Source organism: Armigeres subalbatus, chromosome 1, assembly GCF_024139115.2.
Source record: "Armigeres subalbatus isolate Guangzhou_Male chromosome 1, GZ_Asu_2, whole genome shotgun sequence".
Lineage (NCBI taxonomy): Eukaryota > Metazoa > Arthropoda > Insecta > Diptera > Culicidae > Armigeres > Armigeres subalbatus.
In genome coordinates, this window is record NC_085139.1 from 174,126,179 (window position 1) to 174,270,357 (window position 144,179).

The 144,179-nt window shown below is 39.2% G+C and overlaps 3 protein-coding genes and 1 long non-coding RNA gene across 11 annotated transcripts in view; all 4 read right to left on the bottom strand.

Moving 5' to 3' along the window:
• Positions 1–132, bottom strand: part of LOC134206761 (uncharacterized) — a 26,969-nt gene extending 26,837 nt beyond the window's left edge. Inside the window, exon 1 of the mRNA XM_062682488.1 lies at positions 1–132. This exon is cut by the window's left edge and continues 24 nt beyond it. Within this exon, the coding sequence (XP_062538472.1) occupies positions 1–132 (132 nt within the window).
• Positions 133–19,673: 19,541 nt separating this feature from the next.
• LOC134208541 (uncharacterized) lies at positions 19,674–64,099 on the bottom strand. 6 transcript variants are annotated; one of them, XM_062684404.1, is made up of 5 exons: positions 63,937–64,099; positions 21,432–21,707; positions 21,107–21,365; positions 20,807–20,977; positions 19,674–20,686 (listed from the first exon to the last, which is right to left on the bottom strand). In XM_062684404.1, the coding sequence occupies exons 1-5, from the start codon at positions 63,946–63,948 to the stop codon at positions 19,866–19,868; spliced, it is 1,539 nt and encodes a 512-aa protein (XP_062540388.1). In that variant the 5' UTR covers positions 63,949–64,099; the 3' UTR covers positions 19,674–19,865. The 6 variants fall into 6 exon arrangements, with proteins under 6 accessions (XP_062540388.1, XP_062540387.1, XP_062540386.1 ...); XM_062684403.1 differs by having other exon boundaries at positions 19,674–20,977; XM_062684402.1 differs by having other exon boundaries at positions 20,807–21,365.
• Positions 64,100–101,732: 37,633 nt separating this feature from the next.
• Positions 101,733–144,179, bottom strand: part of LOC134208630 (G-box-binding factor) — a 62,490-nt gene continuing 20,043 nt past the window's right edge. For 2 of the 3 annotated variants that reach the window (XM_062684408.1, XM_062684414.1), the window contains exons 2-7: positions 115,300–115,458; positions 114,686–115,218; positions 114,200–114,609; positions 113,814–114,124; positions 113,634–113,753; positions 101,733–102,321 (exon numbers count right to left, since the gene is read on the bottom strand). In XM_062684408.1, coding sequence (XP_062540392.1) covers positions 113,748–113,753; positions 113,814–114,124; positions 114,200–114,609; positions 114,686–115,218; positions 115,300–115,458 — 1,419 coding nt within the window. In that variant the 3' untranslated portion in view covers positions 101,733–102,321; positions 113,634–113,747. Of the gene's footprint in view, positions 102,322–113,629; positions 113,754–113,813; positions 114,125–114,199; positions 114,610–114,685; positions 115,219–115,299; positions 115,459–144,179 lie in introns of all 3 variants that reach the window. The other variant, XM_062684409.1, reaches the window with a different exon arrangement.
• On the bottom strand, positions 136,194–137,098 carry LOC134208608 (uncharacterized). Its single transcript, XR_009978682.1, has 3 exons — positions 136,804–137,098; positions 136,671–136,743; positions 136,194–136,605 (listed from the first exon to the last, which is right to left on the bottom strand). It is a non-coding gene; the product is annotated as an uncharacterized LOC134208608 (long non-coding RNA).

The following is a 144,179-nucleotide window of genomic DNA, read 5'->3' on the forward strand; positions in this document are numbered from 1 at the left end:
CGCTCCATGGATTGACTCCCATAGATTGTTGATGTTGTCGCTAACGTTGATTGCACTTATCTGTTTGTCAAGCGTCTGGCTGTACTCAGCTGATACTCCTTTCGCCGACAATCGCTGGATGTTGTAACGCATCGTTAGCTGTAATCTTTCGTTCGATACAGTTGACAACCGTGATCGAATTTCACTGATAACGAGGTAGTGATCAGAGTCAAATGTTCGGACCTATGAATGACCGCACATCGATAACATACGAGAAATGGCGCCCATTCACCAGAAAACATGGTCTATCTGGGCCCTGTAGCATAATCAGACTAATAATATTAGCTACAAGTTACAAGTTACAGCTTAGCTTAGCTTTGACTGACTACACATATCTATGGTTGCTACTCCGTGATTGACCAGAATCAGTGAAATTGCACAAAGAATCAACTGAATGATTGACTGGGATTGTTCAAGCATTCTCAGTGTGCAGAGTTTCAGTGACTCTAAAATTCAAATGATCAATAACAGCGCCAGCCACGTCCTTACAGTCATTTAGGAAAAAGGAAGGAACATTAGTAGGTGATTTTGCTATTGGAAGACTGTGTTTACATCTGCGTCTCCACAAAAGCCACAGGAAGGATTATCCAGTTAAATTGGTGAGGCATCGTTGGATCTGGATTCACTCTGATAAGCGATACGACCGTGTCATTCTTTATACGCAGAAGTAGATTTTACCTAGCCATGAATCGGGCGCGAAAAGTAGTACAAACTGGGCAACTACCGGCCTACCGGGCGCGCAATGCAGAACACAATATTTCGTCCGATCGCGCCATTGTTCTGCTGTCCGAAACAAAGAAATCTCGCATAACTTCAGATTTTTATTACCAGCCGCGCAAAGCAAGAACACAATATTTCGTCCGATCGCGCCATCGTTCTGCTGTCCGAAACAAGAGAAATCTCGCACTGAACTGATTTTTATTACCGGCCGCGCAAAGCAGAACACAATATTTCGTCCGATCGTGCCATCGTTCTGCTGTCCGAAACAAGAGAAATCTCGCACTGAACTGATTTTTATTACCGGCCGCGCAATGCAGAACACAATATTTCGTCCGATCGTGCCATCGTTCTGCTGTCCCGAAACAAGAGAAATCTCGCACTGACTTAGCAACAAGTTACAAGTTACAAGTCAAAAAATTACAAGTACTTGTAATTTGTGTTGCATAAAAGTTATTCGCCAACTAATAATATTAGTACTTGTATTATTAGTAAGAAGGAAATGACAAGTCAGTCAGGTTCATTTACCTGTCAAAATTCATCCGACAGTCCACTGTCAATGCGGCGATAAATGATTTTGTTTATGTTTTTCTGAGTTTGTGCATAGAATACTGCGATAAGTATACACGGAACACGAATTTATTATCCTTCTCTCTTTAATTTATTCCGTGGTTCAATCCGGTTTCGTGGCATTTGCCTTTTTACAAAGAAAAAGTAATGCGCACTGGAGTGATTTTTTAGGTGGTTTTTATAGGCGGATTTTGGGATTTACATGGGTTTTAATTTGGGCGATTTGTACTTCACTCGAACGTATATACCTTCCATGAAAAATCTAATTTCGCTATACTCGTTTGACGCGTGTTTTTGAAGCGGGTTTCAATTTACGTGTTTTGCTGGACTTATGCGGGATTTTTAGTCCAATAATTGAAATTATTATGAAATTTAGGCAATTTCTTGACAGATAAATCATCTCAAAATTTAAGTTCAAAATACTTACTAATAATAATATCGCATCAAATTGTAATAAAATTTAAGTAGTTTATCCTTTCTTCTCCATGATTGTTGTCAAAAATAGGGCAAGATACATGGCCCGATATTGTTAAATACAACAACCCACATTCGAGTTGAATAAAGTCAACTTTAGGTAAACTAAGTTTAGTAACTAACTCTGCTTCGGGTAACATGTTTTTACGTAGATTACGGCAAACTACATAGTATTATAAGAGTTTCTTTACACAAAATTGGGTTACTGGGCCAAAATGCGGTTTTAAGCGAAAACAACCCACTTTTGAGTAGTTAGCGTCCCACCATTTGAATACTTAAAGTATTTCTGCTTGCTCCAGAGTTATTTGATAAATTTCACAATTCTCAGTTTTATATTGGAAAGAGAAATTTATTCGTAGTGCATAGTATTTCACGACATAGTAATTTAAAACACTTTCAATAATAGTTTTTTCTCTGTTAATTCGTTAAAAACAATAAAACGATGTATATTTACTTTGCACAGCTGAAATAATAAAATAAAAGCTACTTGTAAATTAAATTAAAAAAATGCAAGCCAACGCTAATAATTTCTACTATTCTCTTTATGCAACAGTTACTTGTAAATTTCGCTAATATTATTAGTGCGCTTTACTTGTAATATTAGACTTGTAAATTGATACTTGTAGATTCATTATGCAACAGAAAAATACAAGTTACAAGCTACCCTACTAATATTATTAGTAAAATTTAAATTATGCTACAGGCCCCTGGTTGCAAGTTTCACCATTTTGGTGTCTCCAGGTGTGCTTTCGGTTGTTATTTCGTGCAAAATAGGTGTTACTGATGGCCATCCCTCTGGCAGCAGCGAAATTTACTAGCCGTAGGCCATTGTCATTGGAAGCGGAGTAAAGGCTCTCCCTCCCTGGGACGGAAAATGTCCTCTCTACCGACTTGAGCGTTAGCATCTCCTTTACATAGTTAATATATACGGCCCCATATACCAAGATTGTATATATATTATGTAACGTTCTTATTCAATTCTTAAAATATCTGATAATTAAGTGTATGTCTGAAATTCTGCAATCAGGTTTTAACGAATGTGAAATCATTTTGTGTTAAATAGCTGTACGAAATTAAAATACTATTATTTTATTTTGCGCTGACAGAAACCATTCAAATGAAATGATTTCAGTTTTATTTGTTAGGGAAATGTGTCGAACGCAAAGCTTTATTTCCTCCGCCAAGGCCTCAAAACACATCCATGAGAAGCTTTGAGAGCTGTTGGCACAAACTGGTATAATAAAGTATCAAACAGGTCTGGCATGAAGATCAATGGTGAAATAACTGCCAACCACAGTAAGTATAAATAGATTAAGGTGAATATAAAATTAAACTTTACCCCACCATGAACTTTGGGGCATATCAAGGTTCACATATTTAGATCTTGGCAAAAATAAAGTGAAAGCCAGAGTAATCCCATTTACTCGCACGTGTAGATTTTATAGCTTGTTATCATCAATGCTTGTTTTGTTTTTGTGGAATCAACAGAGAATTCTCTTCCATTGTGTACTACTGAAAATTGGGCGGAATAAGGGTTCAAAAGTTATTTAGAATATACGAGCAAGTTGTTGTTGAAAAGCTCACGTTTGTTTTGAAATTGTTGGCTCATGTGATTTCACTAACTGTAAATTTCAATCCAGTAGTCTCCAGTAGCCTTGTGAGCAAGGCGTAGAATTGCCAATCTGGAGATGGCGAGCTCGATTCTCGGTCCGCTCAAGGAGGTTTCGGGTTGGAATCTTTCTCGACACCCTGGGCATAGTGTATCCATTGTACTTGCCACACAAGATACATACTCATGCAATGGCGGGCATAGAAAAGCTTTCAATTATTAACTGAGGTAATGCCAACAGAATACTAAGTTGAAAAGCAGGCCAAGTTCCAGTTGGAATGTAGAGCCATTGAAGCTGAAGATGAAGATGAAATTTCAATTGCTGACAGTCATTTTATATATTTGTCTGTATATTCTCTGAATATATGTGTTTTGTCCCTAAATTATAAAAATCGACAACCACCTGGATCACATTTTCACGTTTTCTTACCATTATTCACACAGAAAATGGATTGTGAACCACAAAAACAAATCCCAAGCGTATAAATAGTAGGGAAGACTGGGGAGACTTCTATTCTACAGCCAAAAATGAATAAACTTGCGCGATTTTTGCATAGGATCCCTTAGAAATATTATATCATTTAACTTTAATGATGTGTGACAGTCTGTAAATTGTTATTGTTACACATCCGATTTTTTGGAGTGCTGTCAAAAATTAAATTTAAAAATATTCAGGAGGGAATTGATCCCTTTCCAAGAACTTGCTTTGATAAAAGTAGAAGGTGCTCTCGGATTTTTTAAATATTTTTCCTTCAAATACAAAGATTTTCCGATTTGCGATGAGCGATTTTTGATATGGAATTTGATAGCGTATGCAATCTTAGAATTTGGAAAGATTTGATCTTTTTTCTACGGTATCTACTCTACTCAATATATTTTTTAGCCCACCCTCCATCAAATCAGTCACATCTACAAATGTATATTTTTTCGCAATTTTTTTGTATGGGTGACAAATGAAGCATCAAGTCTTCCCAAGATTTGTGCTGTGAAAAAAATATAGCAGTAGGAGAAGTTGTTATAAAACTACTTCGGGTCTCCATAAAATTGTATTACCTAATTACCTTCCCCTACAACATGCAATGGAAAGAAAACGATGGGGAAATACAAATCCGTATTTATTATTTTCGTATGTCAGGTTAAAAACCCAAAGATAAGAAACATACAGAGTATTTAGACTACGTACAATAACACGTGATTAACAGATTCTTGATAAGAATCGTCATTCTTAACATAGCGTTATTATGAAGAGCTTTAAGATTTAAAATATTAATCTGCTCCAAAATATTGCTACAATCTATTCGGCCTTGCAAAATATCTGCAATGAGTACATCCCGTTACGATGATCCCTTTGTCGCTCCAGATCGATAAGCCGGTAGTAACGGCCACACAGTGAGCAGTACAGAGACTTTAGACATGAAATGTCAGTAAATTCTTCATCTATACGAAAGATAAAGCCCCGGAGTTTGGAAGCCATTACCTACAACGTACGAGATGTGCATCTTGTACGTCAGTTGAGAATCCAGAATTATGCCCAAGTCTTTGACATGAGTCAGACGTTCTATGATGGTATTCAAAAGCGTGTAGTCGCATCTATCCGGATTTTTATCCGATAAAAAGTTCTCGTCGAATATTTGCCCGAAATAGTACGATACGAAGGAATCAGATATGCAGTCGACGACAGCACCGGTTAGCTAGCGGCCGAAGAGATACGATCGGAACCATTCCAACAGAGTGCTATTCACTCACTTAACTATTTTGTAACAAACCATATGACTTTACGAGAGAAATTAAGCTTAAGTACATGGAAATGTCTATGTACTTCAAATAAGCTGATGAACAACACGTTTATACACTATGTATAGTGACGAGCCAGCTTAGTGCTGTAAGTAATAAATACAAAAAAAGGTTTATACACTGTTTCCTTTGTTTTCTATTTTTGTGGAACACCAACAAAATAATAATTCCTGATCCTAATATATCTCAGAAATAGAACTTCTTTTCTATCCATGAAGATGTACTGGGATCGAACACTTTAATTATCTTCTCATGGCCCTTTCGAGTATTCTGACTAGTATGGCTTGATTCATCTGATGTATTCGGCTGTGCTTCTCCGGTAGTTTGCGTCGACTGTGGTCGAATCCAAAAGCGAACCACTTCCCATCTATTATTTGCTGCATCATATGCTTCTACATCTCGTTGGCTGGACTGGGCATGTGCTATGAGATTATCCAAGCATGTATAGAATTAGTAAATTAAGGCATATACGATATAAATCTATTCAGGTTTACCTTCTAGTAATCCGTAAGCTAATGCAATCCAATAAAACCATGACCTTATTCTCATGATTCCCGATTATTACAACTGAATTCCACCAGAAAACTGCACGGTGAACAAGAAGGAAGGCGCTTGGCCAAGGTTATCACACTCTGTTCGACTGAAGATGAATTTTAGTTCCTTCACATTGTAAGTATAAGAATGAACAACGCTATCAACGCTAGGCAGCGGATGCGAGAATAAACTTCAATCATCGTCTGTAACTTGTTTAGGAGGGAATCCCCACACCATGAGAAATCCATGATAGCTATATGATCTACCCGCGTCATTAATTGAATTAGACTGAAACGGATTTTATGGAGCATATGCATTGATTTAACACGCACCCGCATTATTTATTCTCCAAACTAAATATTCAGTTCGAAAAATAGCCACACGAGATGCTGCTTTTATATCATTTCTACATGTAATGTTTAGCCCAGCCTTGCGAACAACAATGCAAATATTGTTAATCCGAAGAAATTCTCGGTCTGAAATATTTTCTGCTTAGATAAATCTTCAATGCTAGGGTAAATTGTACAATTGCGTACCATACAAATCACATATTCCGTCACTGAGAAGCATGAAAAGTTATCATAGGAACTGTGAAAATATCCATTAAATCAACAAAGCTGATCAATTGACAATTGATTTTTTTAAACTTTATTCATAAACATCAGTTCTAGAGTTATGAATGGCTAATGTTACATCGATAATAAGGAGAAGGCCCTTTAGTTCAAACATTCTAAAACTTGAACAACAAATGTCATTTCAGTCGATAATAATAATGAACCCATCGAAGCTGTACGTATTTTCGTTCCATTGCCAGAGATGTTTGTCAAGGAAAACAAATTTTGTTTTTTGAACTAGTCTATTGTTTGAAAGCATGCAAATAAAAACATAATTTAATCTCTTGATACTGTCTTTTACGTTACACTCGTTACAAACTTAGACACCAAGATCAACCCACCCTTTTCGTTATACCTGTTGAATGAATATACTATTCTTATTCAAATACAAAAACATGCAATAGGACACATTTTTTACGTTTATCTAATTTATTGCGTTAAAGTCGGCTAAAAATATGCAAGATATAAAAAAATATCAGACAGACACACAGGCAAGCATCATTTCAATTCGCCAAACTGAATCGATTGCTATATGAAATACGACTCTTAGATGTTTCGATGAAAAGTATGGTTATAGTCAACTTCATTGCACTCGGTAAAAATACGCTGGACGAGTACGTGGGATGTTATCTAGCCGGTTTCGTTGACGACCGCTTGACAACGTACCAGATCTTTAATGTACGGCAAATCCTCAAAAAATGAGATGAATACGAGGTCCCAACGCAACTAATTATTGATTTCTAGGCGGCATACGACATACATATACATTTTAACAATACACATTTTAAAAATAACCAACGTATTTCTTTTCAAAATGGCGTTTAGTTTTTAAACTATTTTTTTTAAAGAAAAACTAAACACGATATTATTGCTTTTGGACAATCATTTTTTCTCTTTTGTGGATTCTTTCCAATTTCCAATTTCAAATTGCTTCAATTTTCAAGTGTCACAACGCGTGTTCTTTCCCGTCATTTCCGGAGCTCCATTAGTTGTTAGGCCTTAAGTTTTCAATGAAAAATTCAAGCTCCTTCATACAGGTCTTAACAGCTTTCCTATGGTCTATACTGGTAGTCGTTTCCTTCATTGGGATCAAAGCTGCTAATTCCTCTGTGATTTGAAGATGATCATAAATGCCCCTTTTGAAGACAGCTACATGTGTCTTTTTTTTACATTAAGTTTTTTCATCGATTGCGAGCAGGTAAAATCAGAACCATGTGGAACGTTACGTAATTTTTAAATCTTCTGTGAAAACTTTAACTCTTCACGAGAAACTAATACTACTGAAGGAGGTTTTTCCTTTAGAGCACACGATATCGCCAACAGCCGATATGCATTCCCTAATGAGTTCTCCGCCCTGGAAAGGTTTCATCCGTATTGCCAAAATCTCATTAACAACTGGCCCATGCTGGATTATTCAACTATATGCTTGCACAGATTCAATTTTTTAATCAACCTACAGTATTTATTAATAAATATTAATACAGTTATTATTAACAAAGTGTTCGGGCCGGTTATGAAGAAATTATTTCTTACACGCCGCGGGCCACAAAAAAATGGTTCCAAAGGCCGCATCCGGCCCGTGGACGTATGTTGGGCAGCCCTGGCGTAGAGCTATGAAAAAAGCAATAATGGGAGAGCACTCCAGTTCGTTCAAATCCCACCGGGGACTACGCCAAAGTGACGGACTTTCGTGTCTGTTGTTTGATATTGCGCTAGAAGGTGTCTGGGGTACGATTTAAAGCAGATCCAGTAAATTCATTTGTTTCACGGATGATGTGGAAATGTTTGGCCAAACATTTGAAAACGTGGCTGAACTGTGTACCCGCCAGAAACGTGGGGCAATAAAAGTTAGACTGGAGGTGATTCGAACACTAAGTATATGATAGTGGGCAAAACTGAGCGTGACAGGACCTGCCTGTGAAGCCGTAGCTTCAGATACCTTCGAGGTGGTCGAGGAATTTTTCTACCTTGGATCCTTGCTAACGGCTGATAATAATGTTAGTTTTGAAATACGAAGACCCCTGATCTGTGGAAGGCGGGTCTACTACATGCTCTAAAAGTAACTGCACTCAAACAAGATTCACACCCACACCAAATGTATCATGAACAGTATACTTTCATAAGGCCGGTAGTTCTCTACGGACATGAGACTTGGACCATGCTTGAGGAGGACTTGCATGCACAACCGATTACCCCGAGAAACGCTTTCCTCAAAAGAAATTATAAATATGGATCTACCTCTCATCAGCCCAGCACCGGGGTCAAGCCTATTCTGTCTGCGCCTTTCCGGTCCTGCGTGTGAGTTCGGAGATAGGGTCTTCGATTTCCTTCTACAGGTAAGTACAATGTTCGTTCGTGTATTTCTGTTCTGTCATTGATGTATTTGTCGCTTCTATTCATCAACCATCATCAAACCAGCTGCTTTCTACTTCCACGAAGAAGTGCACATGTACAATATGCAGTCCCAAGAAAGCTTCTACTGTCTTAAGCACCACGAAATATCTCCATTCAACGTCGACTAGCCATCATAATTTTTCAAGCCAACGTTTTCGTTTCCCCATCGAGCTGAAACTGGGACGCACTTCTGCGACTAGCCCACAAGAAGCCCCAATTCCGGTGAGTGCAGTTGAGCCTCCGCTGCCAGAAACCAACAGGCGTCCCGGTCCTGCGTCTGAAATGGAAAATGAGATCTTCCGAACTCCTACCGCAAATATCATGTCATTCTGAGCTTTCCATACTCTGAATCGAGTGCCATTTCCAGTCTACCCGCAACTAACACCAACTGGACACCGACACGAGTTAGCGTTTCTGACGAAATTACCGAAGCTTGCATCGTAGACAATCAATTTGCTTCAAGCCTGCCTCTTTCAATTTCTACCGACGGGACACCGGGACGCAAATTTGCCGCACACCCAAGGGCGTAGCCAAGGGGGGGCAGGGGGTGCGTCGCCCCCCCCCCCCCTAAATTGTGTAAAGATTGAACGGGTACTGAAATTAATTCCCTCAAACATGTGCACTTTACGATCCAATCGTATACAGAAATAGGTGGTTGAAATTCAAAAGATTCCCAAAAATTATTAGGGCATCCAGGATCCATAATATATGAAAGTTCAAAACAATTCGAAACATTTCGTGTTCAAAAATTCTTTTTTATATTTTTTTTTATCTTTATTAAAGAGATTTTCAGCCCTAGGCTGGCTCATCTCTAGAGTCAAAAATTCTCCTTGAAATCCTTCTAGAAGCTCACCTGGAAACTTCTGAATTCCTCCGGAAAGTTATCCACAAATTCCTCTGAAAATCGTTCGAAAATCCTTCTCATGTAATTCCTCCTTATCTAGGAACCCCCCACTAATTTTTTTAGGAAATTCACGAGGAAATTCCTTGAAGATATCTTTTCTTCTCTCCAAGATTTACTTCTAGATATTTCTTCGGCAATTCACTCTTCAGGAAAAATCCGGCATTTCCTTCAGGCATGCATTCGAGAGTTCCGTCAAGAATACATACGAAATTTCTTCCCAAAATTCTACCAGAAGTTTCTTCAAAAATTTATGACGGAAATCCTCAATTTAGCTCCATAATTTCACTTGTAAATCTATAAGAAATTTCTTCGGAAATTCTTCTAGGAACTTCTCCGGGCATTCTTCTCGGACTCTTTCTTTAATTCCTCCGGGATTACTTCCAGGAAATTTTCCGGGAATACCTCCAAACATTCAATAGCGAAATCATGTAGCAGTCCAATCTGGAATTCTTTTCGCATTTACTTCAGAATATCCTTCAAGAAATCCTCTAGAAATATCTTCATGAATTTCTCCTGGAATTCGTCCAAGTATTTCCCCAGAAATTTTTACAGGTATTTTTTCGGGAGTTTCTTCAGGTACTTCTCCAGGAATTCCTTCAGGAATTTCTCCGGGAGATTTTCCGCGGAAGTATACTAGAATTCCTTCTGGACTTCACTCGGAATTTACTCGGATATCTGCCAAGAGTTCTTCCAGAAATTTCTTCGGAACAATCCGAAGGGATTTTCTTCAACAATTCATCTGGGAATACTTTCAGGATTTCATCTGGGAATTTCTGCATTAATTCCTCCTGGTATTTTTCTGGGAATTCCTTCAAATATTTTTTCGGAAATTCCTTTAGGAACTTCTCTAAGAATTATTTCAGGAATTCCATGTGGGAATTCCACCGGAAGTGCTTGTGGGAGTTCCTCCGGGAGTTCTTCCAGGAGTTTTTACAAGAAATTCTCCGGTAATACCTCCAGGAACTTTAAAGGGAATTCCTGGACGATATTTGGCAGGAATTTCACGGGAAATGGGATTTCGGAAGTTCATTCAGAAATATTTTTTCTCTTCCTCTAAGGTATTCCACCGGATGTTCCTCAAAGTTCCACCAGTAGTTCCTTCGGGAATTCAATCAGGCTTTCTTCCAGGAATTCATTTAGCATTTCTTTAGGCATTTACCTACAAATTCCTATAGAAGTTCCTCGGAGAATTACTCTGGGAGTTCTTACGGGAATTCCTCCGGGAGGTTCTTTTAAGAATTCTTCCAGGAGTTCCTCCTGGAATTCTTACGGAAGTTCCTTTGGGAGTTCATCATGGAATTCTTACGAGAGTTCCTCCAGGATTTCCTCCGGAAATTCTTCCTGTAGTTCTTCAATAAATTCCTCCAGAAGTTCCACCGGCAGTTCCTCCGAGAATTCCTCTGAAAATTTCTCCGGAAATTCCTATAGAAAATTCCTCGGGAGTTCCTCCAGAAATTACTCTGGGAGTTCCTCCGGGAGTTCTTTTTCAGAGAAATACCCGGAGAAACTGCCGGTGAAACTCCCGGAAGGATTCTCGTAGAATTAGAGAACCTCCCGGATGAGCTCCCAGAGAAACTATGGGAAGAACTTCGGGAGGAATTTCCAGCTTAATTTCTGAAGAAAGCCTAAATGATGTCCTGAAAGAAAGCCTGAATAATTTCCTGGAATAGCTTCTGGTGGAACTCCCGGAGGAATTTCCGGAGAAACTCCCGGATGAATTGCTGGTGGAATTCCCGGAGGAACTCTCGAAGGAATTTTCTGGAAGAATTTCTGAAAAAAAAACTCCCGGGAGAATTTTCAAAGGAACCCCGGGGAAACTACCAGAAGCATTCTCGGAAACAAGAGAATTCATCTTATAGACAAATCTCGTCTAGCTGAAACCTTTGTTGGGGTTTGTAGCTGGACCATCATCATCATCAGAGGACCTCCCGGAGAATTCCCTGAGGAGCTCACAGAGAAATTCTCGGAGGAGCTTCTGGTGGAAAATCTATATAAATTCCTGAAGAAGCCTAAATAAATTCCAATTCTGCCGAAATTCCCGGAAGAATTTTCAGAGGAACTGCCGATAGAACTACCGGAATAATTCTCGAAGGAAATCTTAGAGAAATTCTTAGTGGAAATGCCGGTGGAACTCCTGGAAGAATTCCAGGAGGAATTTTCAGAGAAACTCCTGGAGGATCTCCCAGTGGAAATCTTGAAGTTTCCACCGGAATTCTTTCAGGATTTCATTGCGAATTAATCTAGGAATTCCTCCGAAAATTCCATTGTTGATTTCATGTTCGGTATAATTTCTGTATAAATTTCCGGTGGAATTCCTGGAGAAATTCTTTGAATTTTTCACAAGAAATTATTCGAAACAATTCACGGAAAATTTTAAGGAATTTACACTAGAAATTCGAAGATTTTTCGTGAAATTCTCAGAAATGTTTTCTGGCAATTCTGCGGAATTTCCACGGAATATTCTTATTCTTAAAAATTATGGGAAACAGCACGAAATTATTTGAATTATTGCAGGGAATTCTGCAGAAATTATAAAGAAGCTCGTGAAGATTTTCTTGGAGTAAATAATGGTGGAATTTTCGGATCAATTCCCGGCAAAATTTATGGTGGAATTCCTGAAGACACTGCTGAAGAAGTTGCTGGAGGCATTCCTAAAGAATCCCTAACTTCGTTAATATTTTTCTCACTTTATTTAAAAATATCTGATGAGCAATCACGTATTTTCAAATCCATTATTGTTTTAATCATTATTGTTTCGATTTGGTTTAGATTTGGTTTAATGTGTTAATATTCATGTGTTTTTTTTTTTCATGAGGACATGAGACAAAAGACGATTATCCTGGGGGATTTAAACGTGAGCTCAATCACTTGGCAGCGCCATACGTTAAGGTTTCTTTTTCCTTTCGCTTCAAGATCCTTGATTGGCGAGATGTCCGCCCGTGGGCTACTCGAAGCGTACAGCATAGTAGGATTAAAACAAATCTCGCTTAACTTTTCAAAAGGACCTAAGTAACATTTTTTTCGTGAATTAATTTGAATAGCGCAATCAACAGAAAAACATGAAAGCTTTCGATTGCAGTACTCAAATTAAATCAATAAAAAAATGTTACTTAGGTCCTTTTGAATAGTTAAGCGAGAAATTAATGCGGTTGAAAATGAAAACGATCGACTACTTGACCTTTGCTTCGTTAGCGCCGAACCGAAAGACGCGCACGCCCTAGAGTACAAAAACCCGTGTGGATGCAACGTCTTTGTGAGAGGCTGCTTGATAAACCTATCGTACATGCGTAATGCATAGTAATTATGCACTCCTCGATACATCCCTGGTTTTCGCGCATCAAAGCAGGCGTTGCTTTGAACGATAAAGAGTGAAATTCGTATTAAGCACGCACTGTCGCCCAGCACACAACCTGCTCACCCGGCAATTCGAACACCAAAGAGGAAGACTCTTTATCGTTCAAAGCAACGCCTGCTTTGATGCGTGAAGACCAGGGATATATCGAGAAGTGCATAATTACTGTACATTACGCATGTACGATAGGGTTATCAAGCAGCCTCTCACTTCCCTCTACTTCCCCGGAGAAAGTTGAAAATTAAATAAAACAGAAAAAATATTCAAAATCAGGAATTTCGGTGAAATAAAACCAAATCTCCAGGCGTTACACCTCGTCTCAAGACAAGACAGTGGTCTAAGCAGTCACGTTATGCGGGGTGGGGAAAATAAATGTGACAGCCAGTTAGTAAGTATGTGTACGGTGTTCTCCCCCTCTTTGGTTTCCATGGAATTGATGGAAATCCTTAATACAATCGTTTATGAGGCGCATGGTTTGCTAGATTTTCGGATCGAACCAGTGAGCATACTTTCTCCCGGAAAACTCCCCCGTGCAAATCAAAAACAGTAGCCCTGGCTCGCTCGCGTTTTTTCCAACTGTGAGAAACCAGAACCAGTGGCTCCGTACCTTTTCTGCCGGATCTTGCTCCCAGAAAACTCCCCCGTACAAATCAAAAACAGTAGCCCTGGCTCGCTCGGGTTTTCTCCAACTGTGAGAAACCAGCACCAGTGGCTCCGAACCTTTTTGCCGGATCGAACCAGTGCTCCCGAAAAACTTCCCGTGCAAATCAAAAACAGTAGCCCTGGCTCGCTCGGGTTTTCTCCAGCTGTGAGAAACCAGCACCAGTGGCTCCGTACCTTTTTTACCGGACCGAACCAGTGAGCAATCTTGCTCAAATCGAAAAGAGTACCCCTGGCTCGCTCGGGTTTTCTCCAACTGTGAGAAACCAGCACCAGTGGCTCCGTACCTTTTTGCCGGATCGAACCAGTGAGCAATCTTGCTCCCGTGCAAATCATCGCATCGCCACACTGCGGTCAAAGGTTGATCGATTAACACATTACAAGCAGAGAAATCGATCAACGAGGCTAGTTCGGAATGTTGCTGAAATTGTGAAATCCACAGAACTCCGTAATCTCACCGAGGCGAATATAACTGAGATCGTCGACACCCATGTACAGCGGTTGAATGCTCTTACTAAACAACTGCGACGTTATGGAGAATGTTCGAAAAGGAAGGAGCAAAACCGAATGTTCAATATCAACGAAAGGGAGTTCAGTTATACAACCACATCTGAAACAACAAAGCCGACTTGGGCGAAGGCCTTCCGGAGATTGGAGAAGTCACACAGTTTTGGTCCAATCTATGGGAGAACTCCGTCATACACAACGGCGATGGGGTGTGGACGGCAGAACCCAGCCAATAACGTGTCTTTCGAGTATGTACAAAGTGCTGTCATCTATAATAGTGGGGAGGGTGCAGAACCATTGCAACGTTATCAACCTGATGACTGAGTAACAAAAAAGTTGTCGACGCAACACAAGAGGCTGCAAGGATCAGGTTATCATTGATGCAGCCGTTGTTGAGCAGGCAGAAGGGCAGAAGGCCTACGATTCACTCGTACCTTCTTAAGATAAGTACTGCAATTGTAAAAGATAGGCCAATGCAGCACGCTATGGAAATGTGGAGCATATCCCTACACATTACCGATGGAGAAAAGCTGTTACGGTCCAGGACTCTCAGCATCAGGGGTGTATTGCAAGGCTATACCATTAGTCCTCTATGGTTTTTCCTTGTCATGAACCCTCTTAGCAGAGCATTCAACCAACACAACTACATAGCTATCAAACCTTCTTTATGAACGAGTTGAAGCTGATTACGGAATCTGTGAAGAAGCACCAATTTCTGCGGCTTGTAACTGTTGGCCAGAGAAGGGAACCCCCTCACAAAGAATAACAACTAGAGTTCCCTCTCTACACCACGGCAGGCTACTGACTGATACTTCTGCCAGTAGCTGCAGTTCTCTTTATTCAACAATAGGTATCTACAATACATCCATAACAATATTCCTTAATCTACCCAAGAGCAACTACAACCAACTGGCGCCTACCTCCTATCCATCTTCGATCTACAGCGAAGCGTCGCACACTACCTGATATTCCAACACTCCTCCTTAGTGTGCACGCCTCGCAACTCTCCTAGCTCCTCCTAACACCGAGCCTCCCGTCCATAGCTCCTTCTCGCCGAACAATTCCTCCTGGCCCAATCCGTTGCCCGTACAAATGGCCTCTACCCGACGTTTGCACAGCACCCTCTGTTGACCAGCTCCTGAATGGACGCTCCTCCTGGACGCTGACCAGCCAGCATCCTACCGAACGTTCAACCTCCTGATGAATGCCGTCCGCCGCTACCCAAGACTTACGTGGCTGATCCATGATCCCACTGCGCCACGCGACTTATGCGGCCGATCCATGATCCCACTGCGATAACGTCGACGGCCATAACATCACACTAAGATGGAGAACGGGAATCGTTCCTGGGCCCATAACCTGTTGACCGGTGAAGGGAACCCCCTCACGAAGAACAAAACAATACTAGAGTTCCCTCTCTACACCACGGAAGGCTACTGTCTGATAATTCTGCCAGCAGCTGCAGTTCTCTTTATTCAACAATAGGTATATACAATAATCCATAATAAACTTCCTTAATCTATACCAAAGAGCAACTACAACTAACCGGCGCCCGCTTCTTATCCATCTTCGATCTACAGCGAAGCGTCGCACACTACCTGATATTCCAACACTCTTGACCGGTGAAGGGAACCCCCTCACGAAGAACAAAACAATACTAGAGTTCCCTCTCTACACCACGGCAGGCTACTGTCTGATAATTCTGCCAGCAGCTGCAGTTCTCTTTATTCAACAATAGGTATATACAATAATCCATAACAAACTTCCTTAATCTATACCAAAGAGCAACTACAACTAACCGGCGCCCGCTTCTTATCCATCTTCGATCTACAGCGAAGCGTCGCACACTACCTGATATTCCAACACTCCTCCTTAGTGTGCACGCCTCGCAACTCTCCTGGCTCCTTCTAACACCGAGCCTCCCGTCCAGAGCTCCTCCTCGCCGAACAATTCCTCTCCTGGCCCAATCCGTTGCCCGTACAAATGACCTCTATCCGACGTTTGCACAGCACCCTCTGTTGACCAGCTCCTGAATGTTCCGACGCTCCTCCTGGAGTTCTGCTGACCAGCCAGCATCCTACCGAATGTTCCAACCTCCTGATGAATTCCGTCCGGCGCTACCCAAGACTTACGTGGCTGATCCATGATCCCACTGCGCCACGCGACTTATGCGGCCGATCCATGATCCCACTGCGATAACGTCGACGGCCATAACATCCCACTAAGATGGAGAACGGGAATCGTTCCTGGGCCCATAACCTGTTGACCAGAGAAGGGAACCCCCTCACAAAGAATAACAACTAGAGTTCCCTCTCTACACCACGGCAGGCTACTGACTGATACTTCTGCCAGTAGCTGCAGTTCTCTTTATTCAACAATAGGTATCTACAATACATCCATAACAATATTCCTTAATCTACCCAAGAGCAACTACAACCAACTGGCGTCTACCTCCTATCCATCTTCGATCTACAGCGAAGCGTCGCACACTACCTGATATTCCAACAGTAACGGCATTCAGCAACGTTATCCGAATAGAGTTTGGTATCGATAAATGTCGATCTATACATCTACATCGGGGTCACCTGGTGAATGCAGACAGTTTCCGCGTCAACGAACAGGAAGAGATTCAAAACATGGTTGAAGGCGAAACGTATAAGTTCCTCGGTTTCCTGCAACTTAGTAAGAAAGAAGATACCCCTTAATCTGGGTCTCAGGGCCGGCTTGCTACTTGGTAATCTGTGGGGCTTCGCGAACAAGACAATTACCTGTCTAAAATTATTGTTTGGGAATGTTGGATTGAAAGAATATCTTTAGGGAAGAATTTAGTGTTTATTGAACAGAATGGCCTTTTTAAATAAGATGGAGGTTTTGGATGAGTTTTATCACTAGCTGTTGGAGTTTCTTCACTGCCAAAAATATCTATATAAGATATATGTGTCGCCGTTATAAATTTTTGCAATAGCTCCACCCTAATATAATCGATATAGAACCACACATAAATTAAATAATTGCTAATTCGAGACCACACATAAAGTTTATTTGGATATATATTTTATTAGTAGTTCGCGTGGAGAATGGTTATGTGTGCGCTGATATACATCATAAGTTAAATCTATGGATTTTTGCCAATAAATATGTGTGGATTTTTAGTAGTGTTAGAGTGTGGGTAAACAACTTCTGATAACGAGCCGGTACTTTTGCTTCTTCTTGTGGCTGGATATGTAGTCGATCTGCTGGCGTCCTGCAAGCGCTCGCTGGTACTGCTGGCTTTCTAGGGCTGAACAGGTGGTGGAAGTTGTAGTAGATAAGATGAAGTCATAAGCAATCGGTAACAAACAAAACATTATTTCACTACCGGTAAATTCTCAATTGGAATGTACTCTTTTATACAGTATTTTTATCGGCCGTGTAGCATATTACCTTACACGGAAGAAAAAAAGTACCCAGCGTTGAGTTTTTTTAAACTTATTTTAGAGTTATTTTTTCTCTTCTCTTTCATCCACTCTTTCTTCTGTTGTCAAAAACAAAAGAGCCAAACAATCCAACGACGCCAGTTCAATACGGGAAGCCAATTTTGAATTTTATTACCTGAGGTCGAAATCGAGTGAACTAAACTTACATTTGGGTAAATAAATTTTACGTTGGGTACTTTTTTAACATGGGAGTAAAGGCAAACCACTTCGACCCTACTTACTCAATTTTGGCTTCCCGTACGGATGTTCGAGGTTGGGTGAATTTAACTCACTATTGGGTAGTTTATTTCTTCCGTGTAGATTATTGGTTCGACCCAACGGTAAAGATTTTGGAATAATCGTGGTCAGTACTGGAAAAGGTCATGATCGTCATAAGACAGAGAGCAAAGCGCCTTTTTCTATTTCAGGCGACCAAATGAAAGAATCGTGGGTACTTTGATCAATTTCGCATGAAAGGCAGTCATGAAAGGATGTTGTGCTTTATTTTGAAATTTAAATTTCTAAGTTATTTTAATAGATACATGCGAAAAATAGTGACTAGTCGATAAATTTATCATACTTCTTTAATTCACCGAGTTGAAAGTGAAAATAAACACAAAAATAAAGCAGATATTGCACACTTTCATGACCTGTCACGGAACAAATATTTTTTGAGATTTTTGTAGCATGCCATTCATCCTTCGCGTTTCAATAGAATTTGAAAGGGGCAAATATGTAAACATCGCGTGACATCTCTTATTGAAAATGAGAAATTCCAGTACTTATCGTGGTAAAACAAAGTGACGCGAGAGTCAATTAAGGCTCCCCCAAACCTAAGCGATTCCATCGCCGCGACGGCGACAAGTAGTCGCCACGATTCTATCGTTGGGTCGCTGCAGGCAATGTTCTATTTACGCTTCCATCACAGAATCGCTGTCGCCAAGCGATAGAATCGCTTCGCGACTGTCGCGTCGCGTGTGTTTGGGGGAACCTTTAGTTTGCTGAGTATTGTTGCGACGGATGGTCGAGTCTTGCAAACTCGTCCGGGTCACGATAGAAGTGACACGACAAACGGCAAAATAGTCGTGATGATTATAGTTTTAAAACCTCAATAGGCGCCCAGGATGTGTCCGGACAGACCATGCCGAGAAGGGAAAGCTCCTTAACGATAAGAGGGTGCATTCCGAGCAATAGATATCATTAACGATTATGACTGATTGGTCAGAAGTTCTTGTTGTTCCTTGACTAGTTAGGCGAAGCAGACTCGAACTAGACAAGATGACGAATTTAACGGTTGGAAATGGTCCTGACGACTAGATAATCTGCACCAAAGCGGATTGCCACCACTCACTTTAAATTCCTAAGGACACTGACTGGCCGATCTAAAGCACAGTAACGCCTTTTACTGTCTGAAGCGATGCCGTTTCTTGGCTTTTCAACGATTTTTCTTCTTCCCCGATTTCCTCCAGTAGGATTGGGTGGGGGTTGTTACTTACTACCCTTTCAGATTGCTGCCCCTGATGGCCTACTTAGCGACTTTCGAAATTCGGTGTTGTGCGGCAGTGAAATGGCACTGGGTTTCAATTATAGAAAAGAATAATCCAATACATTTGAAAGTATCAAAGTAGGCTTTATATGAACGGAGGTTATTATTTACTATTTGTAACGAACGGCAACAAGGTGAAGGCGATAAACACGAAGTAGTCAAGATTGTGCACCTACAATTTGCTTTGAAGGTTAATTAGTTTGTCGCCTACTACAAATATGGGACTGACCCGGTTCTGGAAAATAGTTTCGTGAAGCTGTACTGGGACCGCGAGATCATAACGGATGTCCTCATTCGTGCCAATCGGCCCGACATTGTGTTCTACGACAAAAGGATGAAGCGGGTAACCTTCATCGACATTGCTGTACCGCTAGACCATAATGCTCAAACAACATTTTCCAACAAGATAACGAAGTACCACGACAGGGCGGAGAAGTTGAAGCAGATGTGGCACCTGGAGGACGTGTGTATAATTTCTCTAGTAAAAAATCTTCCTATCTACTTAGGTTTGAGAATTTTCATTTGTATTTTTTTCTACTCATATCTAAAATTGGCGCACTAGTAACTATAATTAATAAATACCTAAATGCTAATGCTATCGACTAAATTACTCTATTTCCATCAAGGCAAATTGCACGGTTGCTTCCTCAATTCCGTTACTTTTCCGTCCACGGATCCGATTGGGTCACCATAGATTTAGAGCTTGAAGCTAATACTGTACGGTCTGTCGTTGTAATGCGGAATCCTCACTGGCGGTCGGGATTGTTTAGCACCAAGCGGAGCTAGCTGCGGAATACGTCGCACTGGACGACCCCGTGGTGGGCCTGAATTGATCTTCGCTGACGGTGGGGGACCGGGTGGGCGTCTCACTTCAGCAACTGGCCGCTTCGAGGCTTGGGCTTTCAAGTATTCGATCTGCGCCTTTAGAGCTTCCTTTTCGAACTGTTCATCCTCCTGAGATTTCAAAAACTGATTATACTGACCCTTTTTGCCGGGGTGACCGTCGAGGAAGTGCGTCGTTCGGATTGGTTCGTTCCGGAAGGAGTGTTCCGCATTGAGAAAGTTCTCGATTTGACCCTTGGCGGCAATCCCTGCACCTATATGTTCATCGGGATACAGATTTGGTACATCTTGCAGTTTGAAGTTAGGTCGGAATTCAAGCGGGTTAGGGTTGTCAATGTCGGAACCATATTTGGATTTGTGTTTTGTCGATTTAGGGAAGTTGTTAGGTCTGAACGTGTTGAGAGTTCCAGGCAGCTTGATGTTTTTCACATCGAAGTCGCTTTCAAACTCTGTGTTGTGGGAGGATTTCAGTTTGGTGCCATAGGATGAGTGCAGTTTTGGATTCTTTGCTTTCGTGTATATCTCTCCGGACTCGTCGCTATCAAGGTTATATTTATTTTTGAAGCTACTACTTCCGCTACTACCTTTGCCAAAAGCTTTGAATTTTGAACTTCCAAAACCGCTCTCTTCGCTGTCAATGCCATAATGGGAGGAAGATGGTTTATCAAGTTTACCTAAAAGTCCAGCGCCAAAATGTTTCAGTGTCGACACAGCTGATTTTACCAATGGTGGCTCGCCGAACCCGTAAGGGTTGGTGAACTTACCACCACTAGAAAAAGGATTATCGAGCTTACCGACACCGAAGTTATTACTGAGTCCAAATGAGCTGCCACCTCCGAAGGAGTCGTCGTCTAGTGAAAGTTTGTTCTTCTTGTTCTTGTTGGAAGTGTACGATGCAAGTGCAGAGTCGTCAAACGAGAAAGATGACAGCTTCTTCACCTTACCGTCAAAGTTCAGTGATGATCCTGAAATAGCCTCATATGGTAAGTTTTTCGATAAACCTAGATTATTCAACGAGGTTTTGTAACTATTGGCGGACTTTAAGCTGGAGTATATTTCATACTCGGTTGAATCGTCCAAATGGTCAACCTTACCCGTCAGGGATGATTTCGTGGGATTGGGGTGGGAAATTGAAAATTTATTGGTGTAGGAGGTTTTCGTTTTACTGTCCGAAGGTGATTTCAAATAGTCAGTGTTCAGAAAATCAAATGATCCAGAAGGTTTGAAACTGCTGGAACTCGAGGATGATTTGAGAGGTTTAATGTTTTTCAGGTTGATTCCATAATCTTCGTCCGAGCCAGAGTCATTGTGATCGGATATCTGTGTGCCGCCATATCCATATTCAGAGAACGACTAGAAGAAAAATTGATTATTGGAGAAATGTTGAAGAATATATAAGCAAAATAAGGTGTTCGTTACTGTCAGTTTATCACCGCTGCTAGTGACAGGCTTGAAGGCACTTCCTTTGGCAATGTTATCCCTGGGCGTGGACGAAGAAAAACCACCACCTATTGTAAATGAATCGCCAACCGTATACAGACCTTCCCCTGCGCTATCATGATATTTGGCCTCGGAACTGGAGGTTTCCTCTACAATCGGCGCTGCAGTGCTGGTTGTGGTTGTTTTTCGGTAATATGCCCGCCGTCGTTCAGCATTTGAGAAGGTTGGTGCGGCTAACAGCACTACTACAAGAATCTGAAAAAAATCAAAATTGTTGCGTTAAAGCAATGAGATATGACAATACTTTTTAGCAATATATTAGGGGAGACTGGGGAGGGACGAGCTCGGTGGTCTAGTGGCTACCGCATCTGCCTTATAAGCAGGAGGTCGTGGGTTCAAATCCACGTTTCACGTTCTACCAAAACGATTCCTACTGTTATAAACTTCCACACTAACAAATCCAAAACCTCCCGTGCCACCTATGAGAGGTCGTAGAGTTCTCTGCATTTTTCTTAAGTAGGTGTCCAACTAACCATCCTTCCCCTTTCTCAGCATTCGCAAGGACGTGACCAGGACATATCTCGACTATTGGAGAGTGCATCGCTTCCATCTAAGAGATAATGATTAGTCCCAAATAAATATCTGTGGTAACGGATGGAAGTGATGCTACTCTCATACAATAGTCCAGGCTTGTACCACCTACGAATTTGTGCGAATTGCTCAATGCTAATGCTAATGCTAATATTAGGGGAGACTTGATACCCTTTTCTGTTTTCTGATGTATCACAGCCTAAAAAAATCAAAATACGAGATTTCCACACAGACTCTCTAAGAAATTTAGTATTTAACTTTACTGATGTATGACAGTCCTTAAATTATTGTTGTTATTGATACACAATCGATTTTTTTTGGAGTGCTGTCAAAAATCGACTTTAAAAATATTCGGGGGAAATTTATCCCTCTCCAAGAACTTGCTTTGATAAAATTAAAAAGGTGCCCTCATATTTTTTTAAATATTTTTCCTTCAAAATACGCGGAATTTTCGAATTGCTGTGCGTATACATGAACGATTTTTGTTATTGAATTCGACAATTTTGAAATTTGGGAAGACTTGATCTCCTTTCTATGATATCTACGTAATAAATATTTTTTCCTGCCAACCCTTCATCAAATCTGACAAATCCACAAAAAATTAGAAGCCTGAGAACAGATTTATAGTTTTTGGATTTTTTCGAAAAAAAATTTTGTGTGGGTGACTAATGGGGAATCAAGTGTCCCCATATTGATGCAATAACTTCAAATCAAAATATCCTAAAACTTTGCTGGAATGTTGACATATTCATCAGTACAGATCATTGACACTGCAATTATGTTTATATAAATTAGCTAAATAGTTTGCTACTACCGGAGATGGCTGTCGGACATACAATTTTGTTTGACGACATGAATCCAAACTACTCCAATATCTTTTCTGCTGAGTGGAAGCTCAAGAGCTAATCAAACGCTTTACCCAACGCTTAGATATTGGAATAGCTGGCTCAGGACCAATAAAGTCTTGTGATGCTCCAGTGCGTGCTAACTCATCAACCAATTTGTTTCCAGCTATGGAAGAATGGCCATGTACCCATATAAGGTGTTATGTATTCACTGAATTCAGTTCCTCAATTTGAGTTCGTCATGCGACTGCTAACTTCGACCTTGAGTTGGCCGAAGCGAGAGCTTTAATAGCTGCTTGGCTATTAAAACAAAAGTTTATTACTTTGCTCATAATGTATTTCTGCAGTGCGGATTGCACTCCGCACATAATAGCAAATATTTCCGCTTGAAAGACAGTGCAGTGTCTACCCAGTGAGTGGGAGTTTTCCAATCTCAGCTCACGCGAGTAAACACCTGCACCCGCTCTACCTTCGAAGAGGGAGCCGTCAGTGTAACAAACAATGCTGTCCGACATACTTCTCTCCAAATAGCCAGATGTCCACTCATCCCGCGAGGGGAATTGTGTTGAAAATGGCCTATAAGGAAAACTACTAGCGAATGTGAGATCACTTGGAGCGATGTCAGTTCTGTCCCAATCAACCATGAGCTGTAACAACGAAGTGTGTGTAGAACTGCGGATTACAGGATTCTCTTCCATGAAACCGGGAGCCCATAATCGGTAAGTACAAGAAAGTGCTTCTTGTTTGAGATGTATGTGTATAGGGGCCACGTTGAAGAGAACCCCGAGAGCAGCCGTGGGAGTAAAAAAGAACGCACCAGTCATTTCCATTAAGTACATCCTTTGAAGATGGCCTAATTTAAACTGAATTGTTCTCACTTCGCCCTTTTGCCACCACACACACACACATCCATAAGCCAAAATTGGTCGTACAACTGTTGTTTAAATCCATTTGATATATTTGGGTTTAAGACCCCAAGTTTTACCAAAAGTTCGTCGGCATTGGCCGAAAGCCATACACGCCTTCTTGACTCTGAACTCAATGTTAGGTGTCCAGGAGAGCTTGGAATCAAGAATTAGTCCCACATACTTTACCTGATCCGTTACATTGATTTCAGATTAAAAAAGATGTAATTATTTTCCGTGAAAAGTACAATGGATTTTTTATTCGGATTATCCGAAAGGCCATATTGGCGACACCAACTTTCGACTGCCTGAAGAGCGTTTTGCATCAGGTCGAATAAAGTAGAAATACACAAACCGTCTATCAATATTAGGAAAACTGCCATTATTGAGTAATCTCAATAGCATATCTGCAACGAGATTCCACAAAAGTGGAGATTATACTTTCCCTTGAGGTCATCCGCAGACACTTAATTTGTCGGTTTTTGAGCATCTGGTGAATCCATTTGGTTATTATATTAGAGAGACCATGACAACGTGCGGCTTCCAATATTGCATCGAAAGACACGTTGTCAAAAGCACCCTCAATGTCTAAGAACGCACCCAAGCATGATTGCCTTTGAGCAAATGCTGTCTCGATGTCGTAGACAATCTTGTGTAGAAGAGTCACGGTGGACCTTCAAGATTGATAAGCATGTTGATTAACATGAAGTGAAGAGGCATGTTTGCCAAACAGTCATCACGAAAGTGATGATCGATAATACGTTCTAAGCATTTCAGAAGAAATGAAGGCAGACTGATGGGTCTAAAACTCTTTGCTTCCTAATACGAAGCACGTCCTCCTTTTGAGATAAACTTTACAGTGACATTCCGCACGGATATGGGAATATATCCAGTAACAAAACAGCTTTTTTTTTTCAAAACGTGTTCGATATGCTCAAAACCCCTCTGAAGAATAACGGGATAATGGGATCTATCCCCTAGAGATTTGTAAGGAGCAAAATGTTAAGAGCCCATTGAATCGATTCAGTAGTTATGATTCTACGAGCCTGAGCCCAAGACCCGTAGCTACATGAAAAGACATCAGGAACATCCGAAGATGCTATATCTATACATCCAGGGAAGTGTGTATCAAATAGGTGCTCTAATGCGTCCTCGTTAGAAGAAGTGTACTCGCCATTTGGCTTGCGAATTTCGCCAACTTGGAAATCCTTAGATCTCGCAAGAATTTTATCATACCTACTGGTTTCACTCAAATTGGAAACATTTGCACAAAGGTTTTTCCAGCCAGGTCGTTCAGCAAATCGAAGAGCCTTCTTGTAGGCTTTCCGAGCCGACTTGAAAGACTCCGTCCCTGCTGAATGGCGTCTGTTCCAACTCCTTCTGCACTGCTTCTTAAGTTTAGCCAATTCGGAATTCCAACATAGGGTTCCTCTTGAGGTTTTTACAGGACGCAAATGGCAAGCTTCTTCGAAAGCTTCCACGATATGCAACGTTGTAGTATCAACTGCATCATCCGAGTAGATCGGAGTTTCAATAGTTGGTAGATATCCATGAAATTTTGTCTGCATAGAGATCCCAGTTGGTTGAACGAGGGTTTCTGAAACGCAAGGTCTGCGAAGTAACATTCAAATGATCAAAGTAGATGTAGCGATGGTTAGATATGGATTCCTCATCTGACACACGCCAATTCGTCAACTCGTGAATGATTCTATTGGAGCAGAGAGTTATGTCTAATACTTCTGCTCTATTAGATAACATAAAGGTTGGGCGATCGCCTATGTTAAGTAAACCAAGTTCGGTACTACTTAAGTATTCCATCAAGCTGGAGCCTCTCAGATTAATATTCGAGCTACCCCAGATGATGTGATGAGCATTAGCATCACTGCCGACAATTAGTGGAAGGCCTTTTGAAGTGCAATAAATGACAACTTGTTTAAAAGCATCCGTAGAGGATGGTTCATCATGTGGTAAATAAACCGAACAATAAACGTATTTTCTGACGGGCGGTCCACCAGTTACATCAATTGTGACAACACATACATCTCTGGTTGATAGTTCAGAGATAAGTGTAGCAACGATAGCGTTGTTAACAAGTACACATGCACGCGGCAGTGATCGATTGTTTGCCATTTCATTACTGAAGGCATCAAAAACCGGGTTCACTAGGTTACCTAGGTAGAAGCTACCCTTGCGAAAATAGGGTTCCTGCACCAAAGCCACTTGTGATTTGCCATTTTGCATAAGTCTACAAAGATTAATAGTAGCTGTTCTTTTATGCTGAAGATTGATTTGAGCTATCTTAACTGTGGCCATTGCGAATTAAGATAAAACACAACTTCAACATTTATGTGAACAGCAACGATGAAACCAAGCCGGTATCGTATCAAGAACGTCAAAGAAGAAACACAGAGTACACTGTGAAAAACGCATAAAACGAATCCATATATGTTACAATTTGATGAAAAACTAAATAAAAACATACTCATAATCCCCCCTTGTTTAACCTTAAGTTGAGATTGAATAAGAGTAGCCGATTATTCCGGAGAAGCAAAAAGTCAACTACACAACACACGGCTATCTAGGCTGTTCGTGGAGAGAAGTTGACATTGACTTTACGTCAACTCTCAATGTGGCCGAACAGCCGACTAAGCAAGACATCTGGCCGCAGACGTAAACATGATCCACGAATCAGCAGACTTCGAGATGCGAAACTGGGTGTTCACTCACTAGCGGTATCTGCTGCACTCGGCGGGAGAGAAACACTTGAGCATCGGAGAATTATAAATCACTGAAAAGGTGAACGGAATGTGAACAAGCTGTCTTCACGCCACATTGCTGAACTGCTGTCTGGTTGCAAACGACCGACAAAACGTGAACCCTGATGATGGTCTCAATTGGAGTCTTCTGCAGGAGATCTGGCGAGCCTCCGGGGGTTAGATTCACGATTCCCACTTCTAGAAATGGCTATTGTGGCTGCAGGTCCTTTCTCAGATATTGAATATCAAGATTCCTCGCTGCTACCGGACCCTGACATCTTTCGGAGAAGTTTTGAAGATGTAGTTGTTGTATATCTACGCTTTCAAGAGGGAGACAACGTGGACATTGCATTAGCTGGAGTCGCGCCTATAAAACGTCTGTCAATACCGCGCTCCGAACTTTAAGCTGCTGTTATTGGAGTAAGACTGGCAGACATGGAGTAAGACTATTTTGGGATCTCTTTCGAATGTCCGATCTAAGATCGAGTAGACCTGATTTCCTAAAACAATCTGAAGAAAAATGGCCACATGGGAATGGATTATTTTGGGCCAATGATCCCAATCCATTGGCCGTCGAGTGGAGAAACGCTGGGAGGTTCTGGCGACATGTCTTACAATACGTGCCATACACTTTGAAATAGCACACTTACTTACAATTCAACTGACTCGTGTATTATGGCTCTACGTAACGTGATAAATAAAATTTGCGTACCTGACGCCATCTATAGCAATCGTGGTACAAACTTCGTGAAAGCCAATACAGAACTACTGAATGACATTGAAGAATCGATGAAAACGCAATCGTCACAGCATTAACTTCAACGCACACAACATAGAGCTTCAACCCACCCTTATCTCCACATATGGGTTGAGCTTGGGAGAGGCTAATTCGTACAGTCAAGCAAAACTTAAGGAAAATACAAAAATGTCGTTTGCCATCAGTACATCTTCCGTACTGACTCCCAGCTACTCCATCATGGGATCATCAAGTAGAACTCTTCGGTTACAGAGAATACACCTCAGACGAGTCTTCGGCGTATTGATGAGGGGAGTGTTAAATGCGCAACGTCAACTAGCGATCTTACTACGCCTCTGGTCTAATCAATCGCAGACTTCAGCCACACCCAACGGCTGACAAGAGGACTGCCCAACGGTTGGTTACACCCAATGACTGCCATGAGGATTGTACAACACTCGGGTTGCTGAACTGTCACTCAATTGACAGCATGAGTGAAATCAGTAGAATCCATGTGTGAATTGTTTTTGCTATAGAGCAATGGAACCCTCCTCAGCCGTGCGGTAAGATGCGCGGCTACAAAGCAAGACAATGCTGAGGGTGGCTGGGTTCGATTTCCGGTGCCAGTCTAGACAATTTTCGGATTGGAAATTTTCTCGACTTCACTGGGCAAAAAAATTTCCTCGTTTTAGCCTCATGATATACGAATGCAGAAATGGTAACTTGGTTTAGAAACCTTAAGTGCTTAATGAACATCAAGTTGCGAGGCGGCAATGTCCCAGCGGGGGATGTAATTCCAACGAAGAAGAAGAAGAAGAAGATAGAGCAATTTATTTCTCAACGACCTAGATTTTTTGTCGTTTACTTGTAGTTCCCACTACTACTGGGTGTGAATTATAATACTAAAGTGTAACGAATGGAAATAATTACGCTAAATTAACCTAAAATAGGACAGACGACTAAACTAGAGAATGTAGAGCAAAAATAACCAATTTTTTTAGGAATGCATAAAAATAAGAGGTAAATGAAATATCTTTATCTAGTCTAAATAAGAGTACCTGAACTAATCAAACCAATTTAAAACTATCAACAGGTGTCTACGGCTACACTTCGGCTGCACAACAATCTGATTGATGGTTGTGATCGGAATTATATTGTTGTGCGATACGAAAAGCTACTACACAGTAAGTGGCATTGTACTGCTCAATGCAATTATAAATCTCAAACTCATCGCACTCTTCTAGGAAATTGCAAGTTCTCCAATAAAGTCTTCATAACCTCTAGAAGCGTATTTCTATAGCCAACAATGGTTATTATCATAGACATCTTTTCGATTCGGTAAATTCTTTTACTCGCGGTCCAGAATAACGTAGTTAACCTGGAGCACCTCAAATATTTCAATGAGAAACTGTCGTTGGTTCGCAAAATACGATTGGATTGATACCTTTGCTATTGGCATCGTTGAAACTGAAATTTTAGGCGACAAAATGTAGGTATATACTAGTACCCCTAGGGGTACCTTCGCTGGCCCTACAACTAAGCGTAATGACGGATGTATTACAATTCCAATCAAAACTTACTGAGTTTTGATAATCGTGTAATTTTTTTGTGTTTAAATTTTGTCTAGTGCATAATATGCATGGCGTCAGTAAATCAAAGCCTATTGAATCCTTTCTCCATAACCAGCTCAGCAACAGAAAAGCAAAAAATCTATAATGAACAAATTTAAAATAAAAAAGTTCAATGCAATCCACCTTTTCGAAACAAAATGTTGCATAATATGTTGAAACGTAACTAAAATCTTAAGTCTAAAGGTACGGAAGCCTATATTTGAAAAGCATGAAGGTTTTATTCGAAAAGCTCAGTTGCTTCATTGCAAGATAATTGGAAGCATAGTTCTACGCTTCTAGGAAGCGTTCTTCCAAGCATCTCGGAAACCTTCTTTCAAGAGGCATGAAAGCCTGCTTCCAAGGGGCCCGAAGGATTAATTTCAAGAGGATCTGAGGATTTCTTTCAAGAGATTCGGATGTCTCCTTTCTAGATGCTCAGAAGTCTCCTTTCAAGAGGATCGTAAGGCTCCTTCCAAGAGGTTCGAAAGCCTCCTTTCAAATGGTCCGAAATGCTTTTTTCAAGAAGCTCGGAAGACTTATTTCAAGAGGTTAGGGTGGCACTTTCAAGAGTCTCTGTCAAAAGGCTCGGATGGCTGCTTTCAAGAGGCTCAGGAAGCTGCCTTCAAAAGGCTCGGAAGCTTTTCTTCAAGAGTCTGGAAACTCTTCTTTCAAGAGACTCAGAAGTGTATTTTCAAGATGCCTTCTTTAAATGGCTCGAAAAAAGAAGCCTCGTGTAAATGGCTCGTAAACCATCTTTCAAGATGCTTAAAAGCTTCTTTCAAGAGGCTTAGAATTCTTCTTTCAAGAGGTTTGGAAGCGTACTTTCAAGAGGCTTAGAAGCCTTTTCTAAGTGGCTCGAAAGCCGCCTTTCAAGAGACTTGAAGTCTCTTTTCAATAGGCTCGGAAGGCTGCTTTCAAGAGGCTCGGAAGGCTCCTTCAATAGGCTCGTAATTCTTCTTTCAAGAGGCTCAGAAGCGTCTTTTCAAGATGCCTCTTTTAAATGGCTCGAAAGAATAAGCCAGCTTCTGAATGGCTCAAAAGCTGCCATTTAATAGGCTTGGAATCTCCCTCCAAGAGGCTCGGAAGCCTCTTTTTAAGAAGCGTGGAACTTTCTTTCAAGCGGCTCTGAGGCGTCCTTTCAAAATGCTCAGAAGCCTCCTTTTAAGTGACTCGAAAGCTGTCTTTCAAGAGACTCGGAAGCCCTCCTTCAAAAGACTCGGAAGCCTCTCTACAAGATGCGCGGAAGCCGACTTTCTTTCATGAGACTCGGAAACCTCTACGAAAAGCTACTTCTAAGATGATTGGAAAACTCTCTCAGAAGACTCGGAAGTCTCCTTGCTATAGTCTCGGAGTTTTCCTTTCAAGAGGCTCGTAAGCCTCCTTTCAAGATACTTAAAAGCTTCCTTCAAGAGGTTTGGAAGAATACTTTCAAGAGGATCAGAAGCCTTTTCTCAAGTGGCTCTCATGTGGCCCTTCAAGAGGCGTGGAAGCCTACTTTCAAGAGGTCTGGGAGCCTCCTTTCAAAAGGCCCGGAAGCCTCCTTTCAAGTGGCTCGGAAGGCTCTTTCAAGACGCTCGAAAAGCTCCTTTCATTAGGCTTGGATAGGCTCCAATAGTCATAAGTCCTGGAATGTGGAAATAAGTCCTGCTTGATGTGGAAACCTAGTAAAATTAATTTTACATAATATTTTAATTTCAGTCTATAGTATCTTGAATTCGACTTCAGAGCGGATTCCTTTTTATATGCATTTATTGGAAAGTTCATCGATTAGATGAGTGCCCACGGCACAATCGAACTATAATCTAGAATAAACCTTAGTTTATAGTCAGACCTCAACCGAACTGAATTATTCCTAATATATCCGAAAACTAAGCTATTTCAACTGGCGACGAGGCAAAGATTTTAAAGTTTTCCGCGTGCAATAGTAAACCTATATATATATATAAAGATTTAAACAAAAATCAAACTAAATGTTAATAGAGTAATTAACAAAAGTACAGTTTCCGTGGTGATTGGAGGAATTTATTGTGCTATTGTGCTAGGAGAAGCCATTTTGAAGAGTCAGTTATAATTGTGACAAAAGGCTATCTCTAAGTTGAATAAAGGCGTACGGATGACGTCACAATAGTTCAAAAGTGTATAATAAAATAGTTAAAAAAAAAGGCAATATTCTTACTGTGTGAAATTACAAAAAAAAATTACATAAGAAGAATCAAATGTTTAAATTTGTTAATTAAAGTCGATTGGCTGAGCTACATGCAAGAGCGCTGATCTTAAGATAATTCGAGCAGTTTTGTCTAGTGAGATCCAGTAGTTGGTGCGAAAATCGATTTTACGGAGGTGCATGGTTTCCCGTATTGAGTGTTCTTAGCAAAAGGAGCATTTTTTAGCATTTTTGAGAGTGAGTGAACATAACGAAGCAGAGAGAAGTAAGTCACAGATCCCTTAATTCTTGCGGAGAAATTAGCTGTGAGAGTGAGCAGCAATTAAAATCTACATCTACATCAACGCTTGTATAAGAGAGCTAACTAGTCACCAGCGTGATAGGTAAACAGCAGAAATTGGTGAGTCGCTCTATTGTTACCATACCTTGAGAGATTTTTATTGTATCCTATTTCTCTTTCGTACTCGTGCATCCAATAGAAATGTCTACCACAAATTTGGTTGGTGTTATTGAACCGTATGTGATTGGCAATTCATTCACAGATTATGCCGAACGATTTGAGGAATTTTTTGAGTTTAATCAAATTGATGATAACAGAAAGAGATGTACCTTCTGTACACTCAGTGGACCGGCAATTTACTCTGAAATAAAACTTTTGTTCCCAGGGAAAAGAGTTAAAGATTTAACTTATACCGAAAATATTCAAAAATTGAAATCACGTTACGATAAAGTTGACTCTGACGTGATTCAATGTTTCAAATTCAATACACGCGTTCAAAGGGCAGATGAAACTACAGAAAGTTTCATACTTGATTTAAAATTACAAGCTTCTCTTTGTGATTTTGGAACTTACAAAGTTAAGGCCATAAGAGATCGCATTTTGGTAGGAGTTTGCGATAAGAATTTGCAAAAACAACTTCTCAAAGAGGAGAAACTGACACTTGGTGATGCAGAAAGGATCATAACGAATTATGAACTTGCTAATACCCGTGCGGCTTCAATCAACATGCTGGTTACATGCAGCAGGTTACTTCTAGGTCGAAGGGCGACCTACGACCAAAACAGAAACAATAGTAATCAGTGCTGCAAAGTGTCACCGTACAAGTCACGCAAAGCGTGACAATAACAAAATCCAGGTCATGTGTCAAGTACTCAATTGTGATGCTCAATGTGGCTCTCACATGCTTGGTGTAACGATCACCATGAAAGTGACATTTTAGCAACTAGCGCTTGGTCACTCACCATGTCTTCACTTCTTCTGCCTGTGATCACCAGCATGCATGATAGGAAAACTTTCCTGATGTTGTGGTTGTCATATCCATGTCATCTTGACTATCGTGATGATCACTTGACCTATGCGGTGTTTGGTTCGAAATCAACGCTCGACAGCAATGGAATAATCCACTTAGCGGAATTGATGGATTTTTGCTGTGATAAAAATGCATGAAGCCAAAATAGAATTTTTGCGAACATTTAAGTGTTCTTATTGTTTATATTGACTTTTTGTGCAATATTTTAAGAGGTGCTATTAAAAGAAAAGTACATACATAGTTTTTCCAAATTTGATCCAGACTATCTTTTGTTAGAAAAACAAGAAAAAGTTTTTGTTAGAAAAACTTTTTTTCCTTCAAAGTGTCCAGCTTGCGATGTATGGACGGTTGGTAGGGAACATAATCACCTATCTTGAGACACAATTTCATACAAATCAAAAAAAGCGTTTTTTCGCAAATCGAGTTTTAATTTTTGAAACTGTTGAAACTGATTTTTTTTCAGTGTAGGGCTCAATTTGAATTGTTTCCGATATCTTTATTAGAAACTTTGACTGATTTTGCGATAGTCACCCATATAACATTTTTTTTGTAGGATGCGTCGTTTTTTGATTGTATCCATTTGAAAAAATCAATAAAAAAATTTAGCCTTTTTCAAAAGATAGTCTGGATCAAATTGGTAAAAACTTAGTTAGAGCCACAAATACGGCCCATACAAATTTCAGAACCCTCCCATACAAAATACGTTACGAGAGGGTGGGTGGGGGCTTTCAGCCCCCAGGTCCATTTTAGCGTTATGTAATTTGTGAATGAACCCTTAATTTAACTATTGATTTATCCAATTTATCAATTAAAAACGACGTCAGTCCAATCAAACGACAACAAAATCAATCAATAACGGTGCTCACCTGCACTTTTGACAGCTGACCGACCTGATGCTCTTTATGGCTCTCAGCTTGTGGTTGTCAATCTGGGTGTCACGCTTACCGAAGGTACTCACGTGTCAGCTTCTACATGTCACGATGCGCTTGCAGTGATTGTCAGTAAAGAACATCATTTAAAAGCGTGGTGGTTTTTGTTTTCATATCTGATCATCTGGTGATGGTCACGACATTTTGCAAGACTTCAATAGTTATTACAACAGGAGAGATCGCAGTCGTAGTAGGAGCGCAAGCCACCAGAGAAGAGTTACGTTCAGTGATGCTGGACGAAGGAAGGAGCATCAGAACAACAATTATGCCAATTATTATTGCAACAATTGTGGTATGAAGGGACACATTAAAAGACAATGTCGCAATAAAACAGGGTCGACTTCGAGATTTAACAATACAAGCAAGATTCAAAGCGTTGTGGTTCCGTCTGAAAGCGTCCAATATAATTTGAAACAAGCGATGGATAGATTGATGATGCAAATGAGTGACGAATCTGGTGATGAATCAGGTGAATATATGTGTATGAATGTGACGTCCATTAACAAAGTTAGTGAGCCTTGCCTGGTAGAAGTTATTATAGAGGATAAATCAATACAAATGGAAATCGATTGCGGGTCTGCTGTCTCGGTCATGGGAATTAAAACTTTTTTAAAATTATTCAATATACCACTTCGCAAGAGTAACAGAAGACTTGTTGTTGTAGATGGAGGAAATCTGAAAGTATTTGGAGAAACGCAAGTATCCGTGAGTTTGAAAAACGTTAAGAACACTATGACCTTGGTGGTCATTGATAATAGTAATTCTAGGTATCAACATAATTTTACTCCCTTATTAGGTCGAGATTGGTTAGACGTGTTCTTTACAGATTGGAGAAAAATGTTTCAAAAACCAAACAATGTTCACAATTTTAAAATCAACGATCAAGTTTCTTGTTTGAGCGAAATTGAAATGAAATTTGCCAATGTTTTTAAGAAAGATTTATCGTCCCCTATCGTTGGTTAAGAGGCTGAGCTGATACTTAAAGATGATTATCCAATTTTTAAACGTCCATATGAGGTGCCATACAGACTAAGAGACAGAGTGTGTGAGTATTTAGTTAAATTAGAGAAACAGAATGTAATCAGCCCTGTTAAAACCAGTGAATGGGCGTCTCCTGTCATCGTATTGATTAAGAAAAATGATCAGATCAGACTCGTGATAGACTGCAAAGTGTCTATAAATAAAATGATAATTCCGAACACTTATCCACTGCCTATAGCACAGGATTTGTTTGCGCGTTTGTCTGGATGTAAAGTGTTTTGCGCATTAGATCTAGAGGGTGCTTACACACAGCTGTCTCTTTCAGAAAAGTCTAGAAGGTTTATGGTAATTAATACACTGAAAGGACTCTATACATACAACCGCCTACCACAAGGAGCGTCTTCAAGTGCTGCGATTTTCCAACAAATTATGGAGCAAATTTTAGTAGATATTGAAAATGTGACCGTATATTTGGATGATGTGTTGATAGCTGGTGAAAATTTCGAGGAATGTAAACAAAAATTAGAAACCGTATTAGAGAGATTGTCAGCTGCAAATGTGAAAGTTAATTGGGAGAAATGTAAATTTTTTGTGTCTTCTTTACCTTATCTTGGGCACATTGTTACGGACAAAGGACTCTTACCTAGCCCTGAGAAATTAGAAACAATTAAAGCGGCTAAAGTTCCATCCAACGTGTCAGAGTTGAAGGCGTATTTAGGACTAATTAATTACTATGGAAAATTTATTCCACATTTGTCCTCGAAAGTGAGTGAGCTGTATAATCTTTTAATAAAAAATGTAAAATTTGTTTGGACAAGTGAGTGTCATACTGCATTTGATAATAGTAAGCAACAATAAATAAACGCTGATATTTTGGAGTATTTTGATCCTAAGAAACCCCTAGTAGTGGTTTCCGACGCCTGCAATTATGGGTTGGGAGTAGGTATTTTTGGTAAAGCAGGGGGGAACTCTATTTATGTTACACGGCTACAGAGATATATTTTGGAGTTATCGATATACGATTTTAAGATCGTATATCGCCCATCTGCTCAAATGGGAAACGCAGATTTTTGTTCACGTTTCCCCTTACAACAAAGAGTTCCTGCTGAGTGCGACGTTGAATACGTCAAGAGTTTCAACCTTACAAACGATTTACCGATGAATTTTTCAAAAATTGCTACTTCAAACGATGCTTACATGCTTAAACTAATAAACTATCTCCAGAAAGGTTGGCCTGAGAAAATCGACAAAAACTTCATGAATGTTTATGCTAATCAACATGATTTAGAAATTGTAGAAGGTTGTGTAATGTTTCAGGATCGTGTGATTATTCCATCGAGTTTGAGAATTAAAATACTTCAGATGTTGCATGTTAATCATTCTGGTATCATTAAAATGAAGCAGCTAGCTAGGCGCACTGTTTACTGGCCTGGGGTGAAAAAGGATATAGACGACTTTGTGAGAAACTGTGATACTTGTACTAAAATGTCTAATGTTCCAAAGCCTAGCTCAAGAACAAACTGGATACCAACGACAAGACCATTCAGCAGATTACACGCAGATTTGTTTTACTTCGAGTATAAAATATTCCTACTCATTGTAGATAGCTATTCCAAGTGGCTTGAGATTGAGTGTATGAGGAAAGGCACAGATGCATCTAGAGTAATTCGCAGGTTTACAAAGATGTTTTCTTGTTTTGGATTGCCTGACGTGGTTCAATTCCGCTATATTTGTATCATTCCTTGAGCGGCAAGGGATAAAAGTATTAAAAAGTCCACCTTACAATCCCTCTAGCAACGGCCAGGCAGAGAGGATGGTAAGGTTAGTGAAGGATGTTTTCAAAAAATTTCTACTTGAACCTGAAGTACGCAATTGGAATACAGAGGACCAAATTGATTACTTTCTGATAAACTACCGAAATACTTGTGTGACGAAAGATGGATCTCTTCCATCGGAGCTTATAGCTATAAACCAAAGATATTTGGCTATAAACCAAAGATATTGCTCGATTTGATCAACCCCAAGATGCATTATTCTAGACAACTGATTGTTAGTCCCGAAAGTTTTAAACACCAGCAAGAATCATTAACAAGTTCAACCCAGACATTGGTCAAAAAAAGACCCGTATGACCGTTTAATCCCTGGAGACAAGGTGTGGTTTAAAAATAATAATTCAAATCGTGTGGAAAAGTGGATGGAAGCAAAATTCGTAAGACGCCTTTCTGTCAATGTATTCCAGGTGGCAGTTGGAAACGTAATTTCAAGCGCGCATCGAAACCAGCTGAAGATAACGAAGACTAACCCTCCCACCATGAACGTAATGATCCCAGTAATGTCAAGCAAACGAAATCGGGTGGTAACGGTGGCGGAGGACGATATCCCAACACCAGCGCCAATTCAAACTGAAAAGACGACATCGAAGCAAGTTATCGATTCAGATGTTATACTACAATCACTCAGAAGATCATCAAGAGCGAAGAAACGAAAAATCAACACAGATTATGTCTACTCATGAACTCAAGTTCGTTCGAATAATCGTGAAAAACAAATAGATTTAGGTCGTAAAAGTTATTGAATTAATTCCATCGAATTAATTACTAAATATTTGTTTAAAATTTTATTATTGAATATTTCAGTGAATTAGTAATCAACTTGCTTAAGGGGAAAGAACTATAGTATCTTGAATTCGACTTCAGAGCGGATTCCTTTTTATATGCATGTATTGGAAAGTTCATCGATTAGATGAGTGCCCACGGCACAATCGAACTATAATCTAGAATAAACCTTAGTTTATAGTCAGACCTCAACCGAACTGGATTATTCCTAATATATCCGAAAACTAAGCTATTTCACAGTCTAGTTAATGGAGAGAGTTAGTTTTCAGTACTAGAAGAATACAACTCCGTTCGGAAAACCATTTGATTGAAACGTCAAGACAATTTGGAGATCTTTTGACATCTAATATTCCTGAATTCGAGCCCCAAGTAAAAGTGGGTAATAGAGTTGATACCATGACTGGGTACATCATGGAAGCCGTAGTTGATTTGATAGGGCATTTGATACAACTTTCAGGACAATTTGGAGATCTTAGAAAACCTCATAGTATTAGCTATGGAGCGTAAATAAAAGTCATATATCCAAAGTCATATATAATTGGATTGATACCGTTGCTCGGTACATCGTACTTCGGACAGGCAGCAAAAACAATTTCCATGAAGAATTGCCAATAAATAAATTTGGGTATGAGCAATAAATAAATATGAAATTTCCAAAAATAATGCAAAATTCCCATAGACAATTGAGAATTCTCCACAAAACAAAAATAAATTAGCACTTTTTAAAGCAAATATTTTAATTATAGAAGAAGGTTTTTTCATAAATAAGTCAAAATGTTCCACGAAAAAAAATACAAAATTTCAAAGTTTTCCACAAAATAAACATTTTTTTTTCTATGAAAATTTTAAAACTTTCCGCGAAGTAATCAAAAAAGAACAATAAAAAAAAGCAACTTTTAACGATTTAAAGAAGGGGTCATCTAAGGAAAAATGCTCAGTTGTATTGCTTTTTATATTTCTTTATGGAAATTTTCATACTTTTTCATTACTCTTTATTGATTTTTTCGTGGAAAGTTTGTAATTTTTTGTGGAAAACAATTTAGTGGGAAATTTTGTAATTGTTTATTGCTAAACTGATCTATTTATGAAAATTTTGTATGCTTTCTCTGGCACATTTTGATTTCTTGATGAAAAAATCATTTTTTATAATTGCAATCTTTTCTTTTAAAAATACTAATTTATTTTTGCTTTGTGGAGAATTCTCAATTTTCTATGGAAATTTTGCATTATTTGTGACCATTTTATATTTATTTAGAATTTTTATTCCCTCATAGATTTCGCAAGCGGTTTAGAATATCACCGAAAATATGTGAAAATTGGGTGTGGCCGGATCGAAGACGGAAAACGATCTGTTTATCCCTGTGGCTGGACATATAGTTCCAACCACTTACCGACATAAGCAAGGCAAAGTATTCTCCGATCGCGTTGGCAATACCCGTAGAGTTGGATATGGTGCGATCTTCCACATCTAGATAAGTTGGGAAAAATCTATGCTTGACGCAATTTTCGGGGACATGACTTGTTTAAAGAAATGTTATTTTTGGGGAAAGTATCAGTATTCGTATTCCTAAATGCGATTGAGTTTATACTCGAATAATTCGTACAAATAAATCTGTTTCCGTAACATATCGTTACGCGAATTGACACAAATTGTAGAATTGATATGATATCCTAATTTATTATTCTACGCTTTCCAGCAGTTAATGTGCTGGTACCTGTGGACAGTAGATTCAGGTTCAAAGTCTGTAGTGGACCTTAGTTGTTGTGAATGCGAAAATGGATGTTAATACATATTATACCAATAATACATAATAAAGCACAAATTGTCCAAACTAGTACAAAATTGGGTAGGTTTCCAAAAAGACAAATGTGATCTCTCCCTAAGTCGAGTCAAATACGAGACACTGAAGACGGCCTTACTGTTGAGGTTGAAATACTTATCTGTCAAAGGTACAATAAAGTAGTAGAATTAAATGGAATAGTACAGATTCGTCTTTTGACAAAAAAATACATTCCAATAAAAGTTTAAAATAATTTTCGAATTTAAATGTGATCGTTTAAGCATAGAGGAGCTTAAAAGTCAATTTTTGAATAACTCTGATATTAATATTCCAAAAATTGATGGATGAACTATAAAACATTATAACGCCCATCTGCAACATTTATCGGATAAAGAGCTCCCACTGGCTGTCTAGTATTCATGTCGATGTTTCCCCCTTTTGCAACTGTAATTATTCAGTTTTAGCAACTGCATAACAATAATCTTCCACTTTTTATAACTGCCTTGCCCCATAATTATATGAATAGATCAAAGCGCAACATGATGACCAATTACTCATCGCCAGGCTATAAACTTCAACAATAGTAGCAGTAACCTACCTACTGAGTGTAGTCACGTATCACAAAATACAACTCTTCACATGTAAGTTTACTGATCCGGAAGTTCATGGCTATTCAGATACACTGGCAATCACTTTCATTTATGAAAATTATCTTATCCACGGCTAGGAGCTGTCGGTTTCTCTTCTGCTAGACCCCCTTATGACGTCATTCACCAAATTTTCGATGAACCCCTCGGCTTCAATTCAAAGAGGTGATCTATTACCGCATAACAAACAGTTCAGCTTTTTAAAAAAAAGCAAGATGTAGTAACAATTTTATCCCCTAATATCTATACGTTTACGTTCACGGTTTGATTCCGATTGATGCGTATTCTCACTTTTCATTGTTCGCTTGCGTTTACATTTCTATACCTAATCATCACCCGAGACTCGTATGGCTGATCGCTTTGCTGCCCACTGGGAGCTTGTATTTTGAATGGCATTAACAGTTTAATTATATTGACCATTGGGAGCAGCGAAAAGAGGACGTTATAAAGGCGATGCTGTTTTTCCTCTCTTATACGCTACCATTTCGCAAATGGGCATCTTATTATTGCACATGTTATGTGGTTTACCGGCATCAAGAAAGAAATGACGAAATAGGGTAACTGTAGCCTTATTTCTTATGCCCTGCTCATAGTAGATTTATGGAAGATATAAAATAAATACATAGGTGTGGAAACATAGTTTACATGCCATTCTAACTTGATTATGAGATGCCCCAACCCCAGACAGGAAGTTAAAACAAAATTTAAACACGAATAAATAATCAAAGCATTTCATCAAGCGTGAACAATAATCTTTGCTTTTGTATTAAAACATGCATCGTTTTTTTATTTGTATGTCAAAAAAAATATTGCCAATTCAAAAAAGGTTTGCACTAATCACATTATTTTTTAAAACTTCTTTAAAATAAACTTATTGGACTAATAGACCTCAACAGATACGAGAGCTAACAATATTCATTAAGGAGAAAGTGCGGTGGGTCTGCTGTATAGCCGGAATGTCATACCAATATAACGAACTGGCACAAAAAATGTCGTGGATAGCGAACAAAATAGATGTATCAGGTAAGGTGAAATAAGATTTGCGAACCCTTCGTAAGGTGACGAGGTGCTATGGTTTGAGAGAAATGAAAAGTACTTTGGATAAGTACATGACAGTAATTTCTTGTACTTGTTAGACAATGTATGGTGCAACCGATGAAAATTGACCTCAATAGTAAAATTGTGTATAGTGAAGTGTGTCGAAAATCAATATCCTGCCGCAATTACCTTTCGTTTGACAGTAAATAAACATTAATTACTTTTCTACCATAGTTTGATCTAAACACACTTATTCGATCCGAAGAATGTATACTTCATATCATATTAGTTTGTGAACGATCATGACGAAATAAAAAAAACTGACCTAGCCCTCTCCTCGCATTTGAAGGCATAAATCTCACACAATCACAAGCGTCAATGCAGCAAAGATGAAAACAAAATTTCCACTTTCGACCACATCTTCTTTGTTGAGATTTATGCTCCTAAAACCACATTAAAACTGTTGACGAAATGCGCATGTTTCATAATCTTCCGGAGCACAGGTCTACGATCCCAATTTCGTAATCCGTTGGGACAACATCACCCTGACACCTAATTGTTCAATCACGCGGTCGTTTATCATTACCTTCGGAGTATCATGGGAAAACCGATCAAAGTGGTAAATCATGTCGTGAGATTTACATGATTTACAATTAGAGCATAGAAAGCATATAATTGATTGACGTAACGACAGGGACCGAACACCTTTAAAGAAATTAAATCTTTCAATCTCACCGCGATAAATTTATCCCATCGTGAAATTAAATGATCAGGCACCAATTTAGGCCTATCTTTTTGTAAATATGCGTGCTCATTCGAATAAATATCGTAAAAATAAGAAACATACCCATTGCTTTTGGTAGTAAGTATTTGGTAGTAAGAACATAGGAGCTATAAGACGAAGAACCCAATCAATTGCTCTATTTCCACATTCGTAGACTCGGAAATTCAATTCAAAACTTTAGCAGCACTCACTATCGTTCGATATTTTAAATATTGAAACATAACATCAGACTACGAAATGGTGAGTGGACATCCGGGAAGGAGCGCCAAACATAGCTCTGGTCCTCACAAGTTCCAATACTCACGCTTCCACGGGTCTTCCGAATAACAATTAAGTATAGCCTGGGCACTGTTGTCCTTCTGACATCAGCTAGAGTGAGAGGGTGCGTCCTGTGGGGTCTGCCTAGGATGTGGTGGGGTTCGACAGTGGGCTCTGTTGAACTCCTATAAAAAGCTGCATGTGTCCCCAAGCAGGCCCTATCAAAGCGACCGTGTGCCGCTCAAAGCGCACTAGCCTAGTCCTGGTGTTGGGTGGGACTTTAAACAAATTGAACCCTACTGATCGAGCGTCTGTTCACCAAGGAGGTGAGGCTCCAACAGCGTCTGTTCTGGCATCCAGCGGCTGAGTATGAAATGCTATTCCCCGGAAGCTATACCTAAGATGGAAGCCCAATCCCGGTGGATAGGGAACCTTGGGCCAACAACCTACTGTTCCCGAAACATCAATTTGTTCAAGAACCCGATAATGAAAGAATACGAACATCAGACATCGCAATCCTCGCGCAGATTGTCACCGAAATTCGTTTTTCGTGCCATCGCCAATTGCAAAAAGATTAGCCTTCATGGAAAAAACAACCAAACTAGTATGAGCAGTCGTTGAGGTGGTATGGCCAGAGTGACCGCTTTGACCAACACCATTTTTGTCGACTTTCTTGGTTTGAATCCCGTTCCGGTTAAAAAATGTCCAAAATTGGATCCCGAAAATTCTTGCGAAAAGTGTGACAGGCATAAAAATGAGAATAAGTGAAAGAAGTTTTTCACTACAAGCTAAAACAAAAAACGATTCTCCTTCGACTCGAAAATCGCTTGATTTCGTCTCATCAAAACAAAAAGTACCAACCCTGCATAACATCAAATGGATGAACTAGGTTGTTGCCTTTCTCGCATTACCTTTCTGCACGAAAAGGCATCATCACTGCTGGGTAGATTGATCTGGTTTTTAATTTCCTCATTCTATAAAAATGACACCTTAGCAAACTTATTCGTTCTATTATGTTGTGTTATGCAAAACATAAGCCGACTCTACCCTGTAAGAAGTCAATCAAAGTGGCCAGATATTCATCATGACATTGTTAAGAAAATATCGAATCTTTGTTTGTATCTATCTAATGTGAGTTTGGCTTTAGCATTAGTCATTTTCAGAATCCATTTCAATTCACGCAAGAATGGGTACATTTACTCATTCATGGGTCTTGAGCACCCCTATGGGTGTCTTAGCCTTGACCTACGCCAACCATCCTTCCCGTTAAGTTTCCCATCGACTTCTTCGTTGAGGCGTTAAGGCCCGAATTTCTGTTCATAACGGATTTCGATGTCATCGTCGATGGAACTCAGCATTCGAGATAGAGTTGTGGAGCCACCAGGCCCGAGCTACAAAACGTAGACATCAGTTAATGCATATTTGCAGGTTTTGAAAGTTATCTGCTGATGCATACCATATTTCACTAAGGTATGACAACGCCCAATTTTATGTTTCAAAATGTCTTCACTGCTTACACTGCTGTCGACCGGTTATCCGTGTTGACATGAAAAGATTTGGACGTTGATGAAAAAATCGCCGTAGAGAAGCGTTTGATCAGGTCGTTCAGCGTACTCTGTATATTAGAGTACCATTGCATCAGTGAGGCAATATCATCAGCCAAATCGAAGTCATTCACAAGCAGTCCATCTTTTAGTACATGATCCGTATCCACTATGAGCTCGTCATTTTCGATTACGAACTGTAGCGGAGATAAAATATGTAATTCTTGGTTTTAAAAGGGTCGTTGTTTGTGGTAACGAACTACGCGAGACAAGACATAACTCTTATTGTCCATACAATCGTCAAAGGATTTAAAAATTATCTTTCTCTCAACCGGTTTCGGCCATGATGTCGCATATCTTCGTACATTGTCCTGGCGATGGTCGACATCGCTTCCGAAACCGGTCGACAGAAAGGTAATTGTTAACTTTTTTCTTTTTTTTCGAACTTTATTTATGTGTTTTTTTAATTCTAAGATTTAATTCAACACAGGGATTAAGTTCAACAAAGGAATGAATATGGCAGAAAGTGGAAAGGAAGAAGGAAGAAGGAAGAAGAAAGGAGGAAGAGGTAAGAAGTAAGGAGAAAGAAGGAAGAAGGGAGATGGAAGAAGGAAGAAGAGAGAAGTAAGAGGGAAGAAGGAAAAGGAAGAAGAAAGAATAAAGGAGAAAGAAGGAAGAAGTAAGAAGAAAGAAGGAAGATGGGAGAAGTAGGAAGCAAGAAAATAGAAAAAGATGAAGGAAGAAAGAAAAAGAAAGAAGGAAGAAGAAATAACGAAGAAGGAAGAAGGAAGTAAAAAGAAGGAAGATGGAAGAACGTAGAAGAAATAAGGAACAAGGAAGAAGTCCTCGAAGTAGTCCACTTTTGTCTTTCCACTTTTCACTTCTTATTATTTCAATATTCACTACGTAATCTGAGGCCATATTTTTTATCTATTCGGCCATACTACATTCGCCCAAATAGTCTGACACCCCAATTCTAGTGCCGTATAGCCAATGTATTGTCATTGTGAACTTGTTTGGAAGAATGTTTTATTTTTCATAAAACTGTAACTCTCCAAAAACAAGGTTGTTTTCGAAAATCTGCTACCAGACACCTCAGATCGCCGTACATGAGCAAAAATAACCACCTTACAGAAACCCATCCGCGCATGTTTCTGGCATAGGTGAGGTTAGCGTCCATTACATCCTCTCTACGATCTTGCCCGAGGTCGTATCTATGCCGCTAACAAGTAGCATGGCATTCCAAACATTTTAGGAACGCGGACATGCTGATATGGCTCTCCCTCATACCTCTCAAGAGCTGTCGGACATAAAATAAATTTAATATTTGTATCGGCCTAATTTATTAATATTTTTTTCCTAAGTTTAAAATAAAAACTTTTCATAGCAGTGTCCTTTGTCTTACCATCGGCATTTGAAAATAAAAGAAAAAAAATCCAGATTAATCTACCTAGCGATGATAATGCCTTCTCGACCTTCATAAAATGTGTGCGCTCGAAAATAGACTAGGAGTAAAATAGAAAAACGTCTGCGTCCGTACTATGAAAATCAGATTATTTCAGGGAAGGATATTCTGTTTTAATCTTTTTGGCATACCCTTATTTTGTTTTCAACCAGTCACATATTTAAAGGATATCATTCTTGGAGGTTTGTTAAACTGAAGTTTCGACTGCACAAAAAGAAAAAGGAAACGACGTTCCTATTGTTCGGTGGATTAAAATAACGCAACTGGAAATTTCGGTATATACTTTTCGAATCTCGTCCCTTTCTTTGGCTCACGATTTGATCAAACAACACCACTTTAATTGGTTTTGATCTGGCATATTTTTCATTCCAGCCGTTGTTATTGAACACAGAGAAAAAAAACTACATAACGATATCAGCTCGATGCGGAGGAAGCCAAAGTTAAGTTTAAGGGGTTGAACTCAAGTAGTCTTTCGGTACAACATTGATGCAAGAGAAAGACAAAACAAGTATTTTGGCCACAATTTCTAAGGTGATAGTCTGGCCAATTTTCAAAAGTAAAAAAGGAACAGGATTCCGCGTCCGTTTTCCGTTTCCGTTTTCAAAATTGATTTTTTTTTCACTGCTGCCATGGATTCAAATGAACGCAAATAAATGTGAATTGAAAGAAATATCTGAATCTGTCTCCCTAAAGTGCAATTTTGATCTCTCTTATGTGCTTTTCTTGTTACATTCTATAATACACGAGAAAGACACCTTCACCGATAGGTGGATTATTTTGGGTTTTTTATAACAAAAAGTATTTCGGCCACAATTTCTGAGCCCATATTCCTATCTGCCAAATTTTCAATAGGAAACAATGGAATAGAATTCCGCGTCGAAAGTAAAAGTACGAAAAAAGTGAGCTAGACATTTTGCACTTTTGGTGCGCACACACACATTCATTCATCATTCATATTTGATCGGTGATAATGCAATAGTATCTGGGTTTGGATCCAAAAGAGAATGAAAAATTCTCTCACCTATCATCTCTGTATACATTTACGATATGTAGCACGTTGTGAGAGATTTTACAATGCGTTTTATTATAAACTAGTTTATTTGTGGACGCAGTAGCGCCCGTGGCAAGTGTTTTTTTTTTCGACGTAGGACTACGTCTGTGTTTTCTATATTGGGGTACACTTTACGATTGCGAAAATCGGGGACCGTCACGAAAATATGATAGACTTTAAACTTTAATATCTAAGCCGTTTCTCGATGGATTTTCAATTTTTTTGTACCATTCGATCAAGGATGAGTCAACGCTTCTTTGTATTCATATGAAAATACTGATTTTTAACTATTTATTATCGAAAATTGATAAAAAGTTTAGAAATAGGTCAACCAACCAATCACGTACATGCATCACTAGCACAGACATCAAAAATTAATCACTTGCGGGTTTAGATCTAATCCTCAGTTTGAACAAGATTTTACGCAGAGCAGACGCATCAAAGCGGTCGCAGCGGAACGGATACAACATCACGGAGGCGCTAATAACATTTTCAAAGAAAAACCATCGCATTGGTGGTGGTGTTCGATGTGTTGATGCAGATCATTCAACCTCAACGAACCAGAATTTCATATAAAGAAAAGGTTGACCATAAAAATAGCACTGTGGCGATCCCGCACCGCCAGTGCCGATGCTGAAAATTTATTACAAAATGTGGTGTCAGTTAGTTGGAAAGGAACATTGAGAAAAGAAAATTGGTTCTTCTCAGGACCAACATTTTATGGAAAGAAAGAGTTAATTGCAAAAATGGACTGTTTCGGTGTCATCGGATTTGTCGTGGTACCTTAATTGCTGTTAGTGATTCCATCCATTCAAATTTACTGCATCATCTCCCTCCGACGCGCTATCAAATTCGCTATTTACTCGGATACTCGGATCAACCTTCTTTTGTTTAAAATGGTGGCTTTTGTATTAAATCAATGAAGACGTCACCTCAGTGGAAACTTTACACAGCAACCACCCATCGGTGAACGTCGCTCGGACAGACAGATGCCAAGAGATAATGTTTTGTAATATGATGAAACTTCGTCATGAGTCAAATTTCTGCTGTTATTCGTCGCAACAATACGCATCTAAGATAAACTACATCTCATAACCAAATTCAGAATCGAGAAAATTTCATAGGATTTTTAGAATTTGTCATTCTCCGAACGGTCCGTTGTCTGCGGAATCTCGATCGAAATGGCTCGCGCGCGCTGAAAAGCAGCTTTCTTATATCTAATGAAGTAATTCCATTAGCCCCGCCCCTTCATTAATCGTTATGAGTGCACATTATATTTACACCCATATCAGATCACAAAGGGGCGGGGCTAACGAGCTTAATTTATTAAATACAAGAAAGCTGCTTTCCGGCGCGCGCGAGCCATTTTGATTGGGATTCCACAAAGAGCGGTTCGACATTCGATGCAGCGGAGCGGACACAGCAGCACGAAGGAGTGGGTGGCAATGCTGAAAATTTATTTCTACTTTTGGAGGCTTAGCGAAAAATCATCAAGTGGCGGTCGGACAGCTGCAACGCCAGGTGTCGACAAGCGATTGATGCAACTAGTTACTGGACAGAAGGCACATTGGGAAAAGAAAATTGGTTCTTCTCAGGACCAACATTTTATGGAAAGAGTTAATTGCGAAAATGGACTGTTGCGGTGGCATCGGGTTTGGCGTGGTAGCTTGGTTGCTGTTAGTGATTCCATCCATTCAAATTTACTGCATCATCTCCCTCCGACGCGCTATCAAATTCGCTATTTACGATTGAGTTTTGTACTTTGAAGAAAGTTTAATTCGGATAGTCGGATCAACCTTCTTTTGTATAAAATGGTTGCTTTTGTATTAAATCAATGAAGACGCCACCTCAGTGGAAACTTTACACAGCAACCACCCATCGGTGAACGTCGCTCGGACAGACAGCTGCTAAGAGATAATGTTTGGTAATATGATGAAACTTCGTCTTGAGTCAAATTTCTGTTGTTACTCTTCGCAACAATACGCATCTTAGATAACCAACAGCTCATAACCAAATTCAGAATCTCGCGAGAAAATTTCATTAGATTCATAGAATTTGTCATTCTCCGAAAGGTCCGTTGTCTGCTGCGGAATCCCGATCAAAATGGCTCGCGCGCATCTTAAAGCAGCTTTCTTATATCTAATGAAGTAATTCCATTAGCCCCGCCCCTTCATTAATCGTTATGAGTGCACATTTTATTTACACCCATATTAGATCACAAAGGGGTGGGGCTAACGGGCTTAATTTATTAAATACAAGAAAGCTGCTATTCGGCGCGCGCGAGCCATTTTGATCGGGATTCCACAAAGAGCGGTTCGACATTCGATGCAGCGGAGCGGACACAGCAGCACGAAGGCGGTCGGCGGGCGGTCGGACAATTTCAACGCAAGGTGCTGTCAAGCGTTTGGATGCAGTTAGTTATTGGAAAGACGCATTGGGAAATGAAAATTGGTTCTTCTCAGGACCAGCATTTTATGGAAAGAAAGAGTTAATTGCGAAAATGGATTGTTTCGTCGGCATCGGGTTTGCGTGGTAGCTTGGTTGCTGTTAGTGATTCCCCCCGTTCAAATTAATTGCATCATCTCCCTCTGCCGCGCTATCAAATTTGCTAGTTGCGATTGAGTTTTGCACTTTAAAGAAAGTTCATATCGGATTGTCGGATCAACCTTCTTTTGTATGCATAAAGCCCTTTTTGGAGGACACCATCCTCAAAAATGGCCGAAATAAGGGAGAAATAAGCAGAATCAGAAGTGGCGTGAAACCAAACGCAAATATATTTATATCCAGCGTTTGGTTTTCGCCCGCGATGTAAGCGTTCGTGGCAAAGTAAGAATTGTGATGCCCCGACTGAAAGCCAGTCGAGTGGTTTCAGCGGCCAATGAGTCATGTTAATTCCACGGTTAGAGACTCAAAGTCTATCCAACTGTGAACAACTATTCGACTTCTTGATTCAGTTGGCCTCCGAGCAGTTTGCTCAATGTTAATAAAACGACACAAATTATTATGGCAAATACCATCAATTTCGAATAGCTACGTAGTCCTACGTCACCTTTGCGTACAACCCGATTGGTCTGCATCTTTGAGTTTTTAATATAAACGGTTCATTAATTCATGCATTAAAAATCAAAATTTTCAATATCTGCTGTCTGTGATTTTTTTTCATCAAATGCTGTGTCTGGTTGTTACTGGTTTTGTTTTCTGCACCTGATAGTAAAAAAGACTTGAAGTGTCAAATATTTTATTTTTTGTAAGAATTTCCCCAGGCTATAGACATCCCTACACGGAAGAAAAAAAGTACCCAAAATTGAGTATTTTTAAACTTACTTTTGAGTTATTTTTTCTCTTCTCTTTCATCCACTCTTTCTTTTGTTGTTAAAAACAAAGGAGCCAAACAATCCAACGACGCCAGTTCAATGCGGGAAGCCAATTTTGAGTTTTATTATCTGAGGTCGAAATTGAGTGAATTAAACTTACATTTGGGTAAATAAATTTTCCGTTGGGTACTTTTTTAACATGGGAGTGAAGGCAAACTACTTCAACCCTACTTACTCAATTTTGGCTTCCCGTACGGACGTTCGAGGTTGGGTGAATTAAACTCACTATTGAGTAGTTTATTTCTTCCGTGTATCTAACTCCCTTAGCCTAAAAATAGCCACCATGTCACAGTGGCACAGTGTGCAAATAGACCGCTGTCAGTTGCATGAGATGTCAACAATCGTCAACAACACCAATGATTGTAGCTCGATAATTAAAAATATCCACAACAATAAAAGATCAGCATTTATTTTTAAATTCTGCTCAAGCTTTTCATGGTGAAACAATTAAACTCATTAGTCATATTTAACGAATACTCCCGATTAAAGTTGCATATTGAAGAAAGCTTAATTTGGATGTTTTATGATGTTAAGCTTTTTTAGATTTGAAGTACGTTGCTCGGCGTTGGTGTTGGTCTTGGCTACGCTGAACATGAGCTCTTAGCATAGGCCTGAATTTCCCCGCTAGTTGGTTGGCTACACTGAAAACCAAAACTACCCAAAAGTGGGTTGTTTGCACTCAAAACCGTGGTTTGGGCCAATAACCCAAATTTGAGTAAAATGACTTTTCTGGCACTAGGTAGTTTGCCTTTAATCCCATGTAAACAATTTACCCAAAGCTGAGTTTAATTTATCCAAAGCGGACCTTGATCAACCCAAAACAGAGAATATTGAATTTACTCAAATTTGGGTTATTGGGCTGAGCAACTTCGGTGAGGTGTTTGCATCTTGCTCTAGTTTTGATATCAATCATAGGAAAGAAAGGGAAAACTACCCTAATTTGGGTAAATTTTTTCTGCGATATTCTCAATAGTGCGTATATTGAACTCAAAGTTTGGGTTGATTTATCTGTCCGTGTAGTCACCGGACAGACAAACAGGGCTATTATATACACGGAAGAAAAAAAAGTACCCAAAATTGAGTATTTTTAAACTTACTTTTGAGTTATTTTGTCTCTTCTCTTTCATCCAAAAAAAAGAGCCAAACAATCCAACGACGCCAGTTCAATACGGGAAGCCAATTTTGAGTGTTATTACCTGAGGTCGAAATTGAGTGAATTAAACTTACATTTGTGTAAATAAATTTTCCGTTGAGTACTTTTTTAACATGGGAGTAAAGGCAAACTACTTACTCAATTTTGGCTTCCCGTACGGATGTTTGAGGTTGGGTGAATTAAACTTACTATTGGGTAGTTTATTTCATCCGTGAATAGTATTCTCGGTGGGGGCTGCCTATCCGGTTTTTTTTTCGCGCTTGTATACAAGTTCGATAATTTTATTTTCATGGCTTATATTGTACGTGGATTTCCCTACTGGACCCGACTGTTCAAAATAGTCACTCCTTGAACGGTCGTTGAAATCGCCGTTTTCACATTCACACCCGTCTTCATTGTAAAATCTGTCAAAACTGACAAGTCTGCCACGTGTTTTTTGCTGTTTCCCTCGAACTTCTCTTTCTTTTTCCGTTGTTTGACATCTGTTTTGATAGACAAGGAGCAAAAAACAAGGTAATCTACCAAACATTTATTGAGTTTGGCAATCCTTGCTGGAAAAGGTAACATTTGAAACAGGCAAGTGAACCGACCTTCGAATCCATTGTTCAAGTAAATCCACAATAATGTTTCTTAACCGTTTTTGTGTCTCTTTTATCGTTGTTTTTTATCGATAGAGAGCGATTACTGCATACTCTGAATAGTAGCTTGTGCATTTAGTTGCAAAAAGATGATTTTTTCAGGAAGAGTTATACGTTTATTCATTTATGCCGATTTGGATGAATATTACGAGCCTTGAAAAAATCGAGTTTTGCAACTACAAAAAATGATATCTAGGGACTTTTATCAAATAGGCGCAACTGTTTTCGACCTTTTTTTGAAACGACTTATACTCTTTCTATTCAGCATATTTCGTTCAAATGACGTTACTACCAGAAGATCGCAATCTTTTCTTTCGGTTGGGTGCGTTAGTTGACCAAAATGTTTTGAATTAAGAGCATAATCGCCATTCCAAAAACCAGAGCGTTAATGAATAAAGCTTCCAATGAATGATTAAATTTGTAATGATTAAATCATTCAACTCTATGATTAAAGATAAGGAATAATGATTTATTCATTTTTGTCAATTATTAATAATTATTATTAACGATTAAATTAATTCTTGACAATGATTAAATAATAAAGCGATTGGAGTATGAATAACGATTAACGATCGCGAATAAATGTTGACACAATATGTATATGATTGATGATTAACGATCGATATTATTAATAATTAATCATTATGAATAATCAAATTGAATGATTTGCATAGTGATCAATTATCAAGTAACATTTTATCCAAATAGGGTTATTAGAAGGTATAAAAATTCTATGATTTTGATTGAAGATTAATGAATGAAAGCACTGTATGCAATGATTAAAATTGGTGATTAATGAATAAACTATAAACAATTATGAATATGATCAAAGATTAGTGATTGAATGTAAAATTCTATGATTAACGAGTAGTGATTAATGATTCAATCATATTTTTGCATGACTATGATTAATGAATAATGATTAAATAATCCATTCATTAATTCATTCATTAATCATGATTAAATCTATGATTAATCACTAATGCTCTGCCAAAAACAAGGTCAGAATCAATTAGGCCCATTTAAAAAAAGTTCCTAGATATTTAATATGATAATATGATGTTACGTCATATGATCATTCTTGGCAATAAATCATGTTGCTGCATAGAACAATCAGATTTCACATTATCGTGCCATATTACGTAGTTTGACGAACCATGTAGCGAAAGATGAACTTGTCATATCCATCAAAGGACTTCGACGCAGAGAATATATTATCTGAACCCTCACCCAAGCTTATTCATCAAAATATGGTTATGTAACTACTGTTCTGAAGTTGGTTTTCCATTATAACACCCAAATGCATCTTAAAATGGATTTTATGCAACTTATTTGAGTTGCATAATAATCATTTAAGCAACCATTTCATTGGCATGGAAAAGTATGCTGTTTTATCGCTCAAACACAAACTGTAAAACCATAAGTATGATCAGGAATTGCAGAAAAATATTCAAGTGTTGAAGAACTATACTCACAACTGGATAAAAATAGAGAAAAGGCCGAAATTCAAAACTTGTTATTATTTATACGGCCTGCGACAGGTTGTGGAAAGAAAGATTTGACCCAAGAAGCGACAATCTTGACCTTATTTTGAATCAAAACACCAAATGCATTAGATTTTTCTGCATGCAGCTTTCAGCGATGGCCTAAGTGCTGATCGCCCGCTGCGCATCGAGATGAGGTAAAAATGATGGAACAATTTCATCAGATCTTATCTCGCTGCACGGTGCTTGGTCAGCGCATGGGCTATGCCGATTGCAAACAAATGCGTGCGGGCTAAAAAACTGTTTGTGAGGAAATGAAAAGCGAAAGGTACAACCCCCACCATTATGAAACACTATTGGAGAAAAATTATAATTACCATTGCGGGGTAACATTGCGCATCTCAACTCGAAACGAGCTGACCTTGTACTTTGTCACACAAAAGTGCAGGAGACAGTCAGAGTGAGCAATCCAACGTTGCCATTTGAAATTTGTCTGCCTCTCGTACATAGAGAGAAAATATAACGCCATTATACGCATATTTGTCCCATGGTTGCTTCTACGTACATGCGCTAGTTATGCGTATATCGTAGACTACCATCATTTCGAAAACCAAACTTTAAAAATGTTCACAATCAAAAAATCCAACAGTAAAATATTAGAACAAACCCTACCAATGTCGCCATTTCCCCTAAGTTATCAGCATCCGAATTCCGAAAAATAAGCATTCGTTTTCAGGTTGTCGGAGGTCAGTACCCTGAAGCTTCAAATGACAAGTAACTAAGAAAATGCATTTTATCTCGGGTTACATTTTTGCTTTCCATTTCCTGAGCAAAGCGTTGATAAATTAATTCACCAACATGCTACGATGACCATGAAACATAATACCATTAGTTAATCATACCAAAACATGCTGACATGCCTCCTGGGAGTTCTCTTCACCTGTCGTTCGCTGCAACTGAAGGCATCAACACCTAAATATTTGGACCTGGTACCGTAAGTTACCAATTTTCCGGTTTCTGTGCGCAAAGGTTATATCTCCAAACACGAAATGAAGTATGACAATTCGCACTCGACTTTCGGTGAGGTGAGAGATGATTATTTCGGTTGGTACTTCACCGCTCGAACCTGACTAATTGTTTATGGAAAGTAAAACACAAGTGCAGGCAAGTGGTGGCGGTGACCGTTGAAGCGTCGCGCAATACATCGTCGGGACCGGAGCTAACATAAGATTTGCATGTTAGTGTTTTTACTATTTCCTGCAACAGTCCTCAGGCAGCCGGCTTAAAGCTGCTCCACATGAGTGATGGGGCGATAGGAGTCCGGATAAACTAAAAGTCCCGGACCAAGAGCCATGCACTTTTCAACGTCAAACTGATTTAGCAGCTATTTTTTGTATTTGAAATCGGTTCATTTGATTGAAAATTAGTGGAGAACATATAGAGTGACTGTTTTTACCTGTGCCTAGTTTTGCGGTTTTCTTGCGCATAGGTATTTACTTCACCGCACCAGTTTTGCTTTTGAAGAAGGAAACCCGCTTCTGTCGCTGACGACGGTGCGTTGTGCAAAATAATAAGCAAAAAACTAGTCTCAAATAATTTCTTCCTCGACGCAGAGCTGGGCTGCGGATGGAAGGCATCGTAGATTTGTGCGCACAGAGATCATCGTATTAGCTCGCGCTGGCTATGCTGAAAGGCGGCATGTCTTCCAGCTTTAACACCAACGCCGCGCTACCGGACGGGTAGACTGCTCGTAATAACGTGAAGCAGTTTTCGCTTTCGTTGGAAAACAGGCAATCAGGAAATAGGCACTGGCCCCGTGCCGTGATGGATTCTACAAGATTTGCCTAGATTTATATGGTACCACAGCTGATTGGACCGGACCGCTCGGTAAGTTCCGATGCCTGTCGTAATCGGGTAATTGGGTTGGTAATGTTTGTTAATATTTATAGCCTTTGACGTGGTAGGTGGATAAATACGACCACGGTTGATAGGATATATCGATTGTATTACATAACTGTGCTTGTAGAAATATCACGTAATAAAAAACGTGATCCTAAAACGGGTAATAGATGAAGTGGCATATAGGTATCTAGTATGGGAGAACAGTCCAAAAATGCACCCCTTAAGCTTTTTCGATGTTTTCATCGATATGAACAAGAATGTCGAACCATTTCAACTCGTAGATGCAAAATTTACAAAACTAGCAATGGTCCCCTATTCAAAACAACAAAGTTTTTGCGACTTTCTAAAGCATTTAAAATAAGTTTTTTAAATGGGCCTGGGGCAAAACGCCCGAAAGGTGTAAAACGTAAAATGACTCGCATGTAAAATATTGGTGAACGCATGGTTGATGGTTTTGTCTTAATAGATTGAACGACAATCTTAAGAGCGAGGTGAAAAAATCGCAAATCGTTAAGTTGAAGTGAAAATGAAAAAAGTTTGCTCATTTTTTTCCATTGCAGCTCAATAATGAATAACCAATATTGAATTGTAATGGCAATATTCGTTCAAAAATGTCCTACAAAAGATTATATTAGTGAAGCCATATTGCCCTGTGGGTGATTTATGCACTGATCTCTTCTACAAATTTCATATTTCCCTAAATGACCGTACATTGTATTATGTATTTTTAGTTATAAAGCGATGTTGTTATAAAGCGATGTTAAACGAAGTTTAGTATAGCCAAACAAAATGGGAATAATACTGAGTAAAAAAGCCGGGGATGGCAATGAAGGATTGTGCACAAGTAAAACTTTATCTTTTACGTGTTGTAAAGTCGAGTGCGACAATCACGTGCCGCCCGCTCCAAAATCATTACCATTCGTTTGGCTTCCATAACCCAACCAGCGAATGTAAGATTTTAATATAGTTCTGCATAGTCCTAACAAAAACTGTATAAAATGTTGGCATATAAAGTTTCACAGCATATAAAGATTTTATACAACCATTGTATAGAAATGTCACAATTTTATGTTATTTTAAATACTGTACTTACATGTTTTACGAGCTTACATTTTGATATTAAATCCTTGCAGAATTGTATATGCCAAGTGAAATAATTGTAAGATTTGTTTTTGGGTGCAAACATTCGGAAGAAAACTCGTGTGTAAGTTAGAAGAAAAAACTTCCAAAAGAGTAATGAACCGCTGAAAATCATCCCCCAGACAGAATCTCCCCAGATACAGAACTATCTGGTGCTGTTTTGTACTTTGCAAAACATTCCGTTGGCATTTACAGATTAGCTGTTGACAAATTTCCAATAGTAAATAATTATAAATCAATATTTTAATACATTGTTTATAAAGCATTGACTCTTTCTTGGTCGAATGGATATTAACGATCAAAGGCTATCATATTTTCGTGACGATTTTCGTTTTTTTGCAATCGACAAGTGTACCCTGGCACACCCAGCTTTATACGGTTTGGTTTTATTCGTTTAACACCTTCAGCGTCAAAGAAGCAATGAGTTAACCCCACGGAAAAATTCACAAAAAATCAAATCAAAGAAAAACAGTATTTAAAAATTCAGGTTAACCGAGAAATTAATGAATTCCAACCGCGTAAAAAAAACCTAGGTGTATAAAAAACAGACGTAGTGCCACGTCAAAAAGTTCATGTAAATACTACGGAACAGACAGCACGAGTCTGTTACTCAGCAGCAATCGAACAGTCTGCCGCAGAAGAAAAGTGATTGACAGATGTCGTACAGTTTTTCGACGAACTGTTCTGGATTATTCAGTGACCGGATAAAATGTAAATGAATAATGAATAATAGTTTATGTGGTACTGTACCCAAATCTGCCTGTTCATGTTAAGTTTTGGATACGTAGATTGTATCGAATAACCTCAATACAATTAAATCATGCTAAAAAAGAGATAAAACATGGGTTCCACTATTAATTTTGTTTTATTCAATTTCCTTTCCCATTCCGATTGATTCACTACTTCTATGTAGTCAGGTTTTGTACAAAAGATTATTTCACTTTCTTCCAGACTCATCACCCAGACTTAGCCAAATAGGCTCCCAGTTCATTTTAGATTATTTTGGAATTTATATAAAGTACTGTAAGCAATAATGATAAAAATTTTGTAATCAGATGAAGCTCCGGTGAAATCTGAGGAATTATATTTTTGGTACAAGAGGCACATTATTGGCCTCGTTCTATTTCAATACGTTTGCAACGTGGTGGCATACGGCAAGAACAAGCCGAATTAGAGTATGATCCTTATGATTCTTCAAAAAGGCAAGAATGGTTTTTGAAGAGAGTCTTGCTTATATATTGCACAGTTTATGGATCTAGCTAGAAGTAATAAAATTATGAAATTAACGTGCATTTAAGAGGAAACCACAAAACCTCTGACAGATAGGGATTGCTTGGAAAACCAAGAAGCATTTGCTTCAATTACTGAAGTTAATTTGGCAGCTGCTTAAGCATGAGCTGATTGTCATTTTCCTCGTGGAAGGAAGGAATACAGGTTTGACTCAAATCCCGAGCATGAATCATATTCCGCACAGTAAAATATTATGAAAATTAGACACGACGGAATTCACAATTGAATGTAAAATTCGGTAACAGAATGTGTACCAGATCATAATTATATGTTTCTGTGAATGATAAAATCATTGAATTTTCAATTCACTAGGATAAAAGTTCCGATAGTCGTGGGTGGTCCTATAGTTGCGGTAGTATTGTTTTTACACGATCTGCCTTGCAATAAAATGACAACTTTTGTAATAATTTTCCAAGGCTTTCATAGATGTGAAATTTTTTTTACGCAGTACGAAAAGCACGTGCTATCAAAGCATTCATCGCTACAATCCACCACGCGGCGGTCAAAATTTAAAAAATATTGTCTGTTTCTTTGGTAACAAAACGCGCCAACCATTTTTTAGGCACTATCAAAATCGTCGCCAACATCTTTATTCTAAAATTATGTTAGTTTTATTAGAAAATAATGTCAATCTGCATTAAAAACACGGCTCAATTTTGGGAAATAATGTGATTATTGAGTATATAAAATTTTGTTCACAGTTGATTTGACAGATCTTATGGCCATTTCTGCTGGCGACGATTTTGGCGTCAAATTGTTTTGCGACGATTTCAAATCGTCGCGGCCGATAAGGTGGGAAATTGATAATATCAAAGTAGCTTTTTTTCTGCGGTTATGCTTTTCTTATGGGTCAAACACAATTGGAACGTTTGAGTGCGTTTTGACAGTTTTTCCATGGGAAAACTGTCAAAACGCACGCAAACGTATCAATTGTGTTTGGCCCATTAGGCGACTATCTTGCGTTGCGATTAAACATAAGCGGAGGAGTAGATTTTTTTTCTGTGCACGGTACAATATTAATCGCAGCAACCCATATAGTCTATCAATTTTTTGACCAGTCATTACACGAAATAAAAAAACAACAAAGATTTGCATCAAAACCGGTAAATTATCATTAAAATAGCTTATCTTTTTCAATGCTTTACACCAAAAGTTGCGGTAGTGTTTCTATAGTTGTGAGTCCCATAAACAACGGGATTCGCTATTGGAATACTGCACTAATAATCGGAGGTATCATTCTAGGTAATAATTATAGCATCTGCCGCAATTGGATCACTCTTCGTTGAAAATATAAGGGATGTGCTTTCAAATGAACATTTAAGGTAAGCGACATACTTGATGTAAGTGAATAGATAGTGGTTGAGGGAACTTAGTTCCTCCACTATTGAGTCTTTTACCTTATATCTTACTTTACATGATTTCATCACAAACCACGATTGAGCACGTAGCACTCAACACAAATCAAAACAAACTTCATTGTATTTTATTCAAACCACAGCTTGCATCTATTTTTTTTATATAAGCATCAACAAAAAAGGATATCGTCACATTGCTGTCATTGCTGTAACTCTTTGTTTGTTTCCTATTTCGACGAGAAATCTTCGATGCTTTCCGCAAATTCAGTTTCCAACAGTTCCGTTTCGAAAGAGATCCGTGTCGTGTAAATTTAAGCTTTCGTTTAGTCTGATGGAGAATAATTGAGTCACCAGAACGCTTAATCTGTTCTAGGCTCGCCTTCAAGAAGTGGAAATACTCAAGTGGCTAACGAGATAGGGTCTCACTCGGCGGACCGCAGTTCGATTGTCCATGTTAACATTTTTTTTATTTTCAAATAAAAATATGAACAAAGAAATTACAGCACGTGTAAATTTAAAAGAACCTATACTGCCTGTAGATGCATAAATCTCCCATATGAATAGGAAACCCAGCAAAGATGGGACAACTATGTTGTTACAGGCAGTATAACTTTATGTTGTTAAACACGGTGGTCATTTTGTTACATCTGCTTGAACGGAAATTTACAGGTTTTGTTCGAACTGTGCGAACACTGGCGTTTAAGTGTCCTAAAACTAAAATTTACAATGGTTTTAGTACGGAAGATCAATATTACAAACGAATTCAATATCTTATAGTAAAAAATTACACATCGAAATGGCCATTTAAAAGCGATTGTTCGAAATATGAGTCATGTTCGGAATTAGTCAAAACGGTATTTTTCCGCAAGTATTTTACATTGCCTACGTTATAAGCGTTATGAAATTTGATCTACTTATCAGCTCCAAACAGCTCAAGAAAGTTAAAACGCGAAATCATTCCTTGACTTATTCCTTGCCCATTCCTTGGCATATCTTTTAGCACAGTACTTCGCACTTTGCAAAATTGAGTTGATACAGAACATTTTTTATATAACATTATTTATGTGTTTCTCTTAAAATGAGTTCAACACAGGAAGGAAGGAAGCATGAAGATCTCCCTTCGCGGGACTACTACGGGTTCCTCCAAATACAACAAAGCAGAGTTGAGTTAGACGGAAGGGTAGGTCAGGTGTACACAATGGTATACTAGATTTCATAATACACCCGATTCTGTTTTTACACGGCCGTGAAAAAAAAATCTCATACAAAATTTTTGCAAAGTTGCTCCATTTTGTATGATTTGTCGAGAAATCAAAAAACTTGTTTTACACGGATTTTCAAATTTTGAACTGAAAACTTTTTTTCACGGAGGCATCCACCGTGTAAAAAAAAGAATCGGGTGTATAACCCGGCATCCTTCAAAAGCAAAAATAAAGAGCTGTCGCTTTAGCTTTATCATCGGCTAGTGCATCCCGAATGCTAACTGGGATGCCATAGAGTTCCCTGGGATAGACATATTTGGGAAATCTGCACACGAAGTGTTCTACGCTGTTCTTTACTTCATACAGGTCGCATTGAGACCGGAAAGGGCCTCCACCGAAGTTGTGGGAGACCCTTGTTTGACTGGTCCGGAGTCTCGACATGATCACCTACTCTTTTTGCGAAGCCGAATCGCTCCAGGGGCCAGAATAGTCTTTTCCTAAGAAATAGTGTTCTGTTGTTGCTCCTGGGCACTCGATCCACCGAAGAACATTTTGGTAAAATTTTAGAAGAACCAAAGGTTACTTTTCTTTAAGGTGAAGGTTGGTCGAGTACCTTAAACAAAATTTTAAAAGTATTGGTACAATGAAAACAATCAGTACAGTATACCCTCGCTAACCTGACTAATCAGTGTCCGGACTATCGAGATTTATCTCGTTAATCCGACTGTCAAATCCATGAAAATAAAGCTACACAAAATCACAGCACAAATTTGAAAACTAACACCATTATGTGTTTAAACGGGCGTTGATACCTTTAGTCCGTAAAATTATGAATAAACGAGATCCGGATGAACGGGGGATACTGTGTTGGTGCCATTTTTATTATAACAAAGATTATTAGTAGGGTGGTCCAAAAAATCAATCCTGCACCACCACCACCGCTCACTTGATTCTATCCCATGCTCCGTAAACCTGAGCCAAATTTTTTTTAAATGATTAAGCACATGCTGTTTAGAGTTTGTATGAAAAGTAGTAAGGAAAAACTAAACTTTTCATCACACTGACTACTACAGCAACTCCCCACCAATCACCGGCCAAAAGAGAACCCGTATAGTTAAAAGCAACACTTCGAAGTCCTCATTCTATGAAAACCGCATCTTAGTTTATAATCGTTTTAACAATCAGTTATTATTCCCCATTATTGTGTGTATGTCGTACTTTTCGCGCAACCTGAATATTACCCCCAGTCATATAGGCTCTTCCCTTGCCCGCGTCCAATGGGGAAGCGCCACAGTCAGTAAAATGACAAATTCAATCTCCCCATATCAATCCCCATACAAAACTGAAATGGCTACTCAGCCCCATTTTCAAATCAGTCCAAATAATCGAAGGACACCCAGAATATGAAACAGATTCAACTGAACCATGTAATTTTGAACCATCCTAATGATTAGTTTGCTGCTACTACTGACTGCCGTTGTTTACATTCGCTCTGTAATCATTTTTGCCTTTCTCGTACAACAAAGTTGTACCGAAAGGCTATAGGACTACTCCAAAAACAACTTTTTATAGAAGTCTCGGAGACCCATAGTGTTATATACCGATCGACTAAGTTCGACGAATCGAGGTGATGTCTGTATGTGCGGTGCGTATGTATGTGTGTGTACGTGTGTGTATGTGTGTATGTGTACAAATTTTGTAGACACACTTTTTGGAACTTAGCATTACCCGATTTACTCGCAAAAAATTGCATTCGACGGGAAATGCGGTCCCATTGTTTGCTATTAAAAATTGGCCCGATCGGACATTGCATTTCGGAATAATTGAAAAATCATTGTTTTTTTCTCAGGGGTCCCCCCTTGGAAAAAAAATTGAAAAACGAAAAAAAAAAATTTTTCTGGAATGGTGGCAATGCATAGAAATTAATAAAAAAAAATATACAAAATGATAGAAAAATGTGATCTATTCCCCTAAAGTGATTTTTTGACCTTTCTTATGTGATTTTTTCAGTACATTTTACGATGCACGAGAAAGGCATCATCGCCGCTAGGTAGAATCATCTGGGTTTTTTAAAGTATTTTTTAAGTATCCGGGCAAAAGTCGCGATTAATATTAGGGGAGGAGGTTCGATTGTGGGCACCCTTTTGAATGTTGTCCATAACTTTGGTTCTAGTTGGTATTATGTCTACATTTTTATACCAATGGAAAGCTAGACGTATAACCTTACTACTAGGGAAGAAATTAGTTTGATTTCGTCATTTTATTGACAATTTCGCAAATTGGGCATTTTTGGACATTTTACATTCGTTGTGGTTTGATTGTGGGCACCCTTGAAAATCTGGCTAATAAAGAAAAATAACAAATGAAATCCATCCAATTTCAAAGAAAAATAGTATTTTATTAGTTTTAATTGTCATGAAACAATAAAAAAAAAACTAGATTAATCCACCTAGCAGTTTTTTGCCTTTCTCATGCATTGAAAAAGGTAACGAAAGCATAAGTGATGAGAAAGGTCCAAAATAGCACTTTAGGTAGTTGGATTCAATATTTTCCATCAATTTACATATATTGCATTCATTTATATACATCGCAGGCAAAAAAATGTATTTTTTTTAATTTCGCGTTTTTCTTCTCAATGAGGAGCCCCTATGAAAATAAACGATAATTTGTCAACTACTTCAGAAGGCAATGTCTAAAAGGTCAAGTTTTCAATGGCAACAATAAGACTGAATTCCCCGTCAAATGCAACTTGATGTGTGTAAATCGGTCAACGCTTAGCTCCGAAAAGTGCATATACAATGGTTAGATACGCAAAAAAAAACAAAAAGGAAATAAAACTTGTTATTCCAATAAACTATGAATAAATAATTCGAAGAAAGTGCATAAAAACGGCAGTAAAATAAGTTTGTTGATTCGTTTGTTGATAACCTCAGTGAGATTGAACGATTTGTCAATAAAAAAAGGGTGCTCATAATCGAACCAAAAAAGGTGCCCACGAGCGTTTCAGGAAAGTGATGAAAAATAATTCGAGCTGAAATTTTGATGGCAATTGAAACACAAAATAGACTAAGTTTACCGTATGAACAAGCATTAGAACTCACTTTTTCAATTCAATTACACCACTTTATGACACTTTGAAAAAGGTCAAACAAAATTTTCGTGTTGATTTTTATGTAGAAAAAAATTGATTTGTTCATAATTCAAAGTAGAGGTGTCCGTCCATCTAGTTTGGTATTCTGCACAAAACATCGTGTTTCGATAGCAAATAAATGACAGATGTCAGAATGACAGTAACTGCTTTCTGTCAAGAGATACGTTGGGGTGCTCACAACCGAACCACTTCCCCTAAGTGTGGAAAAGTGTTTGAAAACTTGTGTTTAATCACGATGTGAGAAGAAGTAAATTGCGGTGATAATGCAGGGATATTAAATTGGCACAAAACTGCTGATTTATCTCAATGTTTGAGCCAAAGTACATAAGATCCAATGAAGAAATATATTCATTATGACAGGAAGTATTAAGTGCTATTCGTGGCATTGGAATTTTGGTGAGAGAAGGTAGACCCGTTGGTGCACGGGTGCCATACTGGCTGCCATCGTGATTCTCTTCCAACTATGTCCCTAACAAAAACTTTTTTTTTTGCTATAAAGTGGTCAAAGAGTGTTGTACTTTTTACAGCCAGTTAAGGAGCTATTTCTAATGTTTGTCAATTCATCCAAGTATTTTTCTTTTGATTTAAAAAAAATCCAGTCTGCAAATAAAGCCCGCAAGAAATTGCTTTCAATATTAACAATATGTTGTTTGAAAAGCCGTCTAAATTCCTTCACTAAAAATTCTTCTTATAAATTCATTATTACACAAAAATTTTCCAAAAGGACCGATGTAAAGCTCCGTTATTTCGGTACAGAAAAAAAAGTAATGCAAATATTTCGTCACATAAAGTAGTAACAAATTAGAAATAAAATAGGGGAACTGTTCCATTTTCAATCTTACTGAACATATATTCATCTCATCGCAAAATAAAGAAATACATCACCAATCTCGTCGCTTCTTTTTGGTAACACGCGTGCTCACTGGTGAAAAAATCACAAAAATAATAAAACAAACCAAATTCCTTTTTATTGCTTTGTTTTTGATGGGATGGAAATAGGAGCTATGGGATGAAGTGAAGCTTCGATATAACCATAAAACTAATTTAAAAAAAACTGACTGTGTGCGATGTTGCTGCTGTAGAAGTTTTTTTTTTCGAAATTACGCCAAAGAAAGATCCTCGATATTTTCTGTGAAAGATGCTTCAAAGTTCTTTCCGACGTTCGATGGGAGAGAATTAAACTAGCCTTTTTTCGGGTTAGTAATTCTAAGTAATCGTTTGTTACTTATTTGTATTGTTCTTCTACTTCACTTCACACTTTTATTTTTAGGCGGGTTGTCTTCGAGATTCATATATGCGGTCATTTTTTTGACTTTTTCTTCATTTTATTGCTGTTCATCACATCGATACTTCTTTTGGATACACCCCGCTATAAATAATATTTATTTATCACAGTTTCATAAAAAGTTGCTTCATCGTTGACCAAAATTTCACTCCAGATGTGTGTTTTTTTTTCTTTTCTTTGAACGTTTATTCAGTCTGGAAATTATCTTCATAATACAACTGTCTAAGTGATGAGTCTCTGATTGCACACGTGCTGATAGTCCCAGAAAAAAGGTTCATGTTGTCCACAACTCAGTTATAGTCCATTGGAGTTTAGTTTTCTCAGTCAACATTTACACATTAGACATAATTCATAGTTCTTCATTGCATGAATACTGATATCACTTTTATAAATGTAACAAACTTTGTTACCATGAATCAACACTTTCAGGATACAAATCATGACAGTTCATTTAACACATTTTAAGAACAGTCCCATATTTTTGAAGTTCTTCCACATACCAAACGTAGCATTTCTGTAGTTTTCAGTAGTTTCCTCCTGCAATCTGACGCAACTGGTACAATCCCTGCAGAGATTTTCGCCACCAAATGCCTATTTCACCGTCACACCAACTGCTTTTGCTGCACTATATTTTGAGACCACGCTGCTTAACCGCACGATAACATCGCCGTAACTAAGCATTTCCTGGCCGTGGTAATCATTTTTATAGTTTTCCACCGTTCGTTGCTGCATCTTCGGCCCCAAGATGCAAACGCTTTGCAGACCATCGGTTTGGCGCGAAAAAAAAACTTTATCATCCATTGAGAGTGAGAGTCTCCATGTGATCGAGTCGGTGGGGTAAACTCTTCATAGAAAGTAAAATTCGGAAAGTGAATGGTAAAAACATAACTCTAATCGGTAAAGTTTCATAACAACATCAGTTTTTTTATTTTCACAAGCTTTTCGAAAGTTTTCCACGAAACTCAAATTCGAATACCATTCCATGGGAAATATTGAAGTTTGAAATTGAAATTCAAATACACTTAAGTTAGAGGAAAAGTTTACTTCATCGGTGTTCTCAGGACCGGATCTAGGGGGGCTAGGCCCCCACAAATCTTATGTACCTAGCTTTTTTGTACATTTTGGGGCCCCCACACACTTTCGGCCCCGGGGCCCCCTTCCGGCTTAATCCGGCCCTGGGTGTTCTATACACTGAGCTAAGCAGCTATAAAAACTATAAAAGCAAAACATTTTTGAAAAAAAATCCTTTTGTTACCATTCCTCTTTAAATAAATATTCAACGAGATGCATTAAGTTGGTATTGACAGTTTGTAGATAGACAACGTAATATTGCTTCTATTAGTTTTAAGGCCTGTGATGAGGTCTCTTCCAGGAATATGAAGTTATTGATCCCGGAGCTCATCTCATAGCCCCTATGTTCATCCTATCAAAAGCAGAGCAATCAAAATGAATTTGATTTGTTTCTCATTCTTGTGATTTTTTTTTCGAAATTTATTGTTTTTATTTTTTATTTTTTTCACGATCAGATGATGCAAATAGGAACAGTAGCACGCAGTGCAATGGATTTGAACATCTTATTTCCTCTTCTTTAAGTACGATTTATGTTTCCGATGTACGTCTACTCTCACCTCACCACAGGTGTTACTCGTCTTTTGTTTTTCTTTCACGTGATTCATGAACTTGTGCCGGAATGGGTCCTTCAATTGTGGCGATTATGTGACCAGATTGTTCCATCAATGTCACCGGACATTTTCCGGAGTGACAAGCAGAAAAAATACGATAAATATTCATTGCCGAATTATAACATTAATAAAAAGGTTATATTCTTCCAAATAATAAAGCATATTCGTATCAACGATTAGATGTCGCACATAAACCAATTGGAAAATAAATCAGTACTACTGAGAGATTACATTGCCTTAAACTATTACATGAAAAAAATCATAAAAATTAAAACGCAGCGGTCATCGCAGGTCCATTAATGTGTGGTTATGGTTCAACCAACTGTTATTCCCCATTCGGTTCGCTGCGCTTTAGGTTGAGTTGATAATTATCAAACTATTTGTTATAGGTACATCTCAGTCGAATGTTTTCACTTGTGTACAGCTGCCATCCTACTGTATCAAGCGAACGTAACAGTGATACAAGCTATTTTTGGTCAATTGATGCGAGCATTTGTACTATCTATTGAAAAGTGAAAGCCAGTGATCTATTTTGGCGCAATAAGGGGTCATTCCTTGGTAAGCAGTAGAATTGAGGGCCTGCGTGATGACGTTATAATATAATAAAAAATCACGATAATAAAGTAAAAAAAAAGTAGGATCCGAGGGTATAAAGCAAAACCATGCTGGAGCGAATTTTAAGCATTTCCCGATTTGGTTTACAAAATTTGTGGGTTGGGATTTTTCTTGGTATTCCTGGACATAACTCGTGAGCTATGAACCTTGCTTTGCTAACTGTGGATGTGAGTTCGATCTGAATTGAAATGATGTACGATAAAAGAAAGGCAGAACAATCTTATAAATCAAGAAAATAATCGTAACACAACTTACTACAAGTGCAGAAGTCCCCATCTATAATGATAAAGATAAAACACTTGATTGTAGTTCGAGACATTTATATAGCGTTTTAGCTGGTCGTTAGACTGCATAGCCGATAAACACTACACACCACACCGATCGATAGTTTCGTATGCCAATCAATAACCAATCCAATCCTAATCCTATCCACCCTTAATTTAATTCAAAACCCAATGCAAATTCAATAAAAAGTGAATCCAAAACCAATTAAAATCCATTTCAAATCCAGTCTAATTTTAATTGAAAATTTATCCAAATCCAATCGTCTTTTTTTATGACTACATTCCAACTAGAACTTGGGCTGCTTAGTATTCTATTAGCATTTTCTCTGTTAGTAATCAACAGCTTTGACAAATATTTAAGCTCTTTCAGTGAAGATGGAAAATATCCTAAGCCGGACGGAGAATCGAACTCACCATTTCTGGATTAACAATCTTACACACTCATTTGTATTTCGTTGAGATCTCAGCATTTTTTGTTTATTTTCCCGAGGTGTTTATTTGCCGAAATCTCAGGAAAAGTAACGTTTGGTTGCTGAGATACGGTAAATATTTTGCTGAAAATCAGTAATAAACGAATTTTGTTGCTAAAGTTCAGTTCTAAAATTTACTGAACAGAACCTAATTTTGCCGAGCTCGAAAAAGATAAACTTAGTATGTACGCTTTTGCTCGAAAGGCTAACTAGAAACTCCAATCCAAATCCAATCAAATTCATACCAAATCCGATCCAAATCCAATTCAAATCAAACAAAAATCCAAATCCAATTCAAATGAAATAAACAATTTAATCCAATCCAAATCCAATTCAAAACTAATCCAAATCAAATCCAAACCCAATTTAATCCAGAGCTAATTAAAACCCATTCAAAATCCCAGCCAAACCCAATCAAAATTCAGTGAAAAATCAAACCAAATTAAGTTTAAAATTAGTCCAAATCAAAATCAAATCCAAACCAAAACCAATTAGTCCAATCCGCATCCCATTCAACGCAAAATCGTAAATAATGTCACATAAGATGCAAAAGTGGAGGCAATATACGTACTTCTTCATACAATATGTGCGTATATCGCCTCCACTTCAGCATCTTATATTACATCATATACGATTTTGTGTTAACTGAGATCCAATTCAAGCCCAATTCATATTAAATTCAAATGCAATCAAAATCCAATCAAAATTCAAGGAAAATCTAAATCCAAACCAAGCCATATTCAATCAAATCCAAATTCCACTTAAATCCAAATCTAATCCAAAACTAATCCAAATCCATAGTTAATTCAATTCATGCCAAATCCAATCAACTTTAAATCCAATACAATCCAATCCAAATCCAATCAAATTTAAACCCAATACTAGGGAGCCAATGAAAATTACATTTTTGAATTTCAAAAAACGACATTGCTCACAACTTTCATTATCCCAAACTTTGAGCTCAGTCGGACATGATTTAGGGGTGCCTAAAATTCATCAAAGTTTTGAAATTTTCATCCATGAAAATTTTCCTTAAGGGGGGGCCAAAGGAAAACTTTTGAACTTTGAACTTTTGTTGCCAAATGACTTAAAAATACATAAAACGTCGAGATCTGACGTTTTATCAAAAAAAAAATCGGGTTTTTCTCAAAGAACATTTTTGGGATTTCAAATTTTTATCGATGGAATTTTTATTTATCGAATTTTAACACCGGACGATGCACAAACGTTGTCGTAGCTAAAATATCCCCCTATGCAAAATTTGAGCTCAATCGGACATGATTTAGGGTTGCTCCAAAGTAATCAAAAAAAAATTCTTGCGAGAGGGAAATTTTTTTTTGATTTCTGATGCCAAAGGACTCAAAATGTATGAAACTTTGAGAATTACTTTTTTTGAAAAAATCGACTGTTTTGGGACTTTGAAAACAAATCTCATGGCGAAAACAATTTTTCATCGAATTTAAAAACCGGACGTTACGCAAACATTTCCCAAGCCCTAAAATATGCCCCTATGCAAAATTTGAACTCCATCGGACATGATCTTGCTATAAAAATTTTGAATTTTTTGTAACTTTGAATACTTTTGAGATCAGATTTACGGAGAAAATTATCAGATTGCTAGGCAATGTTTATTACACTAAGGTTTTTTTACGCGGTTGTTATTCCGTGGTCCGCATGAATTCAAAACACAACGTGTGAAGCTCAAGAAAACTGATAATGTAGAAACACGATTCATGTCATTGTGGAACTTCTTTTAACGGATTTTATTATATCGGATTTTTTAAATAACACGATTTTCTACGTCGGTTTTTTCAACACAGCAGGCTACGAAAACGAAACTCAATGAAAAAAATTTCATTATCTGAAAAAAGTCCCAAAAATGTTCTATGAGAAAAAATCGATTTTTATCAATCTTTTTTTTTAATAACATCAGATCTTGGCGTTTCATGCATTTGGCATGAAAAACAAAAATTCGATTTTCGGCTTTACCTTCGGCCTCCCCTTAAGGAAAATTTTCATGGGTAAAAATTTCAAAACTTTGATGAATTTTAGGCACTCGTAAATCCTGTCCGATTGAGCTCAAATTTTGCAAAGGGTCATATTTTGGGGCAATGAAACTTGTGAGCAATGTCATTTTATGAAAATCTATGACAATTTTTTTCCCACACGTTCAATTGGCACCCTACCCAATACAATCCAATCCAAACTGAATCGGAAGGCAAACTGAATCCAAATCCAATCCAAATATAATCCAAATCTAATTCAAATCTTATTCAAACCCAATCCAAATCTAATCCAAATCCAATCCAAAACCAAATCCAATTCAAATCCAATCCAAATCCAATCCAATGGCAATCAAAATCCAATCCAATTCCAATCCAAATCCAATCCAAATCCAAATCCAATCCAATCCAATACAAATCCAATCCAAATCCAATCAAAATCCAGTTCACTCCAAAACAAATCCAATCCATATCCAAATCCAAACCAAATTCACCCCAAATCAAATACAAATCCAATCCAATCCAAATCCAATCCAAATCCAATCCAAATCCAATCCAAATCCAATCCAAATCCAATCCAAATCCAATTCAAATCCAATCCAAATCCAATCCAAATCCAATCCAAATCCAATCCACATCCAAACCACATCCAAACCAATCCAAACCAATCCAAACCAATCCAAACTAATCCAAACCAATCCAAACACAATCCAAACCAACCAAACCAATCCAACCAATCCAAACCAATCCAAACCAATCCAGAACCAATCCAAACCAATCCAACCAATCCAAACCAATCCAAACCAATCCAAACCAATCCAAACCAATCCAAACCAATCCAAACCAATCCAAACCAACCAAACCAATCCAAACCAATCCAAACCAATCCAAACCAATCCAAACCAACCAAACCAATCCAAACCAATCCAAACCAATCCAAACCAATCCAAACCAACCAAACCAACCAAACCAATCCAAACCAACCAAACCAATCCAAACCAATCCAAATCCAATCCAAACCAATCCAAATCCAATCCAAACCAACCAAACCAATCAAACCAATCCAAACCAATCCAAACCAATCCAAACCAATCCAAACCAATCCAACCAATCCAAACCAATCCAAACCAATCCAAACCAATCCAAACCAATCCAAACCAATCCAAACCAATCCAAACCAATCCAAACCAACCAAACCAATCCAAACCAATCCAAACCAATCCAAACCAATCCAAACCAATCCAAACCAATCCAAACCAATCCAAACCAATCCAAACCAATCCAAACCAATCCAAACCAATCCAATCCAAACCAATCCAAACCAATCCAAATCCAATCCAATCCATCCAAACCAACCAAACCAATCCAAACCAACCAACCAAACCAATCCAATCCAAACCAATCCAAACCAACAAAACCAATCCAAACCAATCCAAACCCAATCCAAACCAATCCAAACCAATCCAAACCAATCCAAACCAATCCAAACCAATCCAACCAATCCAAACCAATCCAATCCAATCCAAATCCAATCCAAATCCAATCCAAATCCAATCCAAATCCAATCCAAATCCAATCCAAATCCAATCCAAATCCAATCCAAATCCAATCCAGATCCAATCCAAATGCAATCCAAATCCAGTTCAATCCAAAACAAACCCAATCCATATCCAAATCCAACCCAAATCCAAACCAAATTCACCCCAAATCAAATACAAATCCAATCCAATCCAAATCCAATCCAAATCCAATCCAAATCCAATCAAAATCCAATCGAAATCCAATTAAGTCCAATACAAATCCAATCCAATCCAAATCCAATCCAAATCCAATCCAAATTGAATCCAAAATTGAATCAAAATCCAATCCAAATCCAATTCAAACCAACCAAACCAATCCAAACCAACCAAACCAATCCAAACCAATCCAACCAATCCAAACCAATCCAAAATTGAATCAAACCAATCCAAACCAATTCAAACCAATTCAAACCAATACAAACCAACCAATCCAAACCAATCCGAACCAATCCAATCCAATCCAACCAATCCAAACACAATCCAAACCAATCCAAACCAATCCAAATCCTATCCAAATCCAATCCAAACCAATCCAAACCAATTAAAACCAATCAAAATCCAATCAAACCAATTCAAATGCAATCCAAATCCAATCCAAATACAAACAAAACACAATCCAAACCAATCCAAATCGAATCCAAACCAATCCAAACCAACCAAATCCAAACCAATCCAAATCTAATACAAACCAATTAAAACCAATCCAACCAATCCAAACCAATCCAAACCAATCCAAACCAATCCAAACCAATCCAAATTCAATCCAAACCAATCCAAACCAATCCAAACCAACCAAACCAATCCAAACCAATCCAAACCAACCAAACCAATCCAACCAATCCAAACCAACCAAACCAATCCAAACCAATCCAATCCAATCTAAATCCAATCCAAATCCAATCCAAATCCAATCCAAATCCAAATCCAATACAAATCCAATCCAAATCCAATCCAAATCCAATCCAAATCCAATCTAAATCCAATCCAAATCCAATTAAAATCCAATCCAAATCCAACCCAAATCCAATCCATATCCAATCCATATTAAATCCAAATCCAATCCAAATTTAATCCAAATACAATCCAAATCGAATCCAAATCGAATTCAAATCCAATCCAAATATAATCCAAATCTTATCCAAATCCAACCAAACCAAACCAAATGCAACCAAATGCAACCAATCCAAACCAAACCAAACCAATCCAAATCCAACCAATCCAAACCAATCCAAACCAATCCAAACCAATCCAAATCGAATCCAAATTCAACCCAAACCAATCCAAACCAATCCAACCAATCCAAACCAATCCAAACCAATCCAAACCAATCCAAATCCAATCCAAATCCAATCCAAATCCAATCCAAATCCAATCCAAATCCAATCCAAATCCAATCCAAATCCAATCCAAATCCAATCCAAATCCAATCCAAATCCAATCTTGATAAATACTCACTAATCCAGGAGATGAACTTTTCGCATAGAATTCAAAATCATCATAATAAAGTTTAAAAAATACGCTAATCTAACAAGCGATCTTAGATCTAACGAAATAACATATGAATAGCAGGTGTCTGCAATGCACGATGTGATGTGAGTTGTTGAACATCTCAACAAGATCCATGCATTGAAAGTGAATGTAATGCCCCATGAGAGTGATATTTATGATTATTATTTTATGCCTGTCACCTCCTTCAATGAACAAGAATAATCTTCGAAAATATGGCAAACATTTTCATAAATCAACACACTTATCATCAATCGAGCAAGCCTCTGCATTTAATCTATTTTTGTGTGAACATATTCTCATTCATCGAATGTAGATTATAGTTTTATAGTTTGATTAAGTTTCCTATTCAATTACAAGTAAATATCCACCGAGATGATTACTATCAAATTAGCTATGCATGGCCGATTATAGCGTTCAGCCCCATATCTAGTGCTCCTATTCTACTATACGAATGTGCTCCAAAAAGGCTTATTTAACTGGCAGACAGTATGCTCATACCACTGCTTGCCCACAACCGTATAAAGGTGCTCCGGTCAAGTTAGGCGTTCAAAAGCGGCATCGTGCCGGCCGAGCAATTTTATAATCTTGACCACACGTGTTTTGAAGATCTTTCTCCTTCACACTTTCTCGCTGGCTGCACCATAGGTAACGGTGCGTGATTGCTTAAATTCCCTGCCCACTGCATCTGATATCAAATCAAACAGTGGGATATCAAATAGCAAATCAAATAGTGGGATATATTTGTGATGTTCGATCCAACGTTACATACTTATATGTCAACACAAACTAATACAGTAGTTCAAAAGATAAGAACCGAAACCTTGAACTACAAATAACATTTCATACTCATATTCTAATAATGAACAAAATAATACATAATTAACATTTCGAAGTTATTCGAAGAATATATTTATTTGACCATGGATTTTTTCGAATTCCTCTCCATGTGCATGTTTTTGAATCAACAGTAAGCAAATGCCGTATAGAAACGAAGCAAAATATAAGAGCTAATCTCGATTGGATTCAGATTTATGCATGAAAACAGGAAAAAAATCACCCATAGCCGAATAGCGAAAAAAGTTGTTGGAAGGGTTTGGCGAAAGAGAAGCATTTTTTCCTGCTCTCTTCGAGGTCTAGAGATTGAACCGTCATTCGTGCATCGGAAGATTCACCATGAGGAGTTGATTTTTCACGATTATTTGGAAAGTTGAATTTGAAGTGCTGCTAAGATTATTTCTCTCGTGGTTACACAATACTTGGCTGATGCTGCGAAAACCAACAAAAACAGAACTCCACTTCTTTATTCAAGCAATCTAATACTAATGTTTGCAATATGTATCCGATTGTTCGTGCTTGCCCAATAATTGTTGTCATTTTTATCAAGCTCGCAGACAAATATCGAACGCGTTGCATATTTTTATCGTTCGATACACATGATCATTAAGTGTTTAAATGATTGAGTATTGTTTACACATCAGTGGTGCGTCCACACGCTTGAGTGTGCCAGTGCAAAGCGCATTCCGGGTTTTCCCAAGGTGAGCGAACCGTAGTTTTCAGACACTGCATAAATATAGAGCATACATATGCGTTTCTGACGTCCGAATTGAGCACATGTTACGTGTCTTCGTCTTTGAGCGAAATTGTTCATTTGCCCATTCAACAATGTTGCCACCAGCTCCATTGATCATGAGAGAAATCTTAACATGTTTCGTGTTAACATGAAATTTGTGTCGCTATCGTTCTGGTAGCTAATTGTATTTCGATGTTGGACTGATTACGACTATAGACAAAGATTTATCATTCGAAAAAAAAATGAAAAAATTTAATTATATTTCCACAGCTTTTGGCAAATGTCCACGACGAACGGAAGCGGAAGCCTTGATCTTTTTGCTAGTTGTGTTGATTTTTTTTGGTTCGCGATGAACTGAATTCCGAATTCGTTTTTGTACAGATATCTGATTTCATTACGTTTTGCATTTCAGAATCTCACCTTTACACAGAGCTCTCATCAGTTAGAGGGTTCAGCAGATCCACCAAATTCGTATCCCCTTCTTTCCTAATTAATGAGCGCTCTGGAGCTTGGAGATTCATGTCGTCGGCTTCGAAACCAGCCTAAGATTGAATTACGTTTTTTTTAATATACTCCATTGACTCCATTGACTCCAAAAGGTGCAAATTATAGCCGCTCATCCTCTTCCGACCACCACTCATAAGTATTAACAAGAATAGTAAGAACTAGAGCACAGTGTGGTAAATCTTATTCCGTAATGCACCACGAAATGGTGTCTACCCAGCATTACGGGGGACCTGACCGAGCCATCATGGGCTCAGAGTCGTAAAAAAAGGCTTTGTTTGCGTTTGGCCCAAATTAAATGTTATAGAAGAATTAGTGGTCTCGCTTTTCACAGGTTATCACTCCTATCTAGATTGTGGATCTATTGCGGATTCGAGTCTAGTCTCACCAAGATACGTGGGTACTTTCTAGCAAATTTTATATTTATTTTTCCAATTCAAACATGTGCTGTGTATATTAAGGGTATGCGATGACACACTTTTTCCTGGCGAAACGAAACGAAATTTGAATTGACCATGTTGGTTTGAAACGAAACAAAACATAAATGATTTTTGTAATAACGAAACGATACGAATCTATGGTCCTATTTGATTCGAAATTTGGCGAAGCGAAATGAAATTTTATTTTCTTCATCCGCGTAATTTTTAATTAATCATTTTTTATGTAAACAATTTTGTTTTTTGCCTTTCTCGTATACAAGGTAGGGTAAATCATTACTTGGGCCTATGGGCCCGATTCCCGGCTCACTGCACATAAAATTAAAGATTTATACTGTTTGGAAGCCATAGGTTTATGATTGATAATTTAAAAAAAAAAACTCTCCCATTTATCTCGCACAATGGTCAATATTGTTCAACCATTTATTTTACTCCTAATTTCAAATTCAAACATAGAAAATCCGCTCTTCGTTGCAATACCATTGAGACGGAGGGATTCTTTCCACTTTTGCAAAACGGTATCATCAGAAAAACACCTACCTGAAAATAGTCACAGTGCTCGATACAATCATTGCTTGAAGCTGTAAATAACCACACAATAAATTATCTCGATTTCAAAAAGTGAAAAAAAAATTGTTCTTAAGTGTTTGGAAAGAATTTGGATGAGTGAATATATCTTCTCAATGTGTCGTGGAACGTGCATATTTTTGATTACGTCGCATTTTCTATAGTATACTGTCCCGAGAGAGAATGAGAGTAAGATGTTGAGAGATTGAGTGAAAATCGCTCTGGGAATTGATCAGAAGTTTGCCGGAAAAGCAATCGCTGTGACGGAAATACGTGCTACACCTTGTTAATGTAAATCAAATTAAAGCTTTTTTCAAACGAAGTTTAGCAAGAATAGCTAGTTTTTAAGCAGTAGTGAACCCTATTGAAGTATTACACGGCCCACAAAGTTAAGGAAAAGTAACGTCCTATCATAAACGAAATTTGAATTGTCCATGTAGGTTCGAAACGAAATATGAATGATTTCTGTAACATCGAAACGATACGAAATTAAGATCCCATTTGATTCGCAATTTGACGAACGAAGCGTAATTTTTGATTTATTTTTTCCGCGGATTTTTTAATGAATCGTTATTGTTATGTAAACATTTTTTTTGTGATATCTACTTTGCTCGTGAAAGAACACAAAATAATATTTTTATCAATTCGTGCCCTCATTTTGATAAAAAATATCCTCGATTACTGGTCTGAGAAATATTTTAAAATGATTTGTCAATAATAACGTTATTCAACGCTAACACGTTTTTTTTTTGTGCAAAAAAATGTATACGTTTTTATAGGCGTTAGGGGAGATTTACTTTTTGTACGAGAGATTTAATTTATTTATATGGATCGTCACGCTCGGTTTGACTCCCTTTCTCCCACTAATTTGTGAACGGACCCTTAGTGCACATTGGCAGATATCTGACAATATCAAAGAAATATTGGCATGGGATTTTTTTTTAACAAACCGAATATCCACTTCCATATACTCAATTACAGGAACGATTCGCTTCTGGATCCCATGGGATAGACTTTTCCTACATAATAGACATCTGTGTAACTTCTCAACAACAACGCGCATTTATGAACTGCCCAACAAATTCCCATATAAAACTTTAGTTTACAAACACTATCAAATTCATGTTTGTATTATTTATTTATTCAGACTATGGCTGAAGTGATCTGTGCAGTACATAAGAAGACTCTTACTCCATTCGGCTCGGTCCATGGCTACACGTCGCCAACCACGCAGTTTACGGAGGGTTCGCAAGTCTTCTTCCACCAGATCGATCCACTTTGCCCACTGCGCACCTCGCCTTCTTGTGCCCGTCAGATCGTTGTCGGAAACCATTTGCACCGGGTTGCTGTCCGACATTCTGGCTACGTGCCCGGCCCACCGCAGTCGTCCGATTTTCGCGGTGTGAACGATGGATGGTTCTCCCAGCAGCTCATGCAACTCGTAGTTCATTCGCCTCCTCCACGTACCGTCCGTACCACAAGGCCACATGGAGATCACCTAACCAAGAAACGGAAAACCAAATCGAACACGTTTTGATCGACGGTAAATTCTTCTCTGACATCACGAACGTCCGCACTTACCGCAGTGCGAATATTGAATCCGACCACTACCTCGTTGCAGTATGCCTGCGCTCAAAACTCTCGACGGTGTACAACACGCGTTGAAGTCGGATGCCGCGGCTTAACATTGGGCGGCTCCAAGACGGTAGACTAGCCCAAGAATACGCGCAGCAGATGGAAGTGGCACTTCCAACGGAAGAGCAGCTAGGCGCAGCGTCTCTTGAAGATGGCTGGAGAGATATTCGATCCGCCATTGGTAGCACCGCAACCGCTGAACTTGGCACGGTGCCCCCGGATCAGAGAAACGACTGGTATGACGGCGAATGTGAGCAGTTAGTGGAAGAGAAGAATGCAGCATGGACGAGATTGCTGCAACACCGTACGAGGGCGAACGAGGCACGATATAAACAGGCGCGGAACAGACAAAACTCGATTTTCCGAAGAAAAAAAGCGCCAGCAGGAAGATCGAGACCGTGAAGAGACGGAGCAACTGTACCGCGCTAATAACACACGAAAGTTCTATGAGAAGTTAAACCGTTCACGTAAGGGCCACGTGCCACAGCCTGATATATGTAAGGACATAAACGGGAACCTTCTTACGAACGAGCGTGAGGTGATCCAAAGGTGGCGGCAGCACTACGAAGAACACCTGAATGGCGATGTGGCAGACGAAGATGGCGGTATGGTGATGGACCTGGGAGAACGCGCGCAGGACATAATCTTACCGGCTCAGAATCTCCAGGAAATCCAGGAGGAGATTGGCCCGCTGAAGAACAACAAAGCCCCTGGGGTTGACCAACTACCAGGAGAGCTATTTAAACACGGTGGTGAGGCACTGGCTAGAGCGCTGCACTGGGTCATTACCAAGATTTGGGAGGAGGAAGTTTTTCCGCAGGAGTGGATGGAAGGTGTCGTGTGTCCCATCTACAAAAAAGGTGATAAGCTGGATTGTAGCAACTACCGCGCAATCACATTGCTGAACGCCGCCTACAAGGTACTCTCCCAAATTTTATGCCGTCGACTAGCACCAACTGCAAGGGAGTTCGTGGGGCAGTACCAGGCGTGTTTTATGGGCGAACGCTCCACCACGGACCAGGTGTTCGCCATTCGCCAAGTGCTGCAGAAATGCCGAGAATACAACGTGCCCACACATCATCTATTCATCGACTTCAAAGCCGCATATGACACAATCCACGCACTTCTACACCAAGGGACCAAAATTTCGAACTGAAAATAAGGATCCAATATCTATAGGACACGAAAACATACATATTGAATTACAAGAAAAACATTTTTTCTACTGCCAATTTTTCTACTATAGCCAATCAAAGTAGGATACTTTTAGTATGAAAAAAATACTCCGTAATCAATTTTTTACAAATGTGCTCCATCGTACCTATTTGGGTGCAAATGTATTGGCGAATACGTAAATAAATACAGTTTTTAATGACCTTTTTGTGTGCACATTGTATTGCTTCAAAAATTTTAGTTTTCATGAAATATTTGTACTTTAAAAACAGTGACATTGAAATGGTGTCGCGTTACGAAAATAGTGGTATAATTGATGCTATACAAAAAGTACAAACATTAGAAAATTTATATTTCAGATTCTCTTAGTATTCGTCAAGAGCTTTCTTTTCGTGTATTAAGATCCAAAATCGGAGCATTTTTCATGAAGTTACACTAGGTACAAAAATATGGCGTCGCGTTACGCGAATTGGATGTGCTTCTGAAATAAGGGATGAACAGCTTTCGGTTTATTGATACAGTATCACATTGGCTCAGAGATTTAGAAAAAGTTTTTTCTAAGTAAATGAGGGCTTGTACATGAATAGCGTAATTAAATTGGGGGTGTAGCGGTGTGTGTCATTTGGGAACTGTCTATACTACAAAAAATGGTTTACCATACAAAAATGTTACGGAGTGGTGGGAAATTACGAAGGTTTGGTGTTGTGTAGGACTCATTGGGGTCGCCCATTAATAAGTCACGTGAAACTGAGTTATTTTATTCGAATAAATTGTGAGGCTTTTTTAAACTTCTCTCTTTTCCACGCAATGCACTCATATGAGTAAACGTAACGAACAGTTTGCTCTCGAACACGGTTTTCTTCTACCATATCACGAACCGTCAAACTTGTTTGTGGATGCCAAGTATGAATATTTTTTTTCAATGATTCGTTTGTTTGAAAGGCTCATTTGACGTGAAGCGTTACGGAGCCGCAATTATGTTTTTCATACAAGTTTTATCTTGATTCTTAAACATATTTTTAACTTTGAGGAACCGAAAGACTCGTGGTTTTTTTCTCCATTTTATTTGATGATTTCTAATATTTTAGTTATTTTTCATATCGTTCGCACTCACTAGCTCGGCATTTTTTATCGGATCGTCTCAGCCGAGTCTTGGTCCGTAATTTTTTGCTGATATCCCAGCTGTAAAAATGTTTGATTATTATAGCGCAAAAAGAAGCTGCTTTCAGCTTAAGAACTTTAACAGAGATTTTCACAGTCAATATCGGTGAAATAATTTAAGTGTGTTGGTCACCGGCAGTGGAAAATGTAATGAATAGCATCAGGCAAAAAACTTCACGAAACCACCCAGTCAACAAAAGATCGTATATGATGTCACATAAGATGCTAAGGTGGAGGCCATATAGGTGCTTCCTCATACAATATGTATCGCCTCCACTTTAGCATCTTATGTTGCATCATATACGATTTTGTGTTGACTGGACACTGCAAGAATAAGGGCCTATCGAAAAAGGTTAACAGAGAGTGGCTGAGTGATAAATTGAAAATTTATTGATTTCCATGTTATGTTAATCGAGATGAACCAGCCTTGGGCTGGATAATAAAGACATGTTATATCAGACATCCGAATGAACTTCGCTTTGACCTGAATGAATGATAATAAGACATTTTTTCTACACCAGGTCATAAACACTATTTTCAAAATTTAGTAATTATTTTCTGAGTAGTGTTGATGAGAGCGTAAAGATTTAAAATGTAGTTAAAAGTAGTGCACTCAGGGCACGGCTCATACTTTTTTGTGATAAACATTGGTTGAGACATGAAACGTAATCTTTTCAGAAATAAATAAAAAGTTGAAAACAGACCACGCTGCAGTAGAAACGTAGAGTTAAAAACGACAGAAATATTCCTCTTCAACATTGGTGAGCTTCTTGGGTCATCGTCACCTTTCTAAATGGTTAACGTAGAAAAAAGGCAATATAGAACTTTTCAGTGTAAATAAACTCACTTCTAGGAGGATCGATCGTCTGACCACGTACTTAAAAACCGATCCGGATCATACTTGGGTGTGACTAATATAAAAATAGGAAAACCCATTACCATTTATTTCGTTTCTAAAACTAGATATGTGATATGAATGGAATTGGTTCAGTTCTAAATTTGTGCCGATTAGTCCCTCAAACTTTAATAACTGAAACTCCAGATCGTGATCACCAACTCGAACTACATTCAACAATAGATAATGTGATAATATCCTGTGTTGAATACCACATGTCGCATCAAAATCGGCTGAAAATACGTATTCTATCAATGATAAACACGTTTGCGTAACGCGACACCATTTGCAGAACACTGTTTGTCGATCAGCGTAACGCGGCGGTGTCCATATCAATTCAGTTATTTTCATTATAAATTCCGTTTTTCCCGCGATTTTAATTCACAGCCTCATTTCTGTTGATATATACGAGAAATGCTTAGAATAAATCGAGACTCCAAACCGTATACCAGAGCTAAAAAACGTACTTGCATTTTAAATTGAGAAAAAGTGCAATTCAGCGATGGTGTCGCGTTACGAAATGCAGCGCGTTATATTTATCATATTCAAAGCGAAAAATCTGAAAATGAACATTCTATCAGAAAGGAAATTTGGTGGGGATAATTTAAAACCTGTTTAATCATATGCCCCCGAGGCTAATTTTCGAATGCAGACCTAATCTCTCGCTGAAAGTCGGCTCCTCATGGTGTCGCGTTACGCTGGAATGTGTCATATGATACAGTCGATCGGGACCAGCTATGGCAGCTAATGCACGAAAACGGATTTCCGGATAAACTGACACGGTTGATCAAAGCGACGATGGATCGGGTGATGTGCGTAGTTCGAGTTTCAGGGGCATTCTCGAGTCCCTTCGAAACCCGCAGAGGGTTACGGCAAGGTGATGGTCTTTCAACATCGCTTTGGAAGGGGTAATACGAATAGCAGGGATTAACACGAGTGGTACAATTTTCAATAAGTCCGTCCAGCTATTTGGCTTTGCCGACGACATAGATATTATGGCACGTAACTTTGAGGAGATGGAGGACGCCTACATCAGACTGAAGAGGGAAGCTAAGCGGATCGGACTAGTCATCAATACGTCGAAGACGAAGTACATGATAGGAAGAGGTTCAAGAGAAGACAATGTGAGCCACCCACCGCGAGTTTGCATCGGTGGTGATGAAATCGAGGTGGTAGAAGAATTTGTGTACTTGGGCTCACTGGTGACTGCCGAAAATGACACCAGCAGAGAAATTCGGAGACGCATAGTGGCTGGAAATCGTACGTACTTTGAACTCCGCAAGACGCTCCGATCGAATAGAGTTCGCCGCCGTACTAAACTGACAATCTACAAAACGCTCATTAGACCGGTAGTCCTCTACGGACACGAGACCTGGACGATGCTCGTGGAGGACCAACGCGCACTTGGAGTTTTCGAAAGGAAAGTTCTGCGTACCATCTATGGTGGAGGAGGCGAATGAACCACGAGTTGCATCAGCTGTTGGGAGAACCATCCATCGTCCACACCGCGAAAATCGGACGACTGCGGTGGGCCGGGCACGTAGCCAGAATGTCGGACAGTAACCCGGTGAAAATGGTTCTCGACAACGATCCGACGGGCACAAGAAGGCGAGGTGCGCAGCGGGCAAGGTGGATCGATCAGGTGGAAAATGACTTGCGGACCCTCCGTAGACTGCGTGGTTGGCGACGTGTAGCCATGGACCGAGCCGAATGGAGAAGACTCTTATATACCGCACAGGCCACTTCGGCCTTAGTCTGAATAAATAATAATAATACGTACCGTCCGCCATCTGCACCCCGCCCCCAGATGGTACGTAGCACTTTGCTTTCGAAAACTCCAAGTGCGACGAGCATCATCAAATTCATTTTTGTGTACATGACAAAAAGATATATTATCTGTGCCAAATTTCTGTTATTTTATTTATATGAAAATACAACAATAATAGGACGTAAATGCCAAATATTGCAGTATTTTCCGATGTTCAGTTGTATTTAGTATTCATATGTCATTTAAATAATTACATCCACATTTTTAATGAAGGCCTAGTTGTCGTTTTATGATTTTTCGTTCTTTATTTTTCTCCAAAAGTCCATTGACCTGAATATAAAATCTGAGGCAGTTAAGCGAAATAACTCTTATAGGTACGTCACGCCGGTTTTAAAACAATGGCCTGTTAGATGAAGTTACATTTTTCTGATTCATATTTCGGAACACTTCTCGCTTAACTTTTCAAAATTACCGTAACAGTTTTTTCTTAAATTAATTTGAGTACTGCAATCAAAATATCATATTGCAATATTCAAATTAATTCATGAAAAAAAACTAAGGTCCTTTTGAAAAGTTAAACGAGAATTGCACTCTAAGACCTACCGTTTTTACTCAGATTCTTGATCCTCAGAACTGAAAACTGATTAAGTTTTTAGTTTGCCTACCTGGATACCTGGTTGGCTACAGCGTCGATACACCTATGTCTGGTGTATTGTATTGTCCCAGGTCCGATTCCAATAGGCAAATAAAAAATTTAAAGAATCGCAAACAAAAATTACATAAAACTTACAAGCTAGACAAGACGAATGAAAATTTGGAAAAATATTTGAACATCTGCGATCAATTAAAATTAGCAATTGATGTAGCATTTGAAGAACACAACACGAAAATAGAAAACGAAATAAAGTCATGTCCAAAGAACTTCTTCAATTACGTAAAATCAAAATTAAAATCAGACAATTTTCCGTCAACCATGTATTTAGACGAACGCGTCGGTAATTGCTCGGAAGATATCTGTAATCTTTTTGGAGATTTCTTCCAAGAAATATACACCACCTTTTCGGAACAAGATCGCGACCTAGATTTTTTGCACCTATCCCAGAATTCGCTAGGGATATCGGTGTTAATCAGATCATGGTGAACGATATTCTAAACGCTTTAAAAAACTTAGATGCATCTAAAGGCCCTGGTCCTGGCGGTATTCCACCGATATTTATGCAGAGTCTAGCTAAAGAACTGACTTTGTTTTGGCTCTTCAGATTGTCATTGAAATCCGGAAATTTTCCTAGGGTATGGAAAGGCTCCTATCTTGTGCCTATCTTCAAATCAGGCAAAAAATCTGACATTCGTAATTACCGTGGAATAGCCATTATCTCTTGCATTCCCAAACTTTTTGAATCCATTATTAATGAAAAATTATTTTCACAACTTAAAAACAGAATTACGAATAAGCAGCATGGATTTTTCAAAGGTCGCTCTACCGCTACAAATTTAATAGAATTCATTGATTATTCTCTTAATGCAATGGATAATGGTAACTACGTGGAAGCTCTATACACTGACTTTAGCAAGGCGTTTGATCGTATTGACATTCCAATGTTACTCTTCAAATTGCAAAAAATTGGAATTGAGCCAGGACTCCTTAGATGGCTTGAATCTTATCTCACAGACCGACAACAAATAATAAAATTTAACGGAAAGAAATCCAATCCCATTCAAGTCACTTCAGGAGTTCCACAAGGCTCTCATCTTGGCCCTCTTTTATTTATATTATATGTAAATGACATTACCTTCATTCTCAAAAATATAAAGATTTTAATTTATGCCGATGACATAAAGCTATTTATGGAAATAAAAATGAAGACGACATAATCATATTCCAGAATGAAATACACATGTTCTATACATGGTGCAGAAAAGCCTATTGCAACTGAATGTTAAGAAATGCAACATAATATCATTCAGCAGAAAAGAATAACACCAAATACACAAATTGTATTAGGGAACAATACTGTAGAAAGACACGAAAGAGTTAGGATTTAGGAGTGATTTTAGATTCGAAACTAACTCTTGTTGATCACTATAACACAATCATCCACAAAGCTAATAATATGCTAGGTTTTATCAAGCGTTTTTGCTTCACCTTTCAGGATCCCTACACAATCAAAACACTATATATTTCATATGTACGATCTATACTGAATATTGTAGCATTGTATGGTCGCCTTATACAACCACACATGAAGAAAGAATAGAGTCAGTACAAAAACAATTTCTATTATACGCTCTTCGTAAATTAGGTTGGACGTCATTTCCTCTTCCATCTTATGAAGCACGTTGCATGCTTATAAATATACAAACTTTGAAAGAGCGTCGAGAATGTGCAACGGTTTCATTTGTTAACGATATAGTTTCTCAACGTGTTGATTCAACTGAAATTTTATCGAAATTTAACTTTTACATACCTTCTCGGCTACTTCGACATAGAACATTATTTTAACCAACCACTGCCGAACAAATTACGCCAAATTTGGGCCTTTAAGCTGGATGATGGCTGTTTACAAGCAACACTGCGAAACTGTTGACTTAACAATGTCTCGGCATAACATTAGACAGTATTTCCAAAGAACAAACATTACAAATTCAGCAATATAAATTCAAAATCAAAATTATACATCACTTTACTAAAAAAACCTATTATTTAATTATACTATAGCATTACAAAAACAAACATGTATATGTATATGTACTAGTCTACGTTGGTTGACGAAATAAAATAAATAAATAAATAAATAAATAAATTCCATCCCGTGCAGCTAGCGTGTTCGTGGCCTTCCACGAAGTCGCCGGCCCCTATCATCCTCTCATATTTTCTGGATAATGTGGTGGATTGATTGATGCAGCTGCTCACTTCCGTGTTTAAGAAGCTCGACCTTGATCTCGTCCTTCCCAGTAGCTTTACTGTTTTTCAGCTCGTTTAGAGCCTTCTTTACCTCATCCAGCGTTGGTGGTTCCACAGCTTGACCGTCGCCGACTATGTCCATCCTTCTTCTTAATACACTTTCATTTTCATCGTACAACAAACCTTCGAAGTACTCCTTCCACCTGGCGGCCACCATAGTCTTGTTTGTCAGCAAATTCCCCTCTCGGTCATTGCACATGGTGGGCACTGGCGCAGTCTTATGCCGCGCGCCATTAACAGTTGCGTAAACCTCCGCATATCGTTTCTATCCATGTTCTCCTGCGCTTCAGCTATCACACGCTCTTTGCCTTTTTTTCTGTGGTGGAATCGTTTCTCTTCTGCCCTTGCTACAGTATACCGTTCTCTGTTGGAACGGGTACGAGCCACTAGCATTCGACTCCTAGAAACATTTTTCTCGCCCGTCACTCGCTGGCACTCCTCATCAAACCAACCATTTCGTTGGCGTTGTTGTGCAGTGCCCAACACTTCCTGCGCTGTTGTAGTCACAACTTCGTGGATATTTTCCCACAATCTGTTGACATCGCCAGATCCTATCCGCTTGTCCATCTTCTGGTGGTACTGTTCAGCAATTCCTTCAACTGACAAGCGTTGGATATTGAAACGCATCGTTCCGTTGTTTCGTGAATTCGTGACACTGGAAAGTTGCGCCAGAATTTTTGCATTTACAAGGTAGTGATCCGAGTCGATGTTCGGACCTCTGAAGGATCTTACATCTATAACATCCGAGAAATGTCGTCGGTCGACCAGCACATGGTCTATCTGTGAGCAAGTGTCTCCACTCGGATGTTGCCAGGTGTGTTTGCGGATATTCTTACGTGCGAATTAGGTACTGCTTATTGCCATCCCTCCAGCAGCATCAAAGGTTACGAGTCGCAGGCCATTATCGTTGGTAGCGGAATGAAGGCTTTCCGAACGTGCATTGGTTGGTGGTTGAAATCCCGAAAAACGTGATCGTCAGCTTTTTCGGTATGAAATCGTGTTTTAAATGGCATAGTATGTTCAGCAAGTATGTTGCATACATCAAGGGGTATCATTTGAGAAAATTTTATTTTTGATTAATTCACCTAAAAGTGAGATAGGAATTTTATTTTTTTCAAAATTTGTTGAAACAAAATGACGTCTTTGGGAAAGTTGACAGGGCGAAAGAAACTTTCTATTCCAATCTGCGCATTTGCATCCCCGATGACAATCTTTACATCGTGTGTTGGGCACTCTCCGTATAGGCCTTATCAAGCCTCTCATAGAACTCATCCTTCACGTCATCAGGCTTATCGTTTGTTGGGGCATAGATGCTGATCAGAATATAGTTGAAGAATTTGCCCTTCATTCTCAACACGCAAATGCGGTCGCTTATCGGCTTCCACCGGATAACACGCTTCATCTGCTTCCCGATCACCATGAAGCCAACTCCTCGTTTTGCTCTGTCACCGCCGCTTTAGTAGATGTGGTACTTGAATGAAGTACCGCACCCCGTGTTAATAATTTAAACAGCCAATAAGCATCAACTTTCAGTGTGCAATCAGTACTTTCAAATGTCGGACGTGTGTCATATTCCTCTTCCTCAGTTATTTTTGAATTGTAGTTTGAAATGAGTATTGTACGCAAGAATACTCTCGTAGTTGATTTTAATATTCTGCCTGTACGACCAAATGCGGCACAAGTGCACCAGTTCCTGGAGAAGGAATTACAGCTCCAATTGGGGGATACGGAGAATATCCAATTGCATAACATACGCAATTGTGTATACATAGAAGTAAAAGATAGCGAGACAGCCGCTCGCTATCAAAGACTTCACAACAATAGACACATCATATTCCACGGTGACAAAGGCTTTAAAATACCGGTATACGTGGAAAACGAAGCCATTCCAGTCCGGGTACACGACCTACCTCCGGAAATGAAGCATATCACTGTTATAAAATACTTGGAACAGTATGGTGAGGTGCAATCGGTGACCAGAGAAAGATGGAAGAAGTTTTTTCCGGGTGTGGGGTCGTACACTTATTACGTAAGCAATTTTTCTGGGTTTTTCGACCCCCCTCCCCCCATAAGTGCTTACGTAATATGTGTACGGCCTCTGTGTATAACGGTGTACGCATCTTACACATGAAGGTAAAACAGCCCATCCCGTCAATCGTGACAATTGCAGGTCATTCGACCCTTATTTCCTACCCCGGGCAACCTAAAATTTGTAACAAATGCCAAAAACCAGCTCACCCAAAGCAAAAATGCTTTGAAGAATTACAAGATGTATCCGTACAACCCCAACTCGATGATTTGATTTCACCAATCTCCACATCATCTTCTACTAAAACTGACACAAATATTCTTTTGGGCGATTTGAACCACGATTGTATGATGATTAAATGAACTTTTATATAGGTTTCGGCTGATACGATTCGATCAAAAAATCCAAAAATACACAATTCAGCTCCTAATAAATCAGCCGAAAACTATATAAAAGTTCATTTAATCATCTTACAATGTTGTGTGAAATTGTTCTGTAGCATACCAACTGCCGTTTTTGCAATTCTGAGATCAATCGAGCAATCAGAACCAATTTCCAGATCGAATGAGTGACGGAGGTGTATTTTCCTATACATTTTGGCTGAAATCCCCATACAAACTTCAATTCAAATGCGCCAGCTTATGCAACAAGCGATTGAGCTGAAATTTTCAGAGATTGATTTTCTCACCCAAAGACACAACTCTGGGGGGTGCCCCGTGGAATTCGACAACATTTTTTTCTCCCCATACTAAGCTGGGCCAGTCTAATGTATAGCCAAGATTATTTACTAACTAGGTTAACGTCTAGCTCTTAGAAAGGCCACCAATACCGATAAAAGAACTTATCAATCGCATCAATCTGTGTATTCCTTATTGGCTGCTATCTATTTTTTCTTCAATTGTACACTACAATCTTAAGCGTATCATAATCTAATCTGGGATCAAGTGTATCAGTTTGATGAAGTATACAAATCTGATACCCACTTGAAATTGAATGGGGCTCATGTGTGATCACCTGCCTGATCCACTGCCTATGCAGCGTCATTCAATTCAATCCAGTACAAAATAGAAGCCAGTTGCCTATTTACGTACCTTGCAAATCGGCATCATAGGTCTGCCCCTTCAAATTTCAGCTGTGATATAAGATTTCATCATGCACATCAGCTACGATTAAAATTTTCAAAATTAACTCACCAATACCTCGGACCCAAAATCAATCAATCAACCACCAGCATCAACGGAAGATTTTATAGCTCTTTTTTCAGTTCCTGTATTCACCAGCGAACAATACGCGATTACTGTTAAGTAAGCGTCAATCAAAGCTTAAACGAAAGTGAAAATAATCGATCGAGCATTCACGATAACATACCCACAATAATGATCATGTTGAGACAGACGAATAATTAATAGTTCCGCAAATGATTTAATTGCCAGTCCCGCCCATTTCGTGCCTCACGATGAACTTGATTTTTTTTTTCGCGTTTTCTTTGTTTTCTTTAGTAGGCATCAGTACAAAAATAGCCTTCGATGCTAACCGACCATGAAAAAATAGTTGTCAATTATCACAACTGTACAGACAAATGCTAGTATGTGTAGCTATAATTGCTATTTTATTGTCTCAATAAAGACCCTGTGATAAACCAAGTGGGTAAAATAAAAACATCTGATGATGACAAATTTCATGACGGTCATAAGTCTTGCTGTACGAATACCGTAATCTGGGGCAAACTGATTTATGGGATGAAATTGATAAGTTAAGTACCAATCAGGGAAATCGAGTGAGCACGTCGTCAATCCTCATAACTTGCTTGACAGTGTGAATTAATAGTGTATTGTTTATCAGGCTTTTACTACCGAAGATGGATTTTTCTCGAGATACAAGCAAGTTACCAACCTTTGGAAGTAGTACGCTAAATTGTCGTCGAGTCTAGTCTAGTACGAGACACTGAAGACGTCCTTACAGATCGCGTCGAAATAGATTGTACCATCCCATTTAATTCCACCACTTTATTGTAACTTCACAGATACGTATTTCGACCTCAACAGTAAGGTCGTTTTCAGTGTCTCGTACTTGACTCGCGTCGAGTAAAGTACGAGACACTCAAGACGACCTTACTGTTGATGTCGAAATACGTATCTGTCAAGATACAACCAAGTGGTAGAATTAAATGGGATGGTACAAACACGTCTTCTTCTTCTTCTTCTTCTTCTTATTCTTCTTTTTCTTCTTCTTATTCTTCTTTTTTTCTTCTTCTTTTTCTTCTTCTTCTTCTTCTTCTTATTGGCATTACATTCCCACACTGGGACAGAGCCGCCTCGCAGCTTAGTGTTCATTAAGCACTTCCACAGTTATTAACTGCGAGGTTTCTAAGCCAAGTTACCATTTTTGCATTTGTAATGAGGCTAACACGATGATACTTTTATGCCCAGGGAAGTCGAGACAAATTTCAATCCGAAAATTATCTAGACCGGCACCGGGAATCGAACCCAGCCACCCTCAGCATGGTCTTGCTTTGTAGCCGCGCGTCTTACCGCACGGCTAAGGAGGGCCCGACAAACACGTCTTATGACAAGTGAATAGAATCTTGTTGAAAAACAGGTCAAGTTCCAATTGGAATGTAGAGCCTATGAAAAAAAAGAAGAAGTTGAAACCTTCAAATGGCCTCTTAGATTGTATTCACCATCAAACAGATTTATTGCAAGCAATAAGCTGTTCAAATTCCGTTAGTTTTGCAGAATTTTGCAAAATTCCATACTATGCCAATAATTAGCACCGTATCTCATCGAAATAAAAAAAAATCATATTTATTTATATTTCTATGACAAATAACATGGTTTATTGTGGGATGCATAATTTGGGCCGAAATTGTCCCTTTTTATTGTGCACAGCGAGGGACCCTCCTTAGCCGTGCGATAAGACGCGCGACTACAAAGCAAGACCATGCTGAGGGTGGCTGGGTTCGATTCCCGGTGCCGGTCTAGGCAATTTTCGGATTCGAAATTATCTCGACTTCCTTGGGCATAAAAGTATCATCGTGTTAGCCTCATGATATACGAATTCAAAAATGGTAACCTGGTTTAGAAACCTCGCAGTTAATAACTGTGGAAGTGCTTAATGAACACTAAGCTGCGAGGCGGCTCTGTCCCAGTGTGGGACATGCCGATAAGAAAAAGAAGAAGAAGAAGCGAGGAGCTGCACATAAAAGTTAACGTGTAGCTCTTGCGGTGACATGCACCATTCGCTGTTGCCCTTTCAAAGTATACTTCCCATGGTTTCGTCCGTTCCAGCAGCCAATATACCGATTCCATCCACGACCACGGCAATGGAACCGGTAGGACAACCCAACCAAAACTCCCAAGTTAGTCTACCGGCCCAGTCGAACCGCAGCATAGTGATGCTAGTAACGGTTGACCTTTTGATCCTAAACCAGAAGCACTCCGCACGAGTTCTATAGCCTCAACATCTATGTTCAACTTTATGACGAAGAAACCCAACCGAGGTTTGCTCCGCCATAGCCTTGACGCATCATAACTACTCTTCATCACGCTAAACTACAAAGCTTCCACCCTCTTCACATTCGGCCAGTAGAAGCCACTGCAAATACTGGTATATGTCTGAACGAAGCCAGTGATACTACACCCATAACGAAGTTAGGACCGTTTGTAGACCAATCGAGCTTTGCAACGTCTCACAGTGCCACCATCGCCTCGACGCACTTGATTTTTTAGTCAGTGGCACCCAAACATCCAGCGAACTTCACCACACAATAACTCATCCTTATCATGACAAAAGTGCTATAATCAGCTTTATCAACACAAATGTTTATTCATAGTTTACGTCATTGCGCCACCCTCGACGAAATCTAATGATACCGCTGTGTTAAAATCAAAGTTACCAAAGTCTTCATACTCAAATACTTATATCTTTTTTTCCTTTTTCTTTTAAAAGAAAAGAAATATTAATAAGTAAGTTATGTTTATGATTTTTTTTTGTCGCTATCTTTTTTTATCATCAGACTAAGGCCGGAGTGGCCTGTGCTGCACATAAAAGACTTCTCCATTCAGCTCGGTCCATGGCTGCACTTCGCCAACCACGCAGTCTGCGGAGGGTCCGCAAGTCGTCCTCCACCTAATCGATCCACCTTGCCCGTTGTGCACCTCGCCTTCTTGTTCCCGTCGGATCGTTGCCGAGAACCATTTTCACCGGATTACTGTCCGACATTCTGGCTACGTGCCCGGCCCACCGCAGTCTTCCGATTTTCGCGGTGTGAACGATGGATGGTTCTCCCAACAGCTGATGCAACTCGTGGTTCATTCGCCTCCTCCACGTACCGTCCGCCATCTGCACCCCACCATAGATGGTACGCAACACTTTCCTTTCGAAAACTCCCAGTGCGCGTTGGTCCTCCACGAGCATCGTCCAGGTCTCGTGTCCGTAGAGAACTACCGGTCTTATAAGCGTTTTGTAGATAGTCAGTTTGGTACGGCGGCGAACTCTATTCGATCGGAGCGTCTTGCGGAATCCAAAGTACGTACGATTTCCAGCCACTATGCGTCTCCGAATTTCTTTGCTGGTATCGTTATCGGCGGTCACCAGAGAGCCCAAGTACACGAATTCTTCAACCACCTCGATTTCGCCACCACCGATAGAAACTCGTGGTGGGTGGCTCACATTGACCTCTGTTGAGCCTCTTCCTATCATATACTTCGTCTTGGACGTGTTGATGACTAGTCCAATCCGTTTAGCTTCGCTTTTCAGTCTGATGTAGGCTTCCTCCATCCTCTCAAAGTTACGTGCCATGATATCAATGTCGTCGGCGAAACCAAATAACTGGACGGACTTCGTGAAAATCGTACCACTCGTGTCAATCCCTGCCCTTTGTATTACTCCCTCCAAAGCGATGTTGAATAGCAGACATGAAAGACCATCACCTTGCCGTAACCCTCTACGGGTTTCGAAGGGACTCGAGAATGCCCCTGAAACTCGAACTACGCACATCACCCGATACCGCCACCGTTGTCTGCCATATCGCTATTCAGGTGCTCTTCGTAGTGCTGCCGCCACCTTTGGATCACCTCACGCTCGTTCGTAAGAAGGTTCCCGTTTATGTCCTTACACATATCGGGCTGTGGCACGTGGCCCTTACGTGAACGGTTCAACTTCTCATAGAACTTTCGTGCGTTATTAGCGCGGTACAGTTCCTCCGTCTCTTCACGGTCTCGATCTTCCTGCTGACGCTTTTTCCTCCGGAAAATCGAGTTTTGTCTGTTCCGCGCCCGTTTGTATCGTACCTAGTTCGCCCTCGTGCGGTGTTGCAGCAATCTCGCCCATGCTGCATTCTTCTCCTCAACTAACTGCTCACATTCGCCGTCATACCAGTCGTTTCTCTGATCCGGAGCCACCGTGCCTAGTGCAGCGGTTGCGGTGCTTCCAATGGCGGATCGAATATCTCTCCAGCCATCTTCAAGAGATGCTGCGCCTAGCTGCTCTTCCGTTGGGAGTGCCACTTCCAGCTGCTGCGCGTAGTCTTGGGCTAGCCTACCGTCTTGTAGCCACCCAATGTTAAGCCGCGGCGGACGACTCCGACGCGTGTTGATCACCGTCGAGAGTTTTGAGCGCAGACATACTGCGACGAGGTAGTGGTCGGATTCAATATTCGCACTGCGGTAAGTGCGTACGTTCGTGATGTCGGAGAAGAATTTACCGTCGATTAGAACGTGGTCGATTTGGTTTTCCGTTACTTGATTAGGTGATTTCCATGTGGCCTTGTGGATATTCTTGCTGCAAAGTTTATGCATCGTTGGCCGTTGTCGTTCGATACGGTATGCAGACTATCCGGTCCGATGACCGGTCTATACATTTCCTCCCTTCCTACCTGAGCGTTCATGTCACCGATGACGATTTTGACGTCCCGCAGTGGGCATCCATCGTATGTCTGCTCCAGCTGCGCATAGAACGCTTCTTTCTCGTCGTCGGATCTCCCTTCGTGTGGGCAGTGCACGTTGATGATGCTATAGTTGAAGAAACGGCCTTTTATCCTCAGCTTGCACATCCTTGCGTTGATTGGCTGCCACCCAATCACGCGTTGGCGCATCTTTCCCAGCACTATGAAGCCGGTTCCCAGCTCGTTGGTGATGCCACAGCTTTGGTAGAAGGTAGCCGCTCGATGCCCGCTTTTCCACACTTTCTGTCCTGTCCAGCAGATTTCCTGCAGCGCTACGACATCGAGGTTGCGGGGATGTAATTCATCGTAGATTATCCTATCGCAACCTGCGAAGCCTAGCGACTTGCAGTTCCATGTTCCAAGCTTCCAATCGTGATCCTTTATTCGTCGCCTAGGTCGTTGCCGATTGTATCGAGTCGTATTATCTTCTATGTCGTTCGTAATAGTTGTTTTAAAGGCGGCTTATTGGGCCTGCGCAAACCTCCTGTCTCGTCGGAGGGCCGTCGTGTCAGGGCTGTTTAGCGTCCCACCTAACACCAGGACTTGGGCTTGTGCGCTTTGAGCGGCACACGGTCGCTTTGGCGGAGCCTACTCGCGGATACATGCAGCTTTTTATAGAGGTTTAACAGGGCCCACTGTCAAACCCCACCACATCCTAGGCAGGCGCCACAACTCGCAGATGGCCTGGAGAGGGATCGTCAAGCCCTTGGACATAGTCCCTACTACAAAGCTACCTCCCCCCCTTTACATTCGGCCAGTGGATACTACACCCATAACGAAGTTAAAACCGATTGTAGACCTATCGAGCTTTGCAACGCCATCGCCTCGACGCACCTGATTTTTTAGTCAGTGGCACCCAAACTTCCAACGAAGTGGACCACATAATAACTCATATAATCAGCTTTATCAACACAATTGCTCAACACAATTCTTTTGCTCTCAAGTCTAGATCAGCCACTTGCAACATACGAGCTTTAAACTGTTACATACGGTTCGCATTTCGCGCTACCTCTGATAACTCGCTCCCTAAACGAAGTTCCAATAGATGAGAAAGCCTGGTGCAACAATCGCGGCAATCAAAACGGTACCATCTGGAGCAACAATATGAAGGAAGACCACTACTCGATCCTGAGCCTGGATTTTCCCTCTCAGCTGTGTCGGCCCGGACTCCACGCAACATTGGACCTGTACATAACCAACAACATCTCACAGCTGGTCGTCTACCAGAAGCTCAGCGCGGATCATTATCCGGCAATGGTTCTTCGGTTAGTCGGCATCAGCACTCCCAGGCCCGCGAACAACTTATTCCAACGCTTGTTGGAACGCCAACGTTGCAAACGCTTTGCCAAAATTATTCATGCGAGAATGGTGCACCTCAGAAATATTTAATTTTTCACTAAGATTCGTTCTGGAAATTGACCATATTCTGAAATTCAAGTCTCGGCATAATCCACCTTTGATCCTATGAGCTGGATATCTCAGCGTCAGCTAGCGAATTGACGACCTGTTAATTGATCCTCTCCACCTTTCAAATGTATCTGATTGTCAGTCTCCGTCAGTCTTTTCAACCAAACCTCGTGCAATTGAAAACAATAGAGCGCCATATTTGCTCGTGACAAATTGTAAATTGTGTAAATGGTGCTGGGCAATTCGGCCGAACGTGAAGTAAAAACCCAGATTAATCCACTTAGCGTTAGTGGTGCCTTTCTCGCGCATAATAAAAATGAGAAAAACGCATGTAAGAGGTCAATTTCATCAATTTATGTCTATTTGCGTTCATTTGAATGCATTGCAGTATTTCTGGAAAAAAAATTATTTTGAAATTTTTTGTACAAAAAAAATAGGAAAATTGGAGAAAAAACAATATTTAATAAATAACTTCGGAACGCAATGACCGATTGGGCCAATTTTCAATATCGTAAAATTAGGCAGGATTCTGCGTCGAATGCAACATGCAAGCAAGTCCGATCAGGCTAACTACAAAAAAGTTTGACTTACATTTTTTTGTACACACGTACATACATACATACACACATACAGACATCACATCAATTCGTCGAGCTGAGTCGATTGGTATATAACACTATGGGTCTCCAAGCCTTATATCAAAAGTTCGGTTTTGGATCCTAAAGCCTTTACGTATACTAAGTATACGAGAAGGGCAAAAACGATAAGTGAGTAGCGTTAAGTGAAAAATGAGCAGTGAGGATTGAGGAATGAGCAGTGAGATGTGAGAAGCAAGAAGTTAGTAGTGAAAAGTGAGAAGAGAGAAATGAGTAATGAGAAGAAAGAAGTGAGAAGGGATAAATAAGAGGTGAGAAGTGAGAAGTAAGAAATAAGTGGAAGGGGAGAAGTGTGAGAAGCAAGAAGAAAAAAGGATGAAGTAATAAGGAATAAGAAAGAAAGAGAATGAAATAAGAAAGAGGAAATGAGAAACATGCTTGAATAAAAAAGAAGTAAGAAGGAAGAATAATTAAGAAAGAAAGAAGCAAACAGAAAGCAGGACTAAGAAATATGAAGGAAAAAGAGAGAAGGAAGGAGGAAAAAGGAGGAAAAATATTTTTTTGGGATGTACTAGATCATTCAAACTGTCCTCGAGTCCGGAACTTGCAATCTACAGTTGTAATGGAAGCTTTTTTCGTCACTGAAAGCTTGGATATGTATTCAACCATGTCCATCACATACTCCTAAAGATCAAAAGACATGGTCAGATTGTTTTGGGAAATCCTGGGTCATCCAAATTGTCCTTGAGTACTAAACTTGCGATCTATAGCCACGAAACTAGATTTTTCGCCACTAGAAGCTTGGATATGTATTCAACCATGTCCATAACATACTCCAGAAGACCACGAGACATGGTAAGATGGTTTTGAGATACCTCGGATCATCCAAACCGTTCTTGAGTTCAGAACTTGCGATCACCACTCTAGCTTTTTTCGTCGCTTCAAGCTTGGTTAGATATTCAAATATATCCACAATATATTTGTGAAGATCACTTGGTTAGATGGTTTTGGGATATCCTGGGTTATCCAAACTATCCTTGAAGTTACAACTTGCGATATACAACCACCACTTTATCTTTTTTCGCTTGGATATGTATTTTTCTCGTCGCTTTAAGCTTGGATATGTATTCAACCATATTTATAACATATTCATGAATATCAGGAAACATGGTTGAATGGTTTTGGGATATACTGGGTCTTCCAAACTGTCCTTGAGTACCGAACTTGCGACCTACAGCTACGACACTAGCTTTTCTTGTCACTAGAAACTTGGTTATGTAATCAAGCATTCAAGCATGGAATATGTTCCAGAAGATGTAGTAAGTTGGTTTTGGGATATCCTGGGTTGTCCAAATCGTTGTTGAGTTCAGAACTTGCGATCTACGACCACCACTCTAGCTTTTTTCGTAGCTTTAAGTTTGGATATGTATTCAACCATATCCATAATACATTCCTGAAAACCAAGAGACATGTTTAGATGATGGGATATCATGAGTCATCAAAACCGCCTTTGAGCTCAGAACATACGATCTACAGGCACAACAGTACATTTTCCAGCTAACCGTAAATAAAATCCGTACCTGCGACTATAACGCTGTCACAGCGCAAACATGCTTTATACTGGCTTATAGAGCCTGTCTTTTGTTGCTTTATATTGTCGAAAAGGCAAAGTATAGTGCTAATGGTTATTTTGGGTATCCGTCACTCAATGCTCTAATATATCGGCACCATCATTTCAAATTTTCTCAAAGGTACTATATGTATTTGATTATTACAGTTGAATATACGAGCAACAACATTTCCAAAGGATTTTTTTGCAGCTGTAGATCTCAAATCCCGATCTCAAAAACAATTTGGATTGTCCAGAATATCTCAAAACTATTTTACGATATCCGTTGACCTCCAGGGAAGTGTAATCGATATAATGGAATTCATATTGAAGCTTTGAATAACGAAAAGAACTTCTAAACAGTTGTAGATCTGAAGTCACGAACCCAAAGATAGTTTGGATTGCCCAAAATGTATTAAAATTATCTTACAATATTCGTTGACCTCCCGGGAGGTGCCACGGATATAATTGAACGCATATTGAAGCTTTGAGTACCGGAAAGAGCTTCAAGCAGCTGTAGATCTCAAGTCCTGAACTCAAGGACAGTTTGGATTGCCCAGAATATCTCGAAACTATCTCACCATATCCGTTGACCTCCCGGGAGTGTATTGGATATAATTAAACAAATATTGAAGCTTTGAGTACCGAAAAGATTTTCAAAGCAGCTGTAGATCTCAAGTCCTGAACTCAATGACAATTTGGTTTGCCCAGAATATCTCAAAGCCGCATATGATACAATCGATCGGGACCAGCTATGGCAGTTAATGCACGAACACGGTTTTCCGGATAAACTGACACGGTTGATCAAAGCGACGATGGATCGGGTGATGTGCGTAGTTCGAGTTTCAGAGGCATTCTCGAGTCCCTTCGAAACCCGCAGAGGGTTACGGCAAGGTGATGGTCTTTCGTGTTTGCTATTCAACATCGCTTTGGAAGGGGTAATACGAAGAGCAGGGATTAACACGAGTGGTACAATTTTCAATAAGTCCGTCCAGCTATTTGGTTTCGCCGACGACATAGATATTATGGCACGTAACTTTGAGAAGATGGAGGAAGCCTACATCAGACTGAAGAGGGAAGCTAAGCGGATCGGACTAGTCATCAACACGTCGAAGACGAAGTACATGATAGGAAGAGGTTCAAGAGAAGACAATGTGAGCCACCCACCGCGAGTTTGCATCGGTGGTGACGAAATCGAGGTGGTAGAAGAATTTGTGTACTTGGGCTCACTGGTGACTGCCGAAAATGACACCAGCAGAGAAATTCGGAGACGCATAGTGGCTGGAAATCGTACGTACTTTGGACTCCGCAAGACGCTCCGATCGAATAGAGTTCGCCGCCGTACCAAACTGACAATCTACAAAACGCTAATTAGACCGGTAGTCCTCTACGGACACGAGACCTGGACGATGCTCGTGGAGAACCAACGCGCACTTGGAGTTTTCGAAAGGAAGGTGCTGCGTACCATCTATGGTGGGGTGCAGATGGCGGACGGTACGTGGAGGAGGCGAATGAACCAGGAATTGCATCAGCTGTTGGGAGAACCATCCATCGTTCACACCGCGAAAATCGGACGACTGCGATGGGCCGGGCACGTAGCCAGAATGTCGGTCAGTAACCCGGTGAAAATGGTTCTCGACAACGATCCGACGGGCACAAGAAGGCGAGGTGCGCAGCGGGCAAGGTGGATCGATCAGGTGGAAGATGACTTGCGGACCCTCCGTAGACTGCGTGGTTGGCGACGTGTAGCCATGGACCGAGCCGAATGGAGAAGACTCTTATATACCGCACAGGCCACTTCGGCCTTAGTCTGATTAAATAATAATAATAAGAATATCTCGAAACTATCTCATCATATCCGTTGTCCTCCCGGGATGTGTAAAGGATTTAATTGACCGAATATTGAAGCATTGAGTACCGAAGAGAGCTTATAAGCAGCTGTAGATCTCAAGTCCTGAACTCAAGGACAGTTTGGATTGTCCAGAATATCTCAAAACTATCCTACGATATCCGTTGACCTCCCGGGAGGTGTAATGGATATAATTGAATGGATATTGAAGCTTTGAGTACCGAAAAGAGCTTCTAAGCAGCTGTAGATCTCAAGTCTTGAGCTCAAGGACAATTTGGATTGCTCAGAATATCTCGAAACTATCTCACCATATCCGTTTACCTCCCGGGAGGTGTATTGGATGTAATTGAACGAATATTGAAGCTTTGAGTATCGATAAGAGCTTCTAAGCAGCTGTACATCTCAAGTCCTGAACTCAAGGACAATTTGGATTGCCCAAAATATCTCATAACTTTCTTACCATACCCGTTGATCACCCAGGAGATGTAATAGATATAATTGAACGAATATTAAAACTTTGAGTACCGATAAGAGCTTCTAAGCAGCTGAAGATCTTAAGTCCTGAGCTCAAGGACAGTTTGGATTGCCCAGAATATCTCAAAACTATCCTACTATATCCATTGACCTCCCGGGAAGTGTGATGGATATAATTGAATGGATATTGAAGCTTTGAGTACCGAAAAGAGCTTCTAAGCAGCTGTAGATCTCAAGTCCTGAACTCAAGGACAATTTGGATTGCCCAGAATATCTCGAAACTATCTCACCATATCCGTTGACCTCCCGGGAGGTGTATTGGATATAGTTGAACAAATATTGAAGCTTTGAGTATCGAAAAAAAAATTCTAAGCAGCTGTAGATCTCAAGTCGCGAACTCAAGGACAGTTCGGATTGCCCAAAATATCTCATAACTATCTTACCATATCCGTTGACCTCCCGGGAGGTGTAATGGATATAATTGAATGGATGTTGAAGCTTTGAGTAGCGAAAAGAGCTTCAAAGCAGCTGTAGATCTCAAGTTCCAAATTCAATGACACTTTGGATTGCCCAGAATATCTCGAAAATATCTCACCATACCCGTTGACCTCCTGAACGAATTTTGAAGCATTGAGTACTGAAAAGAACTTCTAAACAGCTGTAGATCTCAAGTCCTGAACTCAAGGACAGTTTGGATTGCCTTGAATATCTCAAAACTATCCTACGATATCCGTTGACCTCCCGGGAAGTGTAATGGATATAATTGAATGCATATTGAAGCTTTCAGTACTGAAAAACGATTTTCTTGCAGATGTCCTGTCAAGTCCTAAACTCAAGGAATGTTTGGATGACCCAGGACGTCCTAGGAACTTAAAAAATAGTTTATTGTACCTCACAGTAACGATACAAATACGTTTGAATAGAAATCTTATTTTGAAATAATACAATCCGCTGCCAATACACCTAAATTGTTCTCTCACGTAACTTCACCGTGTTCATGACGTTCTTGGTTGTCGTAGGGCCTTCATCGCCCATGCCAGATATTTTTTCCTGATAGGGGAGTTAATTTCAAGCAATTTTGCTGAAGAGAGTGTTCACTTTTATCCATCGTGCGATTTTATATATCCGTTTTTCTGTTGGGGTCATATATGACCCCGTGGGCCTGAAAGGGTTAAAGTGATTTTGTTTTATTAGACCGCACACTCTATGTAGACTAACAAAAACGGAATCTCATAGATAACCTGTGTGTTCTCCAAGGCGGAACACTGGAGCCAATATGTATTATGTAACATTTTTACTTCTGACCTGATTTGCATGCGAGATGTCAAAAATATTTGTTTGCATATGATGCGGGCTTATCAGCCAAAGGACAAAGCTTTCATGTAATTTGTAATAGGTTGCAGAAAAGTTTGGATATGGAAAATTTTTCCTAATGCTTTGAATAATCTATTAAACATATTGCCACTATGAATAAGGTTTCAACTAATTGGTATAGCGAAGTTATATATTTATTTAGAACTTATGCTAACACTGAAAATTAATTTTCAAAAATCGTGTTGATAGATCACACATCAAATGTAACAAATATGTTTGATGTACTAATTTCACTTATAAATAGAAAATATTTATTTCAGCCATGTAGTATTCTGTGCAAATATGATCTGGTTGCTGCTATAACAAATGAAAGCACTTCAGAGGTTTCAAAATAAATTTTTGAAAATGATTCTGAATTTGTCTCCTTGGTACAGTTTGAACACATTAAGCACCACCTCTGGATCGGCATCATCTCTGTCTTTACCAACAACCATTTAATTCGCCTCAAGTTGATGGTCAAAGTCAATTCTTGCGGTGAAAAAAAAAACCTCTATTACAGCCTTGCGATAGAAATCAATTATGTCAATGTCGACCGCAAAGCATATGGACTTTGACAATCATAATGATGCATATGTTGCAGCGTTATGATAATGCTGCTCCTCTGCACATCAGATCTTCTAATTGCTGTCTCAAATATGATGTTGAACATCAGATTCGCAAGCGCATTAACCTGTTGAGTCCATATAAGGTTACAAACGAGCTATAAACTTCGCCTGCAATTCAAACACTTTTTTTCGGGCCAAACGTTGCGCATTTCAGACTAATCAGTTTTACTGGAACGACATGTTCAGTTCTTCTGAAGTGCCACATTTCTTCTAGATTGATTCTATCAGCGTACTATCCTGGGGTAATTCTGACGAAAATATCGACAGTTCGTGGCGTGTCGTATATATATTTGAAATCCTGTAGGTATTCGTCGAAGGTTGAGAAATGGAATTTCGTTTCAACTCGCTAGAACCTCCCTGATTATAATACCAAGTGGAAACGGATTCGAAATAACAACTCAACACCGCAGCTGGTTGCGTAGACTTATGTCAATACATTATTGGAGGAAATTTTATGCTCTTTGGTAGAAACTCCAAACTAATAGTGAAATCAAAAAATTAAGTTCAGTGAAAAAACTATTATTTCACCTTTAGTTATGCAATGAACAGTACCCATGATAGCAATTTAAATACCTACAGACTTACTCACATTACTCACATTCGAAATGCTACGCATCTTCTGCAAGCATCAACTGTTAAATGAAAAGAAATGGTAGCTCAAAATAAGATTTTAATTGCCACTGATTATACATCTCAAAGGTACCTAGCTGAAACATTCATTAAAACAATTTAGTCTTCCAATGAAGTTGAATAGGAGCCGACTGGGGCCGAGCATTAGCAATTGGTTTCCACGTGTTTTGTGTTGTGTTATTGTACTGAAGCTATGTAGAGATTATTACGAGAACCGTGTTTTCGCCGAAATGAGTAAAAGATTTAAGATTTCCTCGTTTTTTCTTTTGGAAAACACCACAAGTTTTATGTTTTATATTTGTAATTATAATCGAATTGTGATGACGGCAATAAGTACATAAAAGATTATTGTGGGAAATAAACTCCAATTCACTAAATGAGGTTTTAAATCGCTACCTATGGAATCCACTTGGCTTTTGGATGTGGAATAATCAATATGTGTCGTGTAACAAGTTATGCACTCTTCTAGAAATAAAAAATCAAGAAATGCTTCTTATTTTGATTACTTAGAATGATATGTTATGTTCTGGATTTGTTCCTGGGTGGACACCTGAAAAACGGTAAGTATTCCGTCGTGGAATTGAACATAATACAAATACTAGTAATATTCTTCAATATAGGTTGTTATTCATTCAGTCCTCCAATTGTGATATACACGATGAATTTGATTGAAGTGAAACAACTTTATGACTGTATTGCTACAATTAGGTTTAATATCTTAATCATCTCCCTAATTTTGATTTTGTTTACAAAAAATATATTATTCTACCAGGTATTTTAAAAATCCTGTTTAAATATATTTGCTTTGCATAAAAGGGAGTTTGAACGACGAGAAGACTCCATGCACCAAGGTAAGTGAATGTCTTAACATTTGATGATTCGTATTAAAACCGCAATATGATATGAAAAACAATAATGAAAAAGGGTTATTTTTATTTTACACAATAATAAATAAATATAGAACATAATGATGAACTTAATATTGTAATTGAAAAATCACACTAATAAAGTCATTACAAAAATCGATTTTTATCATATTTAGGTGATAGAACATGTATACATAATTTCGAATTCTGTTTAATAATCATTTAAATAAAGCTAATTTGATCGAAATGTTTTAAAACATATATCTTGCTTGATATATGAAGTCTTCTATTGAGATTTAGGACAAATAAATAATTCTTCTAAGGAACAGAGAAAACTCAAAAGCTTCCTAAAGTTTGATATAGATATGTGAATTCGGTTCAAAACTGAAATAACAGTCTACTTAAACGATATCCAGGTTAAGAATCGTACCCCCATCTTCGATCGAATTAGGTACTAGTAGAGTTGCAAATGTTTCCGTTTTGAACGTGTCTGTTTACGAGAGTGGTCGAGTCGATCGTATTGGCAGAAATTTTCCCGTCCACGAAATGTCCTCGAATGTGCGCGGCGAACTCTGCCTGGCTGCCGCAACTCTGTCGGCACAGAAAACAAAAGTTGCTCTGCTGTTGCACTACTATACCCTGCGATACATTGGATGCAACGCCGGTTGTGTTGAGGCTGTAAAGAGTCTGAAAGAATTGGATAACAAGATTCAGGGTGAGTTATGCAAACATTTTTTTGTCAGATATGATATTATTTTTCTATTCTTTCAGTTTAAAGTTTTCTATCAATTTAAGCGTTTTGTTCATCTTAAACGCATCTGCTGCATTTTCAAAATCATTAGAACATATATTCAGTGGATTGCTAGATTTTTATTTTGGTGGTAAACTTGGGTTTGGTATCAGACTAAAAGTTCAAAGAACATTCCTAGAATTTTAGAAATTCACGCAAAATGTTGAATTTTTAGGATTTTTCATAATAGGATTTTTACATAACAGCTCATAAAACATCTGGAATTATTGCAGTTGAAATTGTCCTCTTCCTAACAAGTTTGCTTTTAACTTGTATGTAATATTGGCTATTCATGTTGAATATTGCATTTATTTCAGCTATACTGCCGTTCTACACATGCTTGTACCAAATTCAAAAAACGACAAATGAGAAAATGGCATTTGAAATTGAACACTAATTTTCATTGCTGGCGTACAACCATAATGCAATATAAGATTATAACATCACAGAACCATTCAGAAGACTTAATTTCATTGAAAACATTCTTATTTTTCACTCACAAATAGAATTTGCGACAATGATCATGAAAATAGTTTGGCGGGACAGTTATGCCGAGAAATAGAGCACTTGTTTTATGGTTTCTACGCATATCAGCCCCGTTCAATGCATGATTTCGTGAATGACTACGGCGATTGACATATGTCTCCACATGCTTTATCTATGGAAGTGAACCTTCCACGTGGTTGAAGTGATTATGTAGCTTAGAATGAGTATTGAACAAATTGCCCAAATTGAGCACGCAACTCAGGTTCAGTTCAATCAAAGTGAATTGCCTATTTGAGAAATGGATTGCGAGTGATTTGACTATGCGTCCAATTTGGGAATCTCGAGCTCGTTCAGTAGCCGCTAGGTTGCGAAGGCCGACGGAGGTCCTTCGAAGCTTAGTTGGTTAAAGCACCAGTCTAGCGTACTGTAGGGTCATGGGTTCGAGTCCCATCGAAGGGAAAGTGGTTACCTCCAATACATTTTCCAAATCAATATCTTCCACATAACGTACATATTCGCATATGAGTTTTCATAACAATATATATTGATTTTATTAAATTTTATTATACGTAGGTATTTAAAAACAAACACCCATATCCTCAATTGGCAAAATAAAAACAGGCAACCCTCATTTCGGGGCGAAAATTGTGTGTAGTAAATATGGAAGCCTTAAACGTGAAGAGTGAAGTTCCGAGTCAACGAACCCGTCGAACGCCTCTTTTGACCAACCCAAGTCATGACAGTCAACGAGGACGCCTTCGGAAACCTACCAAGACTCTTGATTCTTCGAGTCCAACCTCCACTCTAAAAAACAGGTCAACGAACCCGGTGAACGCCTCGTTCGACCAACCCAAGCCACTAGAAAGTCGCCGAGTCCAATCGCCGTTTCGAGGAACGGGTCTTCAAACCCGTATAGGACGCCTTCGACAACCATCCAGGCCACATCGTTCTTCGAGTCGAGCCTCTTTTGACCAAGCCAACCCACAAAAGTATTCGAGTCCAACCTCTGCTGCTAAAACGGGTCTACAAGCCCGTCGAACGCCTTCGGCAGCCAACAAAGCCACGTGGTTCTTCCAGTCCAATCTCCACCACTAGTCTACAAATCTGTCGAACGTCTTCGGCAACCATCCAAACCACTTGATTTTTCGAGTCTAACCTCGTCCTTCTTCTTCTTCGTCATTCGCATTACATCCCCCACTGGGACATTGCCGGCTCGCAGCTTAGTGTTCATTAAGCACTTCCACAGTCATTAACTGCGAGGTTTCTAAGCCAAGTTACCATTTCTGCATTCGTATATCATGAGGCTAACACGATGATACTTTTATGCCCAGGGAAGTCGAGACAATTTCCAATCTGAAAATTGTCTAGACCGGCACCGGGAATCGAACCCAGCCACCCTCAGCATGGTCTTGCTTTGTAGTCGCGCATCTTACCGCACGGCTAAGGAGGGCCCCTAACCTCGTCCTACGCTTCGAAAACGAGCCAACGAACCCATTGAACGCCTTTTTTGACTAACCAACCCACGAGAAAGCCTTTGAGTCGAAAGAAGGTTGAAGTAAGAAGAAAGAAGGCAGAAGGAAGGAGAAAGAAGATGGAAGAACGGGAACGAAGAAGGAAGAGAGTCTCCTGCACGACCGATAGCCGATGGTCAACCATACAGCTGTAGGAAGAGTGGACAGCAAAATTGTAAATAAACCAGTAATGAAGGAATAATAAGGAAGATAAAAGTAAGAAGAATGAAGAGAAAAGGAGCAAGAAAGTAGAGCGAAGAAGAAAGAAGAAACAGCGAAGAACAAAGAAGGGAGAAGAAATAAAGAAGAAGAAAGAAGTAAGAAGCAAGAATGAAGCAGAAAAAAGGAAGAAGGAAGAAAAAAGAAGGAAAAACATCTCATATCTCCATTCGGTCTAATGGCCTGACACCAAACACAACAGAGCCCAAGACGAACCGAATAGTTAGGAGATCTTGCAAATCGGCCCATCCGTTCGTGAGTTATATTGCCTCAAAGGAAATGCAAACTCATTTTTATATATAGATGTTCGGATTTGAACCAAATTTCTCGAAGCAGCCCGGATTTTGCGGCAGCTCAAACTAGAATTTATATTTAATTAGCAACTTACAGTTTTATCTTTAGTGTCTACTTACAATAATTGGTCTTATTGTACTCTTGCACACCACACCTTTCTACTCGATCCTGGTTTCTTTTTGTATCGGATACTTTCCCTGCGTACAAATAACAATCTTTAATTCAGTGTCAATTTCTTTTCAGGTCACTTTCTATAACTTACAAGCCGCAATTAATTATGTTTTCTTTTCTTTTCAGTTACGATATAAGGCGATCACCGAGATGAACAGTTGGACTATTTGAAAGGAATTTGAAAGCACTGCACGCCTTAAGATTAATAAATAATCCATTTTCCTGAATAGTATAATTTGTACAATTTGTGGGGTTTGAGTATATTACCATCAGCGTGTGATTGTACATTAACACTTCAGCGTGTCGATCAGTGCGCAGCAAGCCTTGACTCGCCCTCTTCTGGTCAGACCTCGGTGGCGCGTACACGCACCCACGGAGAGCTGCTGTCATAACAATTCGCTCCGGCCATTTGGGGCTACACATTTTGGCGATCCTGCCAGGTTATTTGTTGGATCCTGATGCTGATTTCAAAAGGTGAGTTGAATTCAATTGGTAATGTGCTAATGTGTTAAAACATCTGACGATTAAAAAAAACACAAGGCAATGGGTTTGTATTACTACAAAGCGCGTCTGGAAGAACGCTGCAAAATGGATTGTGGTTTGAAAATCACAAAGCGTGTCTGGAAGACCGCTGGGAAATGGATTGTGATTTGGAAAACCACAAAGCGCGTTGGTAAGACCGCTGGAAACTGAATTTTTGTTTGAAAATCCCAAAGCGCGTTTGGAAGACCGCTGGAAACTGGTTTTTGGTTTTGAAAATGACAAAGCGTGTCTGGAAGACCGCTGAAAACAGGATTGTGACTTGGAAAATCACAAAGCGTGTCTAGAAGACCGCTGGAAAATGGATTGTGGTTTGGAAAATCACAAAGCGCGTCTGGAAGACCGCTGGGAAATGGATTGTGGATTGGAAAATCACAAAGCGTGTCTGGAAGACCGCCGGAAAATGGATTGTGGTTTGGAAAATCACAAAGCGTGTCTGGAAGACCGCTGGAAAATGGATTGTGGTTTGGAAAATCACAAAGCGTGTCTGGAAGACCGCTGGAAAATGGATTGTGGTTTGGATAATCACAAAGCGTGTCTGGAAGACCGCTGGAAAATGGATTGTGGTTTGGAAAATCACAAAGCGCGTCTGGAAGACCGCTGGAAAATGGATTGTGGTTTGGAAAATCACAAAGCGCGTCTGGAAGACCGCTGGAAAATGGATTGTTGTTTGGAAAATCACAAAGCGCGTCTGGAAGACCGCTGGAAAATGGATTATGGATTGGAAAATCACAAAGCGTGTCTTGAAGACCGCTAGCAAATGGATTGTGGTTTGGAAAATCTCAAAGCGTGTCTGGAAGACCGCTGGAAAATGGATTGTGGTTTGGAAAATCACAAAGCGTGTCTGGAAGACCGCTGGAAAATGAATTGTGGTTTGGAAAATCACAAAGCGTGTCTGGAAGACCGCTGGAAAATGGATTGTGGTTTGGAAAATCACAAAGCGCGTCTGGAAGACCACTGGAAAATGGATTGTGGTTTGGACAATCACAAAGCATGGGAGACCGCTGGTTTGTGGTTTGAAATACCTTATGGCATGTCTGGGAGACTGCCGAAATTTTTTTTGACAATCTAGAAAATCCCAAGGAAACATTTATTTTGGTTAAAATAAATTTAGTTTGAAATGTATAACTTAGCTTTAGTGTACATGAGACTACCAGTTAAGCTAGTTCTATCGAAATCTGAGAGATATGGAGTTCTATCATATGCTACAAAGTTGTTTGGAAGGCTTGATATATTATCTTGAAGTTATTTTGGAATTTGCTGACTTAGTAGTCGTAACGGAATTACCCGTTGGATGAGATATCCAACATTCATGAAGCTCAAAAAACGATGCCAGCATTCACAAAGTCATAATTTTGGAGTTATTGGCTAATAGTACTGGTTAACATAAGTCTAAAATTTAGGAATAAACTTATCTTCTTCTTAATTGGCATTACATCCCCACACTGGGACATTGCCGCCCCGCAGCTTAGTGTTCATCGTTAAGCACTTCCACAGTCATTAACTGCGAGGTTTCTAAGCCAAGGTACCATTTTTGCATTCGTATATCATGAGGCTAACACGATGATACTTTTATGCCCAGAGAAGTCGAGGCAATTTCCAATCCGAAAATTGTCTAGACCGGCACCGGGAATCGAACCCAGCCACCCTCAGCATGGTCTTGCTTTGTAGCCGCGCATCTTACCGCACGGCTAAGGAGGGCCCCTTAATAAACTTATGCTATCCCATTTAAGTATGATATCTCTGCGAAATTTTAGATAAATATCATATCCTATGCCAGATGTTCCCAAACTACTTGTACATGCGACCAACCTAGCAGAATCACATATTGCTTGCGACCCTCCCACATTGGCTTTTAGAATATGGATAAAAAATAAATTCGCGTTAGATTGTACAAACCATTATGAATTGCTTCATATCCCATCATTATATTACTTTGAATGGATTGGCAATGATTTGGAACTCGAACGGATTTGGATTAGATTTTGGTTGGATTTGATTGGAATGGATTTGAATTGGATATGGATTGGATTTGGATTAGATTTTGGTTAGATTTGGATTGGATTTGATTTAGATTTGGATTATAATTGCGTTTGATTGGATTTGGATTTGGAACGGATTTAGATTGGATTTGGATCGGATTTGGATTAGATTTTGATTGCAGTGAATTTGGAATGGATGTGGAACGGATTAGGATTGAATGTGGAATAATAGATTTGGATAGGATTTGGATTAGATTTTAATTGGATTTGTGTTTGATTGGAATGGATTTGAATTGGATATGGATTGGATTTGAACTAGATTTGAATTGGATTTGATTTAGATTTGGATTAAAATTGCATTTGATTTGATTTGGATTTGGAACGGATTAAGATTGGATTAGGATTTGATGTTGATTAGAATTATTGGATTGAATGTGGCTTGGGTTTTTATTGGAATTGGATTGAATTTGAATTGTTTGGATTTCATTGTATTTGACAAAATCTCAAAATTTATTGTTCTTCATTCACTACATAGATCCAAATCTAATGGCTGTGATAGATCTGTGGGACAAAATAGGGACAAAATAATGATTCAAGATTCGTCTTTCGCAACCCATCATTGATCAGCCCACGACCTCCCTGGGAGTCGCGGCCCACAGTTTGGGAACACATGTTCTAAGCGGTTGTTAGCAAGTTCAACATCGATATGTTGAAGATCAGCTTGCTGGTATTACTATATATGAAGCTGATAGTTGAATTTAATGGACGGTATAAGATATTTAGATTATTGCTATAATATAAAATGTTTTTTTGAGATCAATTACCAATTTAGTTTAACATTTTAATGACACAACCTATTCACTTGCATTTTGTTGTTCTGCGAATGAAAACCACGATGATCATACAAGTTTATTTTAGAGTTCAGTTTTCCAAGGAAATCATCGGTTTCTCAAAAGCAATATGTTCATCTTCATCTCGCGCAAATAACTTTAAAAAAAATCAATGCGTTCTATGCTAGAGGATTTTTTTTGCCTTTTTTTAATGAGAGAAGAAGGGAAATGTGGGGTTTGAGTATATTACCATCAGCGTGTGATTGTACATTCCCGACTAGAAGGTCATATCAAAATTATATCATACTATGTTATTATGTTATACTAAATTTTTATAACAAAATTTGTTAGAAACATGGTGCAGGATGTTGTTAAAATAACTAAATATCTATCAAAAACTGCACTACTGGAAACAAAAAACTATCAAACTTTGTTACAATTTTATCATAAAAATAACATATTCTGTTAGAAATTTATAACAGAATCAGATACAAAATATATTGTTTCTGTGCAGTTGGAATTTTTACAGGTCGTGATAGGTCTCCAGATTGTGATCAACAATCATAATTTTTTTGTTTTTGTCTGAACAAGAATATTTTTCGAGAACATGAAATTAACAACATAACAAATAAGGCAACCTTCTCAAATTATATTAGCGTTATGATATACCTATGGCTGGGAGACTTTGCTACATCTATTTTAATTACCTACTATTGGGCAATTCGGTGTTAAGCATTTTCCAAATCATATTATGATATAATCCTGTTACAACATTTGAAAGATAATGGCTACTGAGAACAAAATTGTATCAAAATAAGTTATAAATATCACAATATGTTAAAATTGTGTTCAATTTTTGTTATGCTCTTCTAGTCGGGTTAACACTTCAGCGTGTCGATCAGTGCGCAGCAAGCCTTGACTCGCCCTCTTCTGGTCAGACCTCGGTGGCGTGTACACGCACCCACGGAGAGCTGCTGTCATAACAATTCGCTCCGGCCATTTGGGGCTACACACAATTACTTACTGCAAATATTCCACAATCCTAAGCGCAAGATAGTTTACTGGCACTTATAATTCACAGTATAAGATTTTATAAATTCAACGCATCTAATTCAATCCTAATGGCAGATTTGTTTACATTTCTCCATCTTTTCTTCTATCAATTCATTCTTCATCCTCCTTTCTAAGCAGACGATGTAAATCGGCAACGAAACTCAGGAAGGCTTGTTCCGTTTGTATGTAGCAGTGTTGGTGGACACGGTGGGTACGATAGCGGTGTTAACAATAGAGATAAATCTTTAATAACTTTGCCTATGCAGCGGAAATTAACATTTTCGAGCGAATTTGCATTTTAAAATTGAATTTTAATACGGTTTTTACATTGATTCCTAAGCTCCTTATGCTGGATAACACATTAAGGGCCGTCGAAGAAAAACTCAAAAGCTAACTCGATAGTTTCAACACTGAAAGTGAAAACGTTAGCAGAGGTTCAATTTTACACAATGGAATTCCATCTACGAAATTGCGGGTCAAGCGACGTACCCGGATGAGCGATATGATCCTCGAGCTGAAGCGGGGCGTCTCGCAAAAGGGCGCCGCCTACAAGAAGTTGGCGTAGGAAGTCCTAGGCGAGACGGTCAAGGTGAGGGCACTTACGACGGAGGTGAATCTAAGGGTTAAAGACCTGGACGAGATCACCGAAGTCGAAGAGCTCGTCACGGCACTTCGGCGACAGTGTGAAGTGGAGACGCCCACCGCTGGATGCTGGATAACACATTAAGGGCCGTCGAAGAAAAACTCAAAAGCTAACTCGATAGTTTCAATACTGAAAGTGAAAACGTCAACAGAGGTTCGATTTTACACAATGGAATTCCATCTACGAAATTGTCATTGTCGAGTCAAACGGAATAGAACTAGGGAAATCATCCATGATAAACACCAAGATCTTATGTCTAGAATGTGGCGGAAGAGTGGATCGCGTGCTTGAAATGCAACGTATATCAAGTTCAGATGAATCAAACTTCTTCACCCGCCTGAGTAAGCAGGTTCCAAATCTACTGTACGACAGATCCCGACCGATAAACCGCAAATACGGGGCTGCGAAATGGTGAGTCGACGTCTGGGAAGGAGCGTCCTACACAGCTCTGGTCCTCACAAGTTCCAATCTCACGCTTCCACGGGTCTTCCGATGACAATTGACCGCCAGCTAGGGTTTTGTACTTAGCTGGTAGTGCAGCCTGGTCACTGTTGTCCTTCTGACTTCAGCTACAGTGAGTGGGTGCGACCAACGGGACCATCGTCCCTAACCCCTAATCCCAAGGCGTTAAGCGACCCGTGCCGAGGGGATGCATGGCCAAGGGGGTGAAATAATGAGCTAGGCCCTTAACGGAGCCTGTGGGGTACCTGGGCACGCCCCCAGTAATTGTCCCTTACCGCGTCATGCTGAGCTCTGGCGTGGTGGACCTCTTTTGCCGAGCAACACGTGGGACCAAAATGGAAAACCAAGTCAATTCTTCAATAAGTGATAGTAGTGTAGGTAACAACCCCTTCGCAAGAGGTGGGTTGTTCAGGTCTCCGCCTAGGAGGCCAGAGGCAATAGTCGGCAGCTCGGTGCGCAGCGCCGGCGTGGGTCACTTAACCTTCTCTTCGGCTACGCCGGTAGAGGTTATGGATGGCCCATGGCTTGTGGGGGCGATGAACCGCAAACGCGATGGGCTTTCGCCCTACGAGGTGGCAACGGAACAGCTGGAAGCCATCATCGACTTTGCGTCATCGAATCATAATATTAGTAAGGACCTTAAGAGGAGCTTGCTGAAACGTTGAAAGTCGATGTTGGACGCCAAGCTGGAGAGGGCGGTCGGGACGGCCAAGTGCAAACCCGTGAAATCCGTGGAATCGACGTCTACCCAGATTGAGACCCAATGATTCGCGGATTCGGGCAAGGTCGAATCGACCGAGGGCGTTCCAGCGAATACGGTGGTGCCAAAGTCTACCCAGACTGAGGCTCAAGTATTTGCGGGCACGTCGGGGGTGACTGCTCCAACGGAGCAGACACAAAAACGGGGGAGACAGTCTCCAGGGGATGAGCTTCCTGGGGGCCGCTCCAAAACGCGGAGGGTTACTACCCCGAACAAGGGTAGTGGGGCTGGGAAGCTGAACCCCGGTCAGATACCTCCAAAACCGGGGAAGGAAGGACCTGAAAAGGTCCGTCCACCCAGGAAAGACGATAGTAAGAGGTTACGGCAGGCTGAGAGCTCTCAACCGCACCAGACCAGGGAAATAGAGGGGGATGACGCCTCCTGGACCTTGGTCAAGAACAAGAGGAAACCGAAGACATCAAGCGCCGAAAAGAAGACCCAGGCGAATGAGGGTAGCAAGAAGTCTAGGATAGGCGCCAATCGCTCCAGGGGCGATGCCCTAGTCATCAAGACGGACGAGGCTAAGTACAGCGGACGCCTCCAAGGTAGTCAAGTTGGGGAGCGTTAAGGTGGGATGGTCGGTGTGCCCTGAGGGCATATACGAGCAACCCGAAGTTTGCATCTTGTGCCTGGAACCGGGGCACAAGCAATGGAACTGTAAAAGCCCTGACAGAAGCAATCTCTACCGACGCTGCGGATTGGAGGGACATAAGGCACAATGCTGCACAAACCCTCCCAATTGTTTGATTTGTTCCAGCAAAGCTGTGAACAGCAAGCACCCCATGGGGGGTGCCCGGCGTTTAAGCGTGCTGCAAAATCACAGTGCAGGTAACGCAGCTGGCTTGCTCGGCCTCGCCCGTGTGTTTGGTGTGCGCAGGTTTAGAGGAAACGGTGGAACACGTGTTGTTCGTGGGCCCACGTTTTCGCGCAATGCGTGACCACATGCTTGCCACTTGTGGTCTGAACACTACCCCGGACAACCTAGTTCGGAGGATGTGTAAAGATGAAGTTGGCTGGAACGCCGTTTTATCGGCTATCCAAATCGTCTCGGAGCTACACAGAAGGTGGCATGTGGACTCAAGGATCGCTAGTTCAGGCGCAAATAAGAGGTGGTCAAAGGGATCGGAGTCGGCTTCATGGGTCATACCGGTAGTCATGCCCTGTGGTCGAACTCGATCCTTTTATCGAACAAGTGGTCACAACATGGTATCGTCGCTTTCGCGGCGTCGGGCAACCGGGCAGGTTCCGAGCCCGAGGACGGAAAGGGGTCCTTGTCAAGGCTGGGGCAGGCGTAGGCACCGCGTCAGCAAGTCCCTTTGTATGTTGGCGAATAGACCCTATCGCAGAGAAGTCAATTTGGGGTGCACGCGGCATCAACATTCTTGATACCAGTCGTGCAGAGGGAAGCAGGCGCGAAGTCGACCCTTTTCACCTTCCGAGGACATAGGGCGTGGTAAGGCCACCTGGAAAGCCAGCAATGCGCTGGCACGATACCATGGTGTTCTTCTAAAAAAGCGAGTCACGATGATCGATGCTGCAAGGACACGCAGCCAACCTCGAGGGTGCGTTGTGCACTGGCCCCCTTTGAAGCATTACTTTCTGGTTGTACCGAAGGGACGATGGGCTTGGTGGCAATGGAAACGGTTTAGCGGGTCGGGGATGTAGTCCTGTCTCCCTCGTTTGCTGTTGGAGGTGGTCCCTAACCCCGCACTTCCTGGACAACCCAGGATGTCTGATTTCTGATTCCCCCTGCATTGCTTAGGAAGAAAAAAAACCACAAATACGTACTGCAGTGCGTCATGTCATTGTATAACCCTCTAGTACTACAGATGCTAGAAGCCGAGGTCTTCGCAAATGTTTACTTCACAGTATCTGTCAATCCTTACAAATTTTCAAAAATTGTCAGGATAATATTTATTTTTTGTGGACGTACGGCAGTCATTGTTATCTGTTCGGGCTTCCATAAATCATAACAGACTGTTGTAAATATCAACGCCAAACGCATAAAGAGATTTAATTTAATTTTTTTTAAAGGCATTAGAACTTTGGATAGCAAATTGAACAAAGTGCACCCAAATAACAAACCGTGAAAATTTCCGACAACAAAACTACAACATGTCTAAAACATGTCTGTTAGCCATTTCCTCCAAAAATCAATGATTGATGTTATTATTATGAACGCAGGTGTGTTTACTGTTCTTATGATATATTTTGTAAATCCTACTAAATAATGAAGCAAAGTTTGATACATTACCAACCTGTTGTGAAGAAATTGACTGCGATGGCTGAATACATTTATCCTTGAGGCTAACAGCAGTGTTCAGGTCAGAGCCACTGCCTGTTAGAATCACAGTACCACCAGTTTGTTGCTGTCAATACTAAAATGGATACGTTTGGAATGAAACATTTAATCGTTCAAAACATTTAGCTACTCGTACCTCTAAATGACTTTTGGCATGCAGAGTCCACTCTTCCCTCGTTTGGAACATTCGACCGCACAGTTCGCAGGTCCAAGACAACTGGTGGTGGTGTTGCTGTGGCATACTCATTCCTATAACTGACGTCCCACTGTTCTGCTGCTGAACGTTGGCTGTCGTTTGGTTCATTTGTCCAGGAGGCGGACCTTGATGCTGCTGTTGCTGTTGAGCTGAAATACTGTTGACCACCGTGGTTAAAGTTTGGGTTGCTAAGGCATGGTGGTCGATCAGTATTGGCTTATTGTCTTCGCTTTTCTGATCCTCCTTTTTAACTAAAAGGAAATATGAAATGTTTTAAATACACAGAAATGAAAGTAGCATATTTAATGTTTGGCCATGATTCAAACCTAACGTAGGCACACGGTTCTGTCGTTTTCCAAGAGGGGCGATGTTTGTAGGAGTGACATGTTTAAACTTGTTCATGTGTATCACCAACTTATCCCTCCGCGCAAAAGCCCTATCACAAACCTCGCAAACGTACGGTTTCTCCCCTGTATGAATCCGCATATGTATTGTCAGCTTATCTTTCCGAGCTAGACCTTTGCCGCAGATTGTGCATTCGAACACTGGCTTTGGCGGACCCGTATTATTAGTGACCGGTGTTTTCGGTTTCGCTGTACTCTTCTTGGACGACGCTTGTTGAACTTGCTGCAATGCTTTCAGCCTGGTCGCTGGATGCATGGATCCGCCCTCCGTGTACGGCTCTGTAAATGGAATCAAGTTTGGCCGAGGTATATTTGGAGGTATCTCCGGTGACCTGCCCGGCGCAAGAGAAGGAAAAAGTAGACAAAATGATTAGATATAATCAAGAAATTGTGTGGTTGTCGATGTACCAATTCCCCAAACTTTGAAGAACGCGTACTCCACCTTCAAACCCCATACCCACGTCGTCCGGCACAGTGAATGTACTACTATCGCCACCAGCAGTGCTAATATTAGTGGTATTCGATATTGAGCTAGTAGTGATTTGCGGTACTTTGATAGTATTTGCATAATGAGTTGTATTAATGCTACCGCCAGCGGTTGCAGCTGTTATTACATTGTTGGGCTGCTGATGGCTCTGATGTTGCTGTTGCAGACTTTGCTGTTGTAACTGTTGATGATGATACTGTGCCGGCTGACTTTCGTGATTGTTGGGTTTGGATTTCTTTGCAGAACGAGATGATGTTTGTGGTTGCTGCAGGAGTGGTTGTTGTTGCGGATGATGTTGCAATTGTTGTTGCTGCTGTTGCTGATGTTGTTGCTGTTGCTGTTGTTGATGTATCTGCTGGGCAGCGTGCATCATTTGCTGCTGTACCGCCATGTGCGCTTCTAGATATGCATTCTTCTGAGCTGGTGTCATTTTATCAATGTTAACGGTGCCGTCCTAAAGGGGAAATTATTTTCGGTAAGTTTGACTAGTTTCAACTAGCGTGACATGTCGACGTAGGATCTTACCACAACTCACCTGAAAATTTATCGTCGCAGTTACAACTCGCATCGAGTCTGCGTAGTTATGTAGTATAGCATCGGTTTGCACGCAGTTTGCTCTCCACTCGAAATATTGTTCGATTTTATCGACACAACGATCACATATTTTCTTTGGGAGAAAGTCCTCTTTGTTTATCTGACGAAAAAGCATAGCAAAAATGGGAAAAATGGTGAATTAATTTGTAAATTTTACATTCAGCTGGAGCTTATAGCAAATTCCGCCATAACTAATAAACACGATTGTGATTGTTCGGTTGTGAAGTATTGATTTTGATCCTTTAAGACGAAATATTGGTTGCGAATTTGTTCGTTTCGATAAGAAACTAAAATTATGCCACTAGCTATTGTTTTTCGAACGAATTGAGTAATCCTTTTTAGCCATTCCGTAGTGCTTAAGTTTTTTCATACATTGTAGGCTTCTGAAAGTAACATCTCCCCCTCGGTTTTTCATCCACAGTGTACCAAATTCATATATAGTCTGAATGATAACGCAAGGATGTGCATGCGCCACAGCCCGATATGTGTAAGGACATAAACGGGAACCTTCTTACAAACGAGCGTGAGGTGATCCAAAAGTGGCGACAGCACTACGAAGAGCACCTGAATGGCGATATGGCAGACAACGGTGGCGGTATGGTAATGAACCTAGGAGCACGCGCACAGGACATGCGACTTCTGGCTCCGAATCTCCAGGAAATCCAGGAAGAGATCGGCCGGCTGAAAAACAACAAAGCCTCTGGAGTTGACCAACTACCAGGAGAGCTGTTTAACCGATTCAATACGGATTTTTTTTTCGTCGTATTTCAACATAAATTTTGGACATACTGCTTCAAAAACGGATGCAAACCATAAAAAGTTTGAAATATGGGGGGAAATATTTTTTTTGAGATCTTTTAGGGCTTCCAAACCTTCCTTGAGTTCAGATCTTGATGATCTATAAAACAACAAAGCGTTTTACGGGACCTCAATCCTAATATGAAGCTGGAAATGGTACTTGAGACATAATTGAACTATTTTTATCAAACCGCAGTGTTACCAGAACATCAACGGTACTCCAAACTATTCTTGAGTTCAGATCTTGGAGGTCTACAAGATCAACAGAGTAATTCATAGGTTCCCGAGCATGTGTGTTAGTTGGAGAAACCTCATGGGACATCATTACACCAGTATATATAAAATACATCGTTCCCAGAATATTTACGGTACTCCAAACAATTCTTGAGTTCAGATCTTGAAGGTCTTCAAGACCAACAGAGTGCTTGATAGGTTACTGAGCTTGTGTGTTTGCTGTCGAAATCCCATAGGACATCATTACATTTCAAAACAAAATCAACATTCCCAGAATAGCTATGGTACTCCAAACCATTCTTGAGTTCAGATATTGAAGGTCTACAACACCAATAGAGAGATTCATACTGTTCTGAGCTTGTGTGTTAGTTGGTGCAACCCCATGGGACATCATTTCATCATCATATACACAAATCACAACATTCCCAGAGTTCCTGCGGTACTCCAAATAATTCTTGAGTTCAGATAATGGAGATCTTCAAGATCAACAGAGTGATTCATAGGTTTCCGAGCTTGTGTGTTAGTTGGTGAAGCCCCATGGGACATTATTACATCAGTATATAAAAAATTAGGCTGACCAGATGTACCGTATTTAACGGGACAGTCCCGTTTTTTAGACCTTATTTTGCTGTCCCGTCGTAATCTAAAAAATGCTCAATGTGTCCCGTTTTTTCATTGATTCTTCCAAAGAGCTCCAAAATCTTGTTCGAACAAATTCAATATTTTAGGTAGTTAGATTCCAACCAAATACAGAGAAAGTGGACGAAACCCATCAAAAATGTGTGATATGTTATGCAGGGAGTGAGTGCTAGTAATGGACCCCGTGCGTATAATGGACCCCCTGAACAAAACCCTCCCTAATTAGTGTTGCTTTTCAAAGAATGCTATCTATGCCGTTATGTATTTTCCATGGATCGACTTTTCTTAAGGTTTTTTAACAGTTTATGAACAAGAAGCTTAATTTCAAAGACTTTTTTGGCTTATTCCGAAGGCATTTAAATTTGGCCAATTTTATCAGTGGATTGAACGGAACCAGTTACACGGTAGGCAAGTATATCCTGAAAATCAGGTCACGTCTCAACGTCAATAAAATTAAGCGCAGGGACTGACAATCTAATTGCCAAATTAAGTTCATTTTCAATTTGTTTTTGAATCTTGGAAAGCACGTAATTATATATTTTTTTTCAAATCTGATTCACCACATATTTTTCAATCGTTTGATGCTTTTCAAAACATTAAGAACGGGAAGTTAATAATCCCACCCTATTGCTCTTTTCGCATTTGTCTTTTGAGATTTTTTTCTTCAAATTATTTTTTTCTTATCTCTCTCTTATGTCCTGACCGGCTTTACAGGCTGGTTTACAGGCTGGAAAACGTATCACGGGATTTGGTCCCCACGCATTTTTAAAGGACGGGATTTATGGAATTGGGGTATTTGATTCGAAATTCACGCCCATTTGAAAACACATGGGCGACCAAATCCCGTGACATGTTTTCCGAACTGAAAACCAGCCTTTAGGCAGGGTACTTTGACTATTTTGTTGTTTTTTTTTTCAATTATTCGTAATTGGAAACGTTTAAGAGTGGATTAAAATAATATCGGCGGCATTTTGGAGAGTGAAATATTTGTTGTTCAGTATTTTTTCACTAACTTATTAATAATAATAGAAGGTTATGGTGGTAAATTATTCACTCTAAAAATTTTCTCAAACTTCTTACTCAGAAAATGAAAATTAAGTCCATTAATATTAAAATTTCCACAGCTCTTGAATTTTGTGACAAGGTTTTTTGACATGTCCCGTTTTGCAAGTGCGTATGTCCCGTTTTTTCATCGAAATTATCTGGTCAGCCTATAAAAAATCAACATTCTCAGAATATCTAAGGTACTCCAAACCATTCTTGAATTCAAATCTTGGAGATCTACAAGACCAACAGAGTAATTTAAAAGGTTCCCGAGCTTGTGTGTTAGTTGGAGAAGTCCCATGTGACATCATTACATCAGTATATAAGAAATTCAACATTCCCAGAATAGCTACGGTACTCCAACCCATTCATGAGTTCAGATATTGGAGGTCTACAACACCAACAGAGTGATTCATAGGGTCCTGAGCATGTGTGATAGTTGGAGCAACCCCATGGGACATCATTACACCAGTATACACAAATCACAACATTTTCAGAGTTCCTGCGGTACTCCAAATCATTCTTGAGTTCAGATATTGGAGGTCTACAGGACCAACAGAGTGATTCATAGGTTTCCAAGCTTGTGTGTTAGTTGGTGAAGCCCCATGGGACATCATTACACCAGTATATACAAAACACAATTTTCCCAGAATATTTACGGTACTCCAAACCAGTCTTGAATTCAGTTCTTGGGGGTCTATAAGACCAACATATTGATTCAACTAGCTTATGTTTAAGTTGCAGAAACCCCATGAGACATCATTACACCAGCATATGAAAATTATGATATTCCCAGAATATCTACGGTAATCCAAAGCATTATGAGGTTCAAGTATTGGAGGTCTACAAGATCAACAGAGTAATCCATAGGTTCTTGAGCTTGTATGTTAGTTTGAGCCCTATGGGACATCATTACACTGGTATATACAAATCATAAGATTTCCATAATATCATTTCCATAATACCATACATGAGCTATTCCAACTCATAAAAATAGTTGAGACATCGAAGATTTTCATGTTGATCGTTTTGAATATTAGGATCTGTACTCAAGGACAGTTTGGAATTTCGTAGATATTGCACAAATTCTGTGGTGCGTCTGTAATGATGTATTGAAGTCCCATGGATCTATTCCAACTCATAAAACTAGTAGGGACATCGAAGACCTTCATGTTAATCGATTTTAATATTAAGATCTGTACTTAATGATAGTTTGGAGAGTCGTAGATGACGAGCGAAGTATGTAGTATGTCTGTAATTGTGTTACAAGGTACCTTGGAGCTATTCCAACTCATGAAAATAGTGGGGACATCAAAGATCTTCTTGTTGATCCATTTGAATATTAGGATCTGAGCTCAAAGACAGTATGGAATGTCGTAGAAATTCAACGAATTCTGTTATGTGTCTAAAATGGTGTTACGAGGTATCTTGAAGCTATTCCAACTCATAAAAATAGTTGAGACATCGAAGATCTTCGTGTTCATCGATTTGAATATTAGGATCTGTACTCAAGAACAGTTTGTAGTGTCGTGGATATTTAACGAATTCTGTGGTGTGTCTGTAATGGTGTTACGAAGTACATTGGAGCTATTCCAACTCATAAAACTAATGAGGACATCGATGATCTTCATGTTGATCGATCTGAATAATGAGATCTGTACTCAAGGATAGTTTGGAGAGTCGTAGATGTCGAGCGAAGTATGTAGTATGTCTGTAATTGTATTACGAGGTACCTTGGAGCTATTCCAACTCATAAAAATAGTTGAGACATCGAAGATCTTGTTGATAGTTTTGAATATCGTTTTGAATATTAAGATCTGTACTCGAGGACAGTTCGGAGTGTTATAGATATTGAACAAATTCTGTTATGCGTTTGTAATTCTGTTAGGGATAGAATACTTCACACACTGATATCGGAATGTGTATCGGAGATGATGCTCTTTTTGCAGTCGTAATGCCAAGCCTGCATCGTTCAACTCGATGAGCACACAGTTTCTCAAGTTGTGCAGTTGAATGTTTCTAACATCTGCCATGTTGAGCTTCAGATCAACCTCGATAACTCCCTTCACTTGTTCTAGTGTGGGTCATTTCGGAAGAACACCGAAATCGACGACTAGAGTGTTTTGCCTACTTGAAGACATTTTGCGATGAATGCAAACTTGTTTCGCGACAGGATCCACAAAAAATGCTATTATCCGTAAGAACGTAGCGAGCTATCCGAAAACACGACTATCGCGCACGACAAGTAGTTGCCAACTGGTCTGTAATGGTGTAATGAAGTCCCGTGGTGCTATTCCAACTCATAAAAATAGTTGAAATACCGCAGATCTCCATGTTGATCGATTTGAACATTGAGATCTGTACTCAAGGATAGTTTGGAGTGTCGTAGATATGAATCGAATTCTATGGTGTGTCTATAATGGTGTTACGAGGTTTCTTGGAGCTATTCCAACTCATAAAATTAATGAGGACATCGTAGATCTTCATGTTCATCGATTTTATTATTAAGATTTGTACTCAAGGATAGTTTGAAGTATCGTAGATGTCGAACGAATTCTGTAGTTTGTCTGTAATGGTGTAATGAAGTCCCGTGGTGCTATTCCAACTCATAAAAATATTTGAGACACCGGAGATCTCCATGTTGATCGATTTGAAGATTAAGATCTGTACTCAAGGATAGTTTGGAGTGTCGTAGATGTCGAACGAAATTGGTAGTTTGTCTGTAATGGTGTGACGAAGTCCTGTGGAGCTATTCTAACTCATAAAAATAATTGAGACATCGAAGATCTTCATGTTGATCGATTTGAATATTAAGATCTGAATTCAAGGATGGTTTGGAGTATCGTAGATATTGTTAAAAATCTGTTATACCACTGGGCAGGCGCAGGATTCCATCGTTGAGCGTTCCAATTATAATTATTCAACAAGAATATGGTAAAGTATGGTGTTAATTCCTAAGAACATCAAAATTACAACTCAAGGATAGTTTGGATGCTCTAGATCATCGTATGGCCCGTAACCTGACCTGTACAATATTTTTCCTGGATGGACCAGTTAATTTTGAACATTTTTGCTGAAGAAAGCAAGGCTCTATCTCATAAAACTGATTTTTGACAGCTGACCCATCCATATTGAATCGGTTTAAACACGGTGGTGAGACACTGGCTAGAGCGATGCACTGGGTGATTACCAAGGTTTGGCAGATGAGATTCTGCCGCAGGAGTGGATGGAAGGTGTCGTGTGTGCCATATTAAAAAAGGGCAATAAGCTGGATTGTAGCAATTACCGAGCAATCACATTGCTGAACGCCGCCTACAAGGTACTCTCCCAAATTTTATGACGCCGACTAACACCAATTGCAAGAGAGTTCGTGGAACAGTACCAGGCGGGATTTATGGGTGAACGCTCTACCGCAGACCGGGTGATCGCCGTACGTCAGGTATTGCAGAAATGCCGCGAACACACATCATCTATTCATCGACATCAAAGCCGCATATGATACAAGCGATCGGGACCAGCTATGGCAGCTAATGCACGAAAACGGACTTCCGGATAAACTGATACGGTTGATCAAGGCGACGATGGAACGGGTGATATGCGTAGTTCGAGTTTCTGGGGCATTCTCGAGCCCTTCGAAACTCGGCCCGTAACGCTGGGTAGACACCTTTACGTGGTGTGTTACGGGGTAAGATCTACCACGGTTACATTGCCTATTACATTGCTACAGGCAAATCCTGACCCAAAGAATACCTTCCTCATTATCCAACTCCGTGGTATTTATGAGGGTTTCGCTACGTCGGTGGCCTCTCGTACGTAAGTACCACATCAACACTTCCTTCTTGTCCCTAATTACGGTGAAGATGGTCGTGGCCAGGAGTAGTAATCCTCATGCTTTTGTTATTTTTGTTTAAGACTGGAATCAAGGATCACTCCCCTTCTTGATTTCTGATAGCATTCTAGATATGAATCTCAATAGTAAAACATGAGTATCACTAGTGTCCAATCTACGAATTACACCGTAACAATGCTAGCAATGCTAATGCTAATGCATTCTCGAGTCCCATCGAAACTCGCAGAGGGTTACGGCAAGGTGATGGTCTTTCGTGTCTGCTATTCAACATCGCTTTGGAGGGAGTATTACGAAGAGCAGAGATTGACACGAGTGGTACGATTTTCACGAAGTCCGTCCAGTTATTTGGTTTGGCCGACGACATAGATATCATGGCACGTAACTTTGAGAGGATGGAGGAATCCTACATCAGACTGGAAAGCGAAGCTAAACGGATTGGGCTAGTCATCAACACGTCAAAGACGAAGTACATGATAGGAAGAGGCTCAAGAGAGGTTAATGTAAGCCACCCACCACGAGTTTCTATCGGTGGTGACGAAATCGAGGTGGTTGAAGAATTCGTGTACTTGGCTGGGATTTGGATTGGATTTGGATTGGATTTGGATTGGATTTGGATTGGATTTGGATTGGATTTGGATTGGATTTGGATTGGATTTGGATTGGATTTGGATTGGATTTGGATTGGATTTGGATTGCCTATGGAGGCATCGAAATCGACCATTTTCAAAATATCACATGCTATGGCAATATGGGTATCAAACTTCAGCATTTTACATTACAGAAAAAATACATGATAATTAATATGCGTTAAACATTTAGGATGAGTGAAAAATTGAGAAAATGTAAATCGTGTAAAAACAGAATCCAGTGTATTACAAACTATGGCAATAAGGGTATCAAACTTCAGCATTTTGACATTTGGATTTGATTCTAGAGAGATTGGCCGCCCTGGGACCAGTTCCGAGGCCCTTAGGGGAAGCCTCCGCACTGGTTCAAAAGCCCCCAAAACGTGCGTTTTTTAGTTTTCGACCTAAAAACTACATTTTAAAGCACATTCAAAGTTAATTGCCTATATGCCGGGTATTAAGCCACCCGGTGTGGAAATTAACTACTATGTCTGAAACTTGATTATGCATATGTACAACATATGATAGATTTAGTTCGGAAAAGGTATTGGAGGGTAACCGCCCCTTCGGTGGGGTTTGATCCCACGACCCCAGTTCGCCTGACATGTGCTTTGGGGCCGTCCAGAAACCACGTGGTCATATATGGGGGGAGGGGGGGGTTTGGAAAATGACCACGATATGCCACATGGGGGGAGGGGGGGTGTTGCTCTCGAACCACGTGGTTTTTTTTACACGAAAAACTTTTGGGGAATAACAACAGCGGTTTAAAAAATACAAAGCATTAAAATTTGATGATTTATTCATTAAACGCAAAGCGTGTTGATGCCCACGTAGCGTCTTTTCAACTCAGCGTTAAAAAGACGTAGGTGTGCATCGGAAAAAAACCGGTAACGAAGCGTCGGTCGCAACGCCGATGCATATCTGCATTATTTGACCATCTTAGCCTTTGATCCTATTTCCATAAAAAAATTAACGAAAAAACAAGTTGCGATTCAGTCTTAATTTCCACAAAAAAAAAATTAAAAAGGAAAAAATGGAAAAATATTGTAAAAAAATTTCGCCGCACCACGCCACCGCCGCAGATGGTTTTTGACATCACGCCGCCGACACTTTTGCATCAGCGGACTGCAACTACAATTTTGAAAATTGTTCATGTTTTTACAAAATGTAGGCAATGAACTGTGTATAACAAGTTTTCAACAGTTCCTGATGATATTCAATTTTTCAATAGTTTAGCGCCTTTATTTAATTGTTTCTAATGAATGTGCAAAATCTTAAACAGTTTGTCGATCGATTGATAAAAAAATCATCAAAATCGGCTGAGTTATTAGTTAGTCTTAAATTTGATTCTGCTGAATGACCCCCCCCCCTCTTATATTTTTCCGTAAGGCGTATTCTACGTCAAAAAATTTCCATTGGAAATTTAGAAGAATTTCCTTTGTAGATTCAATAATGTTGCCCAGGATTTTGAAAATAAATTTTAGAGATTCTGTAAACAAAGGTCAGCTGGATTTTTTTTCTAATTTATACTGGGAATTCTTCGGAATTCGATGTTTATTGGAATTTTCATCGTGGTCATCAAAATTTCTACAGAACATTTTTCGGAACTCTTCCACAGAATTTCGGAAAAAAAGTCGTTGAAATTCTAAAGATTTTTCCGTTGAGACTCCGAAGAATTTCTTGTCAATATTCTGAAGGGTTTCCCTTGCAACTCCAGAATAATTATTCTTGAAAATTCAGAAGATCTTGGAATTTAAAATTAATCCAACAACAAATGTAGGCAATAATTTAGGCTTAAGAAGCCTAGTTTTTATGATATTGAACAATTAGGATAATTGATCGAAAAATTTAATAATGCACCTAAATGTTCTAAATGCACAAAATTCTAGTAGTGCGTATGAAAAAGGTTATGACATAGAGAGCTTACATAACCTTGCATAAAAAATCAACATAAAATTCTAATTAATAATAATGCTTTCTAAATTCATAAAAGGGTCTTAGAACTAAGGATATGCCTGCGATATAGAAAAAAAATCAGTGTTCCAGAAAAAAAACACTCCAATCCCTAAAACAATCTAGGTTAAAAAATAGTGTTATAATAACGATTGAAATTGAATTCCAAAACAAATCTCAACCCTTTCAGGACGGATGGGTCATATATGCCCAGCGTTTTAGATTGTCTATAAAATCACAAAAGAGAGCTAGGCCACCATTTTCTTCAGCAAAATTGTTCATCTAAATATTGGCTTTACAGAAAAAATATGGGAGCTCAAATTTGACTGACCCTGAAAACTCAGATATCCGAGACCGATTTCGATTCTAAGAGCATGCAAATGAAGTTGAAATGTTTGAATCGTAAACCACATTGTTTCATCATTCTGAATACTCAGATAAGATGGGTCATCCTGAACGTTAAGCCAGTGATTAATATTCAGGAATACGAGATGCTCAAGGTACTCCAAAACGTTCTCAAGTTCAGCCCACGATATCCAGATCAATCAAGACATTTGCAATGTCTTCATCATCGGTATATACAAAATTCGATGCAATAAGCATATGATCCTAATTTCCATTAACATGAGATCCAAGAGACAAGGTACCCAAAATTATCTAGTCAACATCAAGTTGCACAATGACAATTAGGTTTGTTCGCAAACTTTTTTTATAGGGCCTTAGAAGCAATGGGTTCACGGACTTGAATGATTAAGTAGTTCAAATTACGACTTCCAGGACGTTTTGTATAAGCTTAAAAGTCTGTAGTAGCTTGTATAAATAATAATTGAAGTCATATCAACCCAATGGACCTACTGGGATATTATATCATACATCATTCATATGTTGGTTTATTGGATAAATCGAATGATCCGAACTCCAAAATAATAATTGGTCTATAATACATTCATTCCTCTATGAGTCGCTTATGAAAGAACCATTGACTAAAGCATATTTGATATGTGGAATAGAAGTTCCTGGGAAAATTATTCGAAAGAACCATCAGAGTAACTGAGAAAATATGTTTATTATGACATCATTGGCTTCCACGAGTCGATATTAAAATAAAATTTCAATGGAGAATTAGAAATTTTGAGAGATGAGCCAGCTGTGGATTGAAAATCTATTTAATAAAGAAAAAATAAATAGAAATTTTACATAATGAAATAAATTTACAATAAAGAAATCAGGGCATGAGTATTAAATAAATATAGAATTTCTATGCAAAACAGTAAACAGTTGAAAATTTTCCACAAAACATTAATAAATTAACACTTGTAAAAGCAAAAATTATTATAAAATATTTTATTTTAAATTATAAATAATTATAAAATGAGAATTTTCTATATAGAAATCAAAATGTTCCACGAAAAAAATAACAAAATTTTCATGAATAAATCAATATTAGCAATAAACAATTACAAATGTTTCCAGAAAAAAAATCATTTCCACAAAAAATATTTTTTTCCACAAAATATCTTCTTCTATATAACACAAATGAGTTGAGATTTTCTTCCTGACGATTTAACTCGCGATCGGGTTGACCGATATGTAAGATTTTTCCCTAATTGATTCGTTTTGAGGATCCGCAAGGTTTGTATATACAAAAAGTTGGCGAATTTAACGGGGAAATGTAAAAAGTCAATAGAATACAATTTTGGGTCAGCTGTTGAGGAAAACAAAACAAACGCACGGAAATTGATCTAGAGTGCTGCAAATAGTTCATTGTGACATTTGCAACACCTGGACAATGCTAGGTTTCTTTCACATCAATAAAGAGCAATGAAAAAATAAGAAAATTTACATTGAGAAAATACTAATAAGCAATCAAATTGATAACATTTTCCATGAACTTCAAACGCTTTTAAAGAAGAGGTAATCTATGGAAAAATGCTCAATTTATATAATACTAGTTGACCCGGCAGACATTGTCCTGCATAGTAGGCGAGAATGTGCGTTCCGAACTGCCCATGCAAAGTTCGCATAGGATTCACAATTTTAGTTTTTTACGATTTGCTCAACTTTACTCGTAGTTTTCACATTAGAAAATATCATATAAACCCGTCGGAAACTATAACGAATGTTTCTGCTGAAGAAATGAAAAAAATCTATCCAGCCGTTTTCGAGTTATGCGGATACGAACACAGACCATTTCATTTTTATATATAAGATTTTATATTCTTTAATAGAAAATTTCCTTTTTTTTAATGCTCTTTATTGATTTTTTCGTGAAAAGGTTTTAATTTTTGGTAAAAAAAATGTTTATTTTGTGTTAATTTTGTAATTATTTATTGCTAATACTGATTTATTTATGGAATGTTTGTATTTTTTTCCGTGAAACATTTCGATTTCCTTAAGGAAAATTCTTCTTTCATAATTGCAATTTTTGGTTTTAAAGTGTTAATTTATTTTTGTTTTGTGGAAAATTCTTAATTGTTTATGAAAATTTTGCATTATTTGTAGAAAATTTAATATTTTTTTATTGTTCATACCATGATATTTCTTTATTGGAAAATTCCTAATTGTTATGGAAAATTTTTATAAATTTTTAAGCAGGGTTTCTTCTTCCGACGATATCGTATCTTAAAACATCGACTCATGGAAGGTCTATTGTAGCTTGTGAAAGTAATAAATGAAATCGCATCGGCTCAATGGATCTGCTTGGATGCTTAGCGATGTACGGATACATCTTTCAGAACTTGGTTGATCGGGTCGTTTCAAAACTCCGTAATATCATGTCTCATGATTACATAGATATTTGTGGACATATTCTCAGCTTTGGACATTTTGTTTCTTGGCATGATTTTTGATACTTTCAAGGATATGTACTTCAGAGCAGCTTGGCCTATGACACCTGAAAAAAATACAACTTTTCAGTTCTTACTACAGTATACTGATCCGATAAATGTATAGCCGGACTATCGAGGTTTCTCTCGTTAATCCGACTGTCAAATCCATACAAATGAATTAAAACAAAATCACAGCACAAATTAGAAAACTGACAGCATAACGTGTTTAAATGGGTGTTGATACTTTTTAATCCGGAAAATTCTGAATTAGCGAGATCCGGACTAACGAGTCGCCGGATTAGCGAGGTCCGGATCAGCGAGGGGATACTGTATACTAGTTTTAACAAGATCGAGTGGAAAACCCTAAATATGTACGTTAAATCCATGTAAAAAAAATCGTCCTGAAAGGGTTAAATACCAAAATATAACAATAAATTCTAGAATACCAAAAGGAACCCAAAGATATTAAAGACTGTAGATATAAAATGAAAACTAGCATTTAATGCCAAAAAATAAAAAAAAATATAGGGATAATTTGGAAAGTTTCTAAGCCATTACAATTTTTTCTAGAAATTTTTATAACATATTCGCGAGTCCACATTTTTGTATCCTGATGCATCGAAGGTGTGCAAGTTCTAGATATCCTAATACCTGATACAGATTACAACATGATAACATTATCAAAATGTTAGAATTCATGAAAATTTATAATTTTCATGCTGGGTTTAGTTTGATTTTGAATCAGTTGAAATTCCTGTTTTTGTCCATCTTCAAAATTGATCGGGTTAACCATATGTTTTAGTTATATAAAATTTTTTTAATTTTTTTTTTGTTTTTGAAAAAACCACGTGGTCATAGGGGGGAGGAGGGGGGGGGCTGCCAAATGACCACGATAAGCCACATGGGGGGAGGGGGGGTTGAAAATCTTCAAAAATATGACCACGTGGTTTCTGGACGGCCCCTTTCCCTACTAAGCTACGAAGGACCTCCGTCGTCCACAGGGGCGGTTACCCTCCAATACCTTTTCCGAACTAAATCTATCACATGTTGTACATATGCATAATCAAGTTTCAGACATAGTAATTAATTTCCACACCGGGTGGCTTAATACCTTTTGTACATTTTAAAGTCATGGTGTCTTCAGAAAAGTTGAACGATATTTCTTAGGCTTTCTTTTGATAACAAAACATCTATGTGGATGTCCTATGCAATGTTATAGAGAATGTGAGTTAGAACATCTTTTCTAAGACTCTATATTTAAGTAACGGTTTGATAACTTGTAAGAGCACGTTTTGTATGAATGACCCTTAAAAATAATATTTTAAGCATAACTTTTCTAAAAATGATTTTAGCAGTATGGTTTATTCTAGAAAGCTGTTCAAAATGACAAAAACATGTTTGTCTAGAAGACTACTTTGATTTATCGATTTTTTTTCCTTAACTCAGGCCAATACGGGCTAATGATTATTGAAAAATGTTATTATGATTGTCTTCATTAACGAGAATTTCGGCCTATTCCAAATAGTAGCAGCGTGGTAGATCAATGAACTGCTTTCACCACAGGCATGAATAATCAGAAAAAATCAGAAGGGTTATATACAAGATACGACCGCCCGACGTAAACTACGTAAAACAGATCATAAGATAATTATTTTAGTTAGAGCCTAGAGTGATTGAAATTTTGACTTTTGCGCTCCCTTATGCTTGTACGATAACATTTGCTGTTTTGGTGTACCACCTAAATATTCAACTGGATTGATTATAATATAACTGAGTACAAGTAGTTTTAAGTTTGTATGGAAATTACTATAGAAATTGCCCCGTATGTGAGAGATCGTTTCGTGAGGCGGATCATTAACTATTTTGGGGGAGATCTCCCAGCGCCGGACACCTCCCAAAACCGGACACTTCCTAAAACGACACTACTTGCAGAGGTCCCTCCTTCATCTTATTAAGTACAAAAGGAAGCTATTGAAAAGGCTTCTAACGGCAAGGAATATCAGATCTTCATGTGATAAATTTTGTACAAAATTTGAAGTTGAATAAAAATTCTTAACACCTTACACTTACTTTAATTCAATTGTTTCTTCTTGCTAAGAAAGCCACAGAAATTAGCAGAAACAAAAATTGAAGATGACATTGAAAAAGGTGGGAATTTGGATTGGGATGTAAAAAATGCTGAAGAATCAAATAAGCTCGTTGCTCAAAGCTAAAAAATATCACTAATATTTAGTTAGTATCATTGTTTACCAATTCATGAACTGAACAGGTAATACATACATAGATAGTAACACACTACGTAAAAGTAGTTTAAAGAGCAGACCATTGAGAAACGGGACACTTTTAATTGTTTGTATTTTTTAAACCTTTCGTTCAATCGAAAACTTTCTAATTTTTTTCTAATATTATTTTATTCCATATAAATAACTGAATTATATCACACGTCGTTTTTTTAGAAGAAAGACTCGCCCTTTTCTGTTGATGCCGCTTTGGCTAGTAGATTCCATCAAATCTTCATTTGGCTAATGTTACCGATAACTGCTCCTTTATTTTTAGTTTCTGCTTAATTATCGCCTAAAATTTCTCTATTGGATGGAACAGAGGACAATTTGATGCATTCAGATTTTTTGGGAGGAACTGGACTCCACTATTGTTATACTACTTCCTTGCTACAATGGCAGCTGGCTAAATCTAGCCAAAACATAAATGGGCCATCATGGGACTTTATTTTACAATTGAATCAAATTCTAAAGGTGGTGGTCTTATTGATTTGTTCGTCACTGTATGTGACTACAACTAGTAATGACCATGTTCCACCAGTCCGTAGAAAACTATATTGTTACGCTATATTGTTACGGATACTTTAAATATATTTTCGAAAAAGGTCCAAAGAAAGGCTTCATTATTCACAATTTTATAATAATTTATGACACCAATTTCACAAACCAATATAAAACAAAAGCATATCTTACAAAGTGCACACTGTCATTTCTATTCATACCTGTCCCACCGTTCAAAAGACTCATAACTCAGCATGATGGAACCATTGTTTAGTAATTTAAACACCTTACGTCCATCAACTCACTCGAAGCCTGACCAACACCAGATGTATTATGTATCATATCCTCACACTTCACGATCCTACTCCCACTTCTCAGGACATACGTAAATCGAATGAGAAATGCATAGAATTCAATTCGTTTATGCGTGTGTACCGCAAGGTAAATATATGCGATACACATCCTGCCCATATGCGCTATGATGCAGACTGCAGGCAATAAAATATTCATCTCCGTACGTCTTGTCTGAGCTAATTTGCAGCACCCTTTGCAGCACGAATGACTTCTAACTCGGCGTATTCTCCCGGCAAAGCATGAGTATAACTGGAATGCCAAAGGGATGGGTTGAAATCTTCCGTCTGTGGTTGCTGCCCTACGTATGCAGTTGAGCGACATTAATAATCGATAGTATGTAGAAGTAGATACTCCAGACGCAACACGGCTATAAGCATCGGACAAAACGGTTCACTTGACTGCATCTTCAAATGCATATCGTGTACGCAAAAGGATGGAATTCGTTTGCCAATAAATGGGAAGGCATATATTCCCCATACCATGCTCGACAGTGGCACACGAAGAAAGGACTCAGATAGCATTGAAACATGAAAAGTATTTTACTGTAGTAAAATTAATACAAGCTTATTTAAATTTAACAATAATTTCTAGATCATTAGTCTGCTATGAATCTGTTTGATTTCTTCTAACCAACCTTTAGCGTCATTAATGCGTATGACTCTTTTATTTCCTAACGGTAAGATGCGTAGCCATTAGGGTGGTTCAAAAAATCAATTTTGCTCCACAGTGCTTATCTGATTCTTTATCATGTTCTGAGTGGCCCCTGAAAATTTGAGCTCATTTGGATGAAAACTGATTTAGCACAAGCCGTTTCAAGTTTGCATGCAAATTAGTATGGGGAAATTTATTTTTTCATTGTGCTGTTAATGACGCTTCCCCATTAGGCGCAGGTTAAAAGAAAACCTACATAGCTAAAAGGAACACTCAACACCTTTCACCCAGTGAAAACCGCATCTTAATTAATCTTTCCAATAATTAGTAATCGAATTTAATCTATACCGTGGTTTTCTGGAGCTAATTGCATAACTCCTCAACAGGCAACATTGTTGCTCGTGGCGCGAAAGATTGCACATACAAATTCAGGCTACTATGTTGCCCTGCACATTTCAGTGATGCCCTCAAAGAAGTTTAACGATCATGACTAAAGATTCGCATTCTATCTTAAAATCGATTACTAATTATTGGGGCAATTAATCAACATGCGGTTTCCGTTGGGCGAAAGCTGTTGAGTATTCCATCTAGCTATGTAGGTTTTCTTTTAACCTGCGCTCAATGGGGAACCGTCATTAACAGTATAATGAGGAAATAAATTTCCCCATACTAATTTGCATGCAAACTTGAAACGGCTTGTGCTAAATCAGTTTTAATCCAAATGAGCTCAAATTTTCAGGGGACACTCAGAACATGATAAAGAATCAGATAAGCACTGTGGAGCAAAATCGATTTTTTGAACCACCCTAGTAGCCATACAGTACCGGCGGATATTAAATTGTTTTACAATTCTGTATAAGAGCTCAACATTTTTGTATAAGAACTGGGCATATGCGAAATTACAAGAACCTATAATCTGAAAAGAATTGCTTGGGTATATGCGAGACATATCGCACAATTACAGCAACTAATTCAGCAGGATTTAGAAATTATTTCTCAGTGGGTTTTAGCTAATTTTACGAGAATTAATATCATAAGTTTACTGTTCACCACAAGCGGATAGTGAGAGCGAGAAATTCTCGTTATACTTGTCCAACATTGACAAAAGTGCTACGGAAAATGATGTGAGATTGATGATATCACGTAGGCTAGGTACTCCACTATCTTCTTGTAAAAATGTAATTAAGCTAATTCCAAAATGGAAAGATGTCGAATCAGTGGACTATTTATCATTTAAGATTGTGTTGAATTTGAACCTGAAAGCAGCAGCACTAAATGCTTCTACTTGGCCTAAAGGTATTAAATTTCGGGAGTTTAAAAGCCTTTTGAATGAAACTTGGAAACCTTAAGTTTGAAATGAGCGTATATTTAATTCGTAATGCAGTGATTCTTTTTTGTTCATCGTTTTATGTATTATTTTCTGATTGTGAAATGTCTTGTTTTATCACCAATTGTAGTTTATGGTTATGTGATTATTTGATTATGAATTTCGTTTGAATGTTGTACTCTGTTTATTACTGTCGGAATAGATTTAAGTAGTTCAATAAGATCAACAAAATGATCAGTTGAATGTTATAAACACAAATAAATAAACAAATAAATAAATAAATAAAATAAAAAGGAAACAAAATCGACCACGTTCTAGTTGACGATGGTTGACATCACGAACGTCCGCACTCCCAGCAGTGAGAATGCAGAATCCGATAACTAGGGTATCTGTTCCCATTTCCATCTTAGCCCCCATATCCATCTCATTCGGTACTCATCAAGTTTCAATTAAACATACTAGTCTACATAAGCACTTATCGCATCAAAAAACTAGCGAGGCGCATTCTCACGGGTTTAAATTATGTCTTTTCCAACAAACTCATGCGAGAATCACATTTAAATGCGTAATTTTCAATAAACAGTCAAGCATCTTCTATTTAGGATGAAAATCTTACCTTCATTAAAAGTTATTCATCCCGCTAGCACATTTGTACTAGTTAAAATCACTTTGAAGCGCTGGACTTTTTCACCTTTTTACAAAATGATCACAACATTGTTTACAACAAACGATCGCGCACCAGATAGTTTATAGTTTAAAATCACTATTTCACTTATTTGAAACTTAAAAATTGCCCCAGAATGCTGAAAAACTATGAGATGAAATTTTTTATCAATCAAATCTACTTTGTACGTATGTACATCTCATTATGCTATCATTCTAGCAGCACAGAGGTGCCAGTTTTCAAGACAATGGTACCGTTTTGAGAAAATGTTTTTACCTTGATACGCTGTGTATACCGATGATGTCATGTAAAATTTAGGTTTGGATATTTTCTTCAAATACTAGAAGTACATAATCATCATCCATTTAACAAAATTTTACCCAAAATATATGCGTTAAATTTCAAAGTAAATTGAGAGCATAGTTTATTTTTCAACTTCGGCATCACGGCCAACATGCTTGTGCGGTACCGCGATGCGCATGCGCAGACTGGCAATGTGCGCATGCTTGTTGGAGATAGGCAAAAGTGTGAATTACTTTACGCTTTTTCTTGTTGTCGGTCTTTCCTTTGGAATAAGAAAAACAAATCAATTAATAATGTCATGTACTATGCAAGTAAATCGTTCAAGTGTGAGTTATCCGATAGGTCTATATGAGTCTATGCAAGAGCTACAGTAGTGTGGAGTAAATTTTGGGCGATTAAAAATAAGACGGATATCGGTTCACTTGTCGCGATTCTCTTGAGATGGAAATTTTACCGTGAGATGGATATATGTTCAATTCGCTGGTATTTAGGAACGATTATTAGTTTAATTAGAAAAGGGAATTGCATAATTTTCTAATTGCAGATAAATAATCGATTGTAAGCAAGCATGGTTTTGATATTTATTTGAACAACGAATTTGAGTTTATTTCGTTGTTGTCGATTATAACATGTTTGCTTGCTTATTGAGATGGATATAGGGACATATACCCTACCTCGTTACATTATGCCTTCGTTCGACGGTGTACAACACGCATCGAAGTCAAATGCTGCTTATAAATGTTGGGCGGCTAGATTACACACAGTAGCTGGGCGCTGCTTCTCTTGAAGATGACTGGAGCGATATTCGATCCGCCGTTAGTAGTACCGACACTACTGCAGAAGAAACGATGTCTCCGGATCCGATAAAGGACTGGCATGATGGCGAATGTGAGCAATTAGTGGAGAAAAAAATTTAAAGATTGCAACACCGCACGAGTAAACGAGGCACGATATAAACGAACGTGAAACAGTCAAAACTCGATTTTCACGTTGGACAACGTCTTACTCGAAGGTACTGAGTGTCAAATCAGAATCTAAAATTGGGGAGCGTCGATTTCGTGATGTATGATTTTGAACGTTAATAGAGCTTTATTCTTTCTGTGTGATTTATACACTGAAGTTTTTTTTTACGCGGTTTTTTTTTGCGCGGTTTTTTTTTACGCGGATATTTTTACGCGGTACCGACGTAAAAAAAACCGCGTTATTTAAAAAAAAACGACGTAAAATAAAAACGGCGCTATTTAAAAAAAACGACGTAAAAAAAAACCTATTGGGGGACTTAGAAAATTTAATATGTTGGTGCCTACTGGGACTTAGAACATTTTTTTATGTCGGTGCCTACTGGGGACTTAGAAAATTTTAAATTGGGACTTATAATGAACGGGACTTCTTCCTATTTGTTTGCTAGGTGTTGTTTGTAGGTCATAGTATGCTAGTATGGATCGTGGTATGGTACATGGTTTTTGTGATATGAAACCAGGAATGTGTTCCGATCTACAGTCAAACCTCCATGAGTCGATATTGAAGGGACCATCGACTCATGGAAATATCGAGATGTGGAATATAAAATCCTTGGAGAACTGTTTGAAGGGACCATCATAGTAATCCAGAAAATATTTTTTAATATGTAATAATTTGCTTCCATGAGTCGATATCGAGTCATAGAACATCGACTCATGGAGGTTTGACTGTATGCTCAAACTCATCCAAGAATCTCCTGAAATAAGGCCTTGAGATCTATGAAATAAGGCCCTGAGATCTATAAAGATCTGTCCTCTTGTTTCAAATATGGTACATGCTCTGTGTGACTCATAGAATTGATTGTGTTCAAAGCCTAAGTTATTGGTCATCCAAAAAAATCCCAAAGCAAGGCCTTTAGATCTACACGCGTAACCAAAGATCCGTCCGCCTGTTTCAAATATGGTACATGCTCTGGGTTACTCACAGAATAGATTGTGTTCAAAGCCTAAGTTATTGGTCATCCGAAAAATTCCTGAAGCAAGGCCTTTAGATCTGCACGCGTAACCAAAGATCTGTCCGCCTATTTCAAATATGGTACATGCTCTGTGTGACTCATAGAATTGATTGTGTTCAAAGCCTAAGTTATTGGTCATCCAAAAAAATCCCGAAGTAAGGCCTTTAGATCTACACGCGTAACCAAAGATCTGTCCGCCTGTTTCAAATATGGTACATGCTCTGCGTAACTCATAGAATAGATTGTGTCAAAACCTAAGTTATTGGTCATCCAAAAAAGTACCGAAGCAAGGCCTTTAGATCTGTAACGAATGCTTTCCTTCCAACAATCAGCAACTTATGCGCCACTCTCGTAAGTTGAGAGGTTGCTGTTGCAATTCGATTGCTCGGCAAGAGACTCTTTTTCACGGCGGGTTGTAAAGGTTCAAACACCCGAATCCAAATTAGCGTACCCACAATAGAGACGGAAGCTGTTGAGTCCCTATCAAAAAAAAACTATAATGAGAGGATATTCCTTATCTAGCATCAGAGTGATCAAAAAGATTTTATCAACCCGCACACCCTAGGAAGAAACGTCAACATAGGCTGGGGAACCTCTGTACATAATGAACTTTTTGTTGCGGTAACATTCTCACTTATATTCATAGTTTTGGTTCCTGTCTTATGAGTGACGTCACTATTCTAAATGGTACAAAATTGTCTTACGTCTAATCTAACCTTTTTGTTCTGGCTATATTCAAGTAGGCTTGGCAGGTAATCCACACGTATCAGGAGCATTCAGAGTCGACCGCATACGCTAGTTTCCCCGGTTTTCCTAACCGCCAACGTCCACGGCTCAGCTTATCCCAGATACCCAGTGGGAGGGTCGGTGACGTAATCGCAAAGCTTATTGCCAACCTCGAACGGTTTCTCATCGGATACAACTCGGTGACGTAATAGGGTAAACGAAGTCGGATCACAGTTGTGTGTCGTCACTAGATGGGTTCATCCACCTGCCGTCGGGTGGCGCTTCAGTCCCTGCGATGTCTTGACTTATTGTACTGGGCGGTACTGAACGAAACTACACTACAGCGACCGTCTGAGGGCTTCGTCAAGTCCGTGGGACTACCGTACCAAAACGTAGTTTTGAGCGGTCTTCGTTTCGTCCAGTTTCACGTGTAGTTTTCAATACGGACGAATGCCGCCCCGAACTCGCACCCACGTTGCAAGGTGGGCTTTTAACCTGACAACGTGTTCAAATTTATCGTCATGATACTGCTTTTAATTAAATAGATGCCAAAGCCTTACCTGAACCGAAAACGTGCTTACACACACTTTCAACCCCGTTCCTTTAATCAAAGGGTCGTCACAAAACTCAGCCCTGTTTAATAGTTAAGTTTTATTTTAGAACACATAGTCACAAATCTAGGTTATCACTTACTTTGCGCATTTTGTTTGCACTAGCACAGAACTGAGTGTAACTTTATCTATAATGTTCTAACTAACTTTACTTTTTGTAAGTATTTTCCTCTTTCCTTGTGGTAACTAGACGTGTGCTTCTGTTAACGATATCTACCAAAGTAAATCAAAAACCCCAAAGCAGACCACGCGTTCCTTGTTCTTTTGGATCGCATCAAACAATACATACTGTATTGGAGGCTGCTAAATATGAATTTCATCTCATTTTTTTGTATTATCTGTTTGAGGCTGTCCTTTTCTAACATTCATATTAAGCGACCTTGACCGTATCATCGGTATCTTTTTTTTTGCCTATCTTTTCCCCAACATTTCGTAATCTCCGTTGTGGACAAGTTTAAATGAGATCTCTGAGTGGAACCCAATTATAAATATTACACGTGCAATGCAATCACTCTTCCACGGACAGATGGCGCTTTCGGTATTTGATTGTTGGCAAGCTTTCAACCGTTTGTGCAGAAACATGACATACACGCATAGAAAAAACAAATTAGGTTACATTCTCGTCGTTGCGTAATTTATAAAAATTTAAAAATTATTTAAAAATTTCAAAATTTTTATGTTTAAATTTGTTTGGTGTTTGCTTCCTTTTATCGATCTATGTATTATTATTATTATTATTATTTTAATATTGCTATGGTTATTTGAACTGAAATTGACAACTATTCCATTTACCATTCTGTTCTGTGTCGACCTATCATGTACAATAAAATGAGTTATATTTATGAATTAATTGGTTTTAGGATCGTAATTTCTGAATCCTGTCACTGCACTATTTTTTTTTTTTTTTTTTTTTTTTTGACGCCCATTACTCCGAAAATATCCGGAAATTTTTTTTTTTTTTTCTACCGACCTATCCGACCAAATAACTCCAAAATTGTTTGGAAAATCCTTTTTTTTTCGAACCGCTTTACCTCAGATATATCTGAGAATTAGCAGCAGTGAACAGTGCTTTCGAAATTGTATCAGTGAATTGATATCGGCTTAAAAAGAAATTAAAATATTTATTCGACGTAAATATTTTTTTTTACCCTCAATACCATCTACTGAAATATAAACGAACGCTTCCTTTACCTCAAGCACTTCGAAACGTTTGTTTTGAAGTACGTTTTCAGTGACGGATACTTAACGAAGCTTTATGAATGGCTTGTGAACATCGCACTGTCATTCATCTGTCATTGGATATCCGCTAACCACATAAATGGACAGGAATGTAAAAAATCAACGGTATTTGGAAAGTATTACTAAAATTGTTGAAAATTTATATCTTGTTGGGCATGGATATGGTTGGAAATAACTATTGTACTATTAACTAAGGTAAAGTATCAAAGGAAGGTGTGTTTACTATGGAAACAACGAATTTAAAAGGAAAATGCAAGGCTATGGCGGTCGGTGAATGCACATGCAAAACAGGATTCCGGTACACTAGGAGGTCGTATTAGGTTTTCTTTTTTTTTGTTTGGACACTCAACTAGCTCCGTCTAATATGACTCAATGAGTATTTTGTTTGATCTAAATCATTGGTCTGAGCTTCTACAAGACTCATTCATAGCTTTTTGTTTAGTCTCATATTGAGATCATATCGTTCAAGATGTATGAAATCTTCGTTTTTTTTTTCTTCAGCGATTTGAGGTAATCACGAAATGAAACCGGTACTAAACGCAGTTTTCGCTTTTAATCATGCCTTTTTTAAAAAGGAACCATGGAATGTTCCGGAGATCCTACGGCCTTGAAGGTCCTCCAAAATATAGGTATTGGTGCCGATCTTCTCGTGGATTCGGGCTTTCGAGTATTTATTTCCAAATTTTCCTACAAAGTTTTGAGCTTTGTCGGATAAGTGCATGTCTCTTTTGTAAATTATATCTCCCTTTTCAAAAGTATGTCGAACGTTCGCTCGTAAGTTATATGGGCGAGAATACCTCTCATAGGCTTTATGCAAGTTTTCTCTAATCATTTCAAAAAGTCTTTTTGTGTCATCGCTGACTTTAGGTGTACCTTGGTGCTCGGGGTTCAGATGACGAAGGTGGTCATATTCCTCCCCGTTGCTGACCATGTTACGGCCGAAATTAACAAAATAGGGTGAGAAACCCGTACTGTCATGTACGCTAGTGCGAATGGCCATGGCAATAATATGAATAGCTTCATCCCAATCCTGGTGATTGGTTCTCTGATTCAGGGCACATCGTATAGCGGTAACTATCACACGGTTCACCCTTTCGACCGGATTTGGGCTCGGATGATATATAGCAAGATTCCAATGGCATACTCCATATTTTCCAAGCAATTTTTTGAATGGATGGGATTTAAATACCTGTGCATTGTCGGAAATGCACACAGCGGGAGCTCCAAATAAAGTGAAAACCATCGTCTCCAGAAACGTACACACTGCAGGTGCAGTTGCACTTTTTAAGCATTGCACTAACACAAACTTTGAAAAGAAATCTGATACGACCAGAAGCCATATATTGCCTTTTCTGGAACGAGGATATGGCCCAAGGAAGTCAATAGATATCATTTCCCATGGTCTCGAGCATTCCTTAGGTTTTCCGCAGAGTGGACGAGTATTTTGGTTGGGAGTTTTAGATTCCTTACACACCTCGCAGGCATCACAGAACCTTTTGATATCTCCACTCATTTTTGGCCAATACCATCGGTTTCGAACTTTGGCAAGAGTCTTTAAATAGCCCAGGTGTGCTTCTCGGTGAATTCCTTCAATTATCTGGGTGCGTTCCTGTTTTGGAACCAGTAGTTTCCATTTGAAACTCGCATCCTCTGGAAGGGTTGAATTGGTGATATATTTAAATATATTACCGTTGACAATTTTGAAGTCGGTGTACCGGTCGGGATTATTTTCAATTTGTCTTTTGAGATCGCTGATGTAGGGATCTGATAAAGTGACATCCACGGAAGCAACGCATCGAGAAAGCGCATCTGCTGGCACATTTTCTGACCCTTTTTTGTATTGCAGAATTAGGTCGTACTTCGATAGTTTTAGTGCCCATCTGGCAATACGGGGTGATTTCGATTCGATGGACATCGTTTGAAGAAAAGTCAAACTCATCGCATCTGTTCTCACCATAAACTGGCTTCCCTCTACAAAATGTTTGAAATGCTCGATTGCCAGTAACACCGCCAAGCATTCCCGTTCCGTGGCACTGTAACGCTTTTGAGTGCTGGAAAGTTTTTTCGAAAAATAGGCAATGGGACGTCGCTCACCTGACTGGTCCTGAGTTAGGACGGCGCCCACAGCAGAGTCGGAGGAATCAGTCTCAATAACAAACATTAATCCAAAATCCGCATTTGCCAATACTGGAGCCGATATTAGGGCATTTTTTAATTTTTCAAAAGCTTCATCTGCTTCGGTTGTCCACACAAAGTTTTTTCTCTTTCCTTTGAGTAAATCAGAAATCGGTTTCGCAATTTCAGAATAATTTCTGATAAACTTTTGGTAGAATGCACCAAGGCCGAGTAGGCGCCGAACATCCTTCACGGACCTAGGCTGAGCGTAATCTAGTATCGGCTGTATTTTGGAGACATCCATTGACATTCCCTCCTCGGAGAGTACATAGCCAAGGTATCGAATCTTCTTCTGACAAAATTTCGATTTTTGTATGTTAATGGTTAGGCCAGCGTTTCGTAAGCGCCTCGCAACTTCTTTGATTAGTTGGCAATGGTGTTCGAAGGAGAGGGAGGTGATGATAATATCATCTAAATACACATACACAAACGGTTCCATATCGTGTCCTAATACTTTGGTCATCAATCTTGCCATTGTCGCCGGGGCATTTGTTAACCCAAAGGGCATAACGGCGAATCTGAACAACCCCTTGTTGGTCCGAAAAGCGGTTTTATCCTTAGCTGCCTCCGCTAGACCAACTTGGTAATACGATTCAGAGAGGTCTATGACCGAAAAATATTTTGATTTTTGGATCCTTTGGAGAATACCAACCATATTTGGGAAAGGAAAATCATCCTTTTTAGTGCAGGAATTCAACCTCCGGGAATCCAAACAAATTCTCCACTTGCCATTCGCTTTCTTGATCGGTAAAAGTGGATTTAGGAACTCGATGGGTCCATGGCACTCTTCGATCACCTTTAATTTTCGCATCCTCTCAACTTCCTCGTCGATAATTTGCTCCACCTTAGGAGACCATCGATACATCGGCAATCTACGAGCTTGGGAGCCGGATAAAAGTTCTATTGTATGTTCTATTTCTGTCGTACGACCCAAACACCCCTCACTAGTGGCGGGAAGTTGGCAAACGGCGTCAAATAGCTCGTCGCGTTGTTTCAGACTTAAATCATGCTCGCAATCAAGGTCAGCAGGGTTTTGAATCGATCGAGAAGGCAGTTCTATGGTAGGGAGTTCTAGGCTCTCATCAATTTCTTGACCTGTTGTTGAGTATTCTGAAATAATGGGTTCCATCTGAAAGCAAACAGCCTCGTCATCCTCCGAGAAATAGTCTTCTGCCATTAATAGAGGTCTGTCCGCACCCTCCAAGGAGATAGTGCAAACATCAGCAGTGTGTAAATTCTGAGATTTTATTGGAATCATTAATTTAAAATTAAATTTTTCCAAAAAGTCGACACCCAAAATAAGAGGTTTAGTGACTTCAGGCACAATAACTGTTGGGACGACGCAGGTTCGATTATCATATGTATACGGGATATTGACGTAACCGAGACAGGTATATTCGCTGCTGTCGGCTGTCTTAATTCGAACATTGCATTTTTGGATACACATTCCCAACTGTCGAATTAAATCTAAAGAATTTATGATTGTAATACCTGCTCCAGTGTCGGCTAATCCAACGATTTCTATACCTAAGATTGTAACTTTCAAATGTGGACAACGTTGAAAACGAGTGTTGATCTGGTATGTATGACTGAAATATTGGCAAGAACCAAGGGGATCTTTCGCAATAGCCTCTTCAGAAGATCCGTCCCCAAAGATCTCTGGTTCTATTAGTTTTTTGATTCCGTATGAAAGGTGTCACGAGGATTTAATTTATGATTCTCGGGACACCGCGACGCAACCGTGTCCGGATATCCACAAACGTGACAAAATATACCCTTTTTCCAACTGCACTCTCTCCACATGTGCCCGGTTTTTCTACAATTCCAGCAAAGCAATTTATCCTCTGAATAGGTAGATTTTACATGGCGTAAATCACTCCGAGGCCCTCCCTGTTGTGGATTTCTTGCTTGGAGTGTAAGCAATTGAGCTAGTTCTTCACTTTCCTGATCAGAATTTTCGTCGCACACTACCGAATTCAGACCTACAGGTCTAGTTGTTGGTCGTGATGCATATAAATTGACCTCTAATGCGTCAAATCGGTAGCACAGTTGGGCCAAGTGCTCAATGGACGCAACCGGCTCCAGAGCCAAACGTCGTTTATATGAAAGTTTCATATTTTCAACGATCAGGTCTAATTTTTCTTGAGGAGACATTTTACGGGTCATTCTTTGGGCCATAGCCTCTAAGTCCGTTAGGTAAGCGCTGAACAATTCGTTTGGCTTCTGTTTCCTATTACGCATTTCTTCGCGTATAAATTTATCACGGTTCGGATTATCGTACCGCATTTTAAGGTAACTCAAGAGAGCTTCCCAAGTGTTTAGCTGACCTTCGTAAGCAGTGAACCACACATACGCATCATCTCTGAAGAGTAGGTGGGCGTGCATTCGAAGCTCGTCCGGCGTTACTTGATACGATCGACTTAAAATCTCAATCTGACGTAGAAAATCTATGACCGGTACGGGGTTAGAATCGCCTGTGAATTTTGGCCATTTCTCTATAATGTTACAGGTCTGATGTGGGAGTCGTCGACGTAACGGATATGGCGTAGCCTGGCAGGAATCGGCTGGCTGAACAAAGTTAGGCAAATCACCTCCTTGATTGATGTATTGGGACCTAACTCCCAAATTATCATCAATCCATCGTGAATTTCTAGTTGAACCTTGTGGTTTCTCGCCGACATCAGCCCCTTCGCAGCGGCCTCCGGAACTGCAATGATCTATTATCATTTGTAGTGGGGTAGCGGTAATCGTGCATTCGCCCTGAAATTTGGGACACCTCTGTGTCCCCCAACCCCATATTCGCTATCTTGTCAACCAAAATATCAACAACCCCGTCCGTAGTCACGGTCGGCCGGGCTAACACTTGATTAACGTAAGCTTTGATGTATTTTTCAATTTCAGATACGTGAACATATTCACCCTATTAATATTATGTCTTTCTGTCATTGCTACCTGTTCCAACCTTTTATTACCCGTTCTGCTTGTATCCCCCAAATCAAGCTTTAGGTTCAAAATTTCACTCGGAATTTGTTCTGGAAAATTTTCCGGAACGCTATTTTTGTATTTCGGTTCGTCCCATTGCTTCTCAAAGTTGAGAGGTGAAAATGGGTTTCGTAAGGGTGGTGCACTATCAGGGTACACCGTTGTTGGCAAGGGGATGAGTGGACTACCACTCGGCATTTGCGGTACTGACTGTCGTCGTGACGCATACGGAAGCTCATTTGATTGTTGAATAGAAACAAAGGGAGCCCTATCCCCGATCGGTCCTAGAACTTTTGGAATTGCTCCAGTGCCACTTTCAACTTGTCTTTTAGGGGTGCCTTGGGATCCTGGAAGAGATTTCATACCCTCCACAAAGCTAATCAAGTCATTGTCTTTAGGATCGTTCCAGCAGGGATCACCCCCCGCTGCTTCGTCTCTCCAAGCACCCGAAGGTACTGGATGTAACACTTCTCCAGGTACCCGAGGAGCCACCTTTCGTATACGCATAACCGGAATCTCTTCAGCCATCTGCTGAATGTCTATATTGTAATATTTCACGGTCATCCTGCTAATAGCGTCAAGCAGGGTTCCCTGTGTGCGACTTTGCTCTTCCGTTTCTGGAAGGTAGCGGCGTACGCGTTTATGATAATGTACAAGTCTTGAAAAGCACTTGCGACCATCCGTTCCGAGCAGTGTTTCAATATCCTTTAACTTTTGGGGAACGATCGCAACACCGTGTTCTAATGTAAAGGACGACTCAAGTTCGACATTTTCATCTTCCGGTTGACGTGAAATCAATCGTAATGACCTATATCTTGACTCTAGCGATCCTCCTACTGTGCAACCATGTATTGCCAGCTCATAGTTGACTTCATCTTCCTCCAAATCCTTCGCATAAATTCTATAAATATCCATAGTATTGAGTTAATTTCAGTAGTTCAATTAAAAAAAATGCTGCCCTAAAACTACAATAAAAAATAAATATAAAAATTCCAACAACTAGAAAAAAAAGATACTTAAAGTCGACCTATTGCTAGACACAGAACAAAACTGTTTAAGAAC

Coding starts and splice junctions, on each gene's coding strand:
- LOC134208541 (XM_062684401.1), bottom strand. Junction 21,366..21,431: donor GCAGCGGTGATAAACTGACA/GTAACGAACACC, acceptor TTTTTCTTCTAG/TCGTTCTCTGAATATGGATA.